General features: G+C 37.4%; 1 protein-coding gene and 1 long non-coding RNA gene across 5 annotated transcripts; both read right to left on the bottom strand.

The window, feature by feature from the left end:
* Positions 1-70209: 70209 nt before the first annotated feature.
* Positions 70210-135396, bottom strand: RAB28 (RAB28, member RAS oncogene family). 4 transcript variants are annotated; one of them, XM_026122011.2, is made up of 8 exons: positions 134938-135390; positions 127400-127496; positions 122022-122110; positions 114977-115106; positions 81357-81460; positions 78364-78441; positions 71855-71955; positions 70210-70896 (listed from the first exon to the last, which is right to left on the bottom strand). In XM_026122011.2, the coding sequence occupies exons 1-7, from the start codon at positions 135013-135015 to the stop codon at positions 71860-71862; spliced, it is 672 nt and encodes a 223-aa protein (XP_025977796.1). In that variant the 5' UTR covers positions 135016-135390; the 3' UTR covers positions 70210-70896; positions 71855-71859. The 4 variants fall into 4 exon arrangements, with proteins under 4 accessions (XP_025977796.1, XP_025977797.1, XP_025977795.1 ...); XM_026122012.2 differs by lacking the exon at positions 71855-71955 and having other exon boundaries at positions 134938-135392; XM_026122010.2 differs by lacking the exons at positions 70210-70896; positions 71855-71955 and adding an exon at positions 74512-77631 and having other exon boundaries at positions 134938-135396.
* An 898-nt stretch (positions 135397-136294) lies between these two features.
* On the bottom strand, positions 136295-138696 carry LOC112996524 (uncharacterized). Its single transcript, XR_003262470.2, has 3 exons — positions 138376-138696; positions 137761-137809; positions 136295-137139 (listed from the first exon to the last, which is right to left on the bottom strand). It is a non-coding gene; the product is annotated as an uncharacterized LOC112996524 (long non-coding RNA).
* Between the last annotated feature and the right edge of the window lie 5483 nt (positions 138697-144179).

Raw genomic sequence — 144179 nt, 5'->3', positions numbered from 1 at the left:
GCTGCTGTTATCTGAGCTGAAGCAGCCAAAATGATAATAATCTTGCAAACAAAAGCCAAAATCCAGGACTAACATACAGGTAGACACAACTGCTTTATGTAGTACCTCTACATCAGCTGCTGAATTTGCCCATGCGAACACGTCACAAACAATTGTCGCCCACACAAAGTTGTAGGGCTCTGGATAGAATTTCTGTGTACCTTTCTATACCAGCATCCTCTCATATAACCTCACAGCAAGGTTTCACCATGCTCCACACCACAGGTGCATCTCATCTTAGAAATATTTAGTCTGGTTTTGTCCATCTCATGCCTTTATTTTAAAAGAAATTTAGAAAGGCACTGAGTGCTTCAAACCAGAAGAAATAGGTACAGGCAATTTTGTGTTCACATGTCTCATGGGTAAATTTTTGGTTTTTAATTAAATTTGGCAATTGAATAACCATAACACTCTAATTTCTCTTGGCACTTGAGAAGGAAAAGCTAAACCAGATGAGAACCTGTGATTTAGACATTGATACCAAATTTCATTCACAGATTTTTCATACAGATTTTTATTAGTAACACCACACATCTCAAGTGAAAGGGGTTGCTCCTGCCTATCAGACATAGAACAGTTAGGTCCAACTCTTTGCTACTGGAGAAATCTATCAGTTCCCAAATGCTTAACATGGATATGCCTAATAAACCTGCAGACATTTCAGAAGCAAAATTCTCACTGACCACAGAGGAAATCTATACACACACATAGAGACTCTAATATCAAATGTGAGCATTAAAATCTAGAATTACATATTTGGTACTGCCCATGAATTATACTAAAGTTATTGCATAAAATTTCTTTATTATTGTATACTATTTTCTCATCCCAGATACCATACTGGATTAACAGGAAAAACCTATTGTTCCAACAATAGAATTGAAAATAAAGTCAAAGATTTAACTGAGGACTAAAAGATTAATTCTCATTTATTACCTCCCCTAAAATCCCCTAGTAAGCAAGTATATGGATCTCTTCTTTATAATCTGTATGGAAAATAAAGCATTAAGTCCAATTTCTGCACTATTTTACTTGCTTTTCAGCCCTGGAAGTACTCACCATCCCTGCTTTTTAACTACATCATTACTTAATCAAAATATTTTAAACCTACTGGTAGGAATAAACATAACCAAACTGAAATGTCATAGTCTCTAACTTTTCTGTAGCTCTCTTTGTCTCTGACTCAGAAAAAAATGACTATGGTACAATGCAGATAACAAGAATATGATGTCATTGGGGAAACATATGCTTATTTTTAAAGATTCTGCTGGGAGCCCTCTGTATATGTAGAACTGCTCAAATTGAAACTCGGATTTCATCCAGTTGATTTCTTGCGAACCATAAAACAGATTTCACTTGTCTCTGGTGTTATTTGTAGAATACGTATCAGTGAGATCAGAAAACTATTATACATTCTCTTTTTTTTAAACATGTCCCTATAAGCAGTCTGTTATATTTCTGGTAGTGCAGCATATTAAGTTACCTTTTAAGTTCCTGCCAGTTGGGAGCTCCTTCATTCAAAGTAGAACCCCAGTTTAGCTTCAGGCTAGAACTTAGCAATAATCATGTTATTTTAAGGATCTAATTTAGACTTTCTATAAATTCAAAGTGTTGAGTTAACCATGTTCTGTTTATTTGTGGAATATTTTCTGACACCTTGTTACACAATTAATCTACAACCTTAGCTATGACCCTGGTCCTAAGAATAGAAGCCTGACATACATAGCCCATGCCACCTGTAACATAATGTGTTCTTTCACTCATATCCCACTCACAGATAACAGTTTCCTGAAACAAAAATGGTCAGATTGAAAATCAGCAATTCAGCACTGCCAGTAGAAACAAAAATGTTCAGAAGCGTAAACAAAAGAAAAGGATGGATGAAAGAAAACATTAACAAAACCCACATCTGAAGTCCCTGACTCTATTTAAGTGCATGAGAATTTTGTTATAGGCTTCAAATGGGCCAGAATTCATCAACATCCAATGACAGCTCGGGATCTGCATGTCACTCTACCTGCATAACTTCACCAGTAGTTCCTGCAGTCAGGGGTTCTGGATTCCTGCCATTTTCATGACCTTCAGTCCTTTCTTTGTCTGGAACAAAGGAAAAGAAAAAAAAATTAAAATACAGTCCATCCTTTCATTAATGTAACACACCCTTATTTCAACATAGACAAAGTATAAATGCAAAAAGTAAAGCGAAAAATTATGGAAGTGACTGCATAATGAATTAAAATATAGCTTAATGAGATTTTTTGCTTCTATATTTTTCCCGGATTTCTGTCACCATCCATAATGCTTGTGCTTTTATTTTTTCCAAATAGTATTTCCTGGTTTAAAGAGCAGAGATTGATAGTCCTATTCACCCCATGAAGAACTAGAGATCCAATCACAACTGGTGTTGTTGCAATAAACAATGATACTGACATTACCTATACTAAACAGTGCCTAGAGTCTGCCCTCCTTTGAGTGTTTCCTTTTCAATGGGCATTTTGACAAAAGCACCCAGGACCTAAGGTACTGGTTACTGTTTGTGACGCTATCAAACAGGTTTAACTAAGCTTCAATAAAGAAATACTATTTTTCATTGTTGTAATTAACAATTAGAATTTAATACTGATAATGCACTGGCAATAATGGCATTAATAAACGAATGAGCTACTAATTTTGGGGTGCATCCAGAAACTCTCCAATAAGTTGGCAACTTAACCTCTTGATCTCCTTTAGCTATTTCACTAAACTCCATTCCCTTTTACTTTATATTAAATCATCTAATATTTCATTCAGTCATCTACCAGCTAGAGTCACTGAGAGATCTGTATGAGTAAGAAAACTGTTCAAACTAAGCAGCAGTTCAGTATTTGCCCATCAGGAAAAGGAAATAATCAAAGCCCTTCCAACCTAAAGTATTACAGTGCCGAATAGCACAGGCATAATAATGTATAACAGCTTTTGTATGTACATGACAAATGAAGCAAGAGCTGATGAATTGTCCAGCAGTACCAAAATGGTCTGTAATTTCCCTCACATGTCACTCCATTAGTTGTGAGCTCCTGAACTTGCCACACAGAAAAATTACTTGTGATTTGCTGAGTAATAAATATACATATATATTCAGCAGAAAAGTTTCCATCTTTCAAATCTTGAAACATGTGCAAAGCCTCAGATCCTATTACTGCTTTTAGATTAGGATTTTTTATACGTAACTTAATAATCACAAACTTAGCAGTAAGTCAGAAATGCAGAGAGAATGCTCGGACAAATTTCCCAGGAAAACCAGTGAAATAAAATTTGATCTCATAAGAAATCCTAGTTTCAAGTTCAGAGAAATACAAATATAGGCCTCTGCTGTAGGATTAAAGTTTTCTCATATTTTATTCAGGCGCAGCCCAAACAAACCTTTGGCGTTTTGAGATTTATATATTTCTAACTCTAAATGACCCAATACAAGCGTTTGAGGAAAGTATCCTTGCTCGGTAATTAGATCCCCTGTCTGATTCACAAGCCAGAGAAGAGAACACAACATGTATTTCACCTTGTCTGACGACTGTTGCAGGGGAGAGGGGATTCCTCCTAGGTTTGTATGGACTCTGACAGTCACAACAGTGCCTAAGCTGGCTGTGACTGCATCCACTACAACAACAGAACCAGCAAAACCTTTCCCTAGTGCTTCAGGTAAAGAAAATGAGGCTTTGAGTCTTGTTTTCATCCACTTTATCTCAGGTATAAGATTAGTTGTCCTGGGTTACCTCTCTGTTCAGTAGAGAGACAGACAGACAATTTTGGAGTACGATTCAGATCTCTCCACAGCCTTGATTGTCCTATGAAGGTGCCTTTCTCTTCACTGAGAACTGAAAAAATCTTAGCTCCTAACTTAGGCACCTTAGGTGTGGAGAGTTAGGTTCAATGGATGCCTTAGAGGTTAAAGGAGTTTCTCAAGGTCATACATGAAGTCAGGACAAGAACAGAAATGCAAATGAACAGTAAATCCTGGCTTCCTTGAAGTCAATGATTCAGAGTCAGGATATCACCCTGATTCTATACTTTAAAAACAAGACCAAGTTTTCTGTTCTGGACGCTGTACATTGCAAAAGCAGTCCTGGAGCCTCAGTGCTGAATACTGAAGCAGAAGCTCACCGGCTAAAACCTTAAAATTGCTTTGTGTAACTCTTGTATTTGAAATATAAACTGTCAAATTGGCACAGACCATGAAAAAACTGCTGAACAGCTCACAAGTGTTGGACCTTTGATTTTAATGTGCTCCTACTACAAGACACACACACCAGTGTCTTTTTTTGAAACTACAGTTCTGCTGAGAGAATAACGAATACAATCTGCAAGAACAACCGAAAAATCGTAACTTTAACACAGACAGAGCTTTTCCTCAGAAAAGGAGTCAAGGGCTCCATGAAGTTCAGCAGTGGCTTGATGACTACGTTTGATTTTACATAGAAGATGCTTAAGTACTGCTATGGTGAATAGCAGCCTAAAATTGATATACCCTGACACACGGCAGCTGGAAGCTGTGCCCAAGAAGGGCACTCAGCCACTATGCCTGAATGCTGAAGCTCAGGCAGGAATATTTATTTGTGAAATGGTTTACGTGACCTGTGCAATCCGACATTTCAATGATCTAGCAGGTAGATTTTTGCTCAAGTTGTGAAAATGGGCTTTCTGAAGAGTGGTTATGGCAGCCCAAGAACAGCTGCTCCTCAAGGCAATAGGAAAGCTTTTATTTTCCAGGCTGGCCTCCTGTCAGTGAGGCCCTCTCTTTAACCTGGAGGGATCACACAGGAAACATAAAAGTTACTGAGGCCTTGCTGACCTTGTCAAGGCCACGTGTGGGAATTTTTAAAGTTCGAGTTGCTTCAAAATTACAGCAATTACAAGAAATATTTCAGGAAAAAAGGACTTTTTTTTCTTCTGCCAGTTCAGATTTCCCAACTGAAATTGTCATTTTCATCTGCTAGTCCTTTTAAAAAATAGAATTACAGACACTTTTTAGTCACTGGATAACAGATGTTATAAAACATAGTGGCACTCAGTCATAATTAAGTCAGGGATATAATATGCATCTGTCAGAAACCATTGACCTTTGTCGATGATGGTAGAGAAAAGGCTTTGATACTCTACCACACATTTAAGGATTTTTGAAGGAAAAATGGCAAAGGTTTGGGTGTTCTGGCAGGAAATTACCTCTTGCTTTCCTAATGACAAATGTTTTTAGCTTAATCTAAGTAAACAATGAAATGGTGATATTTCAGTTGGGATTTCTAATCCAAAATATCATCTTTCTTATGCTTCCCTAGCAAATAATGAAGGAATTGTAGAATTTATATAATTTTAAGGTGACAATCTGTCAGAGAAAAGGAAAAAAAGCATTTAATACAATTGGTAGTTTTCAGCTACGGAATGTACAGATAAAGGAAGAGTTGTGAAGGGAATAAAAATAATTTTGTTTTCAAACAGCATTTAAGTACATGGCATGCCTTATGCCTTGCAGACAGCACAAGGACCAAGTACTCGCAAAGCTGCTTCTGAAAGCATCACTAGCTCAGTAACAATCAACTTTTTGAAACTTGCAACACAGCATGTGCTGCATACTATTATTAGTCTCCTACCTTAACCTGTGGCACAAACTGCATGTCAGCTACCTGCTAGCGACCCCTGCTCACAAAGTCAAGACAATGGGCAAGAGCTACTTTGAACGTACATCAAGCTAAAAGATCGCATTCTGTTACTACGACCTATTCACGTAGTCATTATATGAGCAAACACCTATGAGGGTTGGTAAGTGGCCAGCAAAAGAGGAGAAAGCAGCAGAAAAAACCCGCTAGCTGTGGCTAGAGCGCTAACAGCTCTTTGCAAACTCAGGCTCAATTTCCTGCTTGACCGAAGCTCCCTGTGCTTTCTTGGCCAACAAACTTCAGCTCAGATCACAAAAGTATCCAGGCATACAGGCATCCAAGTCCCACTGATACCAGCATAATTAGAGGATTTACACCACAAAATTCCCTTATGAGCCCAGGCCTTAATTTCTCTGCCTCAGTGCTTTACTTATAAAAAGGTAATAACATTCCCTTTCCTCAGGGAAGTTTAGCAAGGATTAATGAGTTAAAGACGATGAAGATGCAAGGGAGAACCTTAAATACTTTCAACAGAGAAGGTAAATATTATAGTTTAAGTCCTACAGTTCTGAGAGCGCCACACGTGTGTGTGTGTGTGTGTGTGTGTGTGTGTGTGTGTGTGTGTGTGTGTGTGTGTGTGTGTGTGTGTGTGTGTGTGTGTGCGCGCGCGCGCGCGCAAGTGTGCATGTGTGCGTGTGTGTATTTACAAAATTTCTAAATCATGTTTTGAGAAGTTGCAAAGAACATTTCTTAAAGTCTTATTTCAGTATTTTACATTAATTGATATTGTGTTTATTTACCTTTTTGTCAAATTATTTTTATCTTTCAAAGGTGTCCCCACTCTAAAAACAGCTACCAAAATCCTAAATAACTTGTGGATTAACTGGTAGATGGTGTTTTCATAGTGTGATTCTTTTAAGCAGGTTACTGTACTGTTGAGCTTCAAAGAGAACAGAAATTTACCTAAGCCCACACAGAAATTCAAGCTTGAAGGCTGTACAAAAGCCATGACAAATAAACAAAAAGCTTACTTGGGAGACGAAGGAACATAATCTTTTCCCGGTGCATCTGCAGAGTACGTTGCAAGACAAATGGCAATGAGGAAAGATCAAGTAACATCCCTCATTGCCTAAAACAAATAAATTGCCTAATACCAAGGATTAAAGATCAGATTGTTTAATATATATTTCTCTTCAGCCATTGGAAGATATGTACATAGCAGTATATTATACTTAGTTTCATGAAAATTTGCTCAAAATGCAGAGTGATCTGCATAATAGGATTTCGGCTTTGAAATAGCCTTTGCTTTCATATTCCAGAAAGGAAGCCAGTGCTTCCTAACTGCAAGTCCTGGGAATGTCATTACTGCACCTACCTAAACAACAAAAAACAGAATGGAAAATAAACTCACATGGAGGACGGGGGAATAGAAAAGCAGCAGCTCCACGACAGGAAAATAAAACCACCCCACACATTCAGATATAGAAGGTCTTGAGTTAAAGGGACAGTGCCAGGTGATTCTGCCATCATTTACATTCTGTGGTTTGACAGCACATAACATTACTTATTCTTTTGAATTAAGAATGCTTTAATGATATTTAAACCTCTTGCTGCTACATTGGCAACCTAAAATTTTGAAGCACACTTGTAGGTTTTTTTTTTTTTTTGGCTGTTAAGAACTACTGTAAAATTTACACCACCTTTATTATGCAGCACCAGACCTTTCTTCTTAAAGTTATGTTCCAATTAAATTAATGGTTATGGTAATTTCATCTGATGGTAATTTCCCGCAACTAGATTCAAGAGGGTAACAGAGATAATAATTTTAAACATTACTTATATTAAACAGTACTATATTGCATTTGTTGCTAATTCTCCAGTTTCCAACTTTAATTAATCATCACAGAGTTCATTACTAATGTCTTATGTTTGTATAAATCAGCCCCATCACCCACATATAATGTTTTTCACATCAGGATTATTCTGATTTTCTCCAGTCAGGCACACAAAAGGCTCAAACTGTGAGCTTCAGAGCAGTCCCACTGAAGTGACTTTGGCTGTTCACATTGTCTTGGTATAAAACTAGGGTCTCGGAACTGCTGCACTCCTAATCTCTATTTCAGTATCCACTACCTGTAGCCAGAAGTTGCCAATGACATTAGTCTTACCTCTTAACCATAGATGCATAATCAGCCAAGGCTTGGTCACCTTCACTATGCCATTGAAAACTGGCTTCATTTTACCTTTGGTTTTATTCTCCCATTCTCCCCCATCTGTCCATTTTCTCTGTTTTGTGCTACTGTCTGCCTAATTTGTGATGCCCAAGAACATGGGTGAACACTCTTTGGGTTCATTTCCTATTTTTCCTGTTCATTCCATTTCCTTATTAAATGTTCCTTTCTTTTTCCTCCACTTTTATGGCAGGCCCAAACCTCCACACTGATCTCCAAATACAGCAAATGGTGTGGAAATTTGGACCCAAGCCTTGTGAACAGCTTCTATTTCTCTTATGGTCCAAACTAAATGCCCTGATCTGGCAGGAATTCAGAAATCCAAACACGAGCACTGATCCCACAAAGCTTCAGCACGTACTGCACTGCAAGGAGGTGAACAGGCCGTTTTGCTTCCATGGACCTGCTCACACATTCAAAGTTAAGCACGTATCTAAGCTGCCAAAGGGAAATTGCAGTCAGAGCTCTCTTTCACTCATGCTAATCCCTTATTGCTGGAGCAGCATCTTACTTTCTGCCTGGGGAGTGGGCCCACATAACAAATGTCATCATCCCTCACCCCCTCCTTGGCTCAAGTTGCACCCAGAGCCATTTAGTCACAGACAAGGATCATGGCCTACATATGCAGAGTCAGGACAGAAGTGTCACCGGTGAGAAAGAAGCACTGGATAGAGTTGACCTTACCTCCAAAAGTTGTTTTCCTTTGTTTTGGTTTTTTTCCCTACAGAAGGAGGGCAATGCTAGGATCTAATATTTATCTGAACATTGGAGTGAACACTCAACGCTTTGTCAGGACTCTGTATGAATACTGAATTCTGAAGAACTTCAAGTGTACCATGAAACTGGAAAAATTCAGCTGCATGCTGAGAGAGGTGGCTGGGATGGAGGGTAAGGTCATAACCAGGAGTGATAGAAACTATAAATCTTGAAAAATTGTTGTTTGACCAACAAATATTCTTCCCTTGATGTCCATTAAATTTTACAGTGCAGGCAGTGCTTGAAAACTCAGAAGTAAATGTGTTTCATGCGGCCCAGCCTTGATGGTAAGCGCCTGAGGGGGAAAAAAAACCCTTCAAGAAAGATGATGAAAGGCTTAAATCTGAACTGAGATGTTTCTTCTTATTTAAAATCATGTAGATCCAGAAAGAACTGACCACTGTTGAGGGGAAAGAAAATTTCTCCAGGGGACAAATGCCAAAGCTTCTTTGTCTGAGTCTGGCCAGTTCTGGGAACCTGAAACTGTTTGGAAGACTTCACTGGGCAGTCTGTGGTTTTTACCCCCACTCTGATGGGTGAAGTAGAGAAGTTAGGCTGGTAAAGCTTTCAAATACCTCATTGAGGGAAGGCAGGTTCTCGGTTTACTATAAAGGCACTATGTTCAAAAAAACATCAGATCATTGAGATAATCCAAATTTCCACTGTCCACAAAAGTAACTGTGATGAAACAAGTCTCACAGTGCCTAATCCTCCATATGCTCTTGATCCTTTATAATCTGAACAGGGCACAAGATATGATCCAGTCTGCTGGCGCATCTCCTCCTTGCCGTGGGTGAAAATCTGGTGCTCCAGCTGGTATTATTTGCTCCAAGAGCTAAAGTGCCATTGGGTAGGTCACCAATCACAGCAACACTGTGAAGGCCTTTTCCTTCCCCAAAGCTGGTAGTGGGTAAATGATGTGCTTACTGACGAGACTCTCACGTGAGACATGCTTTGTCCTGTGCCCCTTGGCCAGTAGGTCCCTTGAAAGAGTCAGAAAGAAGCTCTGTTTTACCGCTCTGTTCCCCCATATCATCTGAGTCAGCATAAGCTGTTCATTGGCTGTGTTAGAGACACAGATGGGAACTAAGAATTAAGGCTCCCTGCTGATAAATTTGAGGCAATTTTGGCTGAAGTGAATAAAGCACCTACAAGATAATTTCAGTTCATCATGTTTGACTGAATAGACCTAGCTTTTATGACGGTTTGCAATCTGTGGGAACTCATATCTTCAGCTGCTGCTCAAAGCTTATGTAGCACCAGCTATCTTTTTTTTTTGCTTTTATTGTGGCTGAACTGTGGCCCTTTCTTTCATAAATAAAGCTTAGTACTAGACCTGAGCAGCTTATAGCCTGAAGCCATAAATGAGGAAAAGCAAGTGGGAATATCACACCAGGGAAGTAAAGATGGACCCCAATCATACAAAAGAAAATCATTAATCAGTTGAAGAGCTTAAATGAACGTGTGACTTGCCAAAAGCATTTGAAATTCCTATTTGACTGTACATCATAAAAGGTTTCACACAATTCCCAGTGCTACAGCTACAAAATCAGATTACTGCAATGCTTTCCATGTTATTGTAAAGTCACCCATTCAATCACATCAGCAAACACATTCTCAGATATAGGAACCCCACTGTATTAGGAACTCTAAGGATACACAGAGATAGAGCTGCCATTTACACAACTGTTTTTAAAGTAGTATATTAACCATGAGGAATGCTATTTCAACAGTGCTCTAGGAATTGTGCTGACTGCTTATTGGTTTCCACAGGTTTTGATGTAGACAGGTAAAGCCCTATGAAAGTCAAGTCTCTCTCCCTTTGTCATGCTACTGGAGATGCTGGCAACTCAAAATTAAGTCCCACTCCATATAAAAGAGAAGAGTTATCTAGCCAGAGGGAGGTCCTTAATTTGTTTCTTGCCCTTGGTCCAATAGGCAGAGCCTGTACGTTCACCCGTGAGAGGATGCAATATTACCTTGACTTTGTAAGAATTGCAAATGACAGAGAAAGGTACAAAATATATTAGGACTCAGATCTCTCTCTCAGGGACTTTCTGTTACAGTGTTCCCAACTAGGGCTCAGGTTTCCAGGTTTCTTCTGGTTTATATGTCCCTGAAAAATCTCAAATGCAAGAACAAGCAGAAAACTGGCTGAAGTCTGACAAGGAAGAAAGAAAGAAAAAAAGGAAAAAAAGGAAGAAGAAACTTTTATAGCCCTCTTCAGTTAAGGTGCAGACAGCAGTTAACCCTAAGTTTCCCTCCCCTTGCACACAAGGGGTCATGGATAATCACTTATGACTAATTGCACACTTGAGTCAGGGAGATGGCTTTTCACATCTGGTTCAGATAATCCTGCAGTCCTGAAATGTTCCACCAAATGTTGCAAAAAAATACAACCTGTGCAGTATAACAGCTGGTGGATGACCCGAGCCTGCAGACTGACACCTAATAACACATTCGCACCCTGCAAGAAGATCTTATTACAACATGGTCATTTTACATGATGAAGGATTATCATCTTCAGGATGAGAATTCCACCTTTAAAGTGGAGCTATAAATGTTCAAGGAAATGCTGACTGAAGAACTGACCAATGTGCTATAAAGCCACATGTCAGACTTGGGGAGAAGGGTCAGGACAGGGAAAAAGATCTTCGTTATAAAGTTTGAGTAGCACCTTCTCAGTCAGGGGTTTGAACTTTCTGACACATCCACAGCTTCAACCTGCCCCATGATTTTTTTTTTCCAAAAAGCACTCCTTACCTACCTGAAATGTCTTCTTTCTAATCTCTCACAGAACAATTTTGTCAGAAAAATAATTAAAAAGTTAGATATGACATTCCAGATATATGAAAATGTGAAAAAAATATTTTTTATTCCAAAGAGAGTAGCTATCTCAAAAAAGCTCAAGTGGCTTGGCCAAGAAATCCTATACTTAATTCACAAGTGCTCTCTGGCAAAAGTTTTTCAGTCCTGTCTCTCAGTAGTTGCAATTATTCACTCATGTTGAATTAACTAGCTCTTGCTAAAGTCAGTATGTGACTGTTCTATAGGCATAATACAAGCAATACAAAAGTTGCATGCTGAACCATCACTGACTGCTGAGTTTCAGTTCATAGCACAACTTTCATTATTGACATTACGGTCAGGAAAGTGTCTCGCTGCACCTAAAGTACCCTTCCAGGACACTAGATTGCTAGTGTAGATACACTCTTCAAGAGCAGGTAGAACTCCTTCCTTGATCTCCAAAAATATAAGAAATTAGTCTTCTCAGTTTGGGAGTACTTGTCTCCCAGGGCAAAACTGTATTTGTATATACAGTACATTGTAAGCAAGGAAACTGATGTGAAGTATGACATCTGGATTTTTTTTTCTTCAAGGCCCCAGGTGTTCAGTTTGATGATGCATTTTCTGTATATTCAATGAACCTATAATCACGACAGATCTCTACAGCAGATGTATCTCCAGAAAGGTTAGTGTATCAAATTCTATATTCCACATGATCTAGCAATCCACTAGTTCACTAGTAGTTCAAAGCTGCTGCCCTCTTTGTATGTGTATTCTAAAAGTTCAGACTGAACTACTCATTCAGACAAAAAACAATTGTTGACAATACACTACTCCCACTCTTTAAAATACATTAGAAAGGGAATATAAGAACAGATGTATAAAATTATTTTCTGTACTGGTAAAGAATCATGGATTTTGTGGAAGTGAATGAAAACAACATGCAAGTAATATAGGCACTCCTTCAATATTTCAATATAGAGTAAGATAAAAATTGGATCTACTTCTAATTCAAGAGAAAAAAAAAGTATGGTGGAGAGGAAGGAGAAATTAAATAAATCACAAAAAATGAGACAAACATAGAATTATAGCCTTCGGTTCCCTTTAGAGTGTGTTACGTGAAACAGTCCTGCTGGCTGAAAAGATTTTGCTTGTGCTGAAGATTATAAAGGCATCAATGAATGTACTAAAGCCTAAAATGTAATGTGATCTGGCTGTAAGTACCCAAATTGCCAGACTGTTGCTCAGGATGTGGCATCCTCCATAGTGTGAAGTCAACATACGATTTAGGCAACACAGGCTGCCTAAACATCCCACCTAGGAGGGCCATGCATTTACCTTATCTGCCCAACATAAACCATATAATAGTACCACAACGAGGGATGTGATTGCAGTGCACTTGGCAAGTCTCCTCTACAGTGAGGGGCAAGCTCAGACCTGTACTGATACATATCATAGTCCCAAGCTTCCTCATCTGGCATGTAGTGAGGCTTACTTAAGGCTACACCAACTTACAGGCTTACATTGACATGGTTTGGACAAAAGACAAATTTGGGTGAGAGTGCAGGCCTAAGCCCCTAAACACAAAGTGGATGTGGTCAGGAAAATTCAAGTGAGCACTGGGGTAGGGCAAGATCTCCTACTAAAAGCTGGCTACAGAAAATATGACTTCCATAAAATAAAAGGAAAAAAAAGAAAAAAAAGAGGCAAGGTTCAGTCTTTTCTGTTAAACGGGTATGGAGTCCAGGCACAACTCTGTGGTACTACACTCTGTTTTCATGAGAGAGCAATTATATTTAAATGTAAAAGGTTCCTATTCGCTGTGCCAGCAGCTGTTTCATGGAACTCGAAGACCAGTCCTTCTAAGCAGAGGAGAGGGATCAATATCTGGTGAATGATGCTTCCTTTACAAGAGCAATAATGTGACTCTTGGAAAAACAAAATTCTGCACATATATATATATTTCTATAAAAATCATCAAGGATGAATTCCACAATTTCAAAGACTTGCTGCTAGAAGAGCCAAAATCATTTCAAAAACATTGCTCAACATGGACAAAAGTAGGTCTCCAACACACAACTGGAGACCTACTTTTTAATGAAACCAGCTGGGAGTTCCATACATCCCCTAGTACATGGTCTGTGTGTTCCACAAATCATGAACTGCAGATGTAGGATAAGCCCTAAAAAAGTTTATGTTAGGAGAGAGTCCACTTTATGAGTATTACTGGCAAGTCTCCACAACTCAAATCAGTTTTGCATTGTGAAATATACTGCTAAAAACTAAACCCAGCCCTGAAGTAGGAACCAAATTGTTGGAGCTCCACAAGATAGACTTTAAACTGAACAGGAACCTCTTGTACATTTTACTAAGTTAAAAATATAATAAAAACATAACCTTTTAAAAAAGAGGCAATCATGAAAAATTAGAAAAATAGTATACTAGTTATATAATGGAACAAAAATTCCTGGAACTGGGGCCATATTCATAATCCCATCCCTTCAGCAGATCTGCTAAGGCTGAACATGCTGTCAGCCACAAATAGCACACATGATTATTTATACCATATTGTGTACTCTACCTCTTATTCACGCTATATTACATTATATGTGTCTGGGGCAAATAGAACTTGAAAGGCCATGAAGAAGTAGCTCTTCAGGTTTATTATAGCAGAAGGCTGCACACAGCACAATAGGTCCATTACAAGTACCTGGTTGTTTAAAAGAACTTCTTTTAGTATTTTTCTTATCGACATGTATCAGAAGTACCAGAGGTTCACCTTGTGTCTTACAAAATCTAAAAACATAACCTATCCCAATGTATACTAAAATTTAAAAAACTATTTTTACCCGACTACTGTAAAATATTATATGGATTTCTTCCGACCCTAAAAAGGCAATGCAAGAAAAAAACTCCTAGAAATATATTAATGAAGAACTTAATAATGGTTTAATATAAAATTATCACATATACAGTGTGAGGATTGTGATTCCTATCATCTTCTGGAATGAAACAGGTAATTCTGTCACTTACTGCGGTCTCTTTGTGACACTCCATTATAGCTAAGATAGCATAAATTGGCTTTTAGAAATTCCTAGAGTTCAGGAGTGGCACAGAGCCAGTGCAGGCAGAGCAATGGTGCCCCAGTGTACTGACTAGCTAGGAAGACACTGAAGGGAGTGGCTATTTTCTGAAACTACTCTAATTTATGCCCTGGAGTGGTCCAGACCCCACTCTTGGCCTGCATCTTTTCTGGCATGCTCTGCCTCTCTGGAAACAGAGATCCTGAAGCCTAAAATTGCCTTACATGCATTTGAGATGAAACTAGGAAAAACTTCTTGCTCTCACCTGTGCTTTCCAAGAGTTGGTTCCACAAAAGGAACTTTTGAGAATCTTTATGAAATTCAGAGACAGGCTGGTGAACTTTAAAAAAAAATGTACCTAAATCACGGGGGGGGGGGGGGGGGTTCTATTGTGTTGTAGACAACAATGATATATCATTACATAAATGGTTAAGAACAGCTTGAAAACCTTCTCAGTTGTATGCTTTCTTGCTGAGTTAATCAGGTAAAATACAGATTCAACTCCACATTCATCCTTTGAGTTTCCTTTAGTGGTATTACTGAATAGGTTTAACATGGCTTTTTTCCCCCCTCCTTAAATTCTGGGCACTTTTGGCTGGTAGATTGGGTTGCTGGGGGAATATTTGCAGTGGAGGACAGAATTTTTTCCTATATATTCCTGTTGAGACCTTCAATAAATTAAATTGGTGGTTTTGAAGTTTTTCTGCCTACTTGCTACCATAAGTCTCTAAATAGAGCCTCTATAGTTTTTTCTATATAACCCATCTTAGTGTTTATAAGGTGGTAGAAGTTGTGGAACTTACCTGCAGGCTTGCCAAGGTCAGTGTATGAGCATAGCTCTGCTTTATTAGACTTTGGAAACGTTCCCATTTGGAGGTTCATTTTCAAATGTATAAATCTCAGTTGGTAAAATACCATGACCTTCTAGCAACTTCTAAGCAAAAAGTCTACACTCACCTCATACATCAGCATAAATCTAACTCATATCACCTTTTATTCCTCCTCCTTCCACAGCTGGTCCAGCGCTCAGTGGGAAACTGCTGAGTTTCACATCTCAGGGGAGCACTTTGCTTTGCAGTGGTTGCCACTGTACCAGTGCGGCAAGAGCCATTTTTATCTCTTCAGGTTTTTGCCAGAGAAAAAAGATCCTGAAATTACTCTGAACTCCTAGAAATAATTGCTATAATAAGTAACTCTGAATTATAAAAAATATGGTAAAGAATTCTTCTGCCTCTCCCCCTTGCAACTGAAGGCAACAAAAGCTTCATTTTCATACATGATTGCTACTCAATTGGCACAGAGATGTTAAAAGAAACTTTTAAAAAGAACATCTCAAGCCTGGTTTATTCTTGCAGGTGCATAGATATGCAGTTTGCACCTTCATGCATGATCAAGGGCTACTGTTCTCTGTGAGGACTCCTCTCTCTACCCAAGGAGAAAACAAAGAGCACTTCCACCTCTCCCTTCTCTTGAAAACTCCCCTGAACATAGAGTAGCTCCCAAAGAAGCTCCACTCTCAGCCACTTGCAGAAACTTCCTGGGGGCACACTGAGTAAGCCTGGTCTACCAGTACCAGCCACCTTGTTTTATGACCCCTATCTAAGCCAGTTCCACTAATTCTTTGGATTGTACCAGCCACCTAGAGGAGGAAGGGTTGCAGTCAGCAATGTACTTGAAAATTCATGTAATGTAGAAGCCCACATTGGTGGGGTATTTTTGTCAGGAACTTGCTCAGTCAGTTCACATTAAATGCAACTGATAGTACGGAAAGTCTACCAAACTGCTCCTTGGACTTGTTTTTTTCCTTGTAATTCTTGGTTTCCACGACTAGCGTTGTTCTTTCAATGACCGATTCTTTTACACAATCAGCTAACAATATTGCCCAAAACCATGGCAGAAAGCTTGCATGTGTTTCATTCCAAAAAAAAGAGAGACTTTAAAACTTGCGGCTAAGCAAAACAACTCAAAACTCAAAAAACAACAAATAACTTCTCTATTGTCAGCTATAACCAAACAACAGCTTCCATCATTGTCATTGAATCTGCTTACAACATCCTGTAGGCTACATTCATTCACAGTATTACTGAGTCCAAAATATATGCTTATTTAATTAATACAGGTGTGGAAGAGATGGTGACCATGAGTTGGGGAGAGAGGATAAATAAGCCTAATAACTCTCCAATGCAGAAACCATTTTAGTTCTATTTTTGCACAGCATTCAATGTCCATACCTACAACTGTATTACGAAGAAAAGGTGTTGGGGAAAAAAGCAGGGAGACAGGAGAAAAAGAAACTAAGAAAACTGAGCAAAAATAAAACAGAGCAAAAGACACTGGAAGTACAGAAAACCAAGAAAAATAGGAATCTCAGGAAAGGAATGCAACAAAAAGGGTGCAGGATATAGTGTAAGGCTTGGAGGAGAACAGTTATACTCAGTGTAAAGAACTAGGGCTTCAGGTACAGAGAGAGTAACAAAACTAGAACTGGTGATGAGGGGGAAGAAGGTGGCTCCATTAACAAGTGTCCTTGCTCCATATAGCTGAAAAGTTAGGAAAGCTGGGTCAGCTGCAAAGTTCGGAGACCTGGGTCATCCATTTCCAGCATGAAGGAAAGCTGGAGGAACTCCATTGCACTGCTTGGTGGAGGCCAACTACCAGCTTTAACCAGCTCAGTGGTTGTGACCCATCAGCCCCACACAGAGCAATCACTGCTGCAGGTAGGATGAACCCTGCACACACAAACACACACAAGCAGACAGTGAAGTCTGCAGCTAAGCTTGTTTAAGGCATTGTTTTCTAAAAAGTTTTTCTTCGGAAGAGGCCTCAGAAAACCAAGTCTCCCACATCATTATATTTCTTACGCTTCCCATGAATGCCAGCACATACTCATCCAGTGTTGTACTGAGGGACACACTTCGGCCAACTTGAAGGAAAACATTGATTTAAAACTTTACTGAATTCTATAAAATCAAAATACTCTTCTGGCTATTACCCTGTCTGAAACATTATAGACAAAGCCTCAAAAGGAGTGCTACAGAAATAAAATGAACAATAGCATACATTATTAATTCATTTGTTTGCAAAATACCATGCACATTCTAGAAGTTCAAAAAAAGACAGTCCCTGCCCAGAGAATCTAGTTCATGGTGTAATGACAGCATACTGGACAGAAATCAAAGCAAATGGAGAAAGCAAACATCAACAGAGGCACCATTAAAACACAAGTGAGACATTTTGCCTTAGCTAGTAGTAAAGTGCAGGGTAGAATAATAGCTCTGCTAGTATTGAAATATATACAGCTATAAAGAAAAGAAACTTAAAATTTAAAATCATTTCAATTCATCATAGGCAAATCTAGTTGAATCACAGAATCTTACAAGTCAGATATTTGTGTCCGTGCTGCCGCTTGTGTAATTTACACTCCAGCCCTAAGTGATTACTGGATCGGACAGCTGACATATGGGAAATATTTGCACAGAGCTGTGACACAGGGAAGTTTGTGGTTTAAAAAAAAAAAAAAAAAAAAAAAAAAAAAAAAGTGCTGTTAGTAAGGAGACTGTGCCACTCCAGCTGAGTGAAGCCAAAGTTTCACTTGGAAGTTTTCCCACCAGAACTCCCATCCTCTCAACGGTGTTAGCAAGAAAAGTCTTTTGCATTCATAATGCTTTGCTTTTACAGAACAGATCTATTGCTGCAGATTAACAAATGCATCTCTCTCTATAAGAACCTACCTATTCAAAGAATTACTACAAATTGAAATATTACAAAATGAAAATAGAGCTGTCATAGGAGCTGAGATGTTGAGCTCTACTTATGTCTGTAGGGTGTACTTATAGGAGAAAACTCAGCTGCTCCTGGCAGTGTTGGCAACAAATTCAAAAGGTTCTTTTCCTTTTGAGTCAACAACGATATACTGCCGTGCTACGGTGACAGAGAGTGCCGCAGTATTAAAGTGCCATCTTCTAAGTGAGACTCAGGATCAAGTTAGTCACGACCACTGATCACTAACAACCACAGGTAATTTTTTTCCACAAGTCACTTCAAGTTGCAAATCCCGCCAAAATATATACTACAATTTAAATTATACCTCCTGGCATTCTCTGGGCCCTTTCAGCTGGAGATGCTTTCTGTGCTCAGTGCCTACCATGCTGCATGGTGCTGCTGCATGCCGTTGAACTGATGCCATGTTTCAGTTCGTAAGTGGCTGGCTTTCAGTGATGGGAGAACTAATACACATTAACACATTGTATAAATGAGCCTGGCTGTAAAGCCCTTTTAAATCCACCTGAATGATAATTGCTTATATACAGCAAAGGCGACAAAGGGCACATTTAGTTTGTCCTTTCTGGTGTTATTACCCCAGATGCTGGGTTGTTTTGCAGAAGATGCGAAAATCTTGTATTGTGAATCACCCACTCATTTACATGCTTTGGGCCTGATCCTGTCAGGTTTAGTCGGCTTGCCACAGAAGAGAGGCACTACCAGTCTCTCAGGCTAAGTCTGTATCGAATAATTTCTTGCCATTACTGACTCAGTTATAAGAAATTGCTTCTCCTCGTATAACTAGCTTTTAATATTAAGAAAACTGCTCAGAATTCTTTCAGTGTTCTTTATGCTTTAAAAAAAAAAAAAAAAAAAAAAAAAGATTCACACTTCATATATGAGATGAACCAAACCAATTCATGGAAATGTACATCCTATAACTAGGGAAAGTATTTTGTTACCATTGGTGTTACTAGCTTATGAGAACTGACAAGATCACAGCCCATGGTGGTGTGGCTAAATGCCTGCAGAAAGAAAAAGGCTTTTGTAAGTTTGCTGGAAGGAACCTACTTGCAATCCTGACTTCTGACTCCAATGGAAGAAACATTCTACTTTCAAATGTGAATCCAAGAATATTGCTAACATATTTCTCTTCATCAGCCAAACGATTTGTCTTATAAATATGCTTTTTTGCTAATTCCTCAGAGGATGACAGCTGGGTGGTAGATTTATACAGCTAAGAAAAAGTTTTGAGAAGAATCCAAGCATTTTGAGGCATCTGAACTTTTCCAAACTTCCAAACCTTTAGAGTTTCATTCCTCACTACTAAACAGACAGTAGTTCCTCTAACAGTGTGACATTAGGGCTTACCAAAAACAAACAAACAAACAAAAAACCCCTTGAAAAAAAATGAAAAAAACCCTGCCTCTCTAAATTGCTGAAGATGGAAATAAATAATATCTTGCAATTTAATTGGAAGTAAGGGTCTAGAATGTATTACTTCTTACCATTCAATTATAGAGCATTCAATATCAGGGATATTCTTTCAGCCAACAATTATGGGCCCAGGAAAACTATAAACAGGAGAAGAAAAAATAATAAAAGAGATGCCAATTCTTTGACCCTCTCTTCCTCTTAATTCATAAAAAATGAAAAATTGGTTAAGCCTGATATCCTTTTTCCAAAAGTTTCTTATAAATAAGGAAAGTGCCAATGGAGAACATGGTGGTGTGAGGCAGCTCAATACTAGAAACCATAAAGTACTCAAAATCAAAATTCTAGAGCAGGATTTCAGAGAACTTACAAAAAGCTGTTAATTACTATTAGCAAGCAAGTTTGGAAAAACTTCAGAAACCTGAGACATTTTCCTATAAACTGAAAGACTGGAATATACACACAGACACACACACATGAAAAGGATAAATAAAAACTAATGAAAGTATCACTGCATCTCTGGCTTCACTGAAAAAAAAAAGTTCAAGATGAATGAAGAACCAAAAGATACCTGGATTTTCAAGTTCAAAAAAAAAAAAAAAAAAAAAAAAAACTGTGTTTGATCTGAACAAACTCAAATAAATAATTTTGGATCAAAGAAGTCATACTGAATAAGGCCTTTTAAAGTGGCAGTGAAAAGCTCACTGGGGAAGGGCTGACAGTATGAGGTAATATCTATAAAGGAGTTCAATACTGTATGTGACACATTCTGAAAGCTACCATATGATGGGACAGGTTCAACCATGCTCTCAGAGGTACGGTTGCAACACAGAGTGCAATACCCACACTAACGTCCATCAGTCTAACTTAAATACTAAGAGCAGCAACACTGTGAAAGCACAGACTTCAATGGAGGCTGTTCAAGCACAGATGGCGATCTGGCTGTTTTCTGGGAAATCTGGAGTTTCCATCTTCTGTTTCTCTGCTATTGGTATCCAACTGGATTGATAAAAACAACAAATATAGCCAACTACGCTACAATCACATTTCCAACTTTGGTCAGATTCAGCTATTAAGTGATACCAGTAAGACTGCAGATATGCTCAATGTAAGCAGTTCAGAACTAAAAATACATTAAAAAAAAAAAAAAAAAAAAAAAAAAAGGAAAGTATTCGGAGAAGAGCAATGGGAATTATTAAGTTCCTTGGCTAAGGGACTAAGGATCAATAAAATAGCCATTTTCTGCAGGTTTCTTTCCTGGCTCTGAAGTCAAACAGCAATGGAGATAAAAAGATGGACATATTCAATATTTGATAACTCTTGTATATTTTGTATCCTTAAAAATATCCGGTAGTTTTTGCAGAGAGTTTTAATTCCTGCTTTAAATGGTGTGTAATTTTGTTACTTGCTTTTAAATGGCAGCCATGTTTTGACACAGGATTGCTGTATTCCAGGGGTGAGAAAAATCAATGCGCTCCTGTTTAAGTGGTCTGTAGAGCGCTTTGAGACCCAGCCAGGAAGAGTGCTCTGCATTTATTTCATTATTTGTTTTTATTGTGCAAAGGTGGCTATAAAGTCTGCTGGAATTAACTCCCCACGTGTGTCTGATCGCAGGGCTCTGTGAGTGGACAGAGGGCAGCTCTGTCCAATTAGGAGCCTTCCAAGAGAGCACGGCAGAGGTATCCACTCTAGGGATCTTGTTTTATTGACTTTGCTTCTTAAACAGAAATATCAACGAGTCCTCAAATGCTGGACCAGTCCTGACGGACCTCATCACGTGGAAAGGCAAAAGAAATCTTTTCTTTTTTCAAATGTACACTACACTAGGAACTGAAATACATGAAAATTCCTCTTTATTGATATCAGTAATGTACATATTAAGTATCTGTGTGAGCCATATGCATTTCAGAAAATGGTTAATTATTTAGTCTCCCTAAACAAATGCGTACTTTTCAGTTTCATCTGGCCAAAGATACACGATACTGACAACATCTCAGATCTCCTGGATTTATTCAGGAAATAAGCTACTCAAATGACACATTTCAAATCCAGTCTGAAACAGAATTTCTGCAACACACAAAAACCTGTAGCAGCACATACCCCATGACTTGTCCAAGTTCTTTGCCATATTTCAAGAAGTTTCATCTCTCTAGCACAAACACACATGGCTATTAAATTATGATCAGTCATTTAGTACAGGTTTGTTTGTTTGTTTGTTTTAACTGAGTGCATGCCTAGACAATAATCCTTAAGATAATTGTAAAATGAACATGCGAGCCATCCTTCCACACTGATTAATAAACATTAGCTAGTGATAAGCAACTTCTCTATACCTATGGCAGGAAATCAACAAAACTAAAATGAATCAGTTTTTTTAAATATTTTTAATAAATAATAATGATTTTTATGTGATTATCAAACCTGCATAAAGAAGTCCAACAAGAGACCTCTTTGAAAGGAAAAAAGATTTTCCTACTTACACGATCTCGGACCTTGGACCTTCAAAACAACTAAGTTGAAAAATTTTCATGGAATAGCAAAAGGGATTCAACATTCTGAATTCTTTTCCAATCCTAATCGGAAGAAAAATTCTAATTAAGAGACTTTTTTAAAAAACGCATACATTAAAATTTTGTAATAAATACATTTTCTTTAAAAAGGATTCAACTGCTCTCAGAAAAGCCCAAAAGATATTTCATCAATTCCCAAGCACTTCTTTAAAAATTTCCCATTGGTACATTTAGCTAAACCATGTTTTTCTCACATACAAATTCTGTTTTCACAAGCTGGAATTTTCTGATGAAATATGCTTCACCAGAAAATTCCTGAGCCTAAGGATACGGCGCAACAGAACAATGACAATATGATACAGCAGAAATGTCTATTGGTCTGCTATTTTCAGGCAAGACATCTTGACATGGCCTAGCACTCCTGAACTCCTGAGAGGATCCAGTAACTGCTCAGGCACCAGTTACCCACCAATCCAGAAAGGACACAGAGGATTCAACATATCACTAAAAATAGAGTCTTTGGAATGTTGGAAAGTTTAAGCTCTTCTCCTGTGTAAATAGCACTGGTGTACAAGTAGACTTTCGCGCATGCCATGAGGAAGCCCTCCTTTTTTTTTTTCTTCTTTCAAGAGAAGTTAACAGTAGAAGTTAATTGCAGCACACACATGATTCTGGGTTTTACAATCAAGAGACCACCAATCCCTAGATATTAAGATGCTTAATGCAATTTGAACCTCTCATGAACCCAGCAAGGATAATATCCTGCTTGTTCTCAGAAACTAGGCAATGTTTTTGCAGTGGTAGAAACATAAATCAATGCACAGAATAGATCAGTGGCATTCTGACCTCACAGAGCAAAGGATGAGTTGCCTTCCACCACTGGGCATCAGCTACATAAACATAGAGAGACCAGAGCTCCAGTAACAGAGACAGTAGAGGCAATTAATATCAAAGACTCTATGAACTCTATCATCTATTCTCTTTTTCTACCTCTTTTCTGTCCTGCTTTCACATGGCCCTTCCATGTCTTTTTATTGTTCCCTTCCTTAGCATACAATTATTTTGTAATCAAGTTATCTCCAGTTCTTGGACACAGACTTTCATTTGTGCTATGGGCTATGCAAGTTAGAGACACAACCTTAGAATGTATCTGCTAAACGCTGTGAGGAATAAAGGAATTATCTTTTTTTTTTGTTATCATATGATGGAGTTTTGAGTAACTTGCCCCAAATACTATCTTATATATGTTCTAGAACTAGGTATTGAACCTAGATCTCCCAAATAAAAGCTTAGGGATTTAACCAGCCTACCTAGCTTTCTTTTACAGTAATAAACAGAAGGAAAACCGAAAAGTGAATTCCAACTGCAACCTTTCCAAGAACAAATTTTTTCATTTGCATTTTTCCTTCTGCAAAGTGACGTAGGCAGAGAACAATTCACACACTCTAGTCATGTTCTCTCATGTTTCCTTGTGGTGTGGTACTCCAGAGAGAGGCAATTCTTGTGACAAACTTCAGTCTGACTTTCATCCCTAGCCTCTAGTATCTATTAGCAAACTTCCCACTTGGCAAGTTCTCTGGCCCAGGTGCCACAGGTAAAAACATTTCAGTGAAAGATGCACTGATTGCCTATTTTCTACTAGGGAGCCCTTTAAAATGCAGGATTTCTGGAAAGAACTCTTGGCTGCTTGCCTTTAGGCTGGAAAAAATGCAACCCATAAGCTCTCCACATAAGGAAGAGAGAGGCAATAAGAGATAAACAAGGGTAGGAAATTTTAAAATTAGGAAATTTAAAATCTTTTTCTCTCCTTTTTCCTCAAGAAAGAAACTTATGTCTGACTATGTTCATGGATATAGATTTAAAAATAGCTGTGTGACTTCCTGGCTGAGAGAAACAGAAAGATATAATTCAAGTTTATTGGCTGCCTAGCAGACATTACATTGAGTTTTTTTCAGTGCATTCACACAAGTAATTGCCTGTATATACACAGTCCTAGATGTGAAAGTTGCATTCAAATTCATGGAATGCTTTTTCAGTTATTTGGGTGCTCAGTGGTTTCAGAAAGCCACTGCATATTCCTTCAAATCACATCCAGCTTCTCAGATAAAACACTACTATATATATTCAGTTATTTTACTACTCAAGTGCACAGACTGAATTCATTGGTTTCTATTTCATCAGCATCCATTGTGTCATATACAATATTTGTAGAGAAAACAGTAGCTTCTTTTGGCTTATCTTATTTTATAATTCTATTACCAGAGGTCTTGGAAAACTTCTGTGCTGGGTCTCATGCAATATCATGCAAAATAAATTAATATATCTTCTGAGGGCACTTACTGTTTTCTACAACTGTAGAAAATCCAGAAGGGCAGCCTCTTTGACTCAGGCTAGAAAGGACTAATCCACGTGACTTATGCCACGTCCAAAGCTGATACTTGTCCATGAAAGTGATTCTACTACTGCCACATGTGGCCACACTGCTGATACCTGAGGCTTGGTGCGAAACATCACCAGGAGAGGAACTCAGAACGTTCTCTTCTTTTTCTGTGCTGCTTGTGTATAGTTACTTGGTTTGAAAGAATCAAGCAGATTAAGCAGATTCTTCATATCTGCTCCTCTCTCAACTCTTCACTCCCAAAGCTATGCTCAAAGCCAATTATACAGAAGACAACTGCCATTCGAACAAAACAAGCTCACTGCATAGCCCGATTTTTTTTAAGCACACTGAACTGCTAAGAGTAATGAGAAAAGTCTTCCCCAAGCCTGCCTGAGTATAAAAAACAGTCATATGAAGGCATGAGCAAAAAGATGATAAAGAAAAGTAGAATCTAGATCAGTCACAACATTCACAAGGAAACAGATCTGCCTAAAGCATAAATTACAACCTACAACCCTTAGATTCTCAAAGCAGCACTGTAATTAGTAGGAAATACTTCTAATAGGAAACATCCAGAGAACTTTCTGTGGAGTTTGATTGCTCACTGCTTAATATTCATTTGAATTCCTGATTCCCCAATTCTAACTCAAACAGAAGCAAACGTGGGCTTCACTCACTAAATCAATTTTGTCAAGAATTATTCAAGAAAAGTTTTCTGCAATGGACATTAAGAGTTTTGAGAGACCCTTTCACAGTCCTTGTTTCCCCCTTTTAGCTTTTCAGGGAGACAGCTCAAGTAATATGCCAGAGGCAGAGATACAAGAAGCTAGGCTGAATAGCTTTGCTCTAGTAAAGCTATGACACTACATGCATTTCCTTGCAGTAGGGCTCACAGAGGAAGCATGTGTGAGCTCCCCCACAGTGAGAAAAGAAAATAGAAAATCTCAAATTGGAAGGCTGCATACAGGCTCTAGAATCTCACATCTCAGTGAAAGTGTCCAAGCAACCAAACAAACTCACAGCTAGAAACAGTAACTTAATCCCCCCTTCTAAACACATTTCAGCAACATGTGGAAGCCAATAAGTGTGTCACAACAGATAAGTGACCACACAGAACAAAATGAGGCTTATCAAAATAGATATAACTGTCCAAGAACAGAAAGAAAAAGTAAAGAGTTGGAGTAAAGAGTTGGAGTAAAGAAAAGAAATTAGCACACTGAGAAGCAAGCACAATAACACAGGCCTGGTAGATATCCATATAACCTAGTTTGTCTTAGTTTTATACAAGTTGATTCGAAAAAGGGTATCTGATTTCAGCAAAGCCTTCAGCTTTCAAATGAGCACAAAATGGGTTAATAGGAAATGAGTTGTAGCATAGCATAGAACTGATATCAGAGAGGAAACATCAGAGTAGAATGATTTCAAGCTGGCAGGGAATAAATCCTTGAATGAGTAATATACCTATTTTGTACTAATGTGAATTAGGACACAGAAGCAGAGAATCAAGTCCATACCTTTCTGAAACCAGATGGCTTTGAATCGAAATACACTACACAAATTTATAGAAACAAAAGGGTGACTCACTGCTTGTATGCCAGTTTATTTAAGAAATTTTTGTTTTATTTGCAGGGTTAATAGGTAGGTGGTCTCCTCTTTTTGAATGAATATTTGCACCCTTTTTTCAGGCAGCTACACAGCTTATAAACTGTTAAGATTTGTTTCAAAGTCCTGCAATTCTGCACTGTTTAAATTGCCCAGCTCTAGAATCCTCCACTTTTTGAACTCATTACCCACCCACACTTCTTGTCATTAAATGAACAGCTGTGCCCCAAGGCCTTATGTGGATTGGAGGAATTTGGAAGATCCCAACTTCAGTGTGGGATCTCCTGACCCACACTGCTCCTTATCTGGTGCACTTACACAGGAAATGAGGCCACCGTTCCAAATGCACCTCATCACCTTGCTTTGCTTCATTCGTTGTGCTTTTCACAGGGTGACCTTTTCAGTCACCTGCTCATTTTAGTTTAGAGGTCTTTGTTTGTTTTCTGAATAGCTCATGTTTGCAGCTATTAAGCATGTGCCCTTTGACTCCATCTTCCCAAAGGACAGTCACTTTGGTCATACCTACTTGCTTTTCCTAAACCACAAAACAACACTCCAAATCTCACTATAAGGTGGTCACTCCTGCTGCTAAGATCTAGACACACAGCACTTCACATCTGTTGCTATTGTGTTAATTGTCTTTGGAGATGTTATACTTCCCAAAGCTCATGTCTCTTTGAGGTTAACTGAGATAGATTTCTTCCAGATTTGGTCAAACCAAAAGGACTTTTGCTTGTTCCTGTCTTCAGGAATAATTTCCATGAGACAGTTTTGCATTGAAGGATGCTAAATAGATAAAAATGTCTCCCTGTTTGATTTGAGGTAAGTGAGTAAAGGCACTGAGTGCCACTGGAGATGCCGTCAGGTGTTCCAGCTGGCCTTCTACTGTCTTTCCACAGGGGCTGTGTCCTTCATAGGTCCTGCGTCATGTCTGCCAGTCCCACACAGCTGTCTCAGACATCCTTGGGAATCCAAATGGCATGGTGACTATGGCTGGGCAACAGAACTGAACTGCATCTTTTGTATCAGGCTAACAATATGCTGTGCAGACAAAATAGCCTGGGGATCCTTCATGCCAAAGAGTGGACAGCAGAAGTATAGGTAGGAGACAAAGGTGTAACATAATGTCTAGGCATACTTATACCTGCAAGACCACTTAAGATGTAGACTGGTCAGGATATACCAGTTGATACAAACATTACACTTTGAGACAGCCGACATTAAACTAGAGAGAGGGGCAATTTCTTTACTGTGAGCAAGAACCTAAAGGAAACTTGCAGAGAGGCAGGGTTGAGGGTTTGGGGGTTTTTTTGTTTGTTTGTTTGTTTTTATAACTTGCAGGAAAGACAGCAGTAATCTGGTTAAAGAAGGGCTCGCAATAGCAGCTTTCAGAGTTAGAAATCTCTCTGTAACTTGTGGATATCTAAAATTAGAAAGATTTGATTAGCAAAGGTGGGAGGTCTCCAGGGTTTTACATGCTGTGTGTTATGCATAAACATACAAAGAATGCCTTTCCTCCCTTGTCCATCAGGCTTTTACAAATCTAAATAGATAAGAGGAAGACAGAGATACTTAATAACAATTATGAGACAGAGGGGTAGTTATGAAATTTTACATTGAATAAATCCATAGAAAAACTGGAAATTGGACCTAATAGTCTGAAATCCGTATCAATGCTTAAACAAAAATAGCTCTTCTCTTCAGTATTGTTTTGTGTGTAAGCACATACAGACTCAAACATATATGCATAACATATATCTAATATATATGATTCGAAGATCTAGATTCTAAGTTATGCCATAGATTTTCTACTTGAATATAAGCAGTATTTCCAGATAGCTGAAATGATCACAATTGCATTGAAATCAGTAATCCCAGTTAGCAACTACATGTACAATTTTCAGACATCAAAGTTACATTCAAGAGAACTAAACCGAGTTATACAAATAAAAAGCTATGTTCTGTGTCTCAGTTTTTCTAATTAAGGCCCAATAATATTTTCCACTGAAAAATACTCTAGAGGAGTTTAGAATTATTAGTAGGTTTAAGACTGTCATCTGTCACTCTTGACTTTTCAAATAGGTTGACCATCTTTGGTTGGCATTGTTTTCAACTGGAACTGCACTCTCTTAGTTTGTATGCAAACTACACACCCACATACACATCAGAATAATCAAGAGAATAGGTACAGAGAACTAACAGAATGGAACTGAAACATCTTTATATGCCAGTAATCAAAAGTTGATCTCCTTTGTATTCAGATTGACACTGAGAGGGAAATCTTGTCATGCCTTTGAACATAGCTCTATTGGTAGTTGTAGAAAAGCTGTCAGAGGTACCTGGCCTTCTGCTGGTAGGTCACTCTCTTGTGGAAGATTTTTAGCCAGTTCAGCCTCCCACTAATAACAAACAGATGTACTTAATGCTACTGAATGTAAATATTATTCTAACACACTTTTGCCTAGTTTTCCATGAGGCCCTATTTTGAACTGTACATGCTTGTGAATCCCTCTGCCCAAGGGTTCTGCAGGTGGCCTATCTCACAGTGCCATTAGAAAGTTAATTACCTACAAGGGAAGTTTAAACAAGTTGTTCCAAAAGCAGGGAAACTAATAAAGCCTGGTTTCCTACAGATTTGTGGCCTGCATCATTCCCCCCCCTGCACTGCAACAACCCAAGCCCCTTTTCCATATTGCTTTGATAAATTCCCCTCACTGCAATCCACGCTACCCCCCATCCATCCCTCCTATATCCATCAGCTTCAGGTCAAGCAAGAGGCAGCACACACCGTCCTTGTTTCTGAACACCATGTATGCTGGTTGGCTGGCCACAATGTGCATGCTTATTGGCTTCCAGGCAGAAAAGCAGAGGACTGAATGATATATACTGGCACTTTTCCTTCTATACGGGTACTAATTTCTTTACTAGCTCCAGTTTTCTTGCAATGTATAAGAACTTCATAATTTTGAGAAATCAGAGGCACTCAAATTTGGTTAAAATTGTCTGACAAGTTCAAAACTTGTTACTTTTGAAAAATTTTCTCTAATCATACTTAGAGAATGACTTTACTAGCTACACTCGCTCGTGAAGTTACTCTAAAAGATTCCCAGCTCTCAGATCATCCATGTATATTTTCCCCAATAGTTAAAAGGATGTTTTCTCTCTTATTCCTTCCAACGATTAACAAATCTTCGAGACCATTCTAATCAATGTCTCCCCAATTATGCTTCTACTCCTTTGTCTCAAAGGAGAAAGATAAATACAACACCTCCAAAATTTATTTATCACACAGCATTAAAAGTAAAAACAGAATTTTAATCTGTCCCTGACACACAGAATAGATTACGGTTTGAACCACACTCAGCTACTTGAACTCTTCAAAAACCAAACTGTTTTCTTCCTGTTTATAAGCTTGCTCATGACACCTTTTCTTCACTAAGCAATAGTCTGAAAGTATAATTTCCTAAGACATTCCACTCAGTCCTGCCTTAGCACAGTGCAAAGGATTAAACTGAAAAATGTTAGAAATGACACTATAAATTATGTCAGTCAGTAAGTTTAAGCTTAAAGACGTCTAATCTAGAGGCTGAAAGCATAAGAGTCACATGCTAAAAGGTATAAAACAAACCTTTTTTGTTAGTTATTTTTCCTACTATGCTGGTCTGTAATTATCATAAGTCTGTAAGCTATACAACCCAGGTTTCCTAGTCCCTCACTCATGGAGAGATTAGACTTACATGAGAGACCTTTCTTAGAAGAAAAAATAATAAACATACCTCCTTAAATAGCATCTCTGCATATGGCCCAAGTCCTCCAAAGATATTTTTCTATCACCCAGTAACTATATAATATGCAATGCATATTACTATCCCTGAGCTTTGTGGGCCAGTTCTGATTAATCTTTCCCCAGGACACAGCTCCTTCCAAGCCATGAATCATTTTGCTTGATTTTGTCTCCACTTTTCCATGTCAGCAGTTTTCCTGCCCCACCGCATGATGACAAGAGCAGCACGCAGCATTTTTTGATTGCCAAGTGTTACGCTAACTGTCACACAAGTACGAAAGGCAGCGGAAACAGATCTGCTTTGTTTTAGGATGTGCAGTAATGATTTCATAGGCATCTCCCTGCTCTCTAGCTCCATCTATAGAAACACCAAACCTCCCTTCCCAGAATAATCCACAACTATGTCAGATTCCCCACAGGGTACAGGAACATTTGAGGCAAAATTGCTTTACCACAAGATAGTATGATACATCCAGCAAAAGCTTAAGTGGTAACTATACAGTTACAACGCCCTATTGTAATATTCATTTCTGCAGACTGATTCCATCTGAAGTGCTTGACCCTCTAACATCAGAAATCCATCGTGACATATTTGGCCTCCCCAACACTCTTGCGTTGCCCTCTTTAATCAATGCACAGCTGCTAATGCTCTTTCCAATGTCCATCATTTTCATATCAACCTTGCCCTTTGAATCTCTCCCTTGGTTGCCCCTATTTTGATGTGTTGCTGACTCCACAGCAAAGCTACACCCTTTTTCAGCGAAGAATACGTTAACTACTTTTTCACGACAATAGTCATTAAAGGTCTATCATGAGTCAAGCCTTCGGTCAGGACTTTGTTTATTCTGTATGAGAGCTTCAATGAAACTTGTTCCAACTATATGCATTCATCTTAAAGCTGATGAGAGACAGAGAGAGAATTTTGTTTTGACCTTCCCAAAATAAACACATTGAAGAAAAGAGATACAAAGTAAATAGTAAAAAGACTTTAAAATATTAAGAGGAAACTTGGAACGTCTGAGAAGATTACATAGTGTCTTTGAGTTTAATGAGATTAATTTATTCTCAAACTCTTCTTGAAACAGTAAATTATCAAACAAACATCTATTTCAGTAATTACTTAGAACTTTAAAAACAGAGAAAAAATTACTAGAGAGAACCATTAAAGGAAATCAAGGTCCTAATGCATTTTAAAATTAGCCCTAGCTGAAATCTCCAGTAGGGTGTTGGACAGCATGGGCAGCAGCAAAGGAACCTAACAAAACAAAGGGGCTCTCACTGCACTGGGCATGGAAGAAAGAAGTACTGGGGAATGCTCTGCAGGCCCCAGCCAAGGAGAACTTTACTCTGAATTGCACACAAATGTCCCTGCTCTTCCCTGTGCTCAAGCAGTTCCTATGGTTCTGCCCCCCTTGGTTTGTGATCCAGTGACCAAAACAAGTAAGAGTTTTTTCTTGCAGTCTAAGTCCCCCTTTCCCCTCCCACTTCTCCAAAGAACAAAGAGAAGCCTAGGGGAGGAGGAGGTGGGAAAAGAAACGAGTGCCTAGTTCTTCCCACTGAGGGCAAGGATGAAGAAATAAACAACTTGCAATACTCACAGGAGGGGTGAAAGGAAAACAGAGCCAGGCTGGACTAGCTAGATTTTCCTGGCTCCAGCAAACCCCTTCTGGAGTAATATATTAAGCCACCTCACCCCCTTTGCTCCTTTATCTGAAATACACAGTCCACTTGTTAGCTCTTTGCCTTTCCTCACAGATCTGCCTCTAGCTGCTTCTTGTAGGCAGAAAAACAAAGGAGCCCAAAGCCACGGGCAGACACTCAGCAGAGGAGAAAAAAAGCTACACAAGCCCTAAGGAGACAGAGTCTCCACTGCCACCCAGGAGAGAAATGGAAATAACCTACATTATTTGATGTGTCCTGTCCTAGCTGTAAAGTTACCAGCTTTCCTTTTGGTGGGTCACAGAGTTAGTCATGTGGCTAACAGAGTAGGCTAGTAAGCTGCACGGAAGAAAGTAAAAATAACATTTCTATTTATTGCATCAGACTCAAGACTTGAATGGCAGAGTAGCAAAATGGCAACAGGAGAAAAAAGGAAGGAAGAAAGGAAGGAATAGTCAGACTTCCAATGTATTTTACCTTCTTCAGTACTTATTACAACTTACATTAGCTTTATCAACTCATCCATACCATCAGAAAGACTGCATTTCACTGCCCATTTCTTTATGCTTTCCAGTAACTATGCAAGATAACAAAATGAGATCACAACCAATACCACAATTTTACATAGCCCCCCCAAAATTATGAAACATACTTTGCCCAGTGGCCCAAGTCAAATGGCACCCTGAACTAAAAATCTGACAGCCATTTTCATTTCACCATGTCCTTTCCTGCTTGTGTGTTTTGCATTGAGTTAAGAGATAAAATATAAGAACTGCTTTACAGAGAGGTGCTGAAACCAGGACTCCTTCCTCAGCATTGGGCTCTAGAATTAGGGTCTCTTCACCCTCATAGATTTCTTTGGCCTTATAAATTTTGCATTCTTGGCTGCACAGTAGTTCAGCTCTGGACAAGACATGGGAGGATCAGTTTCCCTCCTCCAGGCCTTGCCTCTAAACAACTAAGAAGGATAGTGGTGTGAATCCCATAAAAAGGAGGTCACTGAGCCCAGATCTTCCTCAGCCTGGGTTAACAGTCTGACCTGCATGATAAAAAAAAAAAAAAAAAGGGGGGGGGTAAAAATAACATCTCCTGCACTGGGTGTATTTTAAAAGAAAAGAATGAACCAGCCTGCAGTTGCCAATGTGTCCAGGTCTCCAAGAGGAGATTTGGGCAGGAAGCATAGGTACTTTGCTCGGCATGTAGATCGATGTGCAAATCTAGAAAAGAGTTGGAGGTGGGATACTGGAAGGCAAATGAAACAGCCCATCTCTCACTCACCTTCTGCAAACCCCTTCTTTGGCACCTGATCCTCCTTATTCAACGTACAGGAAGACTTGAGGCATCTACCTTGAACTTATATATTTTTCCCAAAACCCAGTCCCAAATGTCAGGCATAGATAATGGACAGGAACACTGCAATTCCTCCCTCCCTTTGGTGATCATTAAACAAATGACCTTGCAGTCCAGCTCTCTTTTCTTCAGACAAAAATTAGGCATCAAGGACCTCACGTTCCACTGGCATGCAGTAAGGCTAAGACTAAACAGCACTGAGACTTTGAAAAAGGTGCCTTTAGTTCCTAAGTCTCTGAGTTGACTTCTGTAAGTTGCTTTCCTCAAAATGTTTTGGAGACAAACACATGTCAGAGGAGCACCCTGAATGAATTAATATGAGTTGGGTCTCTCTCTCTCTCTGCAGAGGTAGGATAAAGTATACCCTCATTCTGTTAGAGTCCCACAGATTTCAGATCTACTATCCTGCACAGTCCGTTGTCACTGTTAGTTACGGTACAATATTGTCAGAGATCCCAGTATGGACCAAGACCCTATCTTTATCATTAGGATCCCAAGCAGAAGCTTCCCACTGGTTGTCCAACATTTACAACACAGCACTTTGACCCAACACAGCCTCATATAATCCATTGTCTGGCAAATGTTCAGATTTTATTGCTGAGCCCCCAGCCTTTCATCAAAATATTGATGTGCTTCAGCTAACAGGAGTCCAAGCTAAGATCATCAGTGATGTACTTTCCAGAAAGAAAATTTCTTGGGAGTCATTTCGCAGTCTAGGGCCAGAATGAGACAACTTGCACTAGTAAAAGAGAGCTTAAATGTAGCTCCACTGGAGCTGGCCAGTGACTGAAAACTAAAGAATTCATAGACAAAATTCTGGCCACATTAAAGGCAATAAGCAAAAGTCTTACTGATTTCAGTGAGATCTGGATTTCTACCAGATGTGCTCAGAAAGATGGTCAAAAAGAATCACCCTACAGGCAGAGCCAACCATTCATATTCCTACTTCTGTAAAGAAACAAAATTTTCTCAATCCCAACTGCACAAAAAACGCCCCCATATCTAATGTAATTGCCTTTATCTTCAAAAACATAGCAACTGGCCCAGAAAATGGATCAAGAGGCTTGTTAAATGTTAAACAAGTTATACTCTTCTGTCTCTCCCCTGTATTTCCTCCTGTTTATTTTAAAATGGAGCTTTTTAATCCAAGAACTTAATTCCCATCCTGCAATGTTTCAAGTGAGTGAGTTATGGGCATTACTAGGCCGATAAAATACTTACAGGATTTCTGAATTAGCTTTACCTTTTCTAAAATCATCAATTCTTAAAATAAAGTAAGAGGAATATCCGGTGGATATGTGTTTTATCAAAAGGAAAAAGAGTGCACCTATATTTAGTCCCACTCAATACAGTCAGTTTCAAAGCAAGACTGTAAGTAAAACTCTTAGACAACACTATATAAACACATTATTTAAACTACATTCTGGATCTGATTAATTATAACAGGAGATCAAATGTTAACAACTTAAGAATCTTCACTCCCATCTACACATATGGAGTACTTTAAAATGTACTATAATTTCAGAGTAATAAATAAGAGCTCTCACCTAAATTATACAAGCATTATCTTTCAGTTGCTTTAAAGGTGAACACAAAATACAGAGTTTTTATTGCAGGTCTGTTTGATAGAAGTTGCCCATATATGGCCTATGAGAGAACCAAAGAGGAAAATTATGTCCTTTGTAAGAACATTTAATTCACATTCCTGTTCTGTTTTCTGTACAGCAGTTATGCTTATGACAAGTATGCATTCCTGCACTACTTACTATGTGTTTTTATATGAAAAAGACATTCATATTCGTTCTTAGCTGAGAACATGTCATGCATTGAAGTGAGTGTTACAGTAATCCTCAGTTTCTTAAAAGAATAAAACAGGCCAACTCTCTTAGTATTCAAACCCCAAATTCAATTTGTATCTGTATCATTTTGCTTCCAGTTATTATTCTCAAATACTGGAAAACTTCCATTAAGCTCTAAATTTTATAAAGATATGTTGAATGTTTATTTCCTGATAACAATTACAGCAATTTTCAGCATAATCAGAATTGCCACATCCTGTAGTCACCAATTTAACAGAAAAATCTCTCACCCAAACCACAACACAGATAGTCCAAGCTCATTCCAGATGGAGAGCATGTGATCCCAAGCTACCAATATAGGTTATTTGCCACATATCACTTTATAAAATTCAATAATGGAAGTGAATCTCCTATCTGAGGTTTCATTTATTTTCCTTTTCCCTCCCCTTTTCCAGAAGTAGAAATAGTGGGCCAGAGTTTCATTTTGAATTAATACTTAAAGTGATCAACTTTAAGATAGTAGACTTACAAGGAAAGTCCAGTATTTTGGTAAAATTACAACTATAGAACTAACCCTGAATTCTTCTTCCACAAGTTTCCATGATACAGGATCAGACTTCTAGGAGTAACATCTTTTGCTTAACACTTACGAGTCTAGCATCAACCACTAATCTAGCCCTTTTGCAAGTGCCCAGCAGTATCCAGACCCTGAATTTGGGTGACTTCAGATTATGAAACATTGGGGCAGTGAGGGAGCATGGAAGTGGTGGTGTTTGCTATTACTCTTGCTTCAGTGCCATGTTTGAATTGGAAGTAGACAGGATTTATATCTCATCATGGGTGTCACCATGACATTCTGTTAATTCAAAACATGTGTTATCTTTTTTCTGCTGCTGCGTCTGCCCTCCATTTACAAATGAACAGCAGAGACCAAACTATGGTCTTACTCTAATGTCTGGAACAAAAGACAAAGGGTATTCTGGAATTCAAAATGTCCATTCACCAATAATATTACCTGTTGCATCTCTTCCTCATTCACAAAAACAAATAAAAAAGTTGAAACTTTAAAAGCTAGGATTTTTAAGCACAAATAGGACAGAATCATTCTAAATAGTCAATGATCTTCTAAAGTGTTCCACATACACAATAATATGGGTAACCAGTCCAAATTAGGAAGATAAGTCAAAGCGCTGAAAACATCACTAAACAAATACTAGTGTACTGGACAATCAATCTGTTCAATGCTGAAACAGTTGCTGCCTGACCCTTTAAATATATGGTTTTTTTCCTCACAGCTCAACTCAAATTTCTAAACAATCTTACTTTGCATTAGAAATAAAAGCTTTCATTTGGAAAACAGTTACACAGGAAAAAAAGAGTGCAATACTCAAAATCAAAAATTGGTTAATCTTTTGCTTTCCATTCCATTCCATTCCAATGATATATGTGTAATCAGAATATTTCTAAGCAGATGTAATTGCCATTTCCAGAACTGTTAAGATAATAAACCTAGGTAAGTGATAGGGGTCAGATCTCAATGGAAACCTGGTTTATCCAACTGCTGTTTCGAAATGAGTCTCAAGGTATCACTCCTGCACTATGCTCTCTTCCTCTTCCCTAACCTCCCAAGAACCACCCTGCTCCACAGTGACATTGTGAGGCAAAGAACTCATCTGGAAAGTGACCTTTCATTTCAGCACCACCGTTACCTTCTTTGCCTGCAGAAATTTACATTTCTCACCAGTTGTCCTCATGTCCACAGGCATGCTCCATGTTTTCTTCAGACATTAACCTGATGCTTGCACATGAACATGCAGTACAGGGAATCCTACAGGAAGAATGACAGAAGACAAATGCTAAAACTTAGAAGCTTGGAGGCTCTTGCATGCTTCATCTTGCCAGGCAAAACAATTTGCTGTAGTTCTGATGTGACACTATATTATTCTTCAGCCTTGATCAACTGTGGGCATATAAATATTCTTATACGATATCATTTCCTTCTAGAATATGCCTGATATTTAAAATGTAGATCTCATGTCAAAGGATGATCTAGGTAGAAAATAAGTATGAAATGCTACAACAGCAGCAGTAGTAATTACTTGCAAAACTATCAGTAAATATTTTTTAACTTCAATTTTAATATTTTTCTGCATCATAAGGGTATGACTCTGAATGACCATCTCAAAATAGCAACCAGATACTCATGTGGATAATTGTGTTTTTTTTAAATTATTCCAATTACATGATTTCCATAAGAAAAAAAGGAGGCAAGAGACCCTCCAAAACATTAGGTAATAATTCAAAAACATCTTTGTGTCTAAGGAGCTTAAACATGTAACCTTTGAGCCTGCATTTAAGCAATTATGAAAAATGCTAATGCACGTAAAAAGAAAAGTGCTGGAGTCTAACATGAGCAAAAGGAAAAAAAAATATGAAGGGAAGCCAACATTTCTTTTTTTCTTCACTGGTTAAGTGAATTAACAAAGGTACCAGCTGCTAAAGGACTTAAAGTAGCTGGTATTAACCTTGTGCAGTATGTTTGCTCTTCTAATCTTAGCTCAGGATTAACGACACCAGTAAGAGCAAGAACTAAATCCAGAGACTGGCTTATTGGGAGATACATGGATAGTACTAGCTTATAGAAACAGCTCTGGATGATTTACTTAAATAAGGGGTCAACCATACAAAAACTGGCTCTAAGTTAAAGGTACATATTTGGCAAGACATTCCAAATGAAACAGGTACCTTCCTCCCTTTCACTTAGTAGCAGAGCATCTCTACCACTGCAGTTTTCTGTCTGCCACCGCTTTTCACTGCTGTGATGTTAAAATGACTTTTAGGAAGATGAGGCCCTAAGTCTTTTACCTGATGCAGAATCCCTGGGGTGAGAACCAACCCTCCAGGTGACTGCATACGTGATTCATATCTAACAACAGTCCCCTTAATTCATTCTCCCTTCTCAGTACTGCTAACAAATTCCCTCAGAACATATCCCCTTTGCAGCTAATCTCAGAAAGAATCATAATCTCTTCAGCCTCCTTGAAACTAGGATGAGACAAGGTAGATGGATTCCTTTGGCTTTGAAAGAAAAGACGGCAGAAAGATGATAGAGCAGCTCAGAAGGCCTAAGAACTGGCACTCCCTCAGCTGTGCAGCAAGTCCAGGCCTTGTGCTTGCAACACTGAGACATCTGAGCATGCAGCCAGCTCATGTCCCAAAGCGCTTCGGAGCACTGGACTCACAAGGTGGAAGCTCTCATTCTGCCCACTGCTGCACACAAAGATAGGGACTATTTCCGTCAGTGTCTTCTTTGAACACACACGTTCAGCCCACAGCCAGAGTTCTGACTGGGCTGGCCCTAAATGTAAGTAAAACGTCCAGAACAAGGATCTTATTTTGCAGAATACAAAAGTGTGGGAACTAATCTTCCCAAGTCTCATCCCAGAAAGCCATAGTAAAAGCAGACCTGCATTAGGAACCTATTCATTGTCGGAATACTTGGACTCCGCCTCATTGATTTACACTACAGTACATGACGAGCAAATCACATACATTACGTGCAGGCAGGAAAGCACCTTTGAAAACAGAATCTGCTGCAGTCAGAATGAAGCTCTCTGTCTATAATCAGAAATAACCTCACATGATGAGTAGATATCACTCAGTGACACTGAGTGCTAGGAAATGGTTAGATTAGATGAGAGGACCAGTCTCTTCATCATGGGGGACTTGCTGCTGTCTAGGGGCCTCCTGCAGGCCATGCAAACATAATAGTTGAGAGGACCAAGCTCCTAGCTGTAAGCAGACTCAGAAGGAAGAGTGAAGTCACTCACTACATGCAAACACAGGTACCCCATAGCTACAAGCATCTAGTAATATACAGGTACACTAGGAGTCATTCAGATGCAGGGCACCAAACGTAACCTTGATAACCTTTTTTTCCCCACTTTCTGAGGCACAAACAATGGACTATAGGAATCCCTAATGTCCTATCACTGACCACATCACTTGGCCCAGTCTAGTCCAGGATATGAAAATGGCTTCATCTTTAAATAGTTTAATTCAAGGAGCTGGGACTGGGTGGTTTCCTAGTTATAGGAGGAATATCATCCGTTGCCCTCATCCAGTAAATGAGTTTCACATCCAATAAATAATCCTTTTTAAGGATCATTCACTGTAAATCATGCTCCATGAGACATGATTGACACAAACTCTGCTAGGTCTGTAATTGATAGAGGCTGCTTTTGAGGGGAATAAACTTCTGAGGAGCAGTAGAATCTGCTGGAACAGTTGTGTCTCATCATAAATATGTTGCTGTTATATATGGACTGTCATTAACTTCTATATGAATGGAAGTTTTACAAATTAATGGAAGTTCTCCCTCCTTCAGAAAATAAAAATAAACAACTATGGGTGAGCCAGCGTAAAAATTCACATCGAAAGCAACAGAGTTCAATGTGTTAAAAACCATTAATCATGTTGAGGTCAACCAGCGCTTTACATATTTCCTCCCCAAACTCTGTCTTGTGGGTGATCTGTGTCCTAACAGGTTTTGTATTGCTGAGTTGTAAAGCGTTTCTGATGAATTGTTTTTGGCACTCAGTCCAAAGCCTTGAAAGCCTGAGTCCTTGAAAATAAAAAGCAGAGCCTTCCTTTAACATTAGTCTTGGACACAACAGTGGAACACAGTCTGCACTGTATGCATAACAAGAGAATAGCCTATACCCTAGTCATACTTTTTGCTGTGACATCAGAGAGAGTCGGAGGGCTATCAGCAGTGTCATAAAGTAAAGCCATTAGAGAAATGATAGCACATTTGAAGTGAAGGCTATTAATATTAGATTTATTCCTCCTTCCCTCTGTCACAGGAACTGTGTGATTTGTTACTATACCTCTAACTCCCACCATCAGACTATGACCCAATCTATCCTTTCTGCTGTCCTTCTACTCTCCCTGCCTTTCCTTAACCTTAGTTTCCTCAGGCTTTTCACAGAAGTGTGTCTTCAGCTGTCCAAAAACAAATACTAAAACAAATGTAAAGGAACAACCCTTCCATCCTCAGACAAATAAAACTGTTTCTCTACTGATAACCTCTAAAAATCATAGTACTGTAGTACTCTTATGGCTGAGGGTTTATGTGGATTGAACTCCGAAGACTAATTTTCAATATAGCTTGCAGGATAAATCAACAGATCATTTCTCCATTTGTTTTCACTAAGGTCAATAGGAATTTATTCATGGATTTCAGCAGAAGCTGGATCAGACACCAACTTTCCATGATACTCAGATTCATTCATCATTGTTATCTACTATTTATTCTTTACCACTTGACTAGGGTTGTGATTAAAATACAAGTAAATTAAACAACTCAAAGAAAGTTAAAGGACATTAAAAAACACTGCTGTTTTAATGAAATGAGATAATACACAGCAAATAACTATTTATAACATAAGACAAACATTGTTCGCATAAGAGTTAAAATTTAATAAAATAAATTCAATAAAATTCTGCAGTGTCATCATTCCAACAGCATTTTATACAAAAATACAATGTACAGTAGCTTTAAAAATCAACTACAAATTGTTCTTAGTAATTACAATTTTATTCATGATTGTGAAATAGAATATTAACTTAGGACTGTAAGGATCAGCTGTACTAATATTCATTTATATGGTCACTTTCACTTAGCTATTTTGCTTTTTGTTTGGTTATTTGTCCATGTCATGTCATGTCCTTTTTTGCAATTAACTGCTCAGAATGAATTTTCTATTCCATGTTTATAAATAATCTGATACAACAGGACTCCAATCCTGGTTAACAGATTCAGGTATTTCCAGAAATAATTTAACTTCTAATTATAGTGATTTGATCTTCATTTATGCCCAGCCACAAGAAAAGTCCAATTTAATTCTGTGTTAACTAAAACCATAAACATCATTGCTGTCAGCCTCTTGTTTTTATGATAGAAACTGAATCAAATGAAAGCTCTCAGTATCATAATTTTGATTCTCATGTATGAGAAAACTTTTTATATAGCCTCTCATGTCAATAAACAGAATGTATCATTTAATTCCTTATAGAAACCAGTGATCGATGTCCCACCTCAAAATTGCTAAGCAGCACCATGTTAGCCTCTAACCTTAGCTGCCCCAGTATCTGCTGGGGGTAAGTGGATGTAGCAAAGAATTCTTGGTTCTTAGAGCTTGCCAGTGGTCTGATTTAGAGCAGCCCACATCACATCTGGCTAGCTATGACCCCAGAGGGCTGACTGCCAGCTGGGATTTGCCAGAACATAGTGTGCTTTGGACATTCCCGTGTTCCCACAGTAACGTTCCTGTCAGGGACTGGAGGGAATATACTAAGCAATGAGAATACCCAGCTGAGGAGACACGGCAATTTTCCAAACATCTACAGCATAGAATAAAGGGGCTCAGACTGACACCCTCTGAATCTGTTTGCATGAACAAATCCTCTTATTCCAGTATTGAAAGATCACACCACACCAGTCCCAGTTCTGGAGGAGAGAAGGGGAAATGTTGCCTATTTAGGCATTTCTATTTTAATTAATCAGATAGGTAAGGTGAGCAGTGTTAAGCTATGACTGTATTTGGATAGTGAGCCCTGAGGTAAATGCAGATAACAAGCCTTTGCACTTACAGGGCATGATTCTGTCTTGAAGCCGTACTGTCAATCTTTTGCAGGATTTTACAAGTGCATTTATCAGTGTCCATCCTTATAAAATCTATATACATACATGAAATAAATATTTTGAAATAATGAAATATTTTTGCACTTCATCTCTCTTTGCAGTTTCAAATACCTACTTGGGACAGCCCTGAACCAATGCCCAGCAGGGTGTTGAAGTAGGCTGCTCTTCTAAATATCATCCTCTGAAAGAGACATAAAAGTAAGGCTTTAACTACCAAGAGCACTTCAAAATTCCACCCCATTTTAAACAAAGACTTGATCAACTACCTTGGATCATTGTTTCGCTCTTTCACGTCCTGTCCCAAACCACTGCCCAGGGTTGCTCAATAGCACTGGGCAGTTATTTAATTCCTCCCCCATCGATCACTGTGCTCCAGTGCAGTGCTTCCGAAGCTGCAAATAGTTTTGCAAATCCCTGATGAAATCCATAAAGTACTTTGGGGGAATGTTGATAAATGAAAGCTCAGTAGAACTTTTTTGTTTAACACAAGAACTTAATGGAGCATGATCGTGGTGGGTGGTGTGCACCTTTGATGGGGGGAGGGGGAAAATCAGAGAACCACCTCACCAAGTTAAAGGAGGAGACAGAAAGCATGAAGCCATGGACTGTCTGAGAGATGATTTCTTAAACAAGCATGTTCTAATATGCAACACACATTTTCTATTGCTTTGAAATTGCATCTGCTTCTTATAAGAGTAGGGTGATTATTATATAAGAAAAGCCTATTCACTTGAGTATGTGGTCACAAATTTTCTACTGACTTCACAAATTGTTCAAATTTCAGTATTTGTTGGCTTCATTATAGGTCAGTGTTTTTACTGGCAGTTAATATAAGGCATTAAAAAGACACTTTTTTGTTGTTACTGTAGCATGGCAGTAAGAATCAGAAACTCATCTGAAAAGAGTGAAAGCTAAAAGGGAAAGAGTCAATCCTACGTGAAAGCATTGCCTTTCAATTTAAAACCATACTGAAGTTTATTAATTATATTTTGTTTACTAATCCAGCGTACCAATAGTTCCATGAGATGCATGACTTCTTCTAAGATCTCACTGATTAGAGTTCTCTAGTTCAAATCAAATCTGATTGCTAGGCCCAGTTAAGGAGGGTAGCTTTGACTTGTCCTTGTATTTTTATACATCTTCTGTCTGACTCTCTTTCTGGACACTTTTAGGCTTGATTACCCTCCCCCCCCCCTTTTAATATTTTCTACTGGTTTGGATCTCATGCTGACAGAGAACATATTTTCCACCAGAATCATCTGCAAACATAAAGCAGTAAGGAGGCAGCCACCCCGTGACAACCCATGAACACAAACCAAAGAATTAGTATAGGCTAAAACAACAACAAGCAATCCTGTTTTTGACATACTCTTTTGACATACTACTTTTGACATACATTCTGTGTAACACGTACCAGTCTTGCATCCCGGCTACTGTGATACGCTGTGTTAAAGATAGATACAACCAGAATTCAAGCAACTGCTCATCTAAGCTAACATGGTACCTAGCATTAGACTATCTTGTTGCATGAACACAGGCTCTTTTGTAGCACCAGAGAATAATCCAAAGCTTTACATGTTGTTTACAACAGAAACATAGGCTTAGAAAGACCGTTCAGGTCAACAGATCCCACCCTGGTTATCACAAGCACCACTTCATGCAATTGTTTTTGTGTAATTCACTCCAGATAACCCAGGGTTTGTTTTGTTTGCATAGGTTTTGTTTTCACTGCTCATTTGGTTAGAAGACTGTTTCGGAAATTCACTGCTCGGAAGGGTTGGAACCTTCTACTTTGCAGATTAACTGCATTTATGACCATGTTGCATCCATCTGTTCTTCCTGTATCAGTTGTTCTCTCAGTACTGCCCCAAAGGAAAGCAGAATTTTCCTCAATGAAGCCTTTGCTAAGTCACTAGTTCTCTCATCAACTGTTCTGTCATAACCATCATAAACAGAGCTGGGGGGGTCTGATTTTCAGAAGAGCTACCTTCCTACCAAACCTATGCCTAGAACCCTCACTGAAGCTAAAAAGCTGCCTCTTTTGCCACACGTGGGTGGACCAAACCCAAAATAAACTGAAACCAATGATAACAGTTGTAGATTCTTGGCCCTTCACAAAAATCACATCATCCATATACAGAGTCACCTACAACATTTCAAGGAAACTAGAAAATCAGATAAAAATCCATTCCCAAAGATGACAGGTAAAAATCTGTTCCTTGCTAGTTTTTTTTTTTTTTTTTTTTTTTTTTTTAAAGTTTCACCAGTAACTGAAGGGCAAAAAGTGGTTTATAAAATCTACAGTTATGGAACCAGGTAAACATTTCTCTTCCCAATACCCAAGTAAAATTGTACAAACATATTTAGTTTTAGGACAACAAATCTGTGCCTACCTTCATATCGGTAAATTGAGACCGCAGAATGTACTCATATGCATTAATAAATAGGAACATTTCAGGCTGAAAGGAATAAACATATGTGAATGTTATGCAAGCTGCTGATTTTGAAGTCTGTATAAAACCACTTTTTCAATTTTTTTTAAAGCAAATTGCTTAAAGAAAATGAAAATTGTTCATAATCCAAATGTACTAAGCACAGGGACTGCCTAACTTTTCAGTGAAACATAGAATGGAACAGGTAAACTATTTCACTTATTAGTCTTATTGAGTGCCAAAGGCAGCAGAAACCACCTTGCACCACAGAGGACAAAACCCATCTCTTCAGGTCTGCTCACAGGTACAAAAAAGCTCAGGTTAGGTCAAACATGGTGGGACAAAAGGAATAAAAAAAGAGCCATCAAGATCAACAAAAGCATTTGAATTTATGGAAGCAAAACTTACAGACTATTAGAAAGCATACGTACAGTTTGCTAAATACTGCTAGGCGAGAGGGAAGGGCAGCTGGGGAAGCACATAGGTTTCCACAGCATTACTAGCCTGGAAACTCTCTACTGGTTCCTCCAGATTTGAGACAGTACCTGTCATATTTTTCTTGACACCAGTACCAAACCCTTGGTAAGTTTCCGCAACTTCAGCTCTGTTCTTGGGCTAAGGATATAAGACATTCGCTGACCCTAGCTCTTCGTGAAATGTAGACAAGACAAAAGATGATCAGTTTTCCACAAGGAACACACTGCAGTGCTCAAATGGCAGGTTATTTTGACACCTACTGGCCAACTCAGAGTATAGCATTGTTAAATTTCCACATTGAGATAGTGCCAATAGTAAGCAGATGTTTAAGCCAGCCTCAATAAAGTAAAAATCCTCTCTCTCTCTCTCTCCCTTTATTTTTTTCTTTTTTACTGGAAGCCAATGTACAGTTGGAAACTGGAAAGTCAATACAGACTGCCAAAGAACCCAAGCTAGTCTGACTCTTGGGGGTTACTTTAAAATTATTTGAGGGAATAGGGACAGGGAAGGGGAGGGGAAGGAAGAGGAATATGGGCCCTGAGGAGCAGGATGCTTCTTAGAGTGTAGCATTTACATTTGTAAGCACTGGCGTAGCTAATGGCTCTAAAATAGCTCTCAGGCATTGATGCATGAAATCCATTGCCAGGTCCAGGTGTTGAAAAAGGACTTGACTGATAAGAAAAGGCTGGTCAGAACTGCAAGCGCTACCAATGATATAAACAACTGCCATTTGGGGGGGGGGGGGGGGGAGATTAATCACTGGAAACTCATCAGAACACCATTTCCCCCAAATACCATTTCTGGGTTATAGTATCAGGGTCAGTATAGAGATAGGGGTGCTGTTATATCACAAATCAGTTATAATATATGATGAAAGTAAGATCTAGGGGCAGGTGATGAAAAGATTAATGGGCCAGCTTTTGACGCTGGAAATCAAAAAGTATAGTTATTGTCCACTCCCTTGCCATGCTGACACAGGTATAGAAACACTAGACGTGGGCACAAAATGACAATCCTGCCTGACTAGTTTGGTTTACAAAAAGAGAAATCATTAAGGTCCAGAAATAGAAAGTATTTGGAGGGAAGAACCAGGTGCATCTGTGTATTAATTTAAGTATCAATCCCAGAATTTTCCGTTCTTCTTTCCAAGAGCTTCCACATTCCCACATTTCCCTGGCTGTGCATCTGAACAGAACAGGGATCCCACAATGCAAGACAAAGCGTTCAGTGTTCAGATAAAAGCCGAGTTGAAAGAAGAACAAGTTTTCCAGCCTTCAGCTGTTTCCAGTCAATCCTTTGGATTTAGCTGAACTGTAGACAATGTGAGCAACAAATCATGATATACTTTTCACAAATGAGGTATATAAGCAACTTGTTGCAAACAAGCAGGTAAAACATACTCCTTGATTTTTTTTATTTATTTTTACTAAGGAAATTCAGCAAATAGCAGAACATTGGCCATATATCACATTATGTGTTGAGACGGGGCAAGAGATGGGGAAAAGACAGACCGTAATGTACGTGGTGAAAATTAGTTCTATCCCATCTTAGCAAGCCAAACTTGGACAGCCAGCAATTACTCAGTTGTAACAGTGAGAAAATACAGAAAAATAGATGAGAATGTGCAGATTTCAGTCATGTTTGGAGCAGAAATAGCAGTAGAGATAATACAGTTTCTGTCCTGATTAAAGGATTTGAGGAAGAGATGGACAACCTTTCCCAAGGTGAAAAGGTTGTGAAAGTCTTCCTGGTGAACAGTTGTAGTAAGAACGATCAAAGTTTTCAAAAAAAATTTTCTTCCTTTTTTAAACCTTTTTTTTTATTATGTTGGGGACAATTTATTTTTTGTCTCATAAGATGGAAACCTGTTCTTCATGGACAGGGAAACCTTTCGAAACCCAGCACAGTGATTGTCCTGTGTAATACAGAAAGCACTGACATTTTCATATGAATTTCTCTTTTAAGTCCTGTTTCTTTATCCCTCTCCTCTGCATTTGTTTTTCCAGAGGGAGAAACACTCCACTGCCTTTTTTGCTTTATATTTTAACTGGATTTTTTCTCTGCCCCTTTACCACAGTCTTGAAATGAAACATGAACCCCGCAATGTTCAAGCTTGAGCTGAACCTTGAAAGCCACAATTTCTGAATAGGTTTGAAAATAGACAAAACAAGTTCTCCCTTCCCTCATTTAAATGCTTGGGAGAAGGTGTCAACCTGTTTACAGATATATGGGGACTGAGTTATATTTTCAAACAGCACAGAATGTTTTTACAAGAAACGTGCGCAGCATTTGGGATACTGAGCCACTGCAGAAGGATTTCATACCTGACTATGGAGAAAGTGCCCAGGGTTGAGAGAGCTCACACAGGTGATTGAATTGAAACTTCATCTGGGACTCTTAATGAATATAGTCATTTTTGAAGCAGTCTACCAGCTAATATAACCTCTGCGTGGTGGCTATAAAATAGCCAAGCAAAGCTGCAGACTAAGTACCACGAGCACCATTTTTGCAGTTTGGCCTGATTTGGCAAAGTGTGCTTCTTTAGACTGTGCATGCCTCTGAGACAGAGAACATCTTTTTGCTCTGCTCTGGAAAGAATACAGCCCCATGTCTCTGGTGAGGTGAAGCATTGTGGTGAGACTCATGCGAGCATAAACACACATACAAGAGGAATTACACTGTAAGAATTTGGCCTATACATGTAAGCAACACCAATCACAAGCAACTACAGAGTGAGAGCTGTCGATCGTAGTTCCTGAAGTTCCTGCTTAAAACCATCTTTGTTTGTATTTATATTAGCTGTGGGGAACACAAGTGCTAGACACAGTTGTAACCTGGCTGTGGGCAGAAGAACAGCCCCTGCCACAAAAACCCTACAGTTCAAGCAGACAAGAAGGTACAGAACAATGCAGAGGGACAAATGAGAAAGCATAAGGAAAACTGAACCGGTCATCCTGAAGTGCAGCAGTCTCAGCATGTCATATGCTTAATTGTTACTCTTTTTGTAGGTTTTGTGAAAAAAAGAGAATTTTAAGGAGCAATACTTAAAATTCATCCTCATGAAAAGTATCAGTTTCTGTTATCCAATAAAATGAGGAGAAACACGCTTGAATTCATACCCTCCAGAAAATTCAGCCAAAGAACTAGAGGCTACATCCATCGCGTATGAAATGTTAGCAGTGCAGAATCAGTGTTCTTGAAACTTTATACCACCAAATGATGAAGTCCCTAGGAGCTATTAAGCCTTAGGTCAGATATTCCACAGCTGCACTCCAAACACAAAAACAACTTTTATCTTAAGCCCCCCATGATACTTCAGATGCCTTAAGCAAAATTCTCCTCTTACACATGCACACTGGGTTTCATCTCTGATACTCTTTGCTCTCTGTATGTGGGCAGAGCCTTTTGGAATTCCTGCATGAACAGGGCAAGCAGAATAGCAGAGCTGAGATCTTCTCTGTGATTCCTGAATGGAAGAAGCTGGATTTTAACAAGGCTGCCCAGAAAGACCAGAATGCATATTATTGTGGAAACATTTACTTTACATCTCCCCAGCACAAAAAATGCAAGTCCCTCTCTTCCAATTCTATAGATGGAAGAGCAGGAAAAACTTGGAAACAAATTCCAAATAAATGGCTTGATTGAGCTATCTCAAAGACTTTATCTGTTCATCTTATCATTAGAAACTTTTTTTTTTTTTTCTGGATAAGGAAAGATACTGTTCTGTATCTTTTAGTATAATATTTCAGGTATGTCTTAAGTAAAGCAGCCACAGAAGCACTTAAAAATAGATAGAGCTTTAGCAATAACCTTTACTTCCTGGGATCAAGGGTACATGCAGGTACTGAAGAGAATAAGCATAGGAATGCAAAGGTTAGCCTTGGAGTTGCATGCTACCAGCTCTACAGCTGTAGTTTCCATGACTAGAAAGAGGTCATGGGGGAGAGAACAGGGAGGCAGATGTTGGCCAAACAATGGTAATTTTGCAGTTGTATGGGTTACAGCTATATATGGGTGAAACAAAGGAAACCCCAGAACCAATTCCCTACCCCCCTCCACTGACTGTCTGGCCTCTGATCTCCAATCATCTGCTTGCTCTACAACTATACCTCCTCTAGCTTATCTGAGGATTTAATATCAAATTACGCATGTGAAAATACAGACTGAAAGCCCATTTTACCACCAGTTTCATCACTGTCTGAACTATAATTTTAAAATGCAGGAACTGTAATGTAGCCATGTTTCTTGTCTGCTATTTGTAGTATAATAAGATACAGAAGCCAGAAATACCCTGTATCAGGCAGTGTGCAAACATATCCCTGTACAGTTCTTTCTCCATGAGTTTACAATTTAAGTATACAAGGGTTGAACTATGTCAACAGTACTGCTACTTCCCTTTTTTTTTTCTAGGCTCTAAAAGACCTAAACATCAATTTCACTGAATAGTTCATAAATATTTCTAAATATTTTTTCCCGAAGAGGCAGAATAACAGCTTTGAAAGTATAAGTACAACATAGGAACACTTAACATACAACCAACTTTCCCATGTCTCTCCCTTCCAGTGCATTTAACACAAACACACAGTACTGTTTTCTCCTAACACCCTTATCTTAAGCATTTCCAACAAAAATGTCTCATTACCTTCAAGGCACTAGACATCATCATCCCCACTTAACAGTCAACTCATTCCTTCACCCAGACAGCAGTATCTTCTAGCTGTCCCATCTCTCATTTATTTCTGACTGTGGCTTTTTCCCCACACTACCATAAACAGTTAATGCAACTTCCAAATAGAAAGGGCAGAATCCCCTTAAAAATACTCCTGTCCCAAACTAATTTCTCCTTGCTACATGTAATTGCTAGCAGGCTTCTGTATTGTACTGAGCTGTCTTTTTTGTCCTAAATTGTACCCAAAGATGGCAAGTCCTCCAGGGACTATAGCTCTGGAATGGTTGATCCAATACACACCATAAAGCATTTTGTAAAAGAAAGTTTATGATAAATATGATGCCACTCTCACTCCTGAATCAATTCCATCTTCTTCTGTCTAAAAACGTAACTTGAAAGTTAATCCTTCCAGTGGGTTTCCCAGTGCATATACTCTTTCCATCTTTAAGCATTAAACTCAATGAGGAACGGACTGTTTCCATTTTGCACAGAATTGAACAATTCTGTAATCTGTGATGAATGAGTGAAAACTAACAACAGAATATACCACCTGAAGTTTTCATTACAGACTATTAGGTAAATTCGTACTGAGACATTAAATGTGAATACCTGCAGAACAGACTGGAATAGTTTCTCTTTAGTGACCCACTAGCAGACCTTTTGTGACTTACTCTTTTTGTTTCAGGAACCATAGTTCGACTAAAGGCTTAATTCATTGCTTAAAGTTGAGTAAGTTTATGATCTCTATGGAGATTCTTATTTGTTTTAACAATTTTTCTTTTCGGTACCCCTGTTAGAATCTATGAGAAGCTGTTACAGTTATAAATTATTTAGACATTATTAGTAATATAGAAGAATACTCTAGAACCATCTGTCATATGTGCATTGCTTAGGAAAAGCTTCCATATTTTAACAAACAGCGGGTTGTCTCTTACTGCTGCAAGTGTATTCATCTTACTACTTTGAATTTTAGAGAATCCATTCCAGTGATTAAGATCCAGAAATTTCTTTAACGGACATTTAATTGCTGAAGAGGCTACAATTTTAAAGCTATTAATCATGGTTTAAGTAGTTTATTACACATAACTAGCCCATTTAAAACTCAAGGAGCTTTGATTTCACTAATATTAGTATTTGTCCTAAGTTACTACTAATGATGGATACCAGTGTGAAATGATCCCTTTTCTTTTATATATGTGACCTGCAACCACCCAAGCTGTGAGCCCACTGCAGATGCATCAAAGAATCCATCTTACAGTTGCAGTCACGTCTAGGTTTTCCTCTTTGCTTTATAACTTATCAAAACAGCTGTAGGAGTTTGGAGGGAAATGAGCAGTTTTAAATTATTGTGTATTCTAAATAGTTGACTACTCAGCCAAAATAAACTTTGGCCTTCTAGTAGCTTTAAGGCAGTATTGGCACATGTAAAACAAAACATATAACAATACATACCACAATGAGTGCCAGATGTTTGTGGGAGAAAACACACAGCTGTTGGGCTTAGATCACCTGAACTCTTCTAAAAGCCAAAGAAACTGGTCACCTTTGTTGAGCTGTCAGATTAGAAGGGACTGTAAAGACCAGAAGCAAGGAAGAGTCATCTCAGTTACACAGAAGAATGCCAATTTACACCTCATCAGCCAGCTGTCACATAAAATTCCTTATGATAGACAGGACTAAAAATAACTAATTTATCTTAAATATACTGTCAGGCACATTGAAATAATCTAGTCATAGTTATTCTTTTATTAGAAATTGAGTTTTTCCTCAAGTTTACTGTAAAAAACCAATTGACTCCAATTTTTCTGTTCTTCTATCCAGAAATAGCATTGAGCAATTCATGATTGAGAGGTAATTCAGCAAGACTAAATTTCAGCGTGCCATGAATTACAAACAAGTGGAATGCAAACTCCTGAATTCTATTTAAAAATAAAATAATAGTCTAGAAATTATGGATATTCCACATACACAGACATAAGATACCGACTGGGTCAGACATATCCTTGACATAGTGTTTCAGTAAGCATGAATTTTACTCAAAAGATGAAGACAGACTACAACAAATTATTAGACTATCAAAGGTGGAGTTATTCCAGTATCAAAGTAAACTATGGAAAAATTGGCTCTGAAAAGACCATGTCACTTAAAGACAGCTACAGGATTTTGAGTGATTTTCTTGAGATTTTTGTTGAAAACTAATTAGAAGACTAAACAGAACATACTGTAGTTCAGTACTGGGAATGGTAAGAACAATAAAGTTTTCTGAGCATCCAAAAAGAAGGATCTTGTATGCTTCTATAAGAAGAATTTGGGGTTTGTGGTCTTTGGATCAGTCGTCTAAAATTGTCTTAATACACGCAGTCAGAAACATCAGCGTACCATTTTTTAAGGTAGAATAAACAGCTAAATAAAAATCTACTTTATAATGCTATTTTTACTTAGCCCATGTTATGCATGTATCAAAATATAAGATACCTAGAAATCTGACATGTTTGCACTCTCTGTTTTAGTCATTTCTCTGGAATTCATTTAGGGACTGTTCCACAAGGACGTTTATCTATGTCCAAATTTCAATACTAATTCCTGCTGAAATTTGTAGATTAAATACATCTAGTGCATGATCCTTAGAAACTGCTAAAATCTTTTGAGCTTCTCCTCATATGTCTGCCCAAGAGAATAGTTTTGTCCTCACTTTCTAGAGAATTCCAACAGAGATATAGAGAGATTTTCAACTAGCTAATCTGTGTTCATGATGAACCTAGAATTTTACAAATATTTTGAAGACATTTTTTTCAATACAGTGTTATTTCAAAAAAGAAAATCTCTGAAGAATGAGAATGAACAAGAGAGCTTTACATTTCCTGTGTCTCATATAACTGTAAAGACATGGCAACAGAACAAATCAACACAGCCACAATGTGTAAGCAAATACTTTGCTACCATAGTTTCACTGCAATTACTGGAACTATTCACATTAATGTAGAAAGAACTGAGGCCTGTGCTGTTAGTGGGTAATTATTATTGTACATTTTATTCTCTCACTTTCTCATTATTCAACAGAATGACCTTTTCATTTTTTGATTAAATTCATATTTAAAATAATGATCCTTTAGAAGAGATGTTCTTGCCCATAGTAAGTAAAAGGAAAAGATCTGTTTCTGAGTAGCACAAAGAAACAACGTGCAAATGAAACCAGATCGATATCAGCTCCTATCCTTTGCTCAATTACTGATCCCTGGTTGTAGTTGACACTAGTTATGATGCCATAGTGGGTCTAGGATGTTTTCTCTCACTGAAGCTGAAAGCAAAAGTCAAACAGTTCTAACCAATGTCATATTTGGCTCCGTCCTTGTTCTTGATCTCTACATGTCTACCACACTCCTATGCTTTAGCACATTCATGCTGTATTTCCCATGTAGATGGAAAAATTATACACCCAATTTTTAAGTCACAGACCTACTCCCTCCTCACTTGGAACCAATATGTTTTAATATTTGTTTGATAAATAAATTATTTCATGGTAGCAAGTTTCAGTATCCATTAAACACTTGCTGAGAAGTTTAGATCAGTCTTTAGGGAGTTAGACTTTATGCAAAGGGTCTGTTAGCTCCATCTGCTTTCCATAAAATATGAGACCCCTATGAGATTCCTATTGTTTCATATTCTGCTATTAGTTAAGGACTCTATTGCTCCCTAAATAAATATAACAATTCAGTCCATAAACTCACTACTGTGTAACATTTACTGCTACAGGTTTGACATTACACACCTGAACATATCATTACAGAAAACAGGTGAACAACTTTTTGTTCAAAGCACTATATTTCTATATGAGCTGAGAGAAACTTAGAGAAAACATGAAACTAAGGTATTTGTTGCATTTCATTAAGATAAATACTTTGATTTCTGAAAAATCTCATGGGCGGTTTCATGGAAACATTCCCTTTTTGTTAAGCATAAAACATTCAAGCTGTTGCTTCAACTGAAGATTTTAATTGCTATAGGAGCACAAAACATTTATTCATACATCTAGTTAGAATTCTTTTTCTTTGACAAATTTAATCAGTGTAATTATCTATTTGACAGATGCATACTTATATAAGGAGAAACCTCAACAAGATGTAATTTACATGCTCCAATTAATCTTTCTAAAAAATTGTACAATCTAGCAGATGGATCAAACTCTATGTGATTATTTGACCAAAGGCTATAAATCAACAGTGACATGTTTTCTTTTAGGCAGTAGCTTGAGAAATTAATACTGTTTTACAAAGTCAGACAAAGGAACTGTAAATCTTATGATTGGAATAGCTTCTTTCTTCATAAAACGATCTACTATACAGAGAATATTAATGATGCAGCTTTCATACCTATGACAGAGAAAAGATAGGTTTAAAAATATCAACCTTAATCATTTTATTTTATTCATGTAAAAATTTTTGTAGCTCTCTACTACGACAACTTAATCCACAAACACTGACAAGCAGATAGCCAAGTTCTCAAAGGGCAGACACCACTGTTATCATCACATCATACTTTCAAAGCAGAGAGACTTCCCTGATTTCATATTTTCTCTCACCACTAAAAAATTAAAACCCTAAAAACATGAAAAATGTTGATATGAAAACAAAATCTAACATGGGGAGATGGTATTATTCTGGGGAAGGCTCCAATAGACACTTTGTGCTGTACAGGAGAGAGGACTCTGTCACTGTTGACCCTACTCAGCCTCTCTGTTAAAGATGTCACAGCACTACTGACTGTCCATGGAGGCAGCCCTGGCTAGGGATTCTGAATTGCTCCATGGTCTCTTGAGTTTTGACACCATGATAACAACAGTAGATGAGTTTGGTACCTACAGTAGGCTATGTGAGAATGGCTCTGGGTATAGAGACTAAATGTCTCTCAGTTTAGATCAGCCTGGACCTCCCAAGCAGCCTTCAGAAGAAAAAGTAAACTCACTGCTTCACTCCCCCAGTAATCAAAATACACAGTAGCTGAAGTGAGACCGTCTGCAGAAGGTCACCATGTCACCATTTTTCTATTCTCAACAGCATTATATGCCCACTTGGCCATGCAAAGAGAAGCCTTCAAAGCAACAACACCCACAGGGAACTCCCTGGGCTTCTCCTGCAGAGGCATGAAGCAGCTGATAAACTGTTGATCTCACCAGGGAAAGGGCTCCTGTTCTAGCTAAGTTCTTGAAAGACTTGCAGAGATAGCCGGAGTTGCTGCCTTGTATAGAGAGAAGATACTGCTGATCAGCTGACTAATGCCATCTTTCTATTGATCAGCTTGAATCCCCTCAGCAAGAAGAAAGAATAAAACCTGTCTCCTGCACACGAAGAGAGTAAGCAACACCAGTACGTTTAAGCGGAATGCGTAATCCATTCAGTATTTGGGCAACCTTTCAAATAGAGCATTCTTTACTAGCAGAGCATGTCACCTTGCTGCTGTCACAATATACTTTTAAGATGAGATGCATTTGAATGACAAATAGTATTTCTTTCTCTTATTCCAGCACAAGTGAGAGAAGCCATAGGAAGAATGTCTGGCTGACATAGAAATGTAGTCATATAGTTTGTAACCTTCCTGGTTCTGCACTCTGAGAAGTAAATAGAAGCATTGACAGTGACTAAGGAGCACACTACATGCAGTGCAATCCACACTATGTAGTGTAGAAAGAACTGAGTGGGAGCAAGAATTTCATTTAAATCTTTCATTTGTTACATGTATCTTTGCATCTGTCTCTGAGTTAGCAGCATCCCCCTCAAGGCTGACACAAAGCTCAAGAGGAAAGAAAATTGCTCCAAAGCATTTTCAAATTTAATTTGTCAGAGTCAATATTTGAAAACATTTGAGCTTTACTCTATTTTAGAAATGGGCGGGTTCCTTTCTGAACCATGAATATACTTCAAAGGCAAGCTCTTTTCACTTCAGTGTGAAAGGCAGAGCTAGCCCTCTAAAGCTATACCTAATGCCCTTGATATTTTAAACATTATTTAAAATAAAATCAAAATCCATACCTGATGAGGAGGAGCAAGAAGGCCAGAGAGAGAAAACAGATTTTTTTTTTTTTTATCTGCAGTTAATTCTGGCATTTAGCATTGGTACTTTAATCCTTTACCCTTCAGTCTGCTATGAATAACTAATTCTGAGCTTAAATGGTACCGACTATTGGCAGTTTTGCTCACTTGTCAGATAATTAAAGCAGTTATTTTTCCCGATCTTTTGTTTAATAGTGTTAGGCAAATACATCAAAATTTATTTGCTAATACTATTCTCTTGTCAATTATTTCTTCTGTTGATTCATTCCACTGGTACTTGCCACCCTGTTTGTTTACTTAGGCCTTGATCCTGTTAGCACTTATGTTCATGCCTTACTGCCTACAGGGAGCCAGCAGTAGGACTACGCATGGATCAAAAGCAAGACAAAGATTTTAAGTGCCCATGCCAGCAAAACATTCTTTGTGAGACTTGTGGATAACAATGTGAATACACATGAATGAAGATGCTCACAGCATATGAAAAAAATGCAGACTAAAATGAATTTACATAGATTACTGGTTGAACATTAAGAATGTGAATAAATTCAGAACACAATCCGTTTGTGGTATCTTGCGGTAATCGAGAGAAATATTTTAAGAAGCTAAAAAGGTACATTTTTATAATGGTGGTAGTTTAATCTAACTGAAAACTCAATTTAGATGCAAGATAATTTGATTTAAAGTCTACTAGCTGTCACACTGCAGCCTTAGCTCCAGCCCAGGTTATTATGTATATCATATTCAAAAAAAAAGCCATAATAAAGAACACAAAGTTCAAAAAAATCAAACACTGAAAAGTTAGCAAAATGCCAGAGTTAAGGTCGCCTGTTCCACCGTAATGCTGACTGCTTGTGCATATGTATTATGACACCAGATCTAATTACATGACCACTTATTCTTTTTCCTACAGAGACCCTCCCTCAGATACTGGATATTTTCCCTCTCCCTCACTAAGAAAGGTGTGGCACATTCTTTTATTTACTGCACCCAACTGAAAATCTTGCTGCGAGGGCAGAATTCATTTCCTCAGTAGGCTATTTTGTGTTGCACATCACCATAGAAACTGAGTGCTTTAACCATGCATTTATTTTCACAACACCCCTGCCTTCATCCTCTGTCACTCCTCTTGGTCCCAATGTCTTTGGCAAGCTGTTGCCTTTCAGTTTCTCACGCCCCAGTCACCTAGTTCCTCAGGCACTCTTGGTCTGAGCTACACCTAGATACTGGCTAACAATGAGGTTTCCCTTCATGTCATAACTCTGGCAAAAAAAGGTGGGTTTCTCTCCTGACTTCCATGAACCTCTTCTAATGAAACTCCTCTCTGATTCCTGTAGATATGCTTGAGAGGAGAAATGTCAGTTCAAATATTTCAAGTTTAGCAAAGTTTTTAGAAACTGAATACAGGAAATTGGAATGGGGAACATTGGGTAGATCTTTGTAAAAGGAGTTGCGGCAGCTCTGCCTATAGTTTTTACAAAGGAAAATACCAACTCCTAGGGAAAAGGAATTTGAACTAATAGAAACACACTTGGGGTTAAAATCACCACCTGGAAGAAAGAGAAGCACTCACCTACCTGCAAATGTCCCTTTTGAGGTTAGGGACACTTCATTTTGCAACCTTTAAAGGGTCAGTCCCCAGCAAAACCTTCTGAGGAAAAGGATAGTCTCATGTAAAGTAGGCAATTCTAGCAGTTGTAGTGAAATGTGTTGTGTTATTTCTGTGAATTTTCTACCCCCTCTCCTCAAAAAACCCCAAAACATACTATACAATCTGACCCTGTTAAAAAGATGATAACTTTGCAAATATAAGTTTTTGTAACAGTAACCTTAAATTATACCTCAAGACTGCTTTTTTTAAACAAGCTTAAACACAAAGTTAAACTTGTCTCTACACTAATTGTAAAAAAAAATTTTACCTGGGGATTTTCTCACATTAATGTACATTTTAGCAGTCAAATCAACACATTCCTGCATGTTGAGAAGCAAACTCTCTTGATGAGCAAGTCAGTTACAAGCACAAAAATAAAATCCCTTTTTAAAGCCTGTGTTTCGCTGCATCCCATTCTGCAGGCTCTCTTCAACCAGAAGAAATAGACCTGCATTATAAGACACAGTATGGATAACACAGACCAGTCAGTTATGGATGCTTGTCTCTGATCAAATATGTTTTGTCCACATTATCTCTGTGTATAAATTATGCTAGCTCCTAAAAGGAAACTATAGTGTCATATAGGGAACACTATGCTAATTGAAATCTTTCCTATCATAAAATCTAGCTGAACGCTCTTTGCTGGCTTTTGAATAGATGCCTCTCAAACACTGATTCCCCAGAAGTTATTTTAAACCTTGGAGTACGAACAGAATCTTAGCACTATCTTTACACTTTAGGGTTCATGCTCAGAGTGTAGACCCTCAGTCCTGAGGTTGAATGCTTCAGTCCAAATGCTTGAGATTGGAGGCCTGTCTTGGCTCCTCAGGTTACCATTGTACCTTTGAAGCTCACCTTCTCAGGTGAGCAGTACAGAACAGCTGAACACATATGTAAGTACTAGCATGACCAACAACTAAGTTTCATTTATGCAGACCAAACAATACCATGACAGTGCAGAAGTACTGATCTTCTCTGATCATCTCTGGTAACAAACCCCTGTTAGAGGTGTGAGGCATTTTTTTTCCATCAAATAAATCATAGAAGAATCGCCTCTAATGTGAGCTTCTGAAGATCTCAAAGTGACCAGGAGTACCCAGTCCTCAGAGGAAGTGCTGAACACCTTCTCATATCAGAAACCAAAGCAGATAAATTTTTCCTATCTGCAACTTCAAGGAGAGTGAAATATCTTAAATTTTTTTTAGCAGCACATTGACAAAAAACACAGGGCTTGAGTTTATTTCAGCTTCATCAAATCCCAGCAACTTTTTAGAACATTTATTCAGCTGGTCTGGATAAAAAGTAAGATCTAAAATGTTTTAAAGTATCATCAGATGTAAATTCTCTTATAAATTATAATTTGAAAGGCCAGTGAGTGAGTGTTAAGAGTAACCAATTAGTAATCCAGGGCAGGAGTCCAGCTATTATGAAATCAATTACCTGACTTTATTAAGTAGCAGATTAAGTACTGTGTAGCTACATGGATAAACCCTTGGTCCTTTACACATCTATTTATTAACAATTAGCAAATGTTCTGAAGGCCATACAAGCTTAGTGTTGAAACAGCCTTGAATCAAGGAGCCCCTACTTTTTTGCCATAGTTAGCTGTACTGCCCACGATTTCAATACTTTCAAAAAGGCCACCTCTTCAGGTGAAGGACAGAATCCCACCCTATTATGCTTCCAGCAATCTTCTTGGGTTGTGAAGCATTAATCTGGGCTTGAAGAAAAAAGAAGTCTTGTAATTCCAACACATAACAGATAATGGGCTTACTCAAGATATTACTACAGGGCCATAACAGAATGAGAAACAGAACCCCAAATCTCCTGACTCCTATTCAAGGGCTCCATCAGTGAAAGCTGACTGCATTTTTTTTAAGTACCTACCTGACAGCATGTAACAATAATTGACCTGGGGTATCCTCTCAGACCCAATTGTTCAGAACAGTTGTGGAAGTTTTTCAGTCAGTAACACAGAGTTTCCTGTATAGTTAATGTGTTGTCTGAAGTCGGCAGGGATGGTTCGGGTGATGCTATCAAACATGCAAGTTATAAGTCCCCACCCCTTGACTCCTACCTGAAAGAAGTTGCAGTTCCGGCATTCAGTTTCTGTTCCTTTCTGTGCAAGGCACAAGCACCTTCATATTGAATACATGATGTGAATACATTAGTATTTACATTATATGTAGATGGACAATACTGAATACTAGGAAGTTGAGGACAGACTTCTTTTGGTCTCTCTGGGAATCCAGGAGGCCTCCTTTGCACCCCCACTTTGAGGGGCATATTAAACAAAAAGCTTACTTAATCTTTACCAGAGTCCAAAGAGTTTTAATGAGCAAAATCAGCACCACCAAGCATCACAGATCTTGCAAAACAGTGAGCTGTTGCCTTTGGCAAAATCCAAAGTTGGCCATTTGCACCTCTAAAGGTTCACCTCACCTCGTCTCACCCTTATCTTTCTGCATCCACATTTGGCTTCTGAATCCTAATGATGATGCCATGCCTCTTTTGGGCCGAGGCCATCACTTGTTTCTGTGTTTGAACAGCATCATGCCTCAGGAATCAGGGTTCTAGCACTTTTTGCTAAAGATGAGAAATAAATACTCTTCTCCTGTGCTTTCCCTAGCAAAAAAAAAACAAAAAACAAAAAAAAAAACAAAAAGAAAAAAACAAAAGGGGAGGGGAAAGCTTAGATGTGAATGATTTGACTAAGTGTATATCATTCCATAGCATATGCAGGCAAATTTACACTGTTAGGTATAACTTAACAGGCTATCCCTAGGGATTCTAATTTCTAGGCTCGGAGGGCAACTTCAGCTCTGGTGCATGCAAGCACAATTACATTATCTTCAGTTGCAACCATATACCAAGCACACCCTTTTCTCATAGATAAAAGCTTTTTGATCCAGGGGCAGAACTACACAAGAAAACTTCTAAACAGTAGAGAGCCATCTTTACCATTAAGTTACACTCCCTTCCTCATAAGTCATTTATTCACCATCAGATGGAAGAAGAGCAAATCCAGGTATGTTAAAAACAGCAACTGCTTCTTTCACAAAAAAGTGCCAGAAAACCCAGAGAGGAATGTCAACTATTTCTTTGCAACAGACTTCAGATAGGCTGGCAGGGCATCACGGTGTATTTCTCTGCCTTTCCTCTGCTTTTTCAACATACCACTATACAAGTGCAGAAGAGGAGAGGCTGGTCTTTTTAAACTTGAGCTAATAATCTTGCATTATTGAAATTAAAAATATATATGTTTTATGGAGCAAAAAAGTGAGAGAGGGAAAAGGAGAAATTCTTGAAAATTGCCATTAATGGCTGAAATACACTGGATATTGACAATGTAAAGGAAAATAATGTGAACTGAATATCTGGGAGCCCAGGAAAGGAAGTGTTTGCAGAATGACTTTCTGCAGGTAATATAGATGTCATGGGGAGGTGAGATAGTAGTGAGAAGGATGAGAAAAGGGTCACTTTTTGCAAGTTTCACACAGTCTGAAGAATGCAGGTCTCAGAAGTCTTCACATTTTACCAAGGTACAGAAATACTGACTGATGGTACTTCTGTGCCACAGCTCACTGTTCCCGCAGTTATGCTGAAAGAATATGTGAGGGGATTCTGCTTTCTAATAAAAACTGATTCTCTCATGCTATTGTCCCACATTTTTTAAGTTGGATCATTTCCCCAATCCAGGTTATAACATGGCTATACAAATAATTGTGCTGCCACAGTAACAGTGGATTGGAAGGACAATTTGAAATACTATAAGTTGATATTGCTGGTACATCCTAATGTTTTGGAGAAACTGAGCTCTGAGCAGCCATGTCATTTCTACACCATAACACTGTAAGCAACTATGTTCCAGTGCTCAGCAACATTCCCCAGAGCTGCTTACATTACTTTATCAATATAGCTAACATAGCCTATAGACAGCAATATTTTATAATAGTACTATAATAATAGTAAATATTTCCAAGTTTTAGCCACATGATCTAGCAGTACTGAAACATTTGGGTGAAAACAGTAGTTACAGACAGGTAAGGAAAGAATCCAACATCTATCTAAACCTTTGCTAGCATCAACTACGATGACATATACATTTGTATGTGCACATTTATATGTATTTATATACACATAGATGTGTGGGATGCTCAAGTGGGAGATAAGGATAAGGAAATACTCAGTTGTACATTACCTGCTTGATGGAGGAGCAGGGCTCCAAAGAAAATAAATCCTATTTGTGCTGATCAGAAAAAATAGTAGTTGAAACAACCATTTAAAACAAAGCTAAGGACCTCAGAGCTCCAGAATGTGCTAAAACAAAAAGACATTCAAACAGCATGAGCTACAAATATTAATAATTCTTTCATAGTTAAAGAAGCTTTGTAGTGTAAAGAAGTTTCTGTTAACGTCTTTACTTGCTTTTTACTACAAAAATTAGGGAAAGGGATAGAATAGTAAAAAGACTAATCTTTCTTTTGTTAAATCAAAAGAATCTCAAGAAAAATGACAATGATCTGAATTACCATCATCTATTAGTATCACCCTTTTGTTATGGATACTGCAGCATCGTACTGAGTGTTATTCAGAAAACTGAATAGAGATCTGTGTTCAGACTTCCTCAAAGTTGAATCAGATTCAATGAACATGATCAGAATACCTCTTTTACATTGGAGAATAATTCCCTTTTACATTGGATGAAATTTTTAAAGTTTGACAATCTGCCATGGTAATAGGTCTCCAGCTCTGTAAATTTCTAGAAGAGAAATGTAGGTAAGCACAAAATGCTGTTTCAGCATGTAAATTAAAATCTGACAAGCCCCCTTTACCCTTTAATATTTCTTTCCAGTTAAAATCCCCACTGATGATTCAAACCTGATAGGGCACAGAGCTGTGGTTAGCTTCATATCTGGAAACAAATAATGATGCTTCTAAGAACTCAGCTTGCATGTGGCCTCTGCACCCCCACAGGAAAGTTTCTTTTTATGTGCTGAATGACAGAGAGGATTTCATCTGTACTAGACGATTGCTAAAGATTTGGGGATCTCCATGGACCCTACAGTTGCACATATTTCTATTGGCAGCACAAACATTTTGCCTGAACAGGCAGATCTACGGTTGCAAAGGCTTGTGCCATGATTCAGCAGATTTTTGCCTTTTATAGTGGTTCCCAGTTCCAGTTGTACAAAGTACAAAGTTGCTGGATTTGCATGTCCAAATACCTCAAAGTACACTTTGAGTGCAGTACCACTAGTTTCTCCTCAGATGCACAACAGATTGGAATCAACATTCCTGTGTTCTTTTTTAGGGTGATGTTTGGCATCATCCTTTCTAATCCAGCCGAGAAAATTGGAAATTAGTAAGAATCTGGTTCAGAAAACCTGACCTTTGGTTTACAAAAGCCATAAAATATGCCCAAAGAGAGAGACATTTACTGAACAATGAAGGTTCACATGTGCAGAGGGTAGCAATCATTTATGAGTAGTCACTTTGAAATGCTGGGCGCAAAAGAAGTTACAGGACTTTATCCTAAAATGCAGAACCTATAGCCCAGTTCTTGGGCTGATCCTATGCAGAATTTCTCTGCCTTACCACATGGCCACTCCCCAGATCTATGTGGAACTTAAACAATACAAAAGGCCCTGTATAGACCCTAACTACAGCCTTCTTTCACATGCATCATTCGTACCAGTATGGAGATGTATATACAAGCAGAAAAACACTTATTTTGAAATTGTAGCATTTTCACTAAGTCTATTTTGTCTCTGGGGGGTATATTTTTTTCCACTCCCCAGTATTAATCACTCTGAGTTTTCCCCCATTTTTATTTTAATAGAACTGTGTTAACATGGCTAAATTACGTGTGTTCAAGTACATCATTTTGCAGTACATATGGAGATAGCAACAAGAGCAGACAATATAGGTATAATGTAACGGCACAGCTGTATGCTTTAATTGCTCAGCTGGTGACCGTGCTCTTGTCATGTATACTTGCATTAGGTCTAAAACAAGACTTTTGCACCTGTGTTCACCAAAAGGAAAGCCAAAATATATACCAAATTTACTTGAAATAGGAAGAATACATACAATTGGAGAAATTCAACTTTTGGTTACCTGTGTACAAATCAAAGTAATTACATCTCAATCAATTAGCTTATGCTTCTGTGACTGTACAATCTGGCTGAACTTGCTCCAGGCCTTCTCTGCAGCACTTCATCATCACCACTGGCTGTCATCTCAGTCACTGGTATTAGGATTGACTGAAGAGATCAGAAAGCTACCTAATCAACTCACCAGCTGACTGCATGGAAGCAGATTTAAACTCCAACTTTCAAATTAAAACCAAAGAGATTTGAAGAGGAGCAGTATTACTAGAACGATAGTGAAAAAACAGGCAGGGAGCTCCTCATAAGACTCTTATTTATACTTCAAGCTTAATTGCCACAAATGCAAATTGTACTTTTATCTGAGAATGGGCAACCTGTCAAGTACAGGCTCATCTGCATCCCTGACTTTCTGGGTGATAAAACTAGGAAAGAGGTTAAACTGAAAGACTTCCATTTCTTTTCTTACATCAGTGTGTGATTCCTGGGGGATATGATTAGTTTTCTTGTAGTTTATAAAGGGTTGTGAGCTCACTCACTCTTAATAAATGGGTTGTTGGGTTGTCTGTATAATTGTTACCAATTACATGCAAATTGCTGCTAAATGGCACAGACAGCCAATTTGTGCTAAATGTTGGTTTACACTTTGCTCTCTTTCCAAGACAGCGAGGAGATAAAAAAGCAATTGGATTGATGAGTGGGATGTCAAAATTTCTCTACAGTTTCCATTATGCAGTTAAACATTGCCTCAACATTCTTTGACGAACACTGGAATATATCCAGAAATCACACTTCATTTTTTCCAAGATGGTGATCAAATACCTCCCCAAATCTGAGCAAGAAGGACAAGCTCTTGTTTATCCTCCATGTCAGATCTGCAATTCAGACACTACAAAGGGGAGCTTCGTATGTTTTGCTGTACTATCAGTCCAGTATTCAGTTTTCAACAAGACTTACCTACACCAAGTTTCTCCAGACTCTTTTGTCTGTTTCTGGTTCATTATGGGCCTGAAGAACATTTGTTCCAAAACAGCAACTCACCAGATGACAAGTAAATGCTCTGACCACACAACTGGACATTTCAAATTTTGTATTCACAACTTCTGTATTATTCATGCTAGGAGAAAGTGTCAGGAAGCCAAATAAATATATGAAAAATATTTTTTCATTTTTTTCTCTTTAACTTGGAAGTAGCTTTAGATTATACCCTTCATAATAGATAGTAAATTTAAGAAACAATACTGAAATTCCTGAATGAACTTTACCTTCAAAGGCATTTATTTCAATGGACCTAGAATTTCTGCATCAGCAAAGTATGCCATAGTGTATTTAACTTCAAGTGTTTACTTAAATCTTACAGACTTCAAGGGAACTTAAACATGTGCTTAATTTTGAACACATGCTTAAGTGCTTTTGGTGAATAGTATTGAACGACAGCATTCACCTCTTTCTAAAGCACAGAATGCTTTCCAAAGCAACATTTACTTCTCAGGGCATGCTATGTCTCTTAAATCCTCCTTTGATGTTTCTAGATCTACTTTGTTTTTAAAAGCTCACCGGAAATCAAAAAGGATTAGTAGGTCATGATCTTGCAAACTACCTGGTAGGGATCAGGCCAGGAAAGGACAGAAATGGAGTTTTGCAGGCAAAGAAAAAATGTTTGCCCGGAGTAGTTTGAAGGTCCATTTTTCTGAGGCACAAATTAGTTAAAATCAGTTTGGTATTTTATTTGGTATTTATAATCATTATCATTCTAAGAAATATTAGAAACAAGAGAAAATTAAGAACCAAGATATATGATATTAGTGGATCATGACTAGTAAAATAACCATTAATATGTATTCAACATCTTCTCCTACACTAGTGATGCAACATGAGCAGTTTTGTCCATTGATCCTTATAACTTTTCCAAAGGAATGTCTAGCTACCATGTTTCATTTTTTTAAAATGGACTGAAATTCATATTTTAATTAAAATACTGATTGCAAATGTTATATTGGAGGGTGGAGGTAGAGAAAAGTCTTGAAAGTGAAATTAAAAAGAGGTCTGGATTTCTAACTATTTCCTTTAGAACTCAGTGCTCCAAATGTGGTATCTGAGCAAACATAAGCTCTTGACCTCAAATCTATATTCTTCTCAGAGGTTTGTCCACCAGGATAAGGAACTCTGTGTAGCAGTTAAATACAAAACAAACCTGAAATTGGTACCTTCTTAGGTTAGGTTCTGACCAACCTTTGAAACAAGATTGCTTTCAGTCAACTGGTTATTTCAGCACTTGACATCACCCCCACATAAAACAAGGCAAAAGGCCAATTAGCTAACTGGATATCTTCCAGTTCAAAAGCCCCATCAGTGCCAAAATGAATGAAGATGAAGTGGAGGGAAAAAAAAAAAAAGTTTAAATTGGCTGAACAGTCAGCTCTCTATGGGAAGCTGAAAATAGAAATCAGTTTGTGGAATTCAGGAGCTTCACTATCTTCTATTTGGGGAAGATCAAACTTCGGCATTTGCAAGTTAAACAGGGATCCCAAAGGCTTCCAGAGAGTACATTATAAAAAGAGGTTTTATATAAGACCTGTGTATTTTGCAAACAAAACTGTAGCACATTAAATTCTAATCACATTCTATTCATAGTACCTGAAATCAGAGTATAAACTTGCTTCCTATGGGTAATTAGCTTGACCTGTATTTTAATCTCATATGTATGCCATTACTCCCTTGCAAGTCTGGATAAATTTTGGCTTTTTCTTTTCAGCAGCATTCAGACATTTTGACATTTTAACTGGTTATGAGTTGCTTTTAAAAAAAGATAGCCTAAAGAACTCAGATGATATGCTACATACAAGTTCTTTAACTGAGAAGAATGCAACTATGACATGGTGGAATACCTTCTTTGCTTAGTACATCCAGCAGGACCATTATACAAACTCCTAAATTACTATGAGAAATGAATGCTAGTATTTAAATAGGAATTTTTTCTCTGAAAATTCCTGATGGTTATAGAATGGCTAATTATGCTAAAGGACAGCATTTTAGTCATCTGTCAATGACAAAAGATGAACAGTACATTTCAGTTTTAGTTAGACAGACCAAGATTTATTTTGAAAAGGTGGAAGACACAAACTTAGGGGAGATTTATTGTTTTGTTTCTAATCAACTAAAGTTGTTGCATCAGCTCAGAGCAGTGTTTCAACCATAGTAAATGCACATATTGACAGGGCTTCAGTGCCACTTCTTGCTCTTCCCAGCGACACCTAGATCTTTGGTCTCAGATCATTTAAGAATTTAATGCAAGTGGCATCTTCCAGTGTGATTTTCTGCATTTGTTGACTGTGAATTTTGTAGCTTACCTGATCACCTGCAATGTTGGTTCCCTCTAAAGTTCCTCTTTTCATTTTAATCTTACAAGGCCTAAGGAGTCACTAGAAGCAGAAGATGTTTCAAAGTTCAGCCCAGCCTAATTTAAGCAGTTTTACAGCACATGAAATGGAGATATCTTCTAAACGATATTCTGTACTACAATTATGAAAAGGTCATGAAAAACACGAAACAAAGATTATAAACTGTCTTTTATGAAAAAACAACCCTTTTCCTAACATAAGCTAGATATACAAAGGAAAAATGCAATTTCAATTAATTTATCATCATCAGAAAAGCAAAAGAATAGTCAATTTAAAAATATCACTAGGCCCTTTTTCATTATAAAATTAATATAAAATATTGGCTACCAGGTTCATTATCAGATGGACTTGCCAGTGTTTATTATGACAATAAAATTAGCTTTGCATTTGGCAGAAGGCATCTGATCCAATAGCCCTTTACTTGCAGTGAAATTCAAACAATGTTTTATGGATCCGATTTTTTAGGTATTTAGATGCTTAATGCTGTAGATTGATAGCACCTACAATTTTCAAATTCCTCAAAAAATAACACAATATTTTTCTAATGACCTTGTATGTGTCCTTTAAAACATATATATGAAGTTATTCTGGTTAAAAAGAAGCCCCATGTGTTTCCATAACTTTTATGAACTGTCAAAGAACAACACATTCAGAGAGGTGATCATGAACTCACCGTGGGTTCTGGAACTCAAAACAGTTGGTCATAAGGGAAAATATCTTAACACTGCTGTTTATGAAAAAGACTAAATTCAGCCCCAACAAAATTTTAAAACTACCAAAGAAAAGTTGTATCTATAAAATAACCCTTCAAATACATGTTCTGAAAGCACTTGTAATCTAACATATAATCAGACAGAATGTAAGTGTATTGGTATCAATGACATCACGTAAGACTGACCATAGTAGTAAGCTGAGCTTAAAAACAATTTTTAGATACAGAGCTGTTACCAAAATGATTAGTTATAACAGCTCTGAGCAGGCAGATCACTTCATCACTGTAGATCTGTGTAAGATCAGCGCCTGCACAAATTTCTTTCCTTTATTTGACCTCAACTTCAGGAGAGAAAATGCTTTCACCCCGCTGATATCACAGAAATTAAGCAGATGCATCAATGCTTCTGCAAACTGTGGCCTCACTTCTAGCAAGCGTTGCATTATTTAACTTCATCACTGTTTGTCGAATTGCTTTCAACCAATTCTCACCTTGCAAGAGACTTTTAGATAGATTAACATGGCACATGCTTAAACTCAACTGTATGTGAATGTGGATCAGGAATAAATGAAACATGCTTACAGAAGGATATTGGATACATGGTGATGGCTTGCCTGCCTCCCCACTCCACATCTCTCTGAGTAAATTTGTTTCTATCACTTCAGTCTCCAGATAGCCCTTGCCTTCTGTGTAGGGCAGACTCTACCCCCTCTTTCCAGGTTGCTTAATCCTCCAGAATTATCTTTGACCTTTCTGCTCAGCCTTGTGGAACTTAGGCCTTACAGATGGCAAAGGCACCTCCAAATCTGTAACAACAGCTGCTGCAATACTTCAAAGGCAGCTACCACAGCTAAGGATTTAGACTGCAGCTGGAATCTGAAGACTCAGGGTGGGGTCCCCAGGGCTGAGTGAAAAGAGCAAAGCTCATTTGTAAGGATTAAAATGTGGACAGGTAATGGATCTAAATGGAGTAGCTAGGCTAGGGAAAGGCAGGGAGAGTGGAAGTCAGTATACAATACAGAAAATGTGAGGAGGTTAAGAGGGGCAGCAAAAGAAGGGGCTGGGGGCATAGAAGACAAGCGAATCATAGTGTAAATAACATACATACATGTTAGGGAGAAGGAATGAGAATGGCTTGGAAATGTAAACACAAATATGTTCAGAGAAGGTAGGGCTGAAACAAAAAACAGTGAGAAGAGCAATAAGAGAAAAGCACAAAAGGAAGCCAGAGTCAAAGACAGCTAGAAAAGCAGACACTGAGAATAAAAGATCATGATACGCTAGAGATGTAAAATACAGCTGTAAAATAGACTGGACCAGCTTTCATAGTGCAGATTTTTCCTAAGTGTAAAAGCAAAATTTTTTATTATTTAATTACTAATGGGCATTACTTTAAAAGCTAGGAAAATGCATTCTCTTCTGAAAAGTAAGATTAGAGAAGTTTTTATAAGAAAAACAGTCAATTTTTGCTCATCTTAATCTACTGAGGCCAGGTCATATTGACATTCTACACCTCTAAACTGGATGCCTCAGTTTACATTGCAAGGAAAAAAATTGAGTAGACCTGTACTCTTTAAGGATTCCTTGTTACAGCTGACTTACTGCTAATGTCATTTGTTGAATAAATGATGTGCTATCACATCCACACAGGTAGCTTTCTACAGAAGGCATGAGTTTAGAATTATGAATCTCCCACCATCTGTGCCTGCATGCCAGAAGCACACAGGGAACAAAAACTACCATAGCATTTGCTTGTCTTGGTCCTGCATACAGTACTTCCCCATCAGCAACAGCAGCAATGAAAAGAATGGAGTATGACAAGATCAGTGCCAATTAAGTACCTGAAGATCTTTGATATGCCTTCAATACAGACTGATGGGAATCTTATTTCTATGTAAAAAACTTTCTGAAGTGTCAAGAATGCTCACATCTTAGGACCACGCTACATATATCACTCGAGAGCAGGACTATGAAGTTGACTCACATTCACTAGAGAAAGATGGCTCTTCAACTGTCTGAAGAGGTTGTGCTCAGGTCCTCACAGAAGGGGCGGTTGTTGTGAATATTTGAATATGCAGACCCAGTTCAGGACACAAACAAAAAAAAATCTGAGGGTACAGATGAAAAGCTTACTACATGCTATGGAGAGCATAAATTTGCAAATTCACCAGCTACTTCGAGATATCTGCTTAAGCTGGTTTTCTCATCTGTAAGTGAATGATATTTCACCTTTCAGCTGCATTTAACTACAAGGTAAAGCTATATAATGTTTACCACAGGACAGAAGCAAGAACACAAGCAGCAATGCTAGCATAAATAACTTCCTGAAAATTCAAACCTAGCTCAGTCTAGAACAACTTATCAGTATCTCAACTTGTTTTTGTGAATTTCCCACATATGAATGCTAAAATATCACAACATTTAATCTTTATCATGTAGTTATAAAACTGTTAGTCAAGCTGCATATTGAATGGTTTAAAAAATGACTTCGCCTTTCAAAGAACTTGGAATATACCAAGATAGTATCAAATAGCACATTCTTGCCATTTGAAATTTTTTTTTTTTAAACACATTTGTTGTAACCATTAAGCACTTGCTTGGAGAGTTTTATAGTAATACTCACTTGAAGGACCTTGTCATTTCTCACTGGTGATATACAAGCTCCCTTTGCTCAGTCTCATTAACTTTCTTAATCTCCAAATGTTTTGTTGTGCTTTTTTTCTAGACTTACAACAGGAAAAGCTTTCTAGGTTTCTCTGCTGAAATCAAGTTTGCTGAAATCTCTTTTCTTTCCTTAGCTCCCTATTCAGATGTGCCAGGAGAGAACTGAATATCTAAAAGACTTCTAGAAAAAGAGCAGAGGAGAAATGTGTTGACCATAGAGCAGACAGGACTGAGTAGTCAGCTTTTTGTGTCTTGCACTCTGAACTAGAAAGAAAAGAGTACCAGGCCAAAAGTCATTCATTCAGTTAGTTATTAAAAATGACTGATCCTAATTGATCTATCAACAGTTCCTAATGCATGCTGAATATATCATTCAACATTAACAGCCCAAACTGCCAACTGAGGTTCATCCATATTCATGAAGACATATGAGCATATCTACTGCAGGAAGTAGTGCTGATGTGGTAATAAAAATACACAAACGCTAGCATTCTTCAGAGCATCCATGGAGAAAACTTAAGACTCCAAAAAAGTAACTACTTTCGTATTACAGCTTTATTTCAAGCACTGTTTCTTACTGGATACAATTTATACATTTTGCGCTATATATAAATATATATAATAATGGAATGCTTTCCCAATTATCCCTAGATAAAATATATTACTTGCTCAACATTATTCCAACAATAGCTTCTCCACGTTACATTTTGATCAGTGTCAGTTTAGATCACAGGAGGCAGGGGGGAAAAAAGACAAAATGCTTTGGCAAAATACCTTTCAGCAGTGATGTCTTTAAAAGTATTTAAAATGCAGGACTTCTTATCCAACTTAATTCCAGTATCAGTCAAATAGAGAGGAGGAAATGTATAAACACAGTTATACTGCTTTATTGATATATAATTTAAAAGAATATAGATCTTAATTTTCCAAAGTGTGTGGTCTAATCTTTGAAACCTGGCCAGTCAAAAGACTGCCTGCTGCTTTTCAACATACAATGGTGCAACATGTTTTTGGAACCCCTACTTGCATTGCAACGATGGTCACTGTTAAAACAAAGTTCCTGGCAATCCTGGAGCCTGTGTCAAGGTAGGAGGACTGCCAAAGGTATCAATACAGAGAAAAATAATATGGTCATTGAACTGCACACATTGAGCTTCTAGGAGGATTAACGGTTCTTGTCACAGGTTCCTGAATGTAGTTGACAATATCTGCCTTCACCACTCTCTGTTATAAAAGAAAACACAGCAATAATCAGACACAAAACAAAAGCATTCAACAAGTATTTTACTATCATACATGAAAGAAAAAACAAATCAGGAAGAACAGACAATTCAGTTTTCTTCAGCACCTTACAAAAAGTCTTATCAGGCGCTAATTCTTACTCTAAATACCAGTTTATTCATACTAAGCAGCAAGAAGTGACTTAGCAAGTTTTCAGGACAATTTTACAGGGCTAATACAGTAACGGGACTCCTTTGCAAAAGCAATCAATGCATCTTTCTTTCATGAAAATTGTTTTATGTGGAAATAATAATATGGAAATAATAAAACAGTATTTGTTTTGTAAGGACTACTGCATGCATTGTTTATGAATAAATGCCTACACTGTAATTGGAAATTGTAAATCTGTTTTTCCCTCTTTGCACCAACCTCTTCACAGGAAAATAAGGACAGAATTCAAAGCAAATTTCAAAAACAGCCACATTTCAAAAAAGCTTTGTTAGGCAGAAAGACTAAAGAACAATATAAAATGAGCCTCTGCATACTATAAACATTTATTTTCTATTACAGCTCCAGTAAGTGTTACACATTCTATTTACAAAGCATTTGACAGGACGCTTGATCTCTCCTATATGAGGAGAGAGACATAAGATTTTTAACTTTGTGTTCGTTTCCATTTCAGGCAGCTACGTAACATTTTGAATATTCAGCACTGAAAGCCCTTCCTAATGTATTAATGCGTAATATTACAAAGTTTCTATGAACTAACTGGCTATTAGAAATATGTATTATGTAATGGTAAGCTAAGTTCCAAACTAATATGCTATTATTGCTTATAGATATAAAATACATTTTCCAATAGAACTTACTGTCACAGTTACTACTTCATGTAAAAGCAACACACCTTGAGGAAGAAAAAAAACAGAAAACAGAAAAAACAGAAAAACTTTTACATCAATACCTGAATTACTGCATTGAGCAGATTTTGCTCTGGCAGTTGGAAGTGTTGTGACGCTGGTTATCTTCTTCAGGATATCTCACTAGTTCTGCCCTGACAACATGCTGTTATTCATGTATCAACAAAATGGATAGAGAGCAAGGAGAAGAATGCAAAAACAAAAAAGAAGGAAAAAATGGAAAGTCTGATCAGTAGTTGAAAAGAAGGAATGAATGACATAAAATGACTATGCAGAAGCAAAACCAAAGTACATTTCTTTTCAGGTCCTATGCTGAACAAGAAAAACATGCCCAGCTGGAAGCTTCACTATTAGCATCAGAGTTGCTTCTCAAGCTTCTTCAATGGCATGCCTTTTAAAAGCACCAAAGTGAAATATGTCCAACCAATAAAAATGTTGAAGTTCAGACAGGAGAAGGTGCAGGATAAAAACAAAGACAACTCAATGAAAGAAAAGATGACAATGGACTCTTCCTTTATATCTAAGGTAAGTAGACATTGTATTAATGAGCTTCCCATCAACTAATACAATAACTATGTTAAAATGATGCATGCATCTTTCCCATTCCATTACATAACTATTGCATTATAACTACACATACTCTATGTAACAGTTTTATTGTAAGCTTTGATTTTCTTCACCAAAACTTTACTTCATATAAAAACAAAAAAGCCTCCTTTTCCTCATTAAAGACATACAGTACCATTAAAATATGAATATTAATACAGTATTTATGTACAGGGAGAAAAATTCATATAACAATTTGAACAAAGTAACAAAGGAGGTGTGCTATGAAATATGTTTGCAATCTAATCATTTTTCTTAAATACCTTTTACACAACATTTTCAAGATAAAAATGGAGAAATTAAATTCTGTTATTATTTTAAAGGAAACACTAGTAAAATTGATTATATGGCCATACAGACAGTATATGTTAACAATTACTTCTGTAAATAAAACCTCTATGCCAAACAAGCAATAATGATCAAATTGGCTGGTAAAGGATCTGGATTTATTAGCTGCTGATGTACTCTCCTTGAGTTTAATTGATCATGATCAATATTATCTTATCTGGTGGACAACACTCATGATTTACTAGACTCCTGGCCTGATGTTATCAAATGAAAGGTTGCCAAATCCCACGTAAGGCGGTAGATGGAGGTTTAGCATTAAACAGTGTTATCTGACCTCACAGGACCTAGTTTCTTCATACCAATCTTTTGACTAGAGCTGAGGGAAAAAAAAATGCTTGCAATCAGTGGGCAATTAATTGTTCCTCGAAACATTGGTCTAAATCCCATCATGTAAACACAGGGTTAGGTTAGTGACCCATGTTTAGTCACTTTGTAGCAGGAAGCTGACTAACATAAATGACTTGGATTTTCTAAAGGAATTTCAGCTAAATAGGAGAAAAAACACACACCACTGCAATATATCTTTTAACTTTATACTAAATAAAAACTTGGGCATCTTTGTATCAGTCTGGAGGTCAGGCATATCAATGCCAAGGTTCAAACCACTGTCAACAATCAGAAGAAATCCACTTAATAGATGCAGGTGCTCTGAATTCCAAATCTAACATATTTGCCAAACATTTTATTGCACAAAGCTGGCACTCACATACCTTGGTTTACTAAATTGGCATTTAATTAAAGAGAAAACTATATATCCCTTACAAAAATGCTAACTCTTGCCAAAGCCAAGGAACAAAGCTGCACCCCATGCAGTCTTTATACCATGGTTGAAAATAAAAAATATAGAAAGAAAAACATTTGATTAGTAAAGGATCTATTTCCTTAAATTTCAACGGACCCTTGTGATTTAAGAGAGAGAGAGCAATTTGAGGACTGAAAATAAGAAAATTGCAGATTCTGACTTATTTTGGAACTGTTCCACTTCAAAAACATTCTCTACTTTCCAGGCACGCATAAACAGTATTCTATTCCTTTGTTTCACCACAGTTTTGACTAAATAAAGGTTTGATTAACAGTCATCTCAGCACATTAACAGAAAAGATTTAGCAGCTCTAGCTGTGATAGTTTAAAAACTGACCACCCCTAAATGTCTGCTCTAGGTCTCTGCTGGAGATCACTGCTGCCAGAGGAGAGCTGGTGGAATGTAACGTGTACTTGCACCTCATCCGCTTCAGCGCAAAGTCTGGCAACTTCACTTAAAAACAGCTTTCATCAGCCGTTTAAGTTAAGCTGCTGAACTTCACCCTGATGTGGCCAAGGCACATGATCGCCTTCCATTTTCTGATTCTGCTGTGGAAATGATAAATTCCAGCAAGAGGGCAGTAACAAATAGCTTGGCTTGCATTAACATCTTAAACTGCTACAAAACAACGTGTGATAAAGACTTCATTTCCAAGGCTTGTTCTTGCACTTAATTAACAATTAACTTCATTAAGCTGCCGATTAGAAGGGGACCAAGAACCACATCCATCTTGCCACAAGGTTTTCCATAGTTCTGCCAGTTTGACAATGTTTCATGAGTCAAGTCCCACAAATTCATGCGAGTTAAAATAATGCTTGGGTTCCTATTACTTACTTCTAATGACACGTGAATCATTTACAGGATCTTCCCAGTGACCATTACTTTTTTTTTTTTTTTTTTTTTTTTTTTTTAAAACCATGAGAAACATGATCTTCAGGCATAAAATCACAGGTGATGGAAATATTTTTAAAGAGTATTCACAGTATTAGACAACCAGCAATAATGAAGACAGACATAATAAAGTGAAAAGAATAATAAAGAAATCACAGCATTTCCCCATCCATGATTTACACAAATTCAGTATTTCATTTTTATCATTATTTATCACCTAGACTAAATGTGTTACATTTGAAGATATTTGATGTTCTCTGACAAATGTCTTCAAGCAACAACTTTCTCATTTTTCAAAATCAAGAAACCTAATTTTATCCTCATATTACACAAAATATTCAAAATTCAAAGACATAATCCAGGATGCAAGTAGAGCACATTTGTAACACTAAAATATATTTTACTCTTTGTTGAAACATGCAATCCAAGTCAACGCTTGTATGCTTATTGATTTAAGGATGAATCATGTTCACTTCTTTTGTTTTTTTCTCTCCTTTTTCTGTTTCTTTATAATATCTATCTAGATACTTTTATACTCCAATAGCTAGAATATTAAATGCCTAGAAATTTTAACAAACACATTCACATAACTGTTTTACAATGTAAGGAAGCCTAATATCCACTTTGCAGATGGAAGAAAAAAAAAAAGGAAAAAAAGAAAGAAAAAGACACACTAAGTGATCTGTCCCAGACATACAAAAAGTCTGTGGTAAACCAGAAACCAACTCCACATCTCTATGCTCTAGTGTACCACTTTAACTCCCTAACAGTAAAGATCATCTAACACCTCCCTCCCAGCCAAGAGACCAGTTCCACACTTTTGGAATATAGCATCCACATACAACTTCAATTAGGCTTTTCCACTGCAGACTAATAAATACAGATTCCTCTCAAGAAACGTCCTTCTATTCATCTCTCTGACGATATGAAAATTAAAGCTTTCCTTCTCCTATCTTATGCAGAGACTTTCCCTTTACTATATCAAGCAAGGGCTAGGGAATTCAGTTCCATACAACAATGGACATGCAGATACTGCTAACTGACTGAAGCTCCAAAACAATTCCCATTGGTTTCTCACTGATTTAATTTTGGGAAATTCCTACTGCCCACTCAAAATAGTACTCAAAGGGAACAAATGTTATGCCAATAACAAATTCTTGCTTGTTCAGAATAGACTGAAACTATGCTTGATTAGCAGAACCTCGCAAAGACCAGTTGTTGCTTGACAGCTCTCACTCTTCAGCTACATGCCCAATACCCCACCATGTAGAGACTTCTGCTCTACCAGAATGGCAAGACAATGAAGTTTCTGTTCTATCCAACTCCACTAACAGGCCTAGGGTTCTGTTTTGTTTCAAAACCACTACAGCTTGAACTCATATCAACAGTAGTGTGCACGGGCCACAGTCACTATTTAATTTATGCAAATGATCTAGCCATAGGCTATTGCCACCACAATTTGCATAATATTAGCTTTGTCTAATCCATGTATTGCATGTTCCAATGAGCTGGTCAACAAAACTATGAATTGAAATTATAATACTAAGGTAGAAAGAAGTCTGCTTAAAGCTGATACAGATCTGACACAAAGTTATGGGCTCTTGATTCAGTGTTATATACAGGTTCTTATTTAAAGAAGAAGCTTTCTTTAGAAAACTACAAATGTTCCATATAAATGCTGTCCCATTTCTCATATCCTCTTTTTAATTTATTTGTGTATCTATCCAAAACCTTCACCCAAATTATCAGAAGAAAGATTTTTTTCCTCTCACACAACACAGACTGACCTAACATAAGACTGATGTTCCAATGCAAGTTAAACAACCAAAGAAAAATTAAAGAACTCTTTATGTGACGAATTATTTATACATAAGTCATTATGCAGCTCAGAACAATAGATGGAGGGCACCTTAGCAGTGAATGAGCACTGAAAAGACACACACAGTATTTCTCTGCCTACAATTTAAAGTTTTTCAAAGCTCTCTTGCTTTGCTTGTTAGGTATGCACTCTAAGTATATTTCACCATTTTACTGTTTGCAGTACAGTTTTCTATTTGACCACTTCAACACGGACTGTAAACATTACCGTGGTGAAACACTTTCAGAAATTATATATTTATTGTGTGTTTCAAGAAGCAGGAGACCAAGCTGTACATAAGAAATGTTTTGCTTTTTGTAATAAACTTGTTGACTTATTTTGGGGGACTTGTTTAATATTAGTAGCAACTAGCAATTCCAGGATACTAAGCCAACAGCATAGCCACCTTTTGGTTTAACAAGTAAATTTAAAATAACTGTATTGTAGTCTTAAATGTCACGATACAGTAAGGTTTGCCTCAGTAGTGTAATCTTTGTTTTCAGAGGTTTCTGAAACTGGGTTTGTAAAATGCTTTTGGTTTAAACCTAAGCACACAGTCTTCCTGGCAGGAAAATTATTTTTAAAAGCAGGAACAGGGAAGGAGGTAGTATGGGAAAAGAGGTTTTAATCAGAAAACCTCTTGCTTGGTTGCTTATTTGAACAATTAACACATTTCTGTTCTCCTAACATTCACTAAAATAAACTAAGTGCTTTCCAGCTCTGGTAGATACAGGTAAGCAAGTACTCACATTTTAATTAATTTAATAAAGTTACAGTTTAAATTAAAAAAAATACTGAAAACCATTAATTCACTAATTTCACCACTAACTCAACATGGTATAAAACATCGTCACATGCAAAATAGCTCTAATGAGAGCAATTACTGAACAGCATGAAATCTTCTTTAGAAAAGAAAAGGAACAAAACTCTGTTACAGTTTGAAGCAGAACACACAACTGGGTCTTGCCATGTGTTCACAGCAAAATCACATTATATTCACATCTCTAACTCATCACAAATCAATATTAGAGAATGGAGAAGGACCTTCTAGATGACCTTCCCTCCTACTGCTGGGAAATATTCTCCTCTCTCAGCCCTTATTTACAGCAGAGGAAATACCAGAAAATCTCCCAAGATAACACTCATAACGCAAAGAACAAAACAAGAAACACAAGGGCAAAAACTCTGAAACTGCTTTAGGAGGAAATTATTGGGGACTGGAACAGTGAAGGAAAATAATTACAGAAGCCAGGGAGTTGTAATATAGCCAGCCAAACGCACGATTCTTCAGGTCTGCTGCTGTTGAGAATGGGTACCTTGAACCAAAAGAGGATTCATTTCTCATTTGCACCTCACAATAAGACAGGAAATAGCAGTCTTAAAAAGTCACCATTCCCTCCCTGGGGCAGACAGTAACTACTTAGGAAAGACTTGTGTTCTCCTCCTACCTTATACAGACTCTCAATAAAACCTAAAATCAGATCACCCAGTCATAGGATTTGACAGTTAATTCCTAACTGTGTGACTGACAATAGTATTTTTCCCCTAAATGCCTACAATGAACATCAGTTTACAACATTTCCACCCACCGAAGCTCATGCCCTCTATTACTTAAACTTGTAATGCTCTAAAATCAAATTTCTTTATAAATCTGTAAAGAATTTAAAAAGAACAAAATTATCATAAAAAACATTTCTAGTATCAGTGTACAGTAATGTATATTTAAGAGTGTCTTCCATGCTACCTGTATATGCAGATATAGAGAGAAGTTTTAGTATGTAAAAAAATTCTTAGAAATTATTTTTAAACAAATAGCGCTCAAACTACCCTTTTTTCTAATTTGTTGAACATACATATGCTTGTTTCAGCAAGTTTACCATGCTGGATATATGAAGATTATATAAAAATGCTATTATGAAAGGTAATGACTGTCTCCAGGATGACAGATGCAGCTTGCTTTAAAGGAAATTTATTAATATATATATAAAAAGTACTCATTGAAAATTAAGTAAGATATTTAAGAAAAGCATGTATTTGTGAAAAATCACCTGTGATTGTTCCATTTCTGCTTTGTTTAATTTGATGCCAAGGATGTCAGCAGCAATTCTCTGAAAACACAGGAAGACCTATGGAAAAAAATTAAATTGAATTTAAATGATTAAAAACAGACATCCTCAAGGTTTTTACAAATACATCAAACCATTCTTGAACTGTAAACAATGAGATACACAAAATTATGACCTGTACAAAACAGATCTGAAAATAACCTCATCTCATCTGCTACATTCAATTTTGTTTGAAAATGGAGAAAACTCAACAATGGTACAAGGAATGAACAGTATGCTAGATTGTTAGGCAACACTTCTACCTTGCCTCCAGAGACCTAAGTTTAAACAAGCTTTTATACAACCCATCTCTCAAATACTACTCTCAGTGCCATGAAATATGAATACGTGTATTCACTAATGTTTAGCACAAAAACGTTTTTACCCATGTATTGTGCAATAGAGATGCAGGTTTTTGAAATTCAAAACAGAATTGTGCATCAACATCACCAAAACCTCTACTGCAAACAAAAAAAAAAAAAAAAAAAAAAAAAACCAAAAAAAAAAAAAAGAAGATTAGCAATATCACAGCCAAGCAATGATACATTTTTTCTGAAGATTCTTATAGAACATTTTAAGTGTTAGACTGAACAGCAATAGCCAGGAAACAACAACATGTTGTATGGCACGCAGCAGCCTAACAGAGTTGGTCTTTGGCCACAGTTTGACAGATAGCATTGGGTGGCAATGCTATCTTAAATAATTCCTTCATTTCATCTCAACCCAGTCCACCAACCAGACTGTTTAGGCAGCTGCATTTTAAACCAGATTACAGAACACAACAGATCTGAAGGAGGAACTGCTTGAGCTGGTACTGCTGCTGAATACTGCAGTGTAAAGCTACATCTTCTGTCTACACGGTTGTGCAACTGAGCTCAACACATTGCTTTGCATCATGGCAGTAACCATGTCCAAGGAAAAACTTATGCAAGTGCTTTTAGTCATTTGCAATGAAAAGTTTAAAAAAAAAAAAAAAAAGTATCATTCACACTATCTCTTATTACATCTAAAATGGAAGTCAGCAAGTAATTGATGGCATAACCCAAAAACTGCAGTAGCTTCCTAAATCATTTCTCTAACTACTTGGTCCAGTCTTGGTCTATTCTACCAGCATCCACATGGCAAGAAGGGCAGTCCCAAGCAGGCATACTTTTTCCAGATATCTACTTAACCCACACCAGGCTCTCAGGTATACTGAGCTAGATTATCTGCCACGAGGATGTTTTGAACACAAAACCTCAGGCATGAGTTCAGTGCTGTAGTTATGCAGGGGGGTGGACAATAACGTCACTAAGCTACAGTAAGTCTTTCATGAAACTTAACTCTTCTCTAAGGAGACATTTGGGCTTCTTTATGCTACAAAAAATGAGTACTTGCAAATGAACCTGTTGGAAAGATAGGATTTAAACAAAACAAATAAATCTCATCCACCTTAACTGAGTATTTAAGATGCTTCTAGTCTATAACCACAGTAGCAATGGATTGGCCTCTTTCACATCACTGTCTAGGGTAAATACAACTACCCAAACAAATGAGTTCTGGAAGATTTTGAAATGCCAGCATGCAGTAACAGTTAAAGAGTTAATTTAAATCTACACTGAAACTAAAAATGAATTATTGTAAACTATATCTCATATCTTCTTTTGTCAGCAGATATTGAAACAGAAACTATATATACATACACACACGTATATATATGAAATGAGTGCTGCTGTAATTCATGAATCAATTACAAAAACATAATAAAGATTCATTAATCATTTGTAATATTAACTATATAAATCTTTTAAAAGAGCTGCTATTTTGCCTACTAATTCCCCAAAAAAGGCTATCTCTGTGAAAAAGGAATACGTTTTTTATATGCACACTTCACTAAATGAGATACATTTTTCTTCTGTTTATAACATAAAAAGCCAGAATTTTCAAACTTTTAAAGAAAAACCCATGCTGGCAGATTTAACACAACCTGCAAGGACAGACAAGATTCATTGCATTTGTAATGGCAGTGTTCTTAGACCTTTATACAGTAACTAGTATCTTATAAACTTATGCAGTCCATTGCAAAAGTAAATGACCTTTCATTAAAGCTCTTAAAACAACCAGTGATTCCATTTTTGTTACAAAATTATACTTCCACATAGTTGAACATGGTCTTATTATTAAATAATACAAAAAGAAATTATATTGTCATAAAAAACATTAAGGAGGTTTGGTTTTTTGGGTTTTTTTTGTTTTTTGGGTTTTTTTTTTTTAAATCAGGAGTAACAAAGTCATTAAGTATGTGAAAAATATCAAGCAAAACAATACAATGAAATTTAAGTTGCCTGATACAGTCAGCTGAGAAAAAGAATCTTTTCTTCCATGTTCTTTCAATGACAATAAATATCCCAGATTGCTCAGGGGCAAGTGATTGTTCAAAAATGTGCTCTGCAAAGCATTACAAAAGAGCAGCATATTCAAATTTCAATAAACGTGCAGAGGGAGTACCTCTCTTTGCTGAGGACCCACATTAAAAATTTTGATTGCAACAGGGTCTCATCACTTTTTCAACTATTGAGAGTTTATATATTGATGGTCTACAGATGGAACTTCACCTGGGACAAAGGAATACATTTACCTACAGGCTGACAGCAAACAGAGATCCAGCCGGCTCATTTTTTCTCAAGCTGATATACAAGCCAGGCCATTTTCATATTAAAATCAATACCTCAAACTTCAAATCTGATGAGAAGCCACTGTCATTAAAGGACATACATGACATACATACATGCAAAGATCCATTTATCATGCAAGCAGGCAAGCAAAAAGTACCTTTAGCAGTCAAAGTTCTCAATGGTTTGATATGTGCAGTACAAAAAAAAAAAATGTTGCTTCATATTTCAGAGTAACAAGTTTCTAAAAAAAAGAAATCTACAAGGACTAGTTTTCTTACTTACAGAATCGCCTGTCTTGGCTGACACAAAATGGCTACTGAAATTGTTTTCCTGACAAAATCGTTGGTGTTTGTCAACTTTCACTGTGCGCATATGCTCCAAATCAACTAAAAAATAAGAATAAAAAAAGGGGAAATTATTACAATGGAGCCTATTTATTTATATCTTAGAAAATATTCATTGGAAACACATCAGATATAATATTCTTCTTTATATACAGATACAAGCTTCTTTCTTTTTATCATTTGCCAAAAGAAAAATAACCCATTACAATAGATTTTATTTGTAAAACTAAAATGAAATTACAGTTTAAATAGTATGGTCAAATGCAATAAATTTATATCTGAAGTAAAAGACAAATGCCTTTTTAGAGCCACACAAGCAGTTTGCAATGACTTTACTACTAACTACATACAAAATCTGAGACAGAACTACATTCCAAGCGTTCTCTTTGCAAGCATGATATATATTGAATATTCCAGTGTAATCTAAAGACTCTTACAAAATGAAAGTAGAGCTCGCCAAGCATGTCTGGACCTACATATTTTTCTCCAAGTAAAAAAAATGCAAATGAGTTATAAAGAATTTTATTGCAGAATATGGTAGAGCAAAAATATTCATTAAATTAAAGAACCAAGTAAAAACATTGATGTTCAGTTATTTGTACATGGAGTTTTCAATTCCACAACGACATGGCTCACAAAATCGTAAGAAAAGTAAAATGCTCTATTTCAGGAGTCACATGCGTTGTTTTCATTTTTACCATCATACACCTACTGGAAGTAGAGCAAAACTTTCAAACAATATTTTACATTAAAAAGCACTGGTTGCTTACAACCAACTTGGAACTGAAGTTTTGCACGGGTTTTATTGTGTACATTCCAATTTCTCCAAATCTGATGCTAAGGTAACTGGAAACTATATTGAACAGTTTCTCTTTTTATTGCACTACAGTTCCTATAAGGGTGTTGACTCAATGCCGTCAAATTATAAGGCAAATATATTCAGAAGGATTTAAGGACAACTAGGCTCTTTGAGTCAATACAGGAAAAAAAAACTTAAACTGATTTCCTGAGGAAGGGACCCAACTGACTTGTAAAAACTTGTAAATTTGCAAATCTAGTAAGCCTGCATAATAGTGTCATTTGATTATCAGCTGAAAAAATGCTCTCATACTACATAAAAGGCTTTATTTTAAAGTGATATTGGAGGTCTTTAATTTGTAGGCTCTAGAGATTTTCTCTTGGAGATTTTTAGTCTAACAGGGGATTCCTACACCCCATTTATACTGCTTACCTTGGTTAATGTGAAGTTTTTGCCACATATTACTGTTCCTTGCACATCAGTAAGGCCTTGTTTATAAGAACAGGCTTAAAATCATCCAGTTACCACAGGCATTAATTTGTGAAGGACTAAAATACTAAGCTATTAACACTAATGTTTATAGTACAGTTTTTTCCATAAAATTGAGGGTAGAATATATCTCATTTCACAGAAAATAGGAAGAACAAAGATATTTATTAAGATAAATCCCAAAGTTGAGGTTGAAAAAAACCTCATACAGTTAATACAGCAGCTGCTTAACTTTTTTCTCTTAAAAATAACTACCAGAAGAGAGAACCTCTGTCGAAATGCTTTTAAGAATAAAATACAGTATACTGTCTAAGCCATATCATTTTTAACTATTATTTTTAGTCTTCGCATATTAGCTTTAAGTGAAGCCTGAAAATACAATAGTGAGATTACTATCTAGGGAAAAACAAAACATTTCCTTTATTTTTATTTGACAAGATTTTAAAGGAACCTTAACCCCACCTCCAAATTTCATGTCACTCTTTCTTTAGTTTTATCCTAACTTTAAATACCTAACTCTAACTACATTTAAATACACACAGTCATCATAATAACAAAAAAAATGCCATTTATATTGTATCCCCATTAATACCATGACATGCTCATGTAAGTCCGTAAACACAAGCAAAAAATTCTCTCAACCTCTCTTTCCCAAGAAATATAGAATAGAAACGAGAACACTAGAGCATGCTTAAAGGTTGATGAGTTTTAAGGAAGAAAATGCCTCCGTCACGTTGGGAATCATATTCCCAAAGGCTTCCTATTTTCGATTTGTGGAAATATCAAGAATAATACATTGTCAATGGAGCATATATTTACTACAGCAGGGAAATTAAAAGCACATAAGAACCTAAGACCTAATACACTGGAAATGAAAAGTCAAAAGGAAATTGGACTTCTGAATTTTGTCTATTTCTTAGTCCTTCTCCCCACTTACGAGACTATTTCACCTTGTGCCTTCTGAATTATGGGCAGTTGGCTGTGAACTGTACAGTTACTGTTAGGCCAGATAACTGCCAGGTAACTGTCCATGTGCACACTCTCAGCCCACAGTAAATGCAAGGCAATTCATGTTACATTAGCCCTCAATGAAAGAGTGCACAGTTTTAGTACAAGAAAGGGGTTTCAAGCGTTAATAAATATTTAACTATAAAAAGTTGCAGTTTGCACTCAATGAAAGACGACTAAGCTAACTCAAACTACCTTGCATTTGCCACAGGCTAACAGCACAATATAGACAGTTACTGAAGATCAGCTGAAAGACAGTAAATAATTACCCTCCAGTACTTTTTTTTTTTTTTTTTTTGGTCAGCTGGACAGACAAAATTCTTAGCACACCAGGAGATTAACTCTTGTCCAGCTTTTATGTAGATATCACAGCAAAAAGACTTCAAGAAAGCATTTGGAGGAGAAAAATTCTTTTCTAAATAGATGTTTATGAGGAATGCAGGGACTTCATAAAAAAAAAACTTTTAACAGCTGGCAAATGTGGGTTGGTATGATGAATCAATTAACAGCAAGAATAGGTATTTTGGGACAAAGGATGATACTAGGGTGCACATGAGCCATGAAAAGTTTAAAGGCAAAGCAAGTTTGACAGCGATAAAGAAAAGAGAGAATGATACATACAGACTGGTTTTACAAAGCAGGAAAACGATCTTGCAGAATATTTTGAATGACTAGATAAGATTGCATTTACCAAGAATATGGAATTTCAGTAATTAAGATGCAAAATCGTAATTTTGCAAAGTTTTAACTGTGATAATGGGCACGATGGGATGTATCTAACAAAAGTCACAAAGAAAGAATGTGCAAGACTCTGACACAGACTGAACATGAAAATTCAGAGAAAGGCCCAGACTGAAGTTGACATACCAGATGCTGCAACCACCCTACTCATCTGAAGTGAATGCAAAAGACAACAATGGCAGAAGAAAACTGAGGTCTATTTTTATCGAGTAGAATTTAAACTGATGGCTAGACAGCCACAAGGAAATGTCAAAAGGAGGCACAAAGATTTCAGTTTGAAAAAAGAAAGATAACCATTCAAAAAACAATGGAACCCTATAACAGACAAATGTTACAAAGAGGTATTTTGGATAAAGTGCTTAGGTACAAACTCTGCCACCTATATTAATAAAATCATGTACTGCACTCATGAAAAGCTAAAGCAACCACAAAATGTGTGAATTTTACAGAATACTTCTTTGATCTATGATTTCTAAAATTCTGAAAGTCTTTAAAATGCGAGCAACAGGAAGACCAGCTAAAGCAGAAGGAATACAACAGTTAAAATGTAATAGGAATACAATATCATTCTAGACAACACAGGGACCACTTGCCATATCTGCATTAAATGGAGTACTTAAATAAATGACATCAAAATTGAAATCAGGAGAAGCAGAGGGACATCACAAAGATATGGAAAGAGAAATATATCATAGGATTGTTTCTATGATCAGCCTGATGAGGACAGAAAGAGATAGCCCAAAGCCATTCTGAAGTCCCTGTCTAATAAGAGGCATCTGCAACATGTACTGTTGCCATTTTTTCATTTTTATAGATGAAATATGCACCAAAAAGTTTGTGAGACAATACAAAAAAAAAAAACAGAATTGTCAGATATTCTCTCAAACGATCACTCATTGTCTTATTTTTCCTCTTCTGTAGCTTTGTTTCTAGCTTAGTAATCAAGAGCCTAACTTTTCCTTTCTTTATAATCAAACTAAACATCCACCTTTCAGGTTGTCTGGTGTGACGAGTGGTTTCAGTTAAAACTAGCAAGATAAATTGCTTCTCCATAAGTAACAGATCTATATGTGTATATGTACAGGTATCCCATAGAGATACTAGCAAAATCAGAATAGTTGGAATTCAGATGTGACTTCTACCAAGCCAGACACAGGTCCCCGTGCTGATCTCTCCTGCTAGATGAAACTAGCATAGACCAGTGTCCCCTGTGGCAAAAAGAAGTAGGCGAGGCTTACAAAAAGACTGGCTTCTCCTGTCTTTGGAAGCCCCTACCTACAGAGTTCGATACTGATTTGTAGGTGAGACTAAACAGAGATCAAGTGAGGAAAAAAAGAATACAGAATCAGGGAGAGAACCTGTGGCACTCCTGAGAAATCCCACAGATACTCCTTCTAGTAGCAGACTAGCTCCTGAAGATGTGAGGAGAAAAACAGGTAAGAGTAATACTGTAGAATCCATGGAAGGAAAAAGATTTAAATACTATTATAGCCAGCTCTGTGGAGAAAAAGTGCAACTTCAAGGCAGACAGAGACAAAATAATGGTTTTAAGATAGGCCTAGAGAGATCTGATTAAATCACATCTTCAGTTAATTTATATAAACAACATTTCCATCATCTTTCCAAATGCTGCTATATCTCACTCTTATTTGCAGTGAAAAGTCCATAGACAATGCTATGTTAAAATGGAAAAGACAGCACTGTGCTAGACTATACATACGATATGACAGTGAGAAAAATTCTGAGCAAATACTTACAACTCAGTATAAATAATCTATTCTAAATCAAATTGCTATATAACTTTACAGGAGAAATTAAGAGCAAGTCAGTGAAATTTTATTTTATTGACTAGCAGCACAGGAATAGAAAGATACAAGGAAGTGCTACATAAAACACAAATGGGTACTTCAGCACACAGCTGTTGAATAGCTGTTGAGTCTTGATTGAATAATTCTGCTATTTTTGACATGAGACTCAAACTACTAATGGTAAATAAATTAATGCCAAATCTGTTTCTCTTACGCTATTTAGATGTATGCACCATTTTTCTAGGATAGGAAAGGCTTAGAACAAGCCACTTAGCACCACTGTGCAGGGACAAATGATCATTTCCATTCTAATACACCATAAATCTATGGAAAACCAGTAGTCAAGCAGTTTAAATACTAGTCTTGCTCACCCACTTCAATGAAATGAACTAGAACAAATATTATTAGATCACTAGAGTTTGCTTCAAGGAATAAAGCATGGTATCAAATTCCACAGCTGTATCGTCTTAATATAAAGGCAATAATAAAATATGTATTATAAGAGTAATACACCTGGTACAAACAAGCTGGTAAGCATTTTAAAATATACATCACTAGTCAGTCAAATGATGAATGCTCTGTTTTTATAATCAAAATGCCCCAAAATGTGATAAGTTTATTTTGATTCAAAAAAAAAAAAAAGAAATACTGTTACCAAAGCAATAACTGCACATATGTTAAAAACCCAACAGAACAAGAACATCTTTTATGCAGAATGTAAAGGCTGCTACTCGTGCTATTTATCTCCCCTCGCCATAGGGCTGCCCGTCTCTTCTTTCATAACAACACTGGAGAAGAACTCCATGTAAAACTACAGTTTTCAGAAGTAAGAAAACATCCTTTTTTGCATGAATCTTTCTTTCAAGTAATTCTGGGAGAAACACGAATACATAGCTTGTACGGGTACTTCCAGGCAGCTGAAAAAATAGTGACAGTACTTGTTCTAAGTGGCATAAACAGCAGAGTAGCATGCATAATGTATGTTAAGCGAGTGCAAATGTTTAATAGCTTGTTGGTATTTCTCCTGGATCACTGAGATTACACTTGTAAACTATAAGGCACTATACATTCATTTCAGTTGATTACACCAGCGATAACTAACCTAACCCTTTTCTAAACCACATGCATGAAGTGAAACACTAAAGACATAGTCCATAGAGTTTCATTAAAGGGACACCTCTCCACCAAAATCTGATAGTCTTTCACTTTCAAAGTTCGCTATCATAATAACTGAGAGGTAATCTGTCATGAATGGCCAGTTCTCTTGTTTAAGCTAAACTTTTTCTTTTATCAATAATTACAGTGTTTGCCACTAAAATTGGTATTAACACATAAATGAATTTACAACAACCTAGTTTTGTAATTATCATGGATGTTACAACAATTTTATATTTTAATATAATTAAGGCTAGTTTTAAACTTATGAGTAAATATCTATATTTGTGGTAGGGCACAAAAATATATTCTTTTATAGTATGCTGTGAAAAACAAAATATAAATCTTTCCACAAAGTATTTGCAGCTGTTCACACAAGGTATACAATTACATAATGTTTAAGTAATGAGCTATCACGATTAGCCCACACAGACATGACAAGTAAAATGCTTTAATAATTTATTAATTTGATTTACATGTGCTTAAAATTATGTACATACTTTCTCTCCTGAAAATACTCCGGGGTCATAAAAAAGGGGGCTGTACCTGATAATTTCTTTTTCATCCTACTTTTTACTATAATTTCAGATAGAGTTCTTAAGAACAGATCTAGCTCTAGGACCTGAATACCTAGCAGAGCTTAAGCCAATACTGTTACCCGGTATTATCTTCAGACAGTATACAGCGTTCAACATGCAGTTTAATTTCAGAGTGTGAAGGTTCTGCTTCTGCCATGCATAAGCAAAAGTGCATGAAGAAGGGAATAAAAAAGAGCTTTTTCCTAAGATGTGCCCAAATATCCACTATCCCTTAGAGTAAAGCAGAAATCATGATGCATACTGAGGGCAGCATACCGGGCAGCAGGATTTACTGTCCAGTTTATCACATCTAGTCTGTTAAAAGAGCTCTGCCTCATAACACCTCAACAGAGCATAGTTTGGCAAGTCTCACAGCTCTGGCCAAAAAGAACCCCTCTCAGGCCTCTAGTGCCATAAGCAATACTACCCAGTTTTTCTTCTACTTCTGCCGTCACTCCAAAGAAAATAAAACAACAAAAAATTCTAGTTTTTTATTGCCCTGCTTACCAGTAACCTACTGTTTTCCCACTAAGTTAAGGAGCTATTTAATTAAGCCTGAATTTTTAAAGAATATCTGAATGGGTTAGAATTCCAAGCAAGCGCACTCGCATTTTCTAATTGGACACAAAAGTTCTTTTTGTGTAAGTAATAATTTTATCCGATATAGTTTAAGGAGTAACTAGAAATATGCAGAATTAATAATCAATAGTTTAACAACAAATTGCACTGAGTAGTCATTAAATCACTTCTCTGTAGTACTATCAGACTTTGTGTTTTACCTAGCTTTTTAAATATGAGTGGATTTGGTAATTTTAAATTAATATAGCACACACTTTATTTGAAGCTGAATACTCAAGCCTAAATGTCAGAGTGCAAACTGCAATTTTTATAGTTAATTTTTTATTAATACTTTCAATCTTTTTCTCACACTAAAACTGTGTAAGTGCCAAGAAAAGAACACTCTTTCATGGGAAGTCCTGAAAACTATGCCACTACTCTGATTTAAGGAAGCTCGAAACAAAATATAAATATAGTTCCAGTACAGATTTTCTCAGTAATTTTTTTAGGTTATCAAGAAAACATCTAGAGTGTTGATCTGGTTATACTCATGTCAGACAAACTACATGTCACATTAACTACCTCCAGGAAGTTATTCCAAACACAAAATAAACTGTTTATGCCCCTTCTCAGATAGATAGCATGACAGATTGTTATTAGTTGAAGACAGATGAAATACATTAATTTGATTGCAAGCATGTGTTTACTTTCTCACTGTCATGTACACTCTACTGCTGATGCTTCCCTACGAGGATATAGTAACAAATCAAATGTTGTATTAGAAGACTTGCTAAGACGGAGTAATAATAGCTGGTGCTGCTCTTTAAAGAACTATATTTAACATTTCCAGCTACAACAGGAAATTATTGATTTCAGAAAGAAAAAAAAAGATAGCTTAAAAACACCTGTAATTTACACAAAGCATTGCAACACTTCCTCCTCTTTAAGGAATCTAAAGTATCAAAAACGTCAATTATTAAAGAAAAACAAAACTTTCTGAATGCCGAATTTATAACCTGAGCTCTTTCAAAAGCAAGAGACAAATTCTTGCAGGGTAACAGAAAAAGACAAGAAAATCTATGCCTAATATAGGAAACGCAAGGTGAGCAATTTCCAAGTCTCTTCAGCTAAGAACAGACTTGACTGTGAAGTGAGGCTTGCCTGTTTGCATGCATACCACTCTTAAGAGCCTCAATTTATTTGTACAAAGCCTATGTGGAATTCACTTTCCTCTAAAAGAAAAATATACGAAGAGACAAAAGCTATGATGAGCTTCTTGAATAAGTCACACAATAAGATCAGGTTAATGATTTTAGGCTAATAGTTTGTTCTAACACAAGAAAGAGTAAGAAAATACGTATAGCATGACAACTTCTCTTTCATTTGATTTGTATTTATAGAAGTAACTGTAGTCTTTAGAATATATTGCCTACATAAAAACATTCCATATCAAATGAGATTTTCAAGTACGGTTAAATAGATTATAAAAGATAACAGCATTTTTTCCTAAAGTTAGAAAAAAATAGTGGTTCTTGTGCATCTTTAGAAGACATGACGTTAGGCATTTCCAAGATTTAAAATAGGTTTCAGTAAAATAAATAAAAAAAATAAAGCAGACATAGCAAGAAACAAATACCCGATCTCAGCATCTCAGCATACCAGCTGCGGCTAACTATGGAGAACACAGTGTGGCAGGGTTCCTGCCTAACAGCAAGCATGCAGAATGTCTGGTAGACGGCAGTTATTTTCACGAAGATATGTTAGCCTTCACAAATACAAGCAGCATGCATCTTTACATATTTAAGTTCATTTCTTTTGAAGAAAAAAGAAAATATACCCAAGTTTCTTTTAAAAATTAGGATGACACAGATGACTGATTTACACAGCTTGAAGAGATAGTTAAAGAGAATATAAGAATATTTTTTTCTCAGCTAGACATTTCCCATTTTCATTTCTCAGTAAATTCTTGGCAGAAATTCTTGCAACCATTTATCATTTGACTAAACAGACTAAGACTACACTGATAGTTAGAATGTGATCCTTTCTCTTAGACATCTACTCTTCTTATCCCTACCCCTAATCCAGATGTTTGTGGAAACAAAGCGAATGTTCAGAAAAGATGGTATTATCAAAACAAATATACAAACTGAGTTACTTTGTAATATTATCTTGGGTTTAAAACCTCACTGGAACAACTCTCCCTCTTTTTGCTTTTTAAAAAGATATCATCAAGACACAGAGAGCAAGAGAGGGGGATGAAAGCCGTGTGTCAACCCTGTCATTCTCTCCCCACCCGGCAACTCAAGTGACTAAGCACATTAAAGATGCAGCTATACTGCAGACAGCACCATAGCAAAGAGATGACCAAGCTAACTTTAAATGCACTAATCTGAGTACCAGCAGTTTAGGTGCAGCAGCACAGACTTCCACGCAATAAATTTACCACGTATCTCTGTTTCCTGTCTGCAGTGTACGTACGTAAATAAACATTCCCTTATGGTAAGCTTAACCAGTCAAGTGAAGGTGTGAAGGAAAGAGCATGTAATGCTTTTGTGCTTACTGGTATGAAGAATAAACAGCCTAGCTTAAGCTAAAACAGATTAATGCTACTTTCTCTCTCAGAAGCATCATCTACACAGGGCTTTAATGTACTTCAGTTTCACACCTTTGGTTAATCAGTTTTTACTTTCCATATTAGAAATGTGTCCTAAGATTACAAGCTACCCCTGGGAAGACGACAGTTTGTTCACTGTTGCTGTTCATCTAGACAGACAGATTCTTACACGGCCCTTATCACCACAGTTTATAAGCACTTTGCAGTTATTAACAGATCATTTTCTGGATGATTCTTTTCCCAGTAGATTAGGCAAATACTGTCCTTATTTTTACAGATGGAAAAATGAATTATGTATCAAAAGATAAATTAAAAGCCTTGCCTAAGATCACATGAAGTTCTACTGAACCGTGAATTTATCGCTTTATGCACCAAATCATTTGTCGTCTTCTTTAACACTGTGTTCAGGCTTTCTAATCTTGGCGCCAATGAGAATTTTGATGGCAATTAGTTTCACTTCCTTATTAAGTTAAAGCTGTTAATTTGGACTCAAACATCTTTTTAAATAGCTATTTCCTGGAGAGAAGGAGAAACAAGAAAACGGTCGGGACTGAAGAAAATCCCCAGTTGGACTTTTCTTGCTGTATTAGTTCAGTTATAAGGATCACTAAGCAGTCACGGTGATCAGCACAGCACAAGAGCAGCTAGGAAAGACTTACTTTCTAGAACCACATTGAAAAAGCAAAACATATCAATCTTTACTCAACACAAACCATAATCCGGGATACCCAGCAACAATGTGTCCTACAGAGACCAGAATGCTAGTTCTCTCAGGCACACACTAACACACCAGCATTCAGAAAACGAAACGTCTAATGAAATTAGGCATACTACAGCAGTAGCATTAGGGTGACCATATCAGAGAAACGGCAATCCTATTAACTAAGTAACATAACCCAAATACAATAGCACAAAAATGTGTAATAATTATTTTGTAACTCTGAAACTCTAGTTGCAGCATTTCTTCTCACATTCTTAAAAGTTTCTATAAATAGTGAATACAGTATTTCACTTTTTGGATCCACCATTTTTCTCAAGAATAGTAAAAACACACACACACACACACACACAGAGAGAGAGAGAGAGAGAGAGAACAAAAAAGTCTAAAAAGATACTTCATTTCAAATTACCAATGTTTCAACAACATTTTCAGTAAAAAATTTACACTATTTAAAATCTACATTTTCTCTCACAAACATAACACTACTTTTCATAGAGCAGTACATGAAAAGCACAAACTACTATGATGACTGCAATATATATTTTCAAATGTTTCTATGAACTCATCCGGATGAATGAACTTCTATGAGCCTAACTTCAAAAAAATGTATTTCTCTTTAGAATTACAAATTTACACTTTGGTAATAGTTTCTAAACTTTATTATACCAAACTTTAAAGACTGCTCAAGCACTCTGAAATAAAGCTTGCTGACAGACTCTTCTTTAATTCAGCATGAAATTTTATTATCAGAATTACAGAAATCACATAAAAATACCTTAAGGTAGTTAAAAGTACTAGCAGCAAGTTTCTGGATTTCAATAAATAATTTTTTTCACATAATAATTTGCCTCCTTATGATATCAGATCTACCCTATAGGACATAGATTAAAAAAGTGGAAGGAAAAAAAATCTTAATTTCTTATTAATGCAACTATAAGTATTCTTTGTTTTGGTTTAATTTAACTATTTTATAAACTCAGCACAGTGTAAACAAACATAATACAGCACTACAATTACTGACATTCAAAACTGATTTTTTTTAATGTCCTTCAATGCTTTAGTGATGACATAAAGCTGTAATGTACTAAACATTCAGAAGATGGTGCTAGTCCAATATATCTGCAAGCCAATGATGGATCAGCCTCTCTTCATCTCTCTCTCTCCCCCTCTCTAATATTTTCTCCAATTTTGATGCATCTACTACATCATCACTGAATTTATCCATCCCAGGAAAAGATATAGTTACCTTTAGTTAAATACTAAGCAGGAAGCACAATACTAAATTACTTTATCATTCTAAAGTTCAAAGATCTAGTGAATGGACAGCCATGAAGTTCATTATAATTTCATAATCTTAGGGTCTTGGACTCCTACTGCAAATTCATACAGCATTTCTTAGGATCCTAGATTCAGTCATACAAATCTGTCTCCTTTTGCAGTCAATAATAAGAGTTTCTGGTGATGGTTTTAAGAAAAACTGATTTCAGCAAAGCTCAAAAAAATCTCACCTCCCTGTCCTACTCTTGGTTCTTCAGTCCCATCCTCATGCCACAGTGTACTATTCTCCCTTCAAATGCTCATGAAGCCATGCAGTTGATGTGAGCTTAGGGAGCTCAATGAGCTGATCCATGCTAAAAATAACCATTTATGTTTGCAATGTTCTTTTTAACCCAGATCAACTCACCAATCCAATTTCCAGTGTGGCAGTGGTGCCAAGTTCGAGCTGTAAACCAGCCTCACCACAAAACCAACCTATGGTGAAACTACAGCCTCAACAAGCTCAGAAAGGCTGAATTCTTTGTCAACATTCAAAAGGGCTGACAAGTTAAAAAGGTCAGTCTTGCTATTAATACAAAAAACTAAGTCTTTCATGTTATTAAAGGTAGATATTTCCTTATTAAGAGATTAGATACACGCTGTAATTATAGATGTAGCCCAAAATCAAATATCCCCACCCATCCTCCCCCCACAAAAAAGATTGACACATTTGCAATTGTGCCTACACCATAATTAAAATATTCTATGATGTCTTGTAAGCAAGACACAGTTGTATGAGACATTTCTTCAAAAAAAAAAATCCAGACATACTATAATATCAAACAGAAAGCTTTGTCTTTACATAGCAGTTCCTAAAATAGTTCTCTCAAAATAATGCATAGGAATACATTTCAGAGTAATATATTTTATGAAGTCATGGAAATGAACTATTAACATGAACTTCTTCCTATAAAGAGCATTTATAAATCACACTTCCTTATAAGATCTGCTGCAGTATTCTTACAGGCTGCTGCTGCATCCATCTATACAGACTGCTTCCACAGGTATACTTCTGTTGATTTCACACCAAACAACCATATTAAAAATTTGGCTATCCTCTCAAGTGCAATGCTTTCATCCAATACTCTGAATCGCTTTCTCCTAACAGAGCCAACCCAGGTCAGCTCCAGGGCCCTTCTATGCCTCATTCCGTTGTTGCTTCCAGCAGACGTAATAAAGAGTTGGAGACACTTAGTGCTTCTCCTATACACCCCTCTGGGAACTCTCCCACAACAAAAATTATAAATGAACATGAAATCATTCACTGGGATATAAAAACAAGCCATAAACGTTCAAAGATCAGGCCAAGTCAGTATTATTGTTATTATAATAAACCTCCAGCATTAAGCAATTTCAAACATCACTTCAGTTGTTCTTCCAAACTTTTTCAATGTAGAGGCAAGATTGGCACATATCTGAGTGAAATTACTCAGTTACTAGGCAATTTATTACTGCTTAACTGTTCCATGTGTATCAAATCCTGTTTGACAACAGCCCAGTTTTTCTTCCATTTGGAAGCTTTTGTAACTAATTATTACCAAGCCAAACTGTTTTCAACTGGCAGTTAAAAATATTAATAGTACAACTCAACTTTATATTACATTAAATTAGACTTTATAAGGGAAAAAATAAGATGGCTCAGTAAAGAAATGCAACAGATTTTGATTAACCATAAAAGGGAAAATGCAAATCAAACATACTCAGATCACTGATAGTAAATGCATGAGCTATTTCTTAAATTGATCCATGGCAAAGATACAACATCACAATGACTACAAAGAACTGAATTCAGATGTTTTATATTTCAACAATATGAAATTTTCAAACAAGACAGTAGAAATGGGTCTCTGCAAACTTCTTTCATGCTTGCTGATTCACATATTTCATTAATCCTACCTGCAAGTGGCTACTCAAAGGAATGGTCCTGGCTTTTCCTCTGCTGTTGGCCAAGCATTTCCAAACCTTCTCATGTGATAGTACCACTACAATATTAGAGAAATCCACAAATTCATTCAAATGAAAACTTAATCTCTTTGCTTTTCTGTGTTCAGTTTTTGCTGGATCAGTGAATTGAACTGACTCTTTGCAGTGCTACCATGATTACAGTTGACAGAAGGGAAATTGGATTAATTCAACTGTAAAACCACATCCTCCGATTTTCAGTGTTGTGGGGAATGCAACACTGAGACCAGCTGAATTTGGACACATGCATGCAGTCTTACATTTTTTGACAAGATTCACTTTAATTTGAAAACATTAAACAAGCTGGTTAAGGTTCAGCTGGGATTTGTATTTGTAAACTTTTTTCTAACACTTTCCAAAACCAAAGAAGCTTTTAAGGGTTTCTGCTTCATTCATTTTAAGTTAGAGAAAAGAAATCAGTTATGTCTTATTTATAGGGGAATTCAGATGCTGAAGGTGTATTTCCCAGACCATTTGGTCAGTCACGACCTCAAACAGTTAAACAAATCTACTCTACTTTTTTATAGTTTGGAGTCCTCAAGGATACGCAGCACTTCCTTTACTAGGTTTGAAAAGGGAAGAGAGAATAAGAGTCAAGAAGTTAACAAGTCCCTTGTAAATATCCCCAGGATATTATCTATTAAAATTTTAGCACAGGCCTGATGATGTCCTGGTTGCTTTGTGACTTAATACACTCCCTCTCTTCTAATATACATTAAGAGGGCATGGAGTTTCCACAGGCATAATTTCCATGGCTTAAATTTTCAGAATGAGGATAGTAAAGAATACTTTGGCTTGCACTTTAGTTAATAGACATCCATTTAGGCCATCACTGAGCACTCTTTAAAAAATTGTGTCACCTATTATACTTCTGTTTAAAACACACTCATAAAAGTGTATTGAAAAATGTTAGACTTCTAGAACATTTCAGCAAACAAACAACTTTAACCCAATCTAAGCAAGTGGGGTTTTCAGAAGAGTCTAACTAACACATCTGAATTTAAGAGCAGGTACTGTAAAGGTTTTAAGGGCCTAAAATTAATCGCTAGTAGAGCACTCACATACGTAGTTTCCTGTCTCTATCCCACACACTTCTTAATTATTTTATCCAAAGACTGTTTTACTGAAAAATAAAAAGAGATTGTGTAGCAACAGCTGGAATCCGGGACACACAGTCTTATCTGCACTGTTCTAACCAAGCAGTTACAAAGCAATACACACAACACAGCCGCACAGCGTGAGGCACTGAAGGGCAAGCGGTTTTGTTTTGTTGGGTGCTTTTCCCTTTCTTTTTTCTTTGGGGGCAGGGGGAAGCAGGGGTTATAACAGCTTGAGTTTAGGGAGCTGGTTTTTAAAAATCCAGTATTTAAAGGTTTGTTATGAGCCACGCAACTAGCCTGCCACAAGCAGCTGTCAGTAGCAGATATTTAGAAAGAGCTCAAATACAATTCTACCACTCCTTGATATAAACCCCACTTTCAGGCAGTCTACCTTGCCCTGCCTGACCCTACATCTTCAGGTTGCTAAGAATTCAGTTGAAATGTTTAATAGCCACTAGTGGACCTGCCCCTTCATGAATCTGTGCAATTCCTTTCTGAACCCATGTACACTTACAGTCTTTACAACCATCAATGACTATGATTGCCACAAAAGTAAAAAAGTAATTCCAGCTGCTTATTTTGAACTTGCTGCTTAATAAAACGTCATGAGATTCCCTCAGTTATACACTGAAAAAATGCTACAGAGCAGTGCTCTATACATTTCGCCACAGCATCCATGGCTTTTATATATCTGTTTGTCTTTCTCCTAAAGCTAGAGAACATAATCTATTTTCTCTCTCCTCATACAAAAGCTGTTCCATTCCTCTGGTCATTACTGCACTCCAATATGTACTGTGTAGGCTTGGACCATCTTGATTTTTCCCAAGTCTTGAGGGTAAGTCTGCAATTTATTCCCAAAATTCCAATCTCAGCATAGACGGAGTCCTAAGAGAGATTTACAATAGAGCACCAGGGATACTCACTGTGACAGAAAGAAATGACTGACTTGGCATTGTTTGTTGCACTTGTCTCTTCTTCTTCTTTCAGAAAAGATGTAGGGAATTTTAAGGAATCCTGCCTAACAATGCAAGAGTAAGACCTCCAAGATGCTGGAAGTGGTTAACAAGCTATTTGGTTCTTGTTTGCTAATGATGTGAAGTCCTAATACACTTAAGCATTCAAGCAGAAGAGAAAACAATGACAAAATAAATATAAAACAATTTTACACTGCTACCCAATTTGACTTCGCTAGCTGGCCATGATATGGCAAAGACAGCCATGTCAAATGAAAACCGCATTGAAACTTCAAACACAAAAAATTAGGCTACGCACTGCACGCTACACTTTTGAGGACAAAGAAGATACCAAGGGCACAACAGAAGCGTGGAAACCCCAACATAGCAGTTAACAGTGTAACAGAGCAGTAGCAAGTCAGACTATTTCAGAGAAAGCACCAGTAACACAGGCTGTAATCAGCTGATAGTCTGAAAAGATTAAAAGACACACCTCAATAACCTGCAGGGAAAAAACAAAACAAAACAAAAACAGTGCAGCTTTGCAGAAATCTCAAGAGCATTTATGATTACCATCACGCTGCTGCCCCAGGAATAAGTCAAGAGGCTTATAAAGTGTGCCTCAGTGGACCTCTCACCTCAGTGGATCAGCACAAGTTATGATACAAGGCTTGTCCTGTCCCACTTGCACATTACAGGGTTGTATATATATTCTATGTGTGGACCACTCCTGTGCTACAGACAAAAATCTGTCAGGCTTCCAAGCTACACGAAGGCAATCCCACATCCCGATAGATGCTCTGAATGACTGCTAGTGCATACTAACAGAAGAAGCTTGAGCTAAGCAGACTTGGTGCCCTCCTACCAAAGCAGGGGAATGGTGGGACTGGGCAGGCCTGTTCATACAGATTGCCATCATACATCTCAGAAGGCTTTGCAGTGATGACACCTGGCTTATGGAATGGATGAACTAGGACAGGACCAAAAAAAATGGCCCAAACTAATTCCAAAGATACATACATATGGTTATTAGGTCACAGAGCATTTTATGCTGTAGCCTCTCATCACAGAAAAGATATAACGTTCTTGAAGGAGAGTCCCCCCCCCCCCCCCCAAAAAAAAAAGCTACTTACAGTACAGAATCTGGATTGGAAAACATTAGAACTTCCATCTTTCTTTTAAATTTTCAACATCTGATAAATTCCCTTCATTCTTCTGTCCAAATGTCGTAACCCAGATTCAAAAAAGGCATTCTATAATTATTTCAAAATGCTTAAGTGATGGACAAGACTATAATATCTGGAAAACATGGTGCAAATGAAGTATTACACTTTCATGTTTAGTCTTAGGATGCTGGAATTTCAATGAAAAAGATCACTCATCAGAATCAGATGCGGACAGAGGTACCCACATGGTGGGTGGGCACTGGTGGACATCAATCCCTTCCAGCCTCTTGTACCTCTCTAATGAGCAATTTCCCCAGATTCAAAGAGAAATTTCATAAAAAGTTAAAGAGAAATGGCAAGTTGCCTCCTATTACTGCTGGCCTAACTGCTTGCACTGCTGCTTCTATAAAACACAAGGTTTTTTTCAAAGAAAATTATTGTTAAAACCATTTGGCTGAAAGCGAAGAGCAATTGAAAGGTACAGTCAAACTGGCAGCTTGCTCTTAAAATTCCCCCCACCACTTTTATAAGTATCGTTTTGCTTGTGGCTTTTAACAGCTGTTCACACACGCCTGGGCTATATGTGAACTTTCGTTTTCCCAAAACTAAACTGGAAGCTTTAAACAGCATTTGATTTAATTTTTTTTTAATTAAAAGTAGAGGTTAAAAGGACCACGGAAACGGATGATGCAGCTGTGCTCGTGCTAGGGAAAAGAATTCCAGAACAAGAAGTGAGGTAGAGTAAACACACAAAATAAGTTTCACAAAACTGAGCACCACACTTATGTGATTTTATTAGCTAATACAAAGTTAACCCTCTGTTTCTTCAGAAATGCTTTCAAAAATGAAATTGAATTGCATTCTGAAAGTATGCTAGAATTTGCCTATCTACAATACTCTTCCCTCAGAACAATCCTAAAATTAATTCCAGAATAAAGTGGATTCACATGTTCTAGTATTATTCCTGAATATATCTTAGTATGGAATATGCACATAACTCAGAACTAGCTCACTAATACTACCATATTTTCACTTACTGTTTTGGTTCTCAAAGGAACTTAATTTCCCTGCATTTAATTCTGTTTCTTGGAGTAACTAAATGTTTAGAATGAGATTTGCAAAGATACTGGGGTAAAGCACAGACAAGCAGTCATCCCTAGTGGGATTTTTAAAAGCACCAAAGCAACTACTTGCCAACTGAGCATTTCTTAAACCACATTTGAAAATCCCACCAGACAACAATCTGCATTTTTAAGCCCTGGCACACTCATGAAAATTCTGCCCTTGTGGCCTAATTACTTAATACAGAGCCCTAATTACTAAAATTAAAAAAAGAAAAAAGGAAAGAGAATAAAAGTATTCAGTTTCATTTATATATGGATAAATTAAGTACAAAAGCACAACAATGACAATAACATAATTCTATACATCGTCAGAGTATCTAAAAGGTCTTTTCTACTAAAGCACTTAAGAAAATCATAAATTTATTAGGCAGAAAATTCACAGGATTATGAAGGAAATACCATATTAATTCATATGGATTATATACCCCGTAGACTGTAACAGCTCCATAGGAAGTTTTTCCAGTGCACTAGTACAGATACTATTTAAACCAAAAGACCATAATAGTTCATCCATCAAGTTTATTCAGCCAGAAGAGCTGCTAGAGTCTTTATGAGATGTCTAGTGTACTAAAAACACATGCGTGCAAAGCAACCCTACTTCTCAAAACATAGCCAGGATACTATTTAAAAAAAAAAAAAAAAAAAAAAAAAAAAAAAAAAGAGTCTGGTGTCCACAGTGGGCTGATAAAGCAGCGCTCCCAGAAGATCTATGAGGGTAAAAGAAAAACAACAACATTAAGAGCACTTCCTTTACCCTAAGCACAACGGACTAGGTGGAAAGAGAAGGGAGAGAATAAAAGAACATCAAGAGAAGAGATCCAGCCTACACAGCAGTGCCTAGCAGAGGAAGGCAGGTGGAAAACTTTTAGTGATGCAGTAATCTGTCTCCCTCCCTCATCGACCCACATACAAGAGGCACAAGGATGAACCTTTCTTCTCAATAAAGGGTTAATAATGAATATGGAGACATGGCCTAATTAGAACCAGGAATCCAGAATATTCTAGTCAGGCCCAATAAAAACACTACAACAAGGATCCCGGCCTAGGGTTCCTCTGGGACAAAACTTGATACTGTCTTTGATGATATGAAGCCTTGACTTCTATTAGGTTAGTTCCTCATTCAATTCAAGGCACAGTTTGCAAATGAAATCCAGGTTACAAGTAAAATACCTTATGCAGGTGCATACAAATTACATTTGTGCATTTTAACACATTAAACCTAACAAACAGAAGTTCACCACAGAAAACATCACACTGATAAATCAAACATAACATTAATGTTTCTGAACCTTCTGTGAATAAAACCATGCTTTGAGGACTGAAATTAATATACTATACACAGGCCACCACCAACAGAAAAACCATGATTCATAGTACACCAACACCACCGACAGATAAAAAAGATTCATAGGATACCAATTATCAAAACATGTTTCATATTAACTTCTCTAAGTATGAAGTGGTTATACAATGAGTAACTTTTTTGTTTTAGTTTTCTAGTAGTGCTGACCTTACACTACAAATATATACAAAACAATTATAAAAGTATCATTCAAAGAGGAGGCAAAAGGAACCACCACTGACCAGTATACATTTGGTACAACTCCCTAATATTCCCAATTTAGCTTAAAAAATTGGCCAAACAATCTCAAAAATGGTTGAATATGTCCTACAAATAGGACCACATAGATGTACCCACACTATAAAACACTTCAAAGTGGATGGCAGGGGAACAGAAGATGCCTCATTTCCATAAAATGTTTCTCTGTCAGGAGGATACCACAAATCCTCTTTGTTCTCTCTATGCTGTAAGTGAGTATGACCCTAAAGGTATGGGAAGCTAGTTGCCAAGAGGAGAGGGCGTTCTGGTTTCGAATACAGAGATTTTCCTCTCATGAGGATTCTTAGTTGGAAGCATTCTCTTCAGGTTAAACAACTACATAATAGCATATGGCTCTTTGGCCTAATAAAGACATAACAAGGTGAAGCTAACAAAATTTAAATGGAAAGAAAGTGTAACCACTTTCACTGATAAAGCAATATAAACTGCTCAGGTCATGGACAGTGCTTTTACTGCAGGTTTGCTCAGTGTTTCCTTCGCACCTTGGCTTCCCCCTAATCTCTGACTGTGGGTCCCTGCAGCTGTCATAATGGCAGCAGCATGTAGGGGATTCTACGTTGTTTGAAATCAAGATTGAAGCCTTTCACAATGATCTACTCTTAGTTTGATCTGAATTACCAGATTTGGAGCAAGAGTTCGCAAAATATTCTAACTTGTGCTGCGCAGGTCAAGTTAGATGATAAAATAAGGCTTGGGAGCTAAAATCTCTGAAAGGAACCCTGGTCACACCGATGTCAACGGCAAAACAGTATCAATGTCAATGGAACTAGAAATTCAGTTTTGAATTTATTATTTCTCAGTTCTCTCTTCAAGGAGAATCAAGAATATCCTAAAGCATACCCGCAGATATCTGTCAAGATGACTAAAAACTATAAGGCATGATTCAGTGTAAGCAACACAAAATATTAAAATAATAATTTTACTGTTGTTTATCTCAGAATTAAGAACTATGAAGAGTTAACAGTTATTTTTGGTGACTTTTAAATTGTCCAAAGATATGAAATATATTGGAGCAAGAACAGCTGATTTGCAAGTATGTTTCAATTTTAGAGAATTTTATGGTTATGAACAAGACATTTTTCTGTCCATTTTGCTCTCCAGTGACTTGCTCCCATTATTACTTCATTGCCATACTTTAAGTTAAAATATATGAGGGAAACTTCAGTGTTCATTCATTGCTTTTGAAGCCAGTAAGACTGCTAGGAACAAGTCAGGATAACCGTACAGCACGGGATTGTGACGTTGCTATAGTACTTACTCTTTCATGAATAGTAAATTACTCTAGCAAGTGTGTAAAGCAGACAGGCCCAGTTGCATAAGGCTCAATGCAAGTTTTATGAACTGCAGAAAAGCATGATTAGTATGGGGGAAAAACATGTTTCACACTTTTATTATAAAGAACACGAGAATCTCACAGAAACTGCCAGAACAGATGTTCATAAATTGGGCCCTTAATCTACAGCACTTTCCAGGTTTTAAGCTATATCCACTGGTCTGTAGAACATACTCCTCTCTTTTTAATATAATTCTTCTGTTTAGTTTTTTTAATAAATAAGTTTATGACTTTAGTAGTGTTGCCAGCTGTTCAATTGTGATTTACTGTCAGAGTCTGCTTTAATATATAGTGGCTTTTGTGGCTTACCCATATAGATTACATTTTAAGCTTCAAGATATCAGTATAAAGCAGCTGGAAAAAGTACTGGCTGTGCTCAGAAACCAGCACTATTGCCCTTGTGATCAACCATTTAAATATGCAACTACATCAATAACTATTCACTTTTCTAAAAACCTTTTGTATACACCATTCCCCAAATAAAACTGCAACATTTATGGAGCAAGAGGAGGACTTCTAAAAGGCCACCATAAAAAAAATAATAATTAGACAATGTATTATCTGGCAATACACAGGTCTCTTTACAAAGGCTATTCTTTATTCTTCCATTGCATTGCTTCCTTCCACTGTTTGCTTTGAGAAATAAAAAAGCCTTCATTTCTAAAAAAACTTTAAGTTCAAACCTCATCAAGTCCAGACATCTTCAGCAACTGTTCCTGACAGACAACGGTAGTGTTGTAGTAAGTGACACTTACTGCAGCAAAATAAGAACTAGAGTAAAGAATGTAATGAATAACTTCTAGAAAAATCCAGAACCTTTCCACATCATGGGCCTGTACTGCGTACTTTACAACGCACTGTACAGTGCCTTCTAGAAAAGCATTGCGGCACCATGAGTATTTACTGAATACTGCTCTGAAAGAACCGTCAATACAGAAACCTTTTTGACCCCACAGGCTTGCAGCGTAACTGGAATAGGCTGCTTTTCCCCCCCTACTATTATCTGCAGGTACAGGGTAATGTTATTAAAACAAACTACCACAACAGTGGTCTTCAAATTGAATAACAGATCAGATCAAAAACTCTGCAGCCTCCCTAGCAGCTTAGTCCCATGACTGTAACACATTTGGACTAGTCCAGAATCACCAGTCAGAACCACTGGGGTTTTTCTTTCAACTGAAAAAAAGCTCTTTCTGGTCAGAAAGCTTCTTTTTTTTCCCCATAGAAAACTAAATGTGGCATATGACAACACGGACCTCAGGTAGGGTAGTGCAAAAGATCCTTTACTGAAAACACAATGGCCGGTTATATAGCAATCAAGCTCAGCCACTCCTCCAAGTATCTCCTTGGCATTGTGGCATCTTGTGATAGGTAGGAAGACGTCTTCTGATGCCTAGCAGGCAGGCAGGACAGTCCAGCAGGACAGGCCCACCGCAGCTGCTGGCACGTAGGCAGGGGGGCACACCGTGACTGCTGGCACGTAGGGAAGAAGGTACATGATCACTGGCAACTCACGTGCACACATTCTGGCCACAAATCATAGTTACCACATCACTACTTTCTGCCTTAGAGATTCTCTTCAGTCTTACACAGCATCATTCTATCTTGGTCCCCAACACTAAATACCTAAAAAATTTCCAACCAATAAAACAGAGCAGTCTGCTTCAGAAATATCACTATGGTACCTAATGGGAAGGTATTTTTGTTTGTCTTATACTGCTATTTTCTCATAAGTTTGGATTTGCCAATTGGACTATATCTATGATGCATCACTGGCACAAAGACCCATCATACCTAAGAAAACATGATGCACAGATCAGACGTGGGGAAGGAGCGCAACCTTTACAATGGGAAGAGAAGTGCTGAAACTCCAGTTCCCATGAGGTACAGCAGTGGCATCTCCAAATCAAAATACTTCTCCGTGTGGGCAGGAGAACATACAAATATTTTAGAAACAGCTCTGCTATGCAGCCTGACCAACAAGATCTACATGCTTGATTTCTTCCTTCTGCAAGGCTAAAGCAGTAAGAATTTTCAAACAAGTTTCTCCTGTAATTTGTAAAATGAATGTCTAGGAACCGAGGGTCTCTGCTCTTTTCTTTTGACAACATCCAAGGAACACTGTCTGCACAAATCTTAAACTACTTTTTCCAGTCTTCATTCTAAATTAACTTACCTACCACAAAAACGTTTAACTTCAGAATGCACCATTTTGCAAAGTTGCCTTCAAAATACATGATTACATCCCAGTATTTTCCAAAAGCAAGTCTTTCTCAAAACATTTTACTATTCTGTGTATTCAAATCAATTATTTAGACTGTAGCTTTTTTGAATTTGTGTTTGTATAGCACCTGAAACAAAAAACAATGTTTCTGGTGGGAGTTTTCAAATGCTTCATACTATATAAATACAGGAATGCTTAGGAATGAGTTCTCTAGTCTGAAAGTCAGAAAAAGGTATTGTTTTTCCTCTTCCTGTATATATATTTCAAAACAATAATGAATATCACATAAATACATTAGATGATACTTTGTGAAAAAGAAACACCACAAGGTAATCCAAAAGAACATTCTAATCTAGGCACTAGTCATGAAAACATCAGAGTAAACTTGGAGCAGGTCATATGAAGTCACTTGACTTGCTCTAAATTTACATCTACATAACCAAGAGAAATTTTGATTAAAGTCAGTGATTAACAGCACTCACTGCACTTAAAAATTAAAAGAGTGCAGCAAGAGTGCAGTGAAAGGGCTCATTTTACAGTAAGTGCTAAAAATACTAATGAGCAGATGAGATGGGATGGTTTCTCCTCCTGTTCAGAGCAGAGTGTAAAGGGAAGAATGGATGGAATGAAATTAAACTCTCTCAAAGGGTTCAGCAAAAGTTAATTACCTGCTACTTATTTACAATTCCACATCATATTAACTGAATACTCTAAGACAAAACTTAGAAGGTACTATTACTGCATAAAATTTGAGTTAAAAATGCTAAAATATATCATGAAAACTTCATAGGGAATTCAAAGTCTTTCTGAAATAGAAACTGTATACCACTCACAATAAGCTCTTCTGTTTAAAGACCTTGTTTGAAATAAACAGATTAATTTCTAATTTACTATTCCTCATTACAGTGTTCCAACTCCTGTAATCAACACATTTCAGCAAACCTGAACTGATTTTTAACACTCTTTTTGGCAGTAGAGAAATGTAGCTCCATCCTTTAAGAACAACAAACATATTCTGAGGTTATCCTCCATATAACAAAGGCTGAAATAACAAAAAGAGTGTAATACCAACAATGCTGTCTGCCTTATTTAAACTAACTCACTTATCTCAGTGAGCTATTAAGATTAGAGAAGTATGATAATGGCATAGTACCGTTACCAGCATCACCTACTATGGTAACACTTCCACAGTCTCAATGCATGGAAGAATAATTGCGCAGTAAATATCTGTTTCCTCCTAAAAAGCTGACCTATAAAATAAATCAAAGTAGAGAGCAGAAAGAAAGAGTGACTCATGTAGCTCATTAAGAAATACTATCTCATATTTTGGAACAATGTAGAATTCATAACCAGGGATGCCAACATCATGAATGCAGGAATATGTTTAAAGATCTGTCCAAAAAAATACAGTTAGAAGAGTTTACATGTTCATATACTGAAAGGGGCACCGTCAACTCAGAATGTCTCTTCTTACCATATCAAGCATACAGAGCTATAATTACGTGCAAAGCCTGACATAGTACCATTAGTTTCCCCTTCTCTTGCAAATCCCTGAGACACTAAGATGATGTCCTGACAATCATACAATTTTAAGATATACCTAATACAATACATTCTCCATAACTCTTCTTCATTTTTGAATCTGCATGTGCTCTACAACTAAAAGGCTGATTTGAACACTCTACTTACTTATTGATCTTCTATTGTCTTTTGCTTCTAAAGGATATGAAGGCAGATTATTTTGCTAAACAGTAACATAGCTAGATAATCCTATATCATCATCTTAACTTCTCATCAAGAACTTCAAATTTTCTAAAATATTTTTAGGACAATGTATCAGCATTTTTTTTCCACACTACAAACTGCTTTTAATCGTATTAATGGTCGTTCTCCCATATACTTACCCTTCATATTAACATAGGTTATCCTTCATCCTCTTAGCTGAGATCAAAAAAATGTACGAACTTTATTTGAAATAACTGGTAATTATTTAGTTTATTGAAATGGAGATGCGCATCTCCATTATCTAAATGGAGAAAGCTTAAGTTTTCCCTGCTGATCAGGAAATGAACTTCTCTTTAATGCTTTATGCCCGTAGTAAACATAGTAGTAAACATAACTCAGGTGGTGTATACATTCTAGGTGAAATTACTTTGCACGCATAAACACCATATAATCGCTACTACATATCATTATCCAGACTCAAATTGTGAAGCGTTAAAGATTAGTTTACTAACTTATCCAGTTCTTCAGTAGAAAATAATGCTACAATAGCACTTGTCTCTTTTCCACTTTGTCCAAAAGCCTAATACTAATGCCCTATTCACATGTGAACATTGGTTATCCTCTATCATCAACTTCCTTCAATAATAATATATGAGAATATATTTTCACGGTAGCTAATGGAGACATTCCTACAAATCAATGTGCTGCAGTGATACAGAAATAAAAGCTTATTTCACTGTAATGATGCTTCCAGACTTCCCTCAAGTCAGGTGGTTACTTGCAGTTAATGATCTGTGACATACCACACAAGTAGTCCTAAAAAGACTTATTATCCACTGCATGTGCAACAATATTTGCTTTATGGATGGCTAAATGAATGAGGACATTCAATGTAACTGTAAAAGTGAAATCAAAAGAAAACTTACAAGTAACATGTTTTCTTTGAGTAAAAGAGCTGTGAACATTTTCCATTAATACTTAACCTTTTGCTGGAGCAGTGCAACCACATATAATACTTGAATCCATAAAGCCCAAGAGCTGTTCAGGGTTAACACTGATTAACTGCCCCCAATCAAATGTTATAACTTTTAAAAATTTCAGGGTGCTTCACTCCACTAGCAAAATCAAATTGCAAAGATCAGGGTGGGACACCTTGCAAAGAAAAAAAAAGTCATGTCTTAAAAACAGGTATTTTTTCAATCCAATAGATACAAAAGTTGTTCAGTTTTAAAATAATTATCTATTTTATATTGCACTATTCCATTAGTATACTAACAGAAAAGAACAGCAAATTAACTTAAAATAAGCTACACTCCAACAGCACAATATCTCCCATGACTCTCAGACTGTGCAGACATTCACACATTTTCTGTTTATAATTTTTTTCATTTACTAGACTCAGCTTTTGTCCACCATATGTCCACCATAGATTAACTATTCCCTTAGGTACAATTAAGGGCTTTCCATTTGTTGTAAGAAGACCTAAGTATGAAGGACGCAGCCAGGAAAAACATTTCTACCTAAACCAAAAACAGAAGCACATTCAGCCTGAACTATGGTTTATGCAGCATCTTTTTTTATTAGACATATGTCTACACTGCTAAATAAACGACAGACAAAATCCATGGAAACAGTAAGAGATCTCTCAGCATTTCACTTGTGTATTATTATAAAAATAGGATACATATACTGTTCTAACCTTTGTATTTAAACGGTTTACTTCTATTTCCATTTTTCAATGACATCTTTACAGATTTCTCTAAATTTAAGCATAACTGTTACTGAATGTGGATATACTATTTACTGGCACTTCTGTCACACTGGCATTTGAGTTCCAGCTACAGTAACAATATTCTACTAGCTCTTTGAACTTGGTCTCTTTTGCAGAGAAGATTTACATGCACAAATAAAAAAGGGAAGAGCAACCTCGGGATTTTAAGTGCTAGAAGGAGAACAAACCAAGTTATTCATGCTAACCAAAATAAGAAAACATAAAATAATAATAGTTTATCAGTTGGCTTAGTCCTCCCTTTTTAGACTACCCTCACTTTCTTGTTAAAGCAACATACGACTAGAATTAGAATACGTTACATTCAGCAAACAGTTTACACAGTATTACGCCTAACCTGCCCAGGTTCAAATGAATGGAAATTCATTCGCTTCAAAGGAATTACACCTGTTTACATCAGGGTTCTGTTGAGCTGTATAAATTTCAAACTCAGACAACTGGTATAACAGCAAATTTGTATCTCATATATAAATTCATAAACTATTCAGCCTAAACACTGCAGCTGAATTCTGTACTGCAGCAGAATGCAACTCAAATAGCAGACTCACTACTAGCTAATTCAATCTGTATTGAACATCAGAAACGGATCTAAATGCAAACAGTGCCCAAAAAGATGATAATGACCATTATGTGTTTTAACACAGTCAAACAAAAAAAGATTTTTGACAAAAAGAGATTTCTCCATTCTACTCTGTTCTTCGTTAGCACTCTAGCACAGATGACTTGGCTTTTCAGAGACGGCATCAAAATCCATCAGGTATACATGCTCCAGTAATGGTGGCAGCACTAGAAGAAAATCTAAAATCTGCTTCTAACCTGCTGATTTAGCAGCTGCTGTCTCCACTCTGAATCCCCACTTCAGAGATTATTTTATGAACGGTTCTGAAAGAAGACTGTGAGTAAAACTTGGGCTAATTTGCAAGCAGATGAAACAGATACATTTACCACAGCAGATAACATAGAAATTTGGGGCAGAATGCAGTATATATGTCCAGATGCTTGTGATATATCCTGTCAGGTGTTCTCCGTTCTCAGCCAATGGAATATTCCTAAGTAAATATTACAGCACTGCAAAGACCCATCCACACATACCCCATTTCTTTTGTCCTGCACAAGCTTCTGTAAGCTAAGCTACCTTCTAAAGAACGACACTTGTGGCTCAGGCTCCATTTACCTTACCTCTGTGTGGGACATATCACCCTTTAGTAGATTTGCCCAAATGACAATTCAACTGAGATAATGAAATAGATCACTTTGGCAGTGCTGGTAGCCAGCAATGTCATTGCTTCCACTACTGATATTACGCTTAGCATGATGTAGGATCAAAGTCCCACAAGACAGATATTTTCTCAGACATGCAAGATAATTTTATGACTCAAAAATATGCATTTTAAATTGCTACCATCCCTAAAGTAATACAAAACACATTCGGACACTGAGTTGGAAATATATTATTATTGTGAATAAAAGATCATTTCCACTGTCATTTTCTATTTCATTAATTTAACCTTCTTCTTAAAAATAGTAAATAAAAGTTAACTGAGGGAACTTCTGATTTGACGGAAGAAACAAAATAATACATAGGACTACATTTTCTATTAATCTTGCAAGTTTGTCGAGACAAACATTCTATACATATTTTAAAACAGGGTAACATTCTACATTTATTCAAATGAGTAGGTAAATTGACCGTAGCACAGGACAAGGTTCCCTTTTTAAGGGAGTCTTTACATACAAGTAGTTTACCCTCCAGTCCCAGGAGCATGTGGAGGCTCTCATGACTGGTCCTGCTGTCAGGCATACAGGATCTATAGTTTAACCAGGCAAAAGACTCAAAGGAACAGAGTCTTTGCATGAGCTGCTCTACACTTGTTTTAATTACAGGTGAAGGTCCTAACAAGTGTAAGAGCATAGGGAACAAGAACAGAAAACAGCTGGGGGAAGGCAAGAGGGACAAGGGAGTGAATATGTAGTCCTGAACTTTAACAAACAGAGTATTACTGAGGAAGCATTGCTACTGCAAATGAGGAGGCTAAGTAGCTAGGACAGTAACGCAGCCCAAAAGCAGACTGGATAGGTCCTATTAAAGGCCAGATTCGCATTAGTACGCAGTACACTAAACATTCATTCATATGTGGGCTGGAAAATGTTTCTTTCTGTGGTCAGATAAGATAGCTAAAAAGATTTAACATTGTATGTAAATGCAAGTTAAAGGGTACACTAAAATGTAACCTTTAAACTTCACAGTATAACAGCATATCGCTTCCTGTTCAGAGATAGCACTCCAAGATCAATTAATCACAGCCAAAACGAACGAACGGTCAACATTCTTAATTAGTGTTGATGCACTCTCCTCTATGCCCTCATCTGTCATGAAGACTGTTTAAAAATCTGAGTTATTAGTCTTTATTGAGGAGTGGATCTGGTTAATATCTCTAAGAATAGAAATCATTCATCCATCCACTATACACTGGTACCTGATAATTCCTACCCCCTATATAAGTTACAGATAACCACCGCCCTGAGACCATCTAGGTAGCTATAAATCAAAAAGAGTGTAGCTCCCATGCAACCTGGGTTAATTTTTGTTTACAGTATATCCACTGAAAATGTTGGTAGGACACTTGAGGAGTCTGGTTATACATTAGTGCAGAGGAAAACATACAAAGCACTAGTCCAGGCAGAAAGGAACGAAACACATCAGTCACATAAAACACAGTAAAACCTCTCTAATTCACACAAATGACTAGACAACCCATTGCGAATTACAGAAATTCAAATCAATACCAACAGTTTAAGCAAAGATCCTAAGTGCACTAAATATACTTTGTTCATCTGATAACTAGAGCTTCCTTTATACTACACAATATTACATGTCAAAGTACTCGACAGTACAATATCTATAAAAGTTTTAGTTTACTACACTGAAACTCCAAAGCATTTTTTATTGTTGACAACAAAGCTTAGACCATTGTTTCTGGTGCAACTGAAGTGGTATACAGCAACATATAAATAAGCATATTTCAAATATACTTTATATTAAATAAGATTAAAACACTGGAAAGTAAGTTACAGAAAAGTTATAAGGGAAGTTAAATTTAAGACTCAACACTAAATTTTAGGATTTAATCTCATGACTTACAATTAATTTAAAAAAGAAACATCCCAAGTTAGGTTTTACAATTCTATGTATTGTTTACTGAACATGCACGCACACACACAAAACTATGGGAAGATAGTGATATAACTGAGAATAGAATAAGTGCAGGAAGCAGGTCTGGGCAAGATCTTGGCTCAAGTCAGTCTCCTACTCTGACAGAATCAGTTGGTCAAGCTGTAGAGAAACATGCAAGGAAGTAAAGTAGTAAGAAAGAGTGAAAAACAAAACTAAGCACACAGGAGGACAAATAGCCATCTTAAAAATATACTCCTTTCACAAAGGAGGATGCATCTCTAAAGCTCTTGTGTGTTCCCTTTTTTTTTTAAAAAACAATTTAATCCCTCTTTCTATCTACTCCAGAAGCAAATAAATAAAAAAGAAGCTTTGTATGTAGAAATTTCTTTAATTACATTTCATCATTTGATCAGTAAATTTTAATGTTACAATCACAATAGGACATTTTAATAAGCTGCCATCACTTTAAAATTATCATCCTTTCAGCAGACACACAGGAGCTTGCTATGTTCATACTTCTAATCTGTTGCAATGTAAAATAAAATGGAAGAGTCAAAATCAGTGCTGATTCATTTAAATCACAACTGAACAGCACGATTTCTTCAAGTCTGGTAGAATACTGAAGAACTTCCTCCAAATTTGACAAATTTAACAGTTGTGATGATTATAAATTGATGTAACAAAACACTAATAAATCACGCATTTTTATAGCCAATTTAACACCTAGTACATATAATTTACTGTTATACTTGAAACAATCTATGTTTTCAATGACAAAATTACCTGAGGAAATTATTTACATCTGCTGTAATTCATGTGTACAGTCTTCCATATTCGATAATGAAGAAATACATATTTCTTATTGTTTTCTTCCAAGCTTTTTTAACCATAGCTTTGTTCCTATTTCTGGAGCACTGTTACATAGACCCCATGTGTGTTCACCCTGAAACCGGGAAAAAAAAACTCTTTTCTTTCAGGTGATATTAGTAAATGAAAAATCTGACAAATGGGAGCATAACCCCAAGCTAAGTAGACTTGAAAGAGCAGCACTAATTTTAGGCCAAGAAATCCATCAAAATGGATGGTTACTGGTGGGCTTATAAATTCTCATCCATATACCTAACTACAGGCCCAATTTTCCAAAGTAATGAAGTGTCGTGAGTGAAAATAACAGTATTCTTGCCATTTTTTTAAAAAAACTTTCATCAGAAAGAAAGTTAGAGTAACCTGACTATGGACACAAAAGTTTCTAGTCTTTCAGTGAACATATTTGGATATTTTTCTAAAAGACATGCTATAGCTCAAAAATCAAGTACAGGCTTCAGACGGGAGCTACTGACTGAAAGTATCCACCCTGTATCATGCACGAGGTCAAACAAGTTTATGAAATGGCTTTTTGTGCCTTGAAACCTCTTGCTCTTACATTCTACACAAGTGTCTTACCACTTACTGGCTAAAGAGGTTGACCTATTCTGAATACAGTGATCCCATCTGAAAAAACTGTTAGCAGTGATAGCTTCATCCCTTCATAATATGCAAGAATCAACATAACGCTTCTCTGTAAGCACTTACTTACCTTGTTTTCTACTTATGTAACAATAGGAGCCTGCCTATCATAAGCTCTCACAGGGCATTAAAGCACTGAGATGGAAGCCCTCCCCGGAGGTTCTTCCCCTATTACAAAGTCCAGAAAAGCAATGAATTTCTAAAAGCCTAATTTTTATCATGCTGAAATAAAAATAAAGCAAAAGAATGACCACTGTAAGTAACATCCCCTGCAAGCCTTCTTTTGAGGGACACCAAGCAGCTCATGATATGTGCAAGAGCAACAAACGTCCTTAGGATCACATGAAAGCAATAGTTTGGTTTTCTTTTTCCACACACAGCTTCTGAAGGACAACCAGGCAGCAAGTAAGCTGTCCCTTCAGACATTGCTTTCATGAAACAAAAGCCTTTTCCATATATCAGTCTATCTGGAAACTCGCCCATATTCTATTTGCAGATGCTCCTGAAGAAATACTTGGATTTCAAAGAATTGCACACATGTATATGAGGGGAAAAAAAAACCCATATACTTAAGGTATATAACAGAGATAAAACATTCTCTTTTAACTGCAAATGGAAACCAGTGTCTGGTTTTCTGCCTATATGGTGTCATTCCAGCAAAAGAAATTACTTACGTGTATCCTACTGTAAATACTTCGTAAGATTTGCAGAACTCCAGTTAGGAAGTCCAATTTTGGGGTAAAATATAAATCAGTGAAAAATATTTTTCATTTGAATTTCAACAGAATCTGTATTATTGGCTCTGGTGTGCTACAGTACAACACAGTCTATGTTATACTTTCAGAAGTGCTATTTATATATTGTAACTCTAAGAGCTTCTCTGTTTTCTTCCCAGAAAAAAGTAGTCTTTCATAATTAATATCAGAAAAAATTGTAACACTGCAGTAGCGACACTACAGTTAACCAATTCTGAATTAAAGTGTCGTCTCTATATTATTTTTAAATGCTTTTAAACAATACTACCTTTCTAGATGAGTCTTTTCTCAGATTTGTCCATGATGTGGACATTGTGACAGAGGCACTAAATATGTGAGAAAGTAAAAAAAGAAAAAAAAGGGATTTCTTGTTCAAATAAATTCAAATGCTAGGTATTAAAAAAAAATGCTTCCATCACTTAACTCCGTTTCTGAAGTTGCTTTATGTTACTCCTATCACCTTCAATAGAAAAAGGTTAAGAGACTTGGAGTCAAGACCTCAGATATGCTGATGGAGATTTTTCCAGATGATTAATTGGAAATGAGGGAATTTGGTATTCACCTAATTACAGAACTAACAGGGGATGGTTATTTAAGGCAGTATATTTTGGTGATCAAGAGTAAACAAAAGCATTATAGCATACTCACATGGTCAAAAACAGGACAGGTAAAAAAATCCCACATGAATAACATGGAATAAGTAACCTCATGCATAAAATTATTGTCATGAAAAAAAAAAAAGAGAGAGAGAGAAAGCTCAAAATATTATACCTAATACTAAGTAATAGATATCAATTATTTAATTGGTTTTAATTATTTGCAAAATTACTGGCATGCAAAAAACCCAGAAAACTCATTATCTCTCATGCTAAATAACAGATACCACTAGTTTAATTTACCAGTCTCTATTCAGCAGAGAAACATAGCTGTTCTCCTTGATATACAGAACCATACAATATACCTCTCCTTGGACATAGGAAAGCTTCCCAGTTCTCCATTCTAGATGCATGCCACAGATATATCCAGAAATTACATCAAATTCAAACTCAGGTGAGAGAGATCCTCTCCATTCCTGTGTGCTGCTCTCCAAGTAAGGAAAACAGAGACAGAGGCTACGTCCCAAACAAAGCATGCTCCAGCAAGTCCCTCACCCTGGCTGCCCAGGAACAAGAACCCTTAGATGCACCAAAATATGTCATATAAACATGGCCATCATAGACTTAATACATAAGACACAAATACACAAATCAGTTTCCTTTTGCTAAAGATATATGCCCTGTGATACTTGTTTAAACACCCACAGTATTCCAATTAATATTTAAAAATGAATAGCTTACTTTTATTTCCAACCAAGGCCACAAGTGGCTGTGTTTCCGAATCTTCATTCGCTTTTTTTACTGCATTATACCAGTCTTCTAAATTTTCAAAGCTCTGGCAGTTTGTAATATCATAAACCAAGAGAATACCCTAAAGGAAAGATATATTTAAAACATGACAGGTTATAAAATATTGTTAAATGGTAAAATGATTAGATTATCATAAAACATAGCTTTACAAATGATGGCATTTTACCTTCTGAGGAATAATTAAACAAAAGTCAGTATAAGCTTCTGTAGTAAACATACTTTACATGGAATACATAGAAATACTGTAATATTTCAAATTCATATGCTAACTGAATTACAAAGGGAGAAAAAAATGGCAATTCACAAAAGAGCACAATTAGTTATAAATATCCCAAATTGCAAATACATTGTGAAAAATCCCAAAAAGCACTTCATACTAATAAGAAGATAAAAATCACACTGGAGAAGGACTTCTATTTTAGCTAGCTTTGTTTGTAGTCTGTAGTTTACAGTTCCTTTTTTGGAAAAAAAACATGAAAAATAAATGTTTGACTGAATTTTGTTTTTCATATTGCCTGACTGTTGCTTCTCTGCTCTCCTTTGGGAGGTGAAAGGCCAGCTCCCTCCCTTTTATGTTGTAGTGCACTGAACTATGCCATAAGAAACTACGTATCTTGTAATTGAAAAATACAGTCAGAACTGGCTTCTGTTGTTCTTGTTCTCATGCAGTTCACATATAAATATATATATATATCTCCCTGGAACTACACACTGTCCCAAACATTAGGTTTTTATGAATAATCTAAAGAAACAATATGATGGATACAAAATTAGCCGATTCAATAGTTCAGTATCAAGTGAAAAGATTTTTCAAGTAGAGTTTTTCAGAGGTTTGTCAGGTATATTTGATAGTTTCATGATTGCCTCAGGTCTTGAAACAGAGTGCATGCTCAGTAGATTTATTTCACAGATGACAACAAATTGGTAAAGACTGCAAGAGTATTTGAGGAGAGTTTAGATTATAAGATGATCTTGCCAAATGGGAGAAACAATCTAAAAATAACAGGATGCAATTCAATAAGTACCAGGACAAGTTCAAAGGAAGCAATAATCAACTGCACAAGGATAGGAAACATCTGGCTTTGTAGCAGGTTCTATAGCAAAGGATCAAGGAGTTAGAGTAGAGACAGTTGAATACAAGTCAAACTTGCTTTGTAGCAAAAAAAAGGCAAATATCAAACTGGAATGAAACATCCCAGGTGATATATTGCATCCAGCTTTGGGCACTGGCTATCTAGAAAAAAGTAGACTAGAAGAGAACAGTAACAATATCAGAGGTTTAGAAAGCGTAACTGACATACAAAAATTGAAAAAACTGGACTGTTTCAACAAACACAAGACTGATGGCAGGCACAATTTTGCTGCTAAAAATGTCAAGTGAAGGTAACTAGTTCTCCTTTTATATGCTTTTATACTCAGTTTGCAGATGACACTGAATTAGGAGGAGCAGTCAATATGCTCGATGGCAGGGCTTGCTTGTACCTGGACAAACCGAAAGAATGGGCCAACAGTAACCTTATGACATTCAGCAAGGACAAATGCAAAGTCTTGCAGCTGGGAAGGTAAAAACAGCACTGTCTGGGGGGACTGACTAGCTGGGGAGAAGCTGAAAATGACCTGAGGGCCTTGGCAGGCAGCAAGCCGAATGCGAGCCAGCAGTGTTTTGTGGCAGCAGTGAAAGCCAACAGTATCCTGAGCTATACTAGCAGGAGCACAGCCACACACAGAGAAGTGATTATCCCCCTCTACTCAGCACTACCTAGAACATACCTAGAATAATGCAACCCATCTAAGCCTCCTCTCCCCTCTGCCAAAGACACAAAAGACATCGATAAACCAGAACAAGTTCAGTGGAGGACCACCAGGATGGTCAGAGCACTTGTCCTAGTTCCTTCAGCTTCTCCTCAGACTCGTTCAGCATGGAGCAGAGATGGCTTTGGTAGACCTAATAGCAGCCCTCCCATACCCACAAGGAGGCTATTGAGGAGATGGAGCTCTTCACAGCATTGCATGAGAGGAGGATGAAATGCAATGAGCTCAAGTCAAAACAAGAAACATTCAGACTGGAAATAAGGAAAAAACTTTTTCACCATGAGGTGAGTGGAACAGTGAGCAGTGAAACAGGCTTCCCAGAGTGGTTGTATAGTCTCTGTTCTTATAGGTTTTCAAGAACAGACTGAGTAAAGCCCTGAGCAAGCTGTTCTGATCTCATAGCTGACCCTGCTTTGAGCAGGAGGTTGGACTAGAAGCCTCAGGAAGTCTCTTCCAACCTGCATTTTCCTATCATTCTGTGACCAAGGAGACAAGCAGCAGTAGGATTAATTCACAGAGAGAAGATTATAGAGAGAAGAGTACATATCAGAGAAAACATGTGAACAGTAAGAATAGTGAAGGTCTGAAATATACCTTTGTTTGTGACAGAATTCCCAAAACTGAAGGATTTTAAGGTTGATATACATGAAATAGAAATTATGCAGGTAGAGCTTCAGAAGATGGGAACAGATCCTACTGAGATCTCTTCAATTTCTGTTTCCCTATGACTGCAATACAAATCCATCTCTCTTACTTCAATCCCACCAACTTGTTGGCAAAATGAGCTTCTTGTTCCTTAAAACAATTTTGTCTATTACTTTCTGAGGAACAGTTTTCATTAGTTCCTCCAAAGAAATTAAGACTTATGACACCCACTTCCTCTTCCTCCTTTACTTCAGTAATCAAATCTAATATTAAACACCCACTACCCTCTTCCAACTTTTCTACCCGTATTCCTTAATATTTTGTGTCTCACCTAACTTCTGACCATTTTTATAGCCATCCAAAGGCCTTTCCATGTATATTTGTCTGTTCTAATATACGCCTTGTTTCAGGAAGGGCATATGGATGTTATGAGCTGTTCAGTGGGGAAGATGACACTAGAGCTGAAGGATAGGTATTGTAAAGACTAGAAGAACAGACTTAAGACTGAAAGGTGTAAATGAGAAAGGGCACATGGCATGCCTCTTTCAGCAGTGGTCCAGCCCATTCACCAGCTTGCAGAAAAGCACAACAAACCAGCTTGCGGAAGGCAGGGCAAACTTTTCAATGCTGAAGATGCTTTAAAGTTTAATCAGAGTCAGATGAAAGATAAAGTTAATAGAATCCAAGACACTTAATGTTGGCCAACTTTGTCTCTACTATTTCTTCGAAGTGCTACCCTGCTACAGATCCTCTAGCCAAGTGCAGCCCACCTACACCTTCAGAAGAAAGAGCTTTCCTGGTGGCATTGTCTTGAAATAAATTATTAAACAAAGTTTCGCACTACGGCTCACCCAACTTCCTTTTTGTGCCCTGCTGCTTGGTCTAAAACACTGCCTTTAAAGTATATTCTTTTCTGGATCATTCTCTTTTCAGTCTTCTCAATGACTTCTTGTATTTACGAGACTGAAATACTTGAATCCTAGCTTACATGGTTCTGCATCTCAGACCTGTTTTCTTATGATCTGTGTACTATACTATTGTTTTAAGTTACCTTTTCTGGTTTTTCTCTCCCCGTACCATTTTCTGCTCATGAACTGAGATTGTTTCCCAAACTGTAAGATCCCCCAACTTCTTCTTTAATAATAGATCAGTCAGATGCCAATACCTACACCATGAAATTTTTGTAAAGCTGAACAAAACCAGCTGTAAATACTGACATCTCTTGAACATCACTTCAATTCATGTTCAGGATAACTGCACAATAGCCATGATTTCATGTGAGATGGCATTACTGCAGTAAGAGTTTACTTCACCAATGGGTTACTCAAGTTTTATGTCAGAGCAATCTATCCAAGTAGGGCAAAGCCAGCAGGTATAACATCTTAGAGATACAAAAAAAGGCAGCATGGCATCTGGGTCAGTGAAAAATTATTGCTTAGGTTTTGACACAACAGCATTCTATAAGCAGCTTACTGTGGGTTGGATAATTAATGAAGAACTAGCCATAACTCCATAGTTAAAATTTATTTCTCCTTTTTCATTTAAAGTAGAAACTCCATCTTTGCTTTCACCAAAAATACATCATATTTTCCACAAACTTACAGTCTATTGAGTACAGAATGAGTGGAAAGCATAAAACCTGTTATTTCCCCATTATGCATGAGGAATTAAGGCAGAAAATTAACATTGGCCTTGTAACACAGAAGTAGCACATTTCCCTGCCATGAAAAGAGTTTGAAACATATGGAGGACAACATAGCGAGAACAGTATGTTAATTCTCTAGTCTCCAGCAATGTGGCAAATATTCCCTACTTGCATAATTGCACTCTAGTAATAGAGACATTTTGCCTACATTACTGCATATGTGAGTGCTTTTTGTTTCTGAATTATAAAATATTTTCAAATATAGGCCACTGGAAACTGAGAATACTGCAGAAATGATTTGCTGGTCTCTAGAGAAGGTACGGTCTGCAGAACTCTTATTCTATTAACAAGCCAATTTATGAGGTAGCATATGCCAGCTCTTAAGTATACTTTAAACTAGATATGTGGATAGGGGCAGCAATTACAGCTGAGAGATGGGAGCAGTTCTGAAATATATTTCCCAAACAGCAGCACTGCTATTATACAGCAGTACTACAATTATAGAAGTGACATAACAATATTCAACCAAGTAATATATTCACACTAGATGGTCAATATTTAAAAGGTGTCAAGTTTATGTCAAGGTTCGTCACAACAAAAAGGCTACAAAAGACACTAAGTGCACGTGTAGTTTTATTCTCCAAGTTTATCGGTAGCTGGCCCCATGCAATAACTGGCTATAATATGAAGGAACTAAATTGATTTTACAATTTCTTAATATTCATAAACTATTTTAGACCAAAACTATAAAGATTAAGGTTTTTTAGACACAAAAATATTCATTTTAGCAAAGAGCAACTTCCTTATGATACCTCGCTCATCTGCAGATAAGCTATCTTTACAGGAAAAAAGAGTTCACAGACACTTAATCACTGTCGTCTTTGGTGAGACTGAGGATAGAGTCACTCAATTGCACACAGTTCAGTTCCATGACTTAATGAGTTCTCGTCTATTAGCTCAGCTGCGGTCACTGACTATACAATTACTCTTAGCCTCCCACAATTCTGAAATAAATGTGTCAACTTTAACTGCCACTGAAAAAATGCTGTTTACTAGCCCCTTACTTTTATAAAAGATCAAACAGCTCTTTTCCCCCCCAGCTTTCAGAATTCTTTTGACTTATCAGTGAAATTCAGCTACCAAGGTGGGACAGAGCAACTATATTTTTCTGGATGATTCTTCTGTTTTTTCCCTAGTGTGTGTGTGTGGGGGGGGGGGGGAATTTTTTCTATGTATCTGAGAAGATTTTTCCTTCTAGATACTCCTACTTGCACTATTTTACCTTCCTTCTTTTTCTTCCACAAAGTTACAGATGCTCAACATGAAATACTTCAGCCTGGAAACAAACTGAATACAGTGCCTTTCAGAATTATTCACAGTGTTTTTCATAAATAGATGAAGATAAAGATAGCTTTAACTGCCTTTAAGAGATGCTGTTACAAAACTAATACAAAAGTGTATTCAAAGTCAGCCCTGAGGATAAGAAGCCTATTACAGACATTGGTGTTATATACCAACAAGGGGAGGGAGAAGAGCCACTAGTTCATTAAAAAAAGGAGGGGGGGGAAGTAATAACAGAAGGTGGGAGGAGGTTAAAGACACTGGATGTGGATTCTTTTGTTGATTTGCTCAAAATGACTAAAAATCAGGTTACTGTAACTTTAGGCTTACTGATATGAACCTACCTTGGAGCACTGGTATTAACTTTTTGACCTACTCTTGTTGATAAGAAACTCCTAAGTTTATCACCAAATGCAATGCAGAAGAAGTTAATAGCCTTTTACTTCTTTCATAGAGTTTACTTTGTGCATATGGCAACAATTTGTGATTAATCAAATTCCCTTTGTCATGGAAGCCAGTTTCTCCCATTGCTTGGTAGATCTTTCACAGAGCAGCAAAATATATATATATATATATATTTTTTTTTTTTTTAACAAAAACAGCTAAAAGCATTTAGGTATTTTTTTGAAAGTGCCAAATGTGAAATTGACAAGTTCGTCTTTATCCTGTCAATTAATAAATCCTAATCTCTAATTAGCCATTCCTGCTCTATACTTATTAGAACAAAGTTTCTATCCAATACAAGTTTTAGGATCCCATATTTCTGCCGCTTAAAATAATGGAAAACAAACACACACAAATAGATATACTTGTTTTCTTTTCAGATATATCTATGAAGTGTATTATGCCTATTGTTCTCATTACAAACTCCAAATTAAAGAACAGAGTACATCTTATGATCATCCACGTTAAAAAGTTTGGCATACAGTACATCAACCCAAACCATCTCATTGCTCAATATACCATATAAATATTATCTCACACTTAATCCTACCATTCACCTTAAGTCACTTAGTTAACCTCTAGATAAAATTTTCATTGGATAGGAGTTCTGCAAAAATATTCAGCTACCTGGTTGCCTCCTTTTGTTTCCCCTCTTATAACACCAATTGCACGTATGAGTTTAACGGTGTAGGATTGCTCTTAATTTCCTCCTTCTACTTCTTCCCCCCAGGAGGCATCTGCTCTCAAAGCAGCCACTATATCTACCACATGGATATCCAAATAGCTTTTACTATTTACTATGCTTTTCTCAACTCAAGACACAAAGCATGGAAACATACATCTGTTTTGAGAGTTGTTAGGATCTACAAATGAGCACCTTTACTTTGCTTTTTAAAATCAGCTCAAAAAAATTAACTACATCCCACATTAAGGGTTGCATATTACTATCAATTAACTTTAGGTTAAGCAGATGTTCAACATTAAGATCTACAAAAAAAAAAATATCCTGCAAGATAAGTATAATTTTGAGAGCAAAGTTCCAACAAATTCTATCTCGTTACTTAGATAATATTATCATTTATACCATACCTGAGCTCCATAGATATATTTATCCAGCATCTTGCCTCCTATTGTTTGCCCCCCTATATCCCACACTTGAAGAGTAACATTCAAATTTCCTGGAGGGAGGGGGGAAAAAGAAAAGATACAGATGTTTTCTTTGACATTAGTAACCCGGGCATTTAGATACAAATAAAATTAAAGATATTATCATAGTTGGTAATACAGCTTTAGCATATCAACAGAAACAGCTTTTTACAAGTATACAATAAATAGTAACCATATCTAAACACAAAGATTACTAAAGCATTTGGAAAAGTCACCTGCATCCAGCTATGCTCACTAAGATGCAGTAAAACTGTAGATAAAGAACTCAGTAGAGTTATTTCAGAGAAGATAATTAGAATTGCATAAAGCATAACATTGTTAACTAGAAATTACACAGCATATTTTACAGATGGACAGTTTTATAGCACAGTACTATTGTCTTTAATTTCTATTAATATCAACCTAATATTTCACATTAATATCAACCACATATTTCATTGTGTCCTTTTTTTATTCTCCTTACAAATGTAGAAGCAGGAAAAATGCACCGAGTAAGATTTTGGCAGTGATGCTCTTAGCGTTACTATAAAGTTACAGAATTATATAGTTGACGGATTAGAATGAAATGCTCACACCAGTCTACTTTCAGTAGCAGCTACGGCTTTAAGGCAAACTATGACTCTTATCCCGTCCTCCCACCACCCTGAGCAAAGCAGGCAACCAAGTTTGACTTGATTTACACAATTTCATCCTCCAAGAATTTTATCCTCCAAGAAAAAAATCAGTGTAACTACTGTAGGATATTTAATATCCTGCAAGATACTCTGCAAGCTAGCAACACAGAAACTCACAGACCAAACACAGGCACACAGCAACCTGTGTCACTATACCCCTACGAATATATCAGAAAGTATCATTTGACTCATTTTGCATGGTCAAAACAGTTTTCAAAGCTATGCCAGTTACCTGGAAGTACCAGAGTCTAACACAGTAGGGTCTGATGAAAATTTTTCTAACCTGTATACAATTCACAGGTTAGTAACAATTCTCTGTACTTACAAGAAGGGGAAAGAAAGAAAAAAAAAAAAAAAAAAAAGACTACAACTGCCTATGTATTTTATTCCCAGATAAATACGCACACACACCACATATATATGTACATATCAAAAAACTCCACATCACAATATTCAAGAGAAAAGTGAAACAAAATAAAATATTACTATAGGTTGCTAAGAAAGATTTGCTCTTAAATCAATCTATTTATTTTATGTTATGAATAACCTTACTTTACACAATGTGATGTATTCAGCCATCAATTTATAGCCGACTGCCTTGTGCATTGCAGTTATGCAAGTGAGTGCGCTCCATGGAAATACATCCTGGCAGTCAATGAATATAAATAATAAATCACAACTATACAGCTGAATATATGCTACTTGTGGTATGAAGTATAACCACATTACATTTTTATGATGCATCTTGTTTTATTCACATTAGAAGTGCTTATTCCTAAATTGGTACTTTGGTCTCAAATACACAGTGATGAAATCAGACATTCTATTCAGAATACTTTTTAAGCTAAATTGAGTTTTATCAAATATTAGAAGATAAAGAATTCTATACAGAGCTTAGTAAACACATCATAAACACCCCTGTTCAGTAAATTTAACCTCTCACAGAACAAGAAGCTTATTTGTTTTGACAATGAATCCACTATTTATTAATCAATTCTTTTAAAGCTTAGAACATAAGTGACTGCAAACAACGCAGGTAAGTCTTCCACTAAGATGACTATAAATCATCTAGTATGAATAAACTCATGAATGCACTCTGCATGCTGAAATGCCTAAGCTTCTTCAGTGGGTAAACAAACTAAATATACTCAAAAGCCCACCATGCTGCAGTATCCTACATCTAACTTGTTTGTATGCATTCTACAGGAAACTTACCACATCATTCATACCAGCTATGTGGAAACAAGCTTTATAAATATTATAGCTTTCAAATTCAACATTTTTCAGATGCCTAATTCTGTGTTACAATGCTTTAATAAGTCTCTCACTTCTCCCCCACTCCCTCCCCCAGAGTAGTAACCATGCACAACATACTGGGCTTACTACCTGGATAAATGTATGAAATTACCTGAGAAACTTTATTACATGAGGTTAAATGATCTAGCAGTGACTCCTCATCTTAAAATCTATGTTTATTAATTACTTACTTTTTTTCTACTAACGCCAGAAGAAAAAGGCAGGGAAAAAAAGCTGGGAGGTTCATTTAAGCTTAAATGACTCTTAATTAAGACCCCAGTAGCTAGTGAAAATCATGCTGATCATCTATAGTGGAAAAAAAACCATCATTTTTGCCATTTTCTCAGGGTGGAGGGAGGGGAATGATGCTAGGATCACTCTGACAGAAGGAAAAAAAAAACAGAAAATTTGTGTAACAAGTCTTTAATTAACAACTATGATAGTAATCCATGAAGCAGTATTTTCTGCAAAAAGTCTCAAATCCTCTATTTGTCGACAGATTTAGAAGAAAAATGAACTGGAGAACATTATTAAAACAAGCAGTACCTATGCATGAAATAAGACAGTTCTTAGAAACAAAGTTAGCATACCAATAAACAATAATTGAAGAATCCCAGAAAAATAGTATCCAAGACACTGATAAGGAACAAGAAAATGTAAGCACTTCCTTACTCCGTAGGAAACACATACAAGTGAGAAGTTAAAATAAGCGTGGAAACACTGTGCAGGTATCTGGATTGTTTCTGGCCTGAACTGAAGCCACCAGGCTGATTCAACAGTGACCCTGTAAAAGTATGCTTGGTACATTGGTTAACCTTACGCAAAGCACCGCACAGTCAGTCAAGATAGAACTAAACACATGACTGCCTGCTTCTTGTACCGAAGACTTTAAAGAAATCCTTTTCACAGAAGAACTCTGTTTACTGAACTGCATCCACAACCTTCCTAAAAGTATTTTGACTATGGCTCCCAAGAATCTCTATCCGCCCAACCTCTGAATAACAGGTACACTATTTTAAACAGCGAAGTCTGCACAGTGGTTGCATCCAGACTATACAACATATAGAATCACAAAATATACTGAAATTGATTTGTTCAAAGTATTTTTTTTCAAATACAAACTGCATGAAGATAATCTGTAAGCAGTTGAACACTAAATGTCATATTGTTCACAATTAAATCAGTCAAAGGACTTACTGTTTGTATTAAACCATATTGTTTCACCAAATAAAATGTTTTTCCCCCCACAGCAAAACAGCATCAGTTACTAAAATATCTGAAGACAAATAGCGCTTTTATGAAAAAAATAAATAAAACCAGTAATTTGACAAGTTCAAACCTATTTCTAATGTACATCCTAATGTAAATTTCTATGCAATTCTTAAAATTGATAATTTTAACTTCTGAAATGTTTGCTTACATTTAAAAGAAAAAAACAATTTAAAATACTGTAATAATAGTTATCTGCCAATCCTCCTACTACATAATAGAAATCAAGACTATTTTTTCTACTGATACATCATGATCTCTGTTCGGTGGCATGAATTAACCTTTCAAGTAAACATAGCAACTTTGCAAACCCAGAACTAATCAAGAAGTCAGAAAAATCCATTTACTTAAGTACTGGCATGGAAAGCGTTACTTAGGAACTTTATCCCCCCTTCTTGTTCTCTTCCCTCCCTCTCACTCCCCACCACCACCACTCCAGCTTTCCCATAAAACACACAAAGTCTATCTACCCAAATGTATATACAAGCATAAGCAAAGACCTAATGAGAATCCATAGAAAAAAAATGCTTCTTCCTGAATATGAACACACTGCACGAATGTTACTATTTTGTTAATGATAAATGAGGAAAATAGATGCAGACCTTTTCGTTGTTTTAGGGCTATTTTCATCTATATTCTGATTTTGCCACAAAACAAACTAGAACAGAATAAAATATGAATGGGTCAGAAGTTGATGCTTTTCCAAATTTTCTACGCAACAAGACATTTAGAATCCCAATAATGTACTAATAGCTTCTGTATGCTTAACAGCTGGAAAAAAACCTTGCAAAAATAAAAGTTCTCAGCATGCACACTGCATGATTTGTGTACACATTTCACTTTCAAATACTGCTGTAAGTGTTCTACATACTGATATTTTTAGGAGGAGGAAGAAGAACAATAAAAAAAATTATTCTGTTGGTTTTATGGTGAAATAAGCACTGAAGTTTGGTATTTCATCTCTCACCAGATCGAAGAGACACAGTGAAATGTCCAAGTCAAAAAACAGAATAATCTTTTCAGAGTCTTCCTGCATTTGGTTTCACTTAGGAAAAAAAATATAAGCATAACCAAGAAATTAGTAATATCAACTTAACAAAATAAGTTCAAAAACCTTAGCATATTTTCTTAAGACTTCAGGTTATAGCTAAAATATTTAATTTCCAGTTTTGCATCCCCCCCAAAAAAGACAGAATTTGCATCAACTTTATCAAACCTCACTACAACTTTAATTATTAAACATGTTTTCCAGCTCTGGTTTCTGAAACCAGAGTAAATTGCTTTAATGAAATGCTATCATGCTTACAAATTGAGCAACCATGAAATATTTCCATGCTTACAAATTGAGCAACCACAGATCAATGAAAAAAAAAAAAAAACCTCACTTTAAACTCCCAATTGTTCAGAAACAAACTTCTAGCAGCAGCTATTCTTTTTTAATTATTTCTTTGCATTTTCCATGCAGTGTGCCGCAACTGGCATCTAAATAGTTTCTTTGCCGTTGTGAAAAGAAACATCTTGAATGCTCAAACTGTATTTTTATGAGTGCCGAGGGACCCTAAATTTTAGTGGTCTATTAAATGCCAGCAATTTCATGCTGCCTTGCATAAAACAGCATTCACATATTAGAGCACTGTGATTCCATAGCTACATTATCCTTCTCTACACAACCCAAATGCCAGTTGTGTATTTTATTTAAAAATTGTTTCTTTCAAAAAAGATATATTTTTTCAATGAATATATTTAAAGTTCTATTTCTTTGTTACATGTTACATTACCCATGTGGACAAACAGTATGCTTAAGTTATGAATATAGCTAACACTGCTCTTACTTGAATTAAGTACTTTAGTAAAAACACCGAAATATAAAAGTTGCAAATGTATAACCCTTTGTCATCTGGTAAGAACATACTAAAAAAATTTTCTCTTAATAACCTAATTTACTTTGTCATAAAAAGCACTGCAGTAAGCTTACTTAGTGTACTTTACCTTGAAGACTAAGTTTTTGCAAGTCTTACTGCTGCCCAACCTTTCAGTGATAGGTTTTTTTTATTCTCTTACCTGGCAACGTTATCCTTTTCAAGAAGAAGTCCAGTCCTACAGTTTGTTTGTACTGTTTTCCAAAAGTTTCTTGGGCAAAACGTGTGGCTAAGGATGTCTAAAACAGAACAGCATCAAATTAAGTTGACATTTTAAAAGGCCAAAAGCTTGATATGAAACCAGAAACATTTAATATAGTTAAGCACTTGTTAAATCAATGCATGCTGATAGTGTTTGCGGATTTGTATTGGCAAGCATTCCAGCCAGCTTCAACAAAATAAAGGAGGTGGCAAAATCTACTAACGTATGCAAAAAGAAGCAAGGCACACGTTTCCATTATATTTCAAAGATAGTGTGATATCCAAATTACAGAATATTACACAGATTTGAATGAAATACCATTAGTATGTGCTACCTGACACAAACCTAAGTGACACTATCCATACCTGAAGAGCTTACTATTTTTAAAAACTTTTTAAAAAGTGCTCATTTTCAAAACAAGGTCCCATCCCGGGCACAGAACATCACGATCCCAAACCAACATTCTGCAAAGGAACAGACACCTCCATAGGGCAGAGTCCCACAGGGGCTCCAAAGTGTTGCAGGATTCCTGCCACTGTACATGACAGTTTCAGGATCAGGGATTACATGAAGTCTAAGATGGGAACAAAGCCTGCAAACCAGTACACAGAAAAGACTGAACTCATGTTAAGAATGTATATTTGCAAAACCACTCCTCTAAAAAGAACTTTGGAAATTTATTTCTTAAATTTGTATTTTGTGGCTTTATGAAAGTAGATCAATACACTGTTGGCCTAACAAAGAATATCAGCTTTTACTACAGAACACTACTTTTACTACAGAACACTACTTTTACTACTACCACTAAAAGGATGCATAACTAATTTACATAAAGTAACGAAGCATGGTATTTCAATTCTTTCACTAGTAATTTAATCTCTCCATGCAAGGCAAAAAAAAAAAAAAAAAAAAAAAAAAAAAGCCCCACAATCTAAAGTTAAAAAAGACAAAAAGAGAAGTGCAATTACAAACGATTTGTACTGTTTATATTGTCTAAAAAAAAAAAAATTAAATGTGAATGCCATGTAGATAAACATGTATCCTACACTAAATTAGAGGCAAACACAAATCTCTTGTTAACATCACATCTGAAAATATGAAAACAAGGTAATTGCAAAAAATAAAACCGGGATAAGTTTATTTATGCAGGAAAAAAAAATAACTTCACAAAACCCCCATGCTGCCCAAGAAAACTCAAAATTAGCAAAAAGGAGTTTTTCATCAACTTTCAGTTCATCAAGACCTGAAGAGGTAAGTCACATCAACGGTTATTAGAAAATGCTGTTAGAGCACATTTAGTTAAATATGCTATAGTAAAATAATGCCAGTAGTTCTGAAAAGTGAGACTAGGCAAGTTCTTTTAATAGAACTGCTATAACAAAGATCTAAATTATGCTAGTAATATGTATAAGTATACAGAATAAAAACGCAACTTACTCCTTTTCTGCATGTAAACATGACCACGAGAGCTCCAGCATTAAAGCTCTAGTATGAATAGGCAAACATTTATTCAAACATAAAATTACCTGTGAAGTAAATAACAAGATTTACTGTTTTCTTGCTTGTATCACATTTGTGTTCCTATCACTGTCATATAACAACAGGTATTTTGAGATGAGAAGATATGTTTAGTAAGTAATCCAAAAATCAGACTACGGCAACATTTTCATTTACTTCATTGAACTCAAGCCCTGAGAGGATTAAAAATAAATAAATAAATGAAAAAGCAGGTAAACTAGAAATAGTATGAGTATGCGTATTTATTTATATTGCTGTGGAAAGGCTGAGAACCACACAGGATGAATCGTAAGAAGATTCTTCTAACTGCAGCTATGTGACTGCAATACTAATGACGTGCAAAATAAAATTCAATACAAATTTGGCCTGTACCCCTAAAAACTCAGTATCACTGACTTTTTAATCTCAATCATTAGAACTTCAGAATTATAAAGACATTATTTTAAAACTGTCATGACCCTAAATGATGTTGATAAGAATAAGAACATTGCAGAAATACCTAAGAGCCTTTTCTTCACAATTTTCCTTTTCATTAAAGTAAATAGCATCCAGAGTACAAATTAAAATATCATCTGACTATATCATAATATTCTATATTCTCCAACACATTAATTTAGATCCCCATTAAGTAAGCAACCACTCCCTTCTTGTTTTAAGGGCTCAGTAAATATTAGCTTTATCACTCTGTGACACACAATATTCCCTGAAGGCTTCTAGGGGTGTTAGTAAAAATAAACAACATACATTCAATTAACAGCCAACCAATATGAGCAACAAGTGATCAACGGCATGGCAAAGTTCTCTTAAATAGTTTTCTCTACTGTGCTCCTGAATGCAAAGGAATTTATAGCAGAAAATCATTGACTAACTCCTTTTTCATTTTTTTTCTAGTGAATGTTAGTGCTCACGAAAGGTGTTGGATTACCAGACTGCAGTCCTCTATTTATTCACAGAACAAGCATTTATCCACAAAATACTAAGAGCAACAGTTCAAACTTCGCCACAACAGGAAACGGAGAAGTTATCCCAGTGCATATTCAGGTACTTTTACAATGCCAATTCTCCCTTCAATCCTGAAATTGTTCTCTGCCATGCTTCCCATAAAAGATTCTGCACAACAGTTTTGCTTGTAAAGCTATGATGGGTAGGATCAATGTAAAAAATAATAAAAGTTAAATAATCGTTTAATGCAACTCTAGCTTCACAAATAAATAAATGATCAGCGACTGTTTTTAGAAAGATCATTCTCAATTCAAAGTTTCAGCCACTAATCTAGCGATCAGAGGATAATAATTTCAACAAGGCCTTATCCTTTGACGTGTCTAAGACAACCAGAGTACCAACTGTCATAGTAGACTTTCCATTAGACCTAATTTGATAGATTCAGACATTTGTTTTAAAAGCTTTAAAGCAAATGCTTACATGCTCTTCCAAATAACAATGCATTTTTGAATCTTGGTCTTGCAAACCCCACCCCCTCTTTTAGGGCAAAAAAAAGTTCACTGGGTACTAACAAACAGCAATCAAGACAGCAGTCAAGTATATACAAAACACTGTGTTCTAACTATAAAGGGATATTTGGGGGGTTGTTTTAAAGATAAACAAAGATGCAATTAAACCTCAAGGGTAAGGCAAGAAAGAGAATTTCTTGCTTATATTTTTCAATGTCATCAACTCACTGTATAAACTTTGCTGACAAGCTATTGCTAAATGACTACATAAGTAAATAGAAAAGGAAAGCAAAAATATTTATTAAATAGTAGCAGAGAAGTCACAAAGCAAAAGTAATGACAGCCAGCTCTGACACTTTTTACTCACCAGGAAAATGTGGGAACTCACAGAGAAAACCCTGTCAAAGATAGTTCTTTGAGTAAAATCCTATGGAAGAAAGCTTTCAGAAAGAGATGCCAAAGCATAATATAAAAGAGAGAAACTAAAAGTCAATGTACATAGCACAAAAGGACATAGTCCTGGAACCACAAATTCCCATTCATGTACCAGCTTCACCCGTCTATTGAGAATTCATTACCACTTTCCGAAAAGCAACATACATCTGTCCCTTCTCTCACTCCCTTCTAAAATGCCAAAGCCATTCTCCAAGCACGGCAACACTGACCCCTCAACCATGAGCTATCCCTACTAGGAAAAAACTTAAGACAGACAAAATGAAAAGAAATGCTAGCTAAATGAAGGAAATGCAATAACTATTACCAAAAAAACATAATCGTTCAACGTAGAGAACTTCTCACTGAGAACAGCCCAGCTTTATGGTGCAGGACAGGGGAGGAAAACTATACAGCTCTCTGATTAAAAAAAAAGTAGATAATATTTTGAAAACAAAGGAAATAGTCCCACCACATGAAGCTAATGTCTTTCCATTCCACCTCTACTTACCAAAAAAGGGGAAGTTATCAAGGCTGAAATTAGACATTAATCTAGGAAGAAATACTCATATAGGTCAATCTGCACAGGACACTGTTTCCCATTTACAAGACTAAACAATGGCAACAATTAGTAAACATTTCTAACATTTTGAGACCAAGTATAACAAGATCCAGGATCAGCATACTGTTTTAAAAAAACCTGGTATCCTCAAAAATCCAAGAGGAAGTGGCACCACTCAGCTATTACAGTCTGTATATCAATTCCCACAAACTCCCACATCAGATTGGGCACTATATGTATCATTTTCAACATCCGATGGCAGGAGGAGAAGGCAAAGGCAATGTGTTGCAGCTACCCTACTTTAGTCTCCATTTGCAATGGGTGGCAGAAAGACAGAACTGCAACTGCTTTTCTCCTTCCACGTGTCTGTTTTTCAGGACCTCCTTTCCTGTGAATAGCTCCAAGATTCACTTTCAGAGGCCCAAAGTTCCCCTCCCACCCCCAACAGCAGCAAAACAGAATGGTTCCAGTTCAAATCAACATCGCCATATACTTTAATAATAAGACAACCTCTGTATAGCAAGAGCAGAAATACATGGATTATAACATCATTTTTTTCAATCCATACCAGTGCTGCTGATTTATTGTAATGAAAAACATATTTTAGCTCAGGAAAAGTGGGGCAAGAAAGCTGATTTAAGACCTATATACACACAGCAGCCTTACACATCTATGTTCCTTCTAGTAATCAATATTCAGGAAAAAAAACAATTAATAATAGCTGCTTATTTTTGTCTCACACTGTCCCCATAGCCAATTTCAGATTTCTTTTCAGATTGTTTTCCTAGTTTTTGTCTACTTTAAATCCTTTTCTAGTATTGTTTTATTAACATAGCTCATGCTCCTTAATTTTTCTTTTTCAACAGCTTATTTCATGACTGTTTTACTGTAATACTCTTTCAGACTCTCTGTGCCACACTCCTCTCATGCTTTCTGCCCTGTCAACTCTCCTCCCCTTAGACCTTACTCTAGCAGTGCTTATTCCTTCCCTTAAAGCTCTAAGTATTCAATTATTCATTCAGCCACCATAGAACAAATGAATAGAAGCACAACATCCCTCCCTTGCCTCATGAACAGAGTAATTCCTAGCCAGTGGAAACATAAACATTGTCCTCAGCTTGAACCAACGCTGATTTGTTTTTAAACTGCTACCAACAGTTCCAGGACCTGAATCACATTGCTTCTAAATAATGTGTGATATTGGATGAAGAAAATAAATGCAAGTTATCATCTTCAGTCAACTGACACAAGGACATTATGTATCTGGAGAACTGAAGACCAGACAGCTCTTGATAGCTGAGAGGGAACATATTAAAAGGAAAAATCTATGGAACTAAGTCAAATGTGGAAATTTCACACTGAACACGAGACGCAGCATTTCAGAGGTATCTCCCACTATATCCTACATTCTTCCTGTCCAGCAATTCCAGTGACAGAGGAAGAGAAAAAACAACACCTTCCACAGTAAAGACTAGGTGTGAAACAGATGCGAGAGAGACTACAGTTGAAAACATATAGACATACACGTTTCAACAAGTAAGCAGAATGAGACCAACACAGGAGAGGAACCTCAGTAATTTAGTCTTCAGAGGTGCTTGAAATAGCTCTTCAGAGGTGCTCTTATCCTTCTCATACCAAAACCAAACCACTTTCTTATTTTTACCAGATTTTACTACAAATCTGGTATTACAACTGCTTGCTGCTAGGTCAGCAAGATGGCTGGAAGAAGCCTCTATTACAGCATCATCTAGGGGGGATAAGAGGAAAAGCAGCCCACCATAACATAACTACTGCTTATGCAAAATAAGCTGTACTTGAATCACAGGATTCCTAGACCCAGCAGGAGATTCAGTGAATGGCAGCTCCCATGTGAGAGGTAGGAACCAGCAGCAATATACATCAAAACTCAAGAATGCTTGAAAAACCATGTTTGGTGAGAGGTCTTGCCACAAGGTGCTGAACAGCAGTAGCGAAAGGATTCCTCATTTTGAATGGAAAACTCATGGGGAAAGTTACCCATGAAAGCAGCACTCCAGCTGTCAATCCTGTGCATTTGTTATGCTCTCACCACACAGTCACTCAAAACTGTCCATCTACGGACTCGCATGAAAGCAGTATCACTTCAGGCTGCATGTAAAATCATTAGAGTCAGAAACAGCTTTTTGTTTTAGCATAAAACTCTGTGTAAGTAAGTGAACAAAGCCATGCACATACTTTCACTAAGAGTTTACTTTTATTAATGGCAAGCAGTTTTTTAAACCACCATTTTAAACCACCTCTAAGAATATTTCTATTTTTCACCTGAACTGTAAGTAAAGCAGACCTCCTGCCTCTCTGCATTTTCAAAAGTTAGTGACAATGAAAAGCTGTATTCCTAAAATATGATAAAAATTAATATTTTCAGATGCATCTCATAAAAGGATTCAGACTACATATAGCAACAGGTAAATTGCTAACACATATGTCTAGCAAATATCAGTGATTATTTCCATAGATGACAAAGTGGCCTCTGTTTTGCCTTATTTGATCTACATATTCCCAAATTTCCCAATATCTTGTAAAAAGGTAAGTATGAACCGCACTCACAGACTAATAAACCATAATTTATGAATAGTACTTAACTACACTGATTTCACATAGAAAAAGAGATACTCCTAAAAAAAATCGCAGACCAAGACTGATTTAACCCGGAAGTGTCTTTCCAAACCCTGGAACAGTAGCTCGCACAAACGTAAGCTGTTTTACCCATCTCAGTACATCCTTAACTCCGAAACCTAAATGAAGAGATAACGCGAAGAGCAACGTCAGCGACTCCTGCACCGCCCGTTTTGGGCGGGAGCAGCTGACTCCCGTGCTCGCCGCCGCCCCGGCCCTCCCCGCGCACCGGCGGCCGCCGGGGCTTCGGGCGGTGCTGGCAGCCCCAGAGCTGCGATTATGCATTGCCAGAACCACGTCCGCAGCCCACTCAAGGCCGGGCATCAGCGCGAAACCCGGTACCAAGCAGTATCACGCTAACTACGTTGTCAGCCGCTCATTTTATCGAGAGACTCAAGAAAATTGGATTGAACTAGTTATCAGTCTATTTGCTGGCTTAGGGGTCACCTCATCAGGTGCCAGGAGGCTACGGAAACGCTGTTAGAGGGTTTCGCTGCCGAGTGCCGGGGCAGCCCCGGCGGAAGCTGCTTCGGGCAGACACGCGGCGCCACAGCTCAGCTCCCGGCGAGGAGCCCGCACCTGCCCGCAGCCCACAGCGGGAGGGACCCGTCCCGGGCCTGCGCCGCTCCGCCGCCCCACGCGCGCGGCGGAGGCTGCGGGGGAGGCGCGGCGCGGCGGGAGGGGAAGCGCCGGCCGGGGTCCGTCACGGCGGCTGCTATCGCGACAGCGACGCAGCCTCGAAACGCTGCGGGCTGCTCCCTCCTTAGCGGCCAGGGAGCGCAGCGGGAGAGCGAGGGGGGCGCTCGGGGGAAGGACGAGGCGGGAGAGGAGCGGGGCGCCGCCGGGGGGCCGGCACTGACCTTGCCAGAGGTGCCGTCCCCCAACAACGCTAGCTTGAGCTGGCGGTCCGGACTCTCCTCCTCCTCCGAATCCGACATGGTCCCTACGCCCCCGGCGGGGAAGGAGAAGAGGCGCGGGGAAGCCGGGAGGGACGGGGCGCGGGAGCGCGGAGGGGATGGGGAAAACGAGCGAGCGCCGCGGTCACGGAGTCGGCAGCGGCGCAGAGGCCGGAGCCGCCATCTTCCTCCAGCGCGCCCGCCGTCGCTAAGGCCCGCTCGGGGCGAAACCAACGAGAGACCGGAGAGGAGGGGAGAGGGTAGCTCGAGGGCGGGAGCTAGAGCAACAAGCCTGACACTCGCTCCGCAAGCACGCAGGGGGCACCCGCTATGCCCTTACTCCCCCCCACAGATTTCCGGCGAATGGTTTAGCCCGGCTCGCCAATACGAGCGGCGGTGGTTGAGCCCCCGATTGACGCCCCGCGCGGTAACTAAGCAACGTAGAGGTCAGAGGTCGCAGGGGCGGCGGCGCAACGAGCGCCACCTCTGGCGAGGGGAGGCGGTGTCGGTCGGGGGCGTGGCCTCGGGTGCTCGCCCCGCCTAGGGGGCGGGGACATGAGCTTGGCCGCGCCTCCCGGTCGGCGGGGCGGGGCGGGGCGGGGCGGGACGAGGTCGCCTTGGGCTGCGGCAGGGCCGGGGTGGCCGGGGCGCGGGGAGAGGCGGCTCCTCCCCGGGGCAGCCGAGGGAGGGAAGGGCCGGCGGTGGCCTCGCCCGGGCAGCGGAGGGCCGGCCCTGACCGCCCATGCGCCGCAGAGTGCCCCGGGGCTGCGGCCGGGCCTTCCCGGGGCTCGCGTGGTCCGTGAGCCGCCCGGAGAAGGGGCTGGGGCGACGCGGTGCCCGCGTCTGCTGCGGGCACCCCCGAGCCCCGCTCGCCGGGAAGCGCGCTAGGAAATAAGCCTAGCTCCGGCGTGCCCGCACCTTGCGGGCTGCAAAAAGTCTGCAAATCGTTCCATTGCCTCCCGCTGAACACTCAGCTTGATTCACACCTTAAAAGGTTTTGGAGACTGTTGTGTTTAATTCTCATTAGTGGCCTGGTACAGGCAGTCCTGGAAAGCTGAAGGCTGCTCTGTGGTGTTTACTTATTGCATGTCATAGGGAATAATGACAAGTCTTTCCCCAAGAGATTATTGCTCATGAATAAATGAAATACTGCCTACCAAGCAAGTGTCCATGTATTGTCTTGAGTGATCTGTATCATCTCGTAGTCTACATAGTTTTGGTTGAATAGTTCATACAGTATCACAAAATCCTGCATTTATCTAATTACACTTCTCTCACACCACCTTGCTGTGCAAAATTCCCACACGATTCAGCAGCCACAGCCTTGAAAACTTTTTCTTTATTTATTTGTAGGGAGCTACAGGTGCCCAAGTAAGTTAGCAGAAAAGCACTGAATAGAGACTAGATTGGGGTTACTACCTACCAGTGCAGTTCCAACCATAATGCCATACAGAGGTAAGCTATGTTAGTTCAAATCACTGATCACATTATTTCATACTGTCCCACTTATCCTCCAGCATCCTCAGTTACATTGTTAATCTAGAGGCCTCCAGGCAAAGGTGATCTGCTGACAGGTGAAGACTGTGTGAGGCGTCACACCTAGTCCAGTCTCTTTTCCCTTTTTACCATGATGAGTCACACCTCAAATATTTTTGACAACTGTTTGTCTAACCTTCTCCTAAAAGCCACCAGATAGATTTCACAGTTTTCCTAAGCAATCTGAGATTTTTTCTATCCTTACAGACAAATGAGAAACCCTTTCTAAATACCCCAACTGAATTTTAAACTATTATTTTATTATGCACAGTGACCACAGAGAACAGTTTATAACCTCCTCTTTACAGCAGTCTTTCACATATTTGAAAGCTGTTAGAATGTCTTCACTCAGACTTCTCCTCTGTAGACTAAACAACTCTTCTTCTTTCAGTCTTTCCCTGGGTTGTCTTTTCTAGGCTTCTGATTATTCTTGTTGCTTTCCTTTGGCCCCTCTCCACTTTCTTGAAGTGTTGTGCCAAAAGCTGGATACAGTACTTTGGTTGAGGCCTTATGAGTACCGAGCAGAGTGGAAGTATTACTTCATGCGTCTTGCATATGAGACTCCTGTTTATATATCCCAGTATGATGTTTGCTTTCTTCACGGTATGACATTGCTGACTCATACTGTTTCTGATTTAAAAAAAAAAAAAAAAAAACTCTGAATCCTCTTTTGCAGAACTGTTATCAGCACTTCATATACTTTTAAGGTTTTATTCCTATTTAAATCTAGTGCTTTGCACACACCCCTATTGATTTTCATCCTATTTTTCTGGCTATTTATCTCATTTGCCAATATAATTTTATTATTTAAAGATATTTTTATTTACTGTCCTTCAAAGTGCATGCAATCCCTCCCAACTTGGTTATATCTGCAACTTTAATAATCATATTCTTTAGTCCAAAATCATGAAAAAAAAATATGCAATAGTACCAGATCTCTGCAAGGCCTCCATTAGACACATCCTTCCAACAGGACAAGAGGGTAACAATTCTTTGGGCATGGATTACACGACAGCTTGAACAAAACAGTTTTAGCTGTCTCTTTTAAGCATATATGTGCCTTAACGGATGCAATATCAAACTAAGAACATTTAAAACAACTTTATGTAACATCTGAGCAGAAGTCATTCCTCTCTCAGTCAGGTTTTCCTCCTTGGAAACTATGTCAGAAGTTTCCAGCCTTACAAATACATAATTTTACTCAGTCCCCAATGGGCTCAAGAATATTCCCTATTCCAAAAAGCTACTTACATATTCAGGTGTTTGCAGAATAGAGGCCAACTGCTTTCCCAATAACATTCTGCAAAAAAAGGGCAGATGAGACCTTAAGTTCTAATGCGAGACCAAAGACACATCTTTGACACTTTCTTTATACTTCACAATGAATTAAAACATTTACTCATCAACTGTTTTCCATTTCAAAACATCTTTTAGCCTAATAATAGTGTAACTTCTACTAACTAGGAACTTGGGCAAGATGCACATCTGAATGGGGAGAAAGAGCCACCGCAATAAACAGGGAGTTTTCTGTTCAGATTTCTGAAGTACTGGGCTGCTGTACAATTAGCACTCAACATTTAAAACTCCCACATCTCTCACCTGGGCTGAGGCACATCTGGTAAATCATTTAAAATATCAAAGGAACCTGTAAATTTTTACTTATGCTGATTCCACCTCAATTACCTTAAAAGAGGAAGAACAAAAAGAAAATGAATTCCAAGTTTCCCAATTAAGTTACCAACAACTCACAAAAAAGAGGGCTCCACTGCCCCCTCATCATTTGGGATGGCTGTTAAAGCACAGTGCTCTCACAGCAGAGGTTAGCAAGTAAAAATATACACACACTTCCAATCCTTCATTACTTACACATTTTTCCACCAGATTAGCATAAAACTCCCGCTCTTTGAGGAGCGCATGCGGGTTAGGGGAACCTCTCCCACCGCCTCGCCGCCGGGCTGGCCTCGCCCAACCTCTCCTTCGGAGAAGAACAGCCTTCCGCCCGCCGCAGAGGCCGCGGGCTGCGCACAACGGCGGCTGGGCCTCGCCGGGCGGGCGGCCGCCAGCTCAGAGCACGCGGCGGCGGCGAGGGCAGGCGGCGGGCGAGCCCGGCCGGGGCGCCGCTCGGGGCCGGCCGCAGCGGCCCCTTTAAGGCGGAGGCGGCGCGCGGCCGCGCGCGCGGCGCGACCGTTGCGCGGGGAGGGCGGCGCCCCGCTCCCCTCAGGGGCGGCGGGAGGCGGGAGAGGCACCGCGTTAACACAAATTCCCGAGGACTAAAACCTCCCCAAAGCCCCCGGGGACAAGCGCGGAGTGTGAGGGGAGGGAAGAACGAGAGGGGGACGGAGGGAGCGTGCAGGAGCGGGAGGGCAGACGGGAAGGCGTCGGGGTTCTTCAGGCTAGGTGTGTTCTCCTGCCGAAGGACGAAAAAGAAACATGCATTATAATACACCTTCCCAAACTTAATTTTCTTTTTAGACCATACTGTTTTTTTCCTGCAGAAATCTGCTGAGCTTACTAAACAATTAGCCTCTTCATCTAAGCGACACAATACAGAAAGAACTCTTTCGTCTCAAAAGTAGCATTTGCAGGCTTATAATTACCTTGATTCTGTATTTCTCATCTATTTTCATAAGTACTTATATATTAAGACATATTTTTGGCAATATAAATAATGCTTGATATGATTAAACAGGCATATTTACTATTGACCAGAAAGATCAATCAAAACTAATCCGAAAGACAACTCCACCCTCAAAAATCTCCAGCAGCTAAGTACGCGGCGGAGAGCGCTGTACCAAAATCCTTTTTGCTCATACGAAAAATCAGTGTAGAAGATTAAAGCTGCCCGGGGTGTTAAAGCAATAACAAGCTTTAATTAAAAATAAAAATCAAAGCTTTCATTACCATTATATTCACTTTATCTTAGTTTAATGGAGTGGGCAATCAGGCTACAAATCTTTATGCATCTTCCTTGTCAGTGTTGAGCAAGCACTGTATTGTGGTGATTTTATACGGAGATTGTTGTTACCAGCACGTCCCATCTAGGGAGGTTTCCAAATTGAAATGTTTTTTGTCTGCTTAGTATTTTAAAGGTAAAAAGGAAAATATGAAGCATGGTGAAAAGCACTGGAATTAGCAAACTGAGCACACCGCAGTCAAAGCTTTTATTTTCATTGCTGGCACTATGCCCATAATTTGAAACTCTTCTGCATTTTTAGAATACTGTACTAAGAACAAATTCTACAACTGTGCCCTTGAATAGGGCTTTCATGTAGAAATGCCTGGGTCACACAATGACACAGATAATAAATATATATAATTTAGTAGATATTTAGCCTTTTTATAATTGCTCTTTTGCTGTTCATTTTACTTTCGATATACTTTATATCAATTTCTTTATGAAAAAATTTCACTGACAGTCCTGATGATGTTTTCAATGAGATGTGAAGCAGCAGCAATTTAAAAATTCCCAGTAACATGCTTTGACTTTCATTTAGGCTCTAAATAAGAAGGTAATTATATTCCCATTCTCTGTCAAGTTTTGGCCGATAACTTGGTTTGTTAGTGGCAATCATTTCCTATTATGAGCATTTGCTACTGAATTAAATCAACTTCTTTAGTACAGAAAACTAAAGAGCCAACTATGTCTATATCTAATTGAAGGTGCAGGGGGGAAGATCTATATGACTTCTCAATTCCATATCCCTGTAGTTCTTAGTCTGGGATCAGATGAGCCTTGCATATTTGAAATACTTTGCAGGAGTCCGTGGAAGGTTGCTGAGAAAAGCAAACCAAATGTCAGAAGGCTTAAACTTAGTCTACATAAGTTTTCACCTTCAGCTGAGGACCTTTAAGAGTCTATAAGCTAGGATTGATTACTGCTACTGTAGGCTACTACTAACTCTTCCACCTAAGTGGAAGTGAGTGACTCCTCCACCAATTCCCATCTCCTCTCCTAAAGGTTGATTTCCTGTATACAAATATGTACAAACAAGACAAAAATCGCTATCTACATAGAAATTAGCTATAAGAATCAATCATTTGTGTCATCCTTCCCTTTATTTGTGTTGTATATTTCTCCCAAGATATGACAGCAATATGTGTTAATGAAGCTGAGTGAGATCAAACTATGGACTAACAGATTCTGCAACCTTTTTGCCATCCTCATGTTGTCAGGAGTGCAGAGTCTTCTGCTGGCGAGTCATCTGTGCTGTGGTCTTCAGCGCTTGATGAAAACAACATGTCTTAGTTTGGTTGACTTGGAACTGTGTCCTCTGTTATCAATACAAGCCATCCTTTTAACCTTTCTTCTACCTTTTCCTCTCGTGCTTACAGAAACACACTTATTTCCTTCTTTATTTCATTCATATGAATCTTAACGTTTCTGTTTCAAGTCTCTACAGTTGGGAACCATAGACCCTCCTCTTCTTCAAAGTGGAAATTCCCATTACATCAGTTTGAACAAGGAGAGTGTTTCTTGAAAATAAAAGCAAAGTTGTTGCAAAAAATGTGAAATGTGCGTCAATAAAAAACTGTAACAGATCCACTTGTGGTATTATGTTGGTCTTGCCACTCAGCTCTAAATCAGAGGAGAAAACAGCTGTTGCTTTTCACTGCATTCAAGATTTGCAAATAAAAATGAACTGTTTCTTTTTCATCGATATCATCTCTAATGTGTTTACCAGATCACCTTTTTTTCTGTGCTGTTTGATTACTGTGGCTTGAGTCAGACTTAGTCATTAATGCAGCTAATTACACTGACAACTGAATGGAAATGGTAAATAATCATTTGTTTTTCATCCATGTAAAAAACAGTTCCTACTCAAGCTGGAAATCCTTGCTTTTGGAAGAAGGGCATTCTCCGTTTTGCTTCCTGCTAGCCTAAGGTCAATTAAGGAATAACTGCATTAAATGCTTGTTGATTACAGTGATGTAAATGTGTCTGGCCCAGATGCTGCAGTGAACAAGTCTTTCCACACAAGAATATGGTTAAACTGAAGGCCGCAGCTTTTATGAACTACACCTCATAATAAAACAGGGAAGAACCGCTAGCCAGCTTTTCCCCACAAGCTACCCAGCAAATTAGGACCAGTGAGGTTCACCAAGCACAAGACTATGGAAGCCAAGCTAAATGTTTAAGAGAAGGCTAACCTCATCCTCCCTCCCGCAAAACTGACCAAGGCATTTGGTCCCAAACAGCCCATCTCTTCCTACTCTGTCTGTGCTGGAGAGAGAGGAGGAAAGTAAGTAGTAGCTTTTTTTCCTTTGTGTAAGATGCTAAATTTTCCCTGCATTATCAAAAGGGAAATAGCCAAATAACACCTGGCTAGTATTTAAGACGTCAACAGTAATTCTGGCCGCAGCTAACACGAAGAACCCACATTGGGAACTTGCTCTCTAGTTGTGTGAATGCATAAACAAGTTCTTGGGTCTTTCCATTAGTCAAATTTGCTAGTAAAACCACACCACATTTTCAGTGTGGTAAACATTTTTTCTCACTGTTGAAAGAAAGCATGTTAGCCAACTCAGAGTAGAAAATCCAACAAGAGCCAGGCTAAATAACAACAGCAGTAATATTGAAAAGAAAAGATGAGAAGTCAAAAGGACTTTCAGAACTGGAAGTCATCTATAGCAGAGGCAACTTATATTCACACACGGTAAGCCTAACTTCTACTGAGAGAGTCACACGGCTTTGAAATTACCCATCTGAACAACAGAGAATCACTGGGAACTCCTATTTCCTGTCTCCAATCCACAGTTCTTGGATCTCAGATCTATTTTTGTTAGAATAATGGAGGAAATTCTTTCTCACACTGCTGATCTGTTGCCAGTCTGGTCAAAAGCCAGGCCATGAAATTTTTCTTCCATTTATAAAAAATAAGGAAAATAATTCTAGGATTATTTTCTAGGAATATAGGATTGCAAGGAACCACCTGAGTCATTGCTGTCCTGCTGTAGTATTCCTGAAAAAAACAATCAAGTTCCATCGCAAAAGCAGAAAGGTCATTTTGCCTCTACTACTCTTGCTGGAAGCTTGTTCCAGAGCCTAATGGTTTGACTCCAGAACCTGAGATAGTGGCTACAAATTAAGTACTAGGCTAAATTTCTTCATGAAATCTTTATATCCATTTACTCAGTACTTAATATCTTTTTTTTATCTTTAACAACTCTCCCTGTCTTTTGTGCTTATTTCCATAATAACCTTCTTTCATATTCCTGATCTAGTCTCCTTTCAGTGTCCCATCTCCTCATCATCTTAGTAGCTCCCTGCAGTTGTTCCAGTCCAACTCTCCAGTCCCACTGAATATGCCTGATACAGGACTAGATAATGTCTTACCAGTGTTTTGTCCAGCACCCCATCGGAAGTGTCTCTGCTGATATGCCCCTGCATTTTTGTCAGATAAATCACAGTGGTGGCTGGTAGTTTCAATATATTCACCAGCCAGCTCATTCTCCTCTTTAGTTATTAGTGGTGATCTCTTATCTTTTACTAAAGATTTGATTACTAGTTTCCAAGTGCATGGAACTTTTGCAATTATATGGCTGAATCTTATCCCACATCTAATGTTCCAGTCTGCAAAGTTATCCAGTCCTTTTGGCTAAATAGCTCAGGATTCCTCTATAGCTTCCCAACATCCTCTTACCAGTAAACTGGCCTAACACTGCCTTTTATGGTCAGCTCATTAAGAAATCCATTACGCAAGACTGCAGCTGAAGCTCCTCCTTGAGCTTCATTCTTGAGCCCATGCCCTCCAACTTGATACTTCTTTCAATAACACTCATCACCATTTTCCCTTCAGACAATATACCCTTCTTACAGTTTATCTTACAGCTTATCTTACGAATTTCCACTTTTCTGGCTTAATTAGTAGCTCCTCTATCAAAGTCCATGGAGAGAATGTCTACCATATATCCCTTGTCTAAAAAATCTTTCAGCAAACAAAACTGTCACATTAATCTGACACTGTCTACCTCTAGTAAACCTCTGCTGCAATGTATCCTATTTTTCACTTGGCTGGAAGTCTTTATTAATTATTCTTTTTCACACTGGACCTTATGCCAAGAGTAATCCCTTGGAAGTACACCAGTAAATGCCTTTATATAATCTATCCATCTGTGAAGATATGATCTACTTGTGAACAATTCACAAGACAAGCCAAATTTTCTAAATGAATTATTAATTGCATCATTTTAATTAATGTTTTTTTCTAGTTCTCTTGAGAGCGAATATATCCCTTCCACCATTTTTATAGTCAACGTCTCCAAAAATAATCTTTCTTCATTGATCTAAATCTAAGGAACTGCACATACCTGAGTTGAATGAAACTTGACATGAGAAACTCACTAAAATCCACTTTCTGCCAAATCTAATTGACCTGCTCAAAGTCATACATGATGCCAGCCTCATAGGCAAGATTAGAACTCAGCGTTTCCTGCCTTGACTTTCCTAGATACACTGCAGTCACATTCATCTCCAACACTAAACTGCAGATGGTATAGTTATGACTGCTATACCTAAATATATGCAGGTCTTTGCTGTAGTGAATGCCAACCATGGTTTCAGTGTGCTCAAGTCTAATTAGTTCCCCAGACTTGTAGGCTTTATTTAACTAGTCTCTATATAGCATAGAAAAATATTCTGAGTTGTGATCCACTTGGCAAAACTTGAACCT

This window comes from Dromaius novaehollandiae, chromosome 4, assembly GCF_036370855.1.
Source record: "Dromaius novaehollandiae isolate bDroNov1 chromosome 4, bDroNov1.hap1, whole genome shotgun sequence".
NCBI classification, from domain to species: Eukaryota; Metazoa; Chordata; class Aves; order Casuariiformes; family Dromaiidae; genus Dromaius; species Dromaius novaehollandiae.
This window is presented reverse-complemented; position numbering and strand designations above follow the sequence as displayed.

What these genes read in the sequence shown, in the direction of transcription:
- RAB28 (XM_026122010.2), bottom strand. Translation starts at nt 135,015, where the DNA reads ATGTCGGATTCGGAGGAGGAGGAGAGTCCGGACCGCCAGCTCAAGCTA. An exon ending in GAAAAGGATAACGTTGCCAG is followed by an intron (nt 122,111 to 127,399) that starts GTAAGAGAATAA and finishes CCCTCCCTCCAG; the next exon opens with GAAATTTGAATGTTACTCTT. An exon ending in GGCCTTGGTTGGAAATAAAA is followed by an intron (nt 81,461 to 114,976) that starts GTAAGCTATTCA and finishes CTTATTTTTTAG; the next exon opens with TTGATTTGGAGCATATGCGC.